General features: G+C 49.9%; 1 protein-coding gene and 1 long non-coding RNA gene across 2 annotated transcripts; one reads left to right on the forward strand and one right to left on the reverse strand.

The window, feature by feature from the left end:
* Window positions 1-1,006: 1,006 nt before the first annotated feature.
* Window positions 1,007-57,334, reverse strand: CASTOR2 (cytosolic arginine sensor for mTORC1 subunit 2). The gene is made up of 9 exons (XM_057748723.1): window positions 57,095-57,334; window positions 24,527-24,597; window positions 14,437-14,630; window positions 13,633-13,765; window positions 12,989-13,112; window positions 12,043-12,153; window positions 11,504-11,586; window positions 6,865-6,959; window positions 1,007-6,784 (listed from the first exon to the last, which is right to left on the reverse strand). Exons 1-9 carry the CDS (start codon window positions 57,205-57,207, stop codon window positions 6,719-6,721), a joined length of 990 nt encoding a protein of 329 aa, XP_057604706.1. The 5' UTR covers window positions 57,208-57,334; the 3' UTR covers window positions 1,007-6,718.
* Window positions 57,335-57,649: 315 nt separating this feature from the next.
* Window positions 57,650-66,961, forward strand: LOC130860464 (uncharacterized). Its single transcript, XR_009055444.1, has 3 exons — window positions 57,650-57,840; window positions 58,646-58,720; window positions 66,686-66,961. It is a non-coding gene; the product is annotated as an uncharacterized LOC130860464 (long non-coding RNA).
* Window positions 66,962-143,428: the final 76,467 nt, after the last annotated feature.

Here is a 143,428-nt window from a genome sequence, read left to right on the forward strand (position 1 = left end):
GCAGGGTGAAGGTTATCCAAGGTCCAGGAGTGCTGGTCTCAGGCCTCCTTCTTGCCTGGGCAGCCCCGGCAATCCACCTGCCAAGGGGGCAGAAGCCTAACCCCAGAGTGCTTGTGGGAGGGACGCTGGGCACGGTGCCCTCCCTCCTGCCCCCAGGATGTCTTATCTAGAAGCATCAGCTTCTGGGCTTCCAGCACCAAGAAACCTTTCCTGGGGGTGTTACATCCCCAGCAGGGCTCCAGTCCCTGATCCTTCCCCTGCCACCATCAAGGTCCTATCGTGCTCCAGGGGCCCCCAGTCCCCCCAGGCCCACCTCTGCCAGAGATCTGGGGAGGAATGGTGAGTGTAGCAGCCAGTTTCCAAGGCGGCCCCCAAGGTTACCTTGACCTCTTGGTTTTCACACCCTTGTGTGGCCTCCTCCAGGGTCAAGTTAGAGCTGGGCTGCATGACGACAGAATATGATGGAGATGATGGTGCATGCATTCTGAAGCTAGAAGAAAAACATTTTTTTTTAGGTCTTACCTTGGTCCTTGAATCCCTTGTTCTGGGGGAAGCCAGGCACCAGACTGTGAGGACACTCAAGCAGTGGAGACCCACGTGGAGAGGAACAGGCTTCCTGCCGAAAGCTAGGCCCACCTTGCCAGCCATGTGGATTAAGCACCTTGGAAACAGACCCTCCAGCCCCAGCTGAGCTTCAGATGTCTGCAGCCTTGTGAGAGACTCTGAGCTGAAGCTGCTTAACCTGCTCCCGAATTCCTATCCCATTGAAACCAGGACACACAATCATTTTAAGCCTTACATTTTGGGGGCAACTTGTTACGCAGCATCGAGGAACTAATACAGCCCCTCTTGCTCTCAGGGCTATTTCCTCTCTCAGATTCTTACTCTGCCTCCTCCCAGCTCCTGGCCTGTGCTCCCCCAACCATGGTACGGAGAATGGAGAGAGATGAGACGTAGCCCTGGATCAGCACAAAAATCAAACAGCCGCCAGCCAACATCATTTTTTTCTTCCATTTTAATGAACACTTTACAAAGTACAAAATATACTGTCTTTTTTTGGGGAACATTAGGTACTTTTTTTCTCTCTGTCATACAGTACATGAATCTCGAAGGTTTTGTGTTTCTTCAAGAAAGAAAGAAAGCATGAGGGCCCCGGGGTGCAGGGCTGCCCAGTTCTCCCCTCGCCCAGACCCTGGGACAGATTAAGTGCCGCTGCTACTGCTGGTGACCCGGGGCACGCCAGGGGAGGGCCAGACCCCCACGGCGAGGCCCTGGGCAGGGCAGAGGCCCCTCTGAGCCCCGCTGTGCAGCCAACATCCACTCACTCCCAGTTCAGGGTAACGGAAATGATTTTGGCGACGAGCAAGAGGAGGGCTTGGGGTCTTGTTTGCTGTTAGCCACCCCTCTGCAACCACACCCCCAGTTTTGGAGCCAACCGTGCCCCGCCCTTCCTGGACTCCTTTCTGAACAGATACACTGCAGCCGTGGACAGGAAAGTGTGCTGGGCTTGGCCTCTGCCTTGGGACCTGAATTTGGCCTGTTTCTCACCCACCCCTGCCCCCCTTCAGCTTTGTTGGATGCTCTTCGCGGATGAGCCACAGTAGGCGAGGGGGCACCGGCCCCAGAACCTCGCCCTGTAAATACTGTCTTTGGGGCAGGCTGCTTCTGAGACGTCTTCCCGCAGGTCGAGCCCTTGGGGCCGGCTGCAAGGACCGTGGGGCCTCTGCAGGGCAGAGCAGAGCCCCTGTGGGGACACCGCTGTCCCCTCTCCAAAGCCGTTTTAACAAAGTCAAGGGGAGCGGGGCAGCCCCGTGTTCGAGGCCTGACACTCCCCACCCCTTCAACTCTCCACGTGGCCCTCAGGGAAGAACGTACCCAGGCCCTGACATACGGAACGAGCCAGTCCTGTCACTTGGGTTTGGGCTCTGCACGTGTGGGCTCACATACACACTAGTGTGTGTGACACAACACACGCTCACACTTATGTGTGCGTATACACAAACGTGTGGCCATGCCCAGAACACTGCTCTGACTCCCAGCACTTCCTGCCTCGTACCTGCCCCCCCCACCCCCGCCCCGAGAACCAAGAGCCACGAGCTCCCTCACCACCAGGCTGCCCACAGAAGCCACGGTCCAGGCCACAGGCTTCCACGGCTCCTTTAAGCCACTCCTGGTGCCCTCAGCCCCAGAGGTAGCAGGCTGTCTCCGCCAACAGCTCCCGTCCTTCCCTCCCAAGAAAGCAGGCTGCCCAGGAGGGTGTGGGTTTCAAAGTTGAAGGCCGTAGTTTCCGCCCCCACCCCACCCCACCCCCCAAAGCTTTCTCCCTTAGTCTACGGAAAAGGGTCCTTTCGCTGCCTCTAATTTGAAAATGAAAGAAAGGAAAAGAGCTGGGATATAGGAAAAAGTATCCAGCTAAACGAGGGCTCAACTCCCCTTCAAGTCCCATCCACTCTTCCCAAACCTGCCCTCTGCTGGGCTGACCACCGCCTGCCATCTTCGTTGACCCACACGCGCTCCCTTGGTCGCTCCCGTCCCAGGCGGCCTCTTTGAACAGAGGGCTTCTGCCCCCTCCAGGCCTAGCTCCTGCCTCAGCACAATATCCAGGAAATCTGGAAAGCCAAAGCCCCTGTCTTCCCACCACGGGGAGACCCCATCGTCCTGCCCCAAGCTCCGCTCGGCGGCCGGGACAGCAGTGACCGGCTGGCTGCCCCCCAGCCCTGGCTTACCGTGGGCACAGATACACTGGGGGTGCCTCCCTCCTACCCCACCCCCATCCACTTTCACTCAGGAAGTGGCATCAAAAACTCCTCCGTCACAGGGCTGGAGCACTACCACCTGGGAGGTCCCAAGCTCCCCTCTCGCCGCTGGGCTGGGAAGGGCCCTGCTTGTGCATACAGCCAGATCCAGAGGCTCAGAAAGGTGGCCCAGGCTGGCTGGAACTGTGGCCAGGAGGGGCTGGTGGTGGGTGAGCACGTTCGTCTTTGATTATCAGGCAAATGGTGCCCTTGGCTTGGGGTAGGGGCCTAGCCCTTCCCATCTCCCCAGAGCCTCCCCTCCTGAGCTCACTGGCATCCTCTGTCACCTCAGACGGGCCAAGCCCCAACGGACCATACATCTCTGGACACCACGCTGGTCACCGAGGCCATGCCGCCCGAACAGGGAGGCCACAGCGGTCAGCTCTAGCTCATCTGGTCCCTCCCTTCCCACCAGGGGCCTGTGGCCTGGAGTTGATGGGAGGGGGAGAATGCTGGTGCTTGGGGGGTCCGGGACCCTCTGAATCCTGGGGAAGGGAGGTCTGCGTGCCTCTCCTGCGTGGATGGGTGCCCTGGGCTGAGGGCAGTGGTGTGGGCACCACCTCCTGGGGGGCTTCGGAACCCCCCGTGGAGAAAAGAGGTGCAGAGCGGGCACTGCCCAACTCTTTGCTGCGTCAGGCTGAGGGAGAAGGGGGTTTCTTAGGAACCAGGGGAGCCCACGTTAAGGGTTGAACCAAAGCAAAGAGGCAGATTTTTATTACCGGGGGTGGAGGCAAAGTGGGCGGTCACGGGTCCGGGTCTCCCTCGCTCGCCCTACCTTAGCCTGTCACCACTCTGCAGTGTACAGGGATGGGGCAGGTGATGAGCGAGGGCGGCACGTAGACGGCTTGAGCTTTTCTTACCAGGGAACAGCACAGACTCAAAAGACACACCCGGGTCCCCGGGGGCAGCTCCAGGGCCACCCGCTCAACCCCGAGCCAGAGCCAAGAGCACCTCAGCCCAACAGGGCGCCTTCCTCAGGGAGCCTCTCTGTGGGTCCGGAGATCCCCACATCCAGCAAAGCTAGAGACGGCTGGGGAAGAGCCCTGGGGAAACCGCTCACTCTCCCCCCAGGTTGCTGGAGACCAAACCACTGACTCACGGGCACACACACACACTGAGGATGTACCAGCCTCTGCACATGGTGCGAGGACTGGGGGGCGGGTGGGAAACAGAGGGAGTGGGTTTCCAGGGTGTCGGCTCCCACCCCGTCAGCCGGATACGCAGCTGGGTAGCCCGGAGAGCCGAGTCCTTGCACCAACCCCTCCCAGAAAGTCAAGGGCATCCGTCCCTTTCTCGGGCAGATGGGGCCCGTCCCCAGGAGACCTGGGGAAAGACCCTGCGGCGTCTAGCCTTGCAGGTGAAAGAAATCAGGTGACGGGGCTGTGGGGAGCAGACCTGGACGGAAAGCCGCCGGGCGCCCACCCACATGGTCCAGGTCTTCGGGCTGAGAGCACCGGCAAGGGCGCTGCTCTGTTCCCACTGCTCCTCCCTCTGTACCACCGTCCCCCCTCCCCCCACATAAAACAAGGGTGTCCAGGGGCCTTGGCCGTGGAAACGGGATGACAGGGAGGGGCCAAATCCAGCTTTCAAGGGAGACTCGGGGAGGAGGGAGTAGGAACCCTCAACACCTGCCCTGGGGCTCAGTTCCTGGGCTGCTGGTTTAGTTTTTCTCTCAAGTCAGGGCCAAGGCAGCCAGCCAGCTTCTCTAATAATCGTATTGCCTATATACTTGAATTAAAAATATATGGTGGCTCAAAACGTGCCTGTGTGCACGGCAGACACCGCAGGGCAGACGCCCTCACGCCCACACACACACGCACACACGCGTGTGCACGCTCACACAGTATATATTAACATATATATTGCTCAAGTATATATGCTATTTACAGTATATATCTATATCAACATAAAACACAGATATTTATATGTGTGTACAATACACGTCCTAGGGGGTCTGGGGAACACACGTTTGTGGGGGTCACAGGGCCGACACACTTGCTCGGCGGGAAGGAGAGGCGGGGGAGCGACACGGGGAGGGGGAAACACAGGAAAGGGTCTGGAGGGCGTGCCACGCAAAAATCAAGGCCTTCCAAGGACACAAAGGGGACTTGGGGTGTGGAGTGCTGCCCTGTCCACGCGGACACCCCCGTTTTTGGAACCAGCAAACAACTGACATGTTTTGGAGTTTTGTGCAGAATGAATTAGCTTAAAAAGAACAAAAAAACCAAAAAAGCCATGGGTTCCGAATCAGTGCTGGGGTCCTGAACACCTGCAAGGATCCAGGTGCACGGCTCCCCCACCTGGTGGGCTTTCAGGGCTCAGAGGGTCCCACGCGGCTCAGAGAAGGGGGGCAGGTGGGCTTCAGCAGCCCCAGAGAATGCCCCTTCTCCTCTGAGCTTCTCAGGGACAGCATGTGTCAGCTGCTGCCCAGGCACCGAGGTGGGCCCTGCAGGTCCTGCTTGCTCGGGAAACACCCCCAGCTAGAGAGGAGGCACGGGGCGGGGGTGGGGGTGGGCGGTGTCACCTCATTTCCCACGAGGCTGGCCTGCCAGCTGGCTGTCCACCTCCCCACGGCCCTTGGGTCCCCTCTGATCTCAGAACCACTCTGCCTTGGCAGCCCCGTGGCGGGTGCCCCGGGGACCCCTGTATCGTAACAGAACTCTGCTCCCAGCTTCCTGCTCTGAAGGGAGGGCCGAGACCCCTGGGAGCAGCTCCCGATTCTCATGCTTGTCCCTGGAGCCACAGGACGCCAAGCAATGTCTCGCGCTGGGCCCTGACAGACCCAGCAGGCCCCGTCCCCTGAAACTACCGCCAACTGCAGCCTGGGTGCAAATACATTAAATAAGAAATTACAACAAGGTACGGTTTTCTCTATTAAGGCTCAGTTAAGCTGCCTCCCAGGTCAAGTACTCATGAACGCCACGGTCCCTGGGCCAGGGGTGGGCGGGCAGGTGAGCTGGGGACAGAGGCCTTCCATGTTGCCCCAAAAGCAGGGCTGCGGGGGTGCAGGACGATGGGGAAGCCCTGTGCTGGTCTAGTCCACTGCTGGGGAGGCAGGGGTGACCTAAGAAACCTCAGGCCCAGAACGTTGGGGATGCCCCTGTTTGGGGGAAATGGAGGCTCTGCCAGCCCCAGGAGGGTCCAGGGAAAGCAGAGGGGACAGGAGCTTGTGCGCCAGGCTGGTAGGTCTCCTGGGGATCCCCCTCCCCCCAGGACAGAGCGCTTGTGGTGGGGAGGGTCTGGACACGGCCCCCTTGGCAGTCTTGCTGGGAGTCGGGGCGCAGGCCCTGTGGTTGGCAGGCAAGGTTCTGGATAGCTGGGGTCAACCTCCCGGCTCAGGGTCCCGCCGGCGCTCCTCCGGAGCCTCATCAGCACGTGACCAGAGGGCCACCCGCTGGCCTCCACTCTGCAGGAACCAGCCCAGAGCTGATGGAACCAGAGACCGGCGACCACAGGATCCAGAATCTCTGCCCTCAGGAGGGCCTTCCCGGGCCCGTGAACTCAGCCCCGCTCGGCCCGCCCCCCAAGACGACCCGAGCATCGGTACCCCAGAGCCCTGCAGGAGGTGCCCGCTTCCTTCGGCGTCTGCCCCTGGACGTGGGTGAGGCCGCCGACGGGAAGGTGGGCCAGCTGAGAAGCTCCCTGGGCCTCAGACATCATTTTCCGGGGTGGGGGTGGGGGGAGGAAGAGAGCGGTTCTCCGGAGGGTCCGCGGGCTCCAGGAAGGCAGGAGGGCACGGGGAGGCCTTGGCTCGGGCCCCAGGCCTGGTGGGGTCAGCCACAGGGCACGTGTCCTAGACACCCCTTCTTTGGGGGCCCCGGGGCCGGTCTTCCAGTCTGCTGAGAAATACTGCAAGAAGAGTCTTCAGGGTGGGGCCGGGCCCAGGTCTGGGGGGCAGACAGGAAGGAGCGGAAGAGGTCCTTCTAATGCTTCTCTGCTTGGCTGACTTTCAGGGCGCTGATGACGCCGTGGATGTTTTCTTCCGGTACCTGCCAGAGGCGGGGAGCAGACACCCGTGAGCCCCTGGAGCTGGGCCCGCCCTGCCCGGGGGCCTGTGCCGGACACTCACCAGGGCATGGTCGAACTTGAAGGTACTGATGTAGTAGGCGGGGATGTCTGCAGCAGCCAAGGGCTCGGAGATCTGGGCCACGATGCCGCACTCATCTGGGCACAGAGGCGGGGACCACGCTCAGCCTCCTCCCCACCTCGTCACCCAGCCCAGCCCCGGCCTCTCCCCTCCCTCTGCTGGCAGCGCCTGCCCTGCCCCCGCAAGCTGCCCAGAGAGCCCGCAGCCCTCCACCCAGCAGGCTTCTCTGATCTCCTCGGCCAGCAGTGAGCTCTGCGCCCGCAGGGCTCCACAGAAGCCGGTTCTAACCGTGACCCCCTCTGCCTGTTTCCTGTGCCTTGTAGTTTGGACTCATCTTCCCGACCATCTTGCGAATTCTCTAAACAGAGCCGGGGGCAGTGTGGGCGGTAAGAGGACATGGGTTCAGCCCCTGTTTTCTGTCTCCCTGTCTCTTTTCCAGCCAGATGCCCTCTCTCTGAGCCTCAGTTTCCTCATCAGGGTCCCCGCTGGGTAAAGGGGGGTAAAGGCAGAGTAAAGTCCCTACCTGTCCTAAAGGCAGTAACAGGCATCTGACCAGGAGGAATGTCATTTCCTTCTCCTTCTAGATCTCCAAAGCAGGGGCTCCTTCTGGCCTGCTCCAAACCTCAGCCAATAAGGTGGCCTTGGGGTTGCCTGAGGATGGTTCTCCCCTCCCCAGTCTGAAGACACCATGCAAAGCTTCCTCCTCCAGGAAAACCTCCAGGATGTGAGGACCACTTTTCTCCACCAGCACCACCCTTCAAAGCTATTGTTCTGATTCTAGCAATGATATATTTCCCCGACACTGTCCCAACTGGGTGGGAGAGTCCAGATCTGGCCACCAGCTTGCCATGGGATTCTGAGGCCAGAGCCTGGGCATCAACCTGGTCTCTACCCTTCCCCCGCTCCCAGCCTCCCCTGTGCCCCTTCACTTGTGGCCATGGACCTGCTTATTGGCTCACTGGGACCTAGACGTGACCCTGCAGGTCTCTCAAGCTCCTGCTTTCTGCTTGGTCTCCCAGGCTCCTGGCTGGACTCAAAGGCCCCTTTGGTGGCTGTACAGGCCTCGTGCCTGTACTTCTGGTGACTGTACTGCTACACGGTGGAGACTGGTTGTATCCTAAGATTCTTTAGCTACAGACACATTCATTTTCATTTCTATAAAAGGGGGGAGTGTAGGAGATGAGGGTCTAGAATGGTGCCTTTCAAATAGTGGGTGGCAACCCATTTGGGACATCAATTTAGAAGGTTGGTAACCAGCGTTTTATAAAATGACAACAGAGGGGACTTCCCTGGTGGCCCAGTGGTTGAGAATCTGCCTTCCAATGCAGGGGACGAGGATTCGATCCCACATGCCGAGGGGCCACTAAGCCCATGTGCTGCATCTACTGAGCACACGAGCCACAGCTCCAGAGCCCATGTGCTCTGGAGCCCACGTGCCACAACTAGAGAGAAACCTGCCCACCACAACTAGAGAAGCCCGCGTGCTGCAATGAAGATCCCACGTGCCACAATTAAGACCCCACGCAGCCAAAAAAAAAAAATATATATATATAAATAAATTAAAAAAAAAATAAAATGACAACGAAGAGGAAAAGGCAAACAGCTTAGATAGCACCAGAAGGAGTGCAGTTCTGTGAAACCGTAGAGTTGTTTGTGTATGCATGTGCTGGGCTATGATGGAAAACATATTTCCTGCAAACCGTGGTCAAAAACATATGGAATTTGCCAGTGTAGAATCTTTCAGATTCTCAATACGTTATTCTTCTTGCAGGGCTATTTATAGCTATTAGCCTGGCACTAAAACCCTCCACATCCCGGGAAGGCAGGTCCCGCTGCTGCCTACTAGGTTCACAGTGGTGCTTCTCACATGCTGCGTCCCCTGTCGCCCGTGCGTGAGGCCACTCAAAACAGCCCACGGCAACTGCAGACGGTAAGACGATTCAAGTTTCATCTACTACCCCACCTTGATACTCCCTGCATCCTGACTTTCTTTTTTCTGTAATATTATTATACTGAGTGTATTTTGGTAAACTTTGAACCAAAGCTGGGGAGAAAAAGATAAGCTGATATGCATCACAAATTATTAGAGAAATAGAAATAAAACTACAATGAGGTACCACCACACACCGGTCAGAATGGCCATCATTAAAAAAAATCTACAAATAACAAATGCTGGAGGGGATGTGGAGAAAGGGAATCCTTCCACACTGTTGGTGCAGCCACTATGTAATGTAATTGGTGTGGCCACTATGAAAAACAGTATGGAGGTTCCTCAAAAAACTAAAAATAGAGTTGCCACATGATCCAGCAATCCCACTCCTGGGCATATACCCAGACAAAACTAGTGTTCGAAAAGATACACGCACCCTATGCTCATAGCAGCACTGTTCACATAGGCAAGACACAGAAACAACCTAAATGTCCACTGACAGATGAATGGATAAAGAAGATGTGGTACATATACACAACGGAATACTACTCAGCCATAAAAAAGAATGAAATCATGCCATTTGCAGCAACATGGACGGACCCAGAGATTATCATATTAAGCAAAGTAAGTCAGAAAGAGGAAGACAAATACCGTATCACTTATGAGGAATCGAAAATGACACAAATCAATCTATCTACCAAACAGAAACAGACACAGAGAGCAGACTTGTGGTTGCCAAGGGGGAGGGGGCTGGAGGAGGGAAGGGTTAGGAGTTTGGGATTAGCAGATGTAAACTTCTACATACAGAATGGATAAACAACAAGGTCCTACTGGATAGCACAGGAAACTATATTCAATATCCTGTGACAAACCATAATGGAAAAGAATCTGGAAAAGAATATAAATATGCATGTATAACTGAATCACTGTGCTGTACAGCAGAAATTAAAACAACACTGTAAATCAATTGTACTTCAATTAAAAAAAAAGATAAGCTGATTCACACAACTTCCTGCTTCTTATCTGAGTCTCCAGTGATGCCTGGCTGACCCCCTGGCTCTGCTGGTCCCCTCTGCCTTCAGGAAGAAATGGTGACGGACCCCTTCCAGCATCAGGACCCTGCCCCTTTGCCTGTGATGACGTGGTGAGGCTCCTTCCCACTGTTTCTACCGTGGAGAGGCACCGCTGTGTCACACCCCCTTCTGCTGGTACTGCCCTCTCCTTCCCGTCAGCTGGGTGAGTATCCACCTGTCACCTCCGGAGCCACTTCCTCTGGGAAGCCTTCCTTTCCTCAACCTTCACCAAGCCTTACACATTCTTACATGTGACAGTGACAGCAACTGCTGCTTGCCTGATGTAACTGACACATCATGGAGGACTCAGAACGACCCTGAAGCAGCATCTACCATCATTCTTGTTTTACAGACTAGGAAACTGACGCTCAGAGGTTAAGCAACCTGCCCGAGGTCACCCTGGTTTCTTTCAGCCTCCTTTACTGGTGAACGTGCCTCTAGGCTCCTGCGTCTCCACATCCCCATGGCCCCACACTGGGCAGCAAATGTGGGAGGGAGAAATGCTAGGGTCTGTGGAGAAGGGGTCCCGAGGGACAGGATGGAGCCCAGGGCTGGACCAGCAGCCTTCAGCATACATTTCCTAGCACTGCAGAGAGCAGCCCACTGTCCTGCCCCCAGGATGACTCTGGCTTTGCCCTTGACGCGAGCAGAGTTAGGGGGCGCTGTCCAGTCCTGCTAGATAATGTCCATCTGCGACCTCGTCCAAAGAAAGGCACAGGCAAGTGGCAGAACCTGCCTCCTACACTGACCCGCCGCCCCCAGGAGCAGAGCTGCCTGGGCGGACCCCATGGCCCCTGGGGCAGTCTGAGCTTCATCTGGAACATTCTGTGCTCTATGGGAAATCAGGGTTTACCAATCCCACAGGGGCTGGCTGATAGAGGCGCTCCCTGGAAACAACCATCCCGGGATTTACCAAGAGTCCCTTCTGGGTTCAAGCTCTTGGGTCTGACAACTGTAGCCTGAAGAAATCACGTCTCTTCATGACAAAGCTCGCTGCGCTCACCCCGACGGGGCCAGCAGCCTACACCCAGCCCCGGGAGAACCGGCACCGCGTGGCCCTTCTCCACTGAGGGTCTGAGACCCATGGGCTCCTGGGAAGTGCTGACGGCAAAAACTATCTACGGAAGACACGGTTTGGACAATTGTGGAAACGGACGCTAAACTGAGTCTCGGGGGGATTCCTGTGAATTTCCTCCTGTGGGATTAGGTCACTGCGGTTATGCAGGGGAAAGGGTGAGGGGCTCGGATGTCTGAGTTTTACTGTGAGCTGTTCGGCTATTATGTTAAAGAAACTCATTAAAAATGATAGCAGTCATTACCTGCCAACAGAGGGACTAAGGAGCAATTTTTAATCCTCTTCCACTTTTATCACGTTCCCAATATTCTAATAATAAGCAGGTTTTAATTTTTGCGTGGGGTGTTTGGCGGGGGTGGGGAGGGTGCTTTGGTTGAAGCTGCTCCTCTAGCCTCTGGAGGCCAGTGCCTCCTGTCCCTCACTGGTCAAGGGACCGCACGGGCTGTGGGGACCTCGGTCTGCCCATCTACACCAGGGGTACACACGCACGGCACCTGGCAATGCTGGCCTCGCCCCTCCAGTGCTGAACCCCCTGGGGCTCACCAAATCCTAGGGGCTGTCCTCCAATCCGCACCATCTTCCAGAGCTCTCCAGACGCGCTCGTGAACAACAAATTACTAGGAAACCTTAAAGGAGAGATGTTAACCCCCAGATGTCAACTGTGCTCCCTCCGCCAGCCCTCCCTGGAACGTTCCCTGCCCTTGGGGCACTGATGTAGCGCCAGAGCAAGGGGGTGTCTGGCCCGAGCTCAGGGGCCCCAAGGACCCTCCCCCCAAGCCCTCCGCCCACTCACTCTGCACCTTCCCTGGGGGCGGCTGGGGGTGGGGCAGGAAGGCAAGGCTGGGACTGGGCTTTGGCACACCTGCCCCCTTCGCTCAGGCTGGTCAGCGGACCCCTCCCCAGCGCCAGGGGTGGGGTGGGGGACAAACAGCGCTGGACAGCGCTGGATGACCCGGGGCCTTTGTGGCCTGTCATCTGTAAGACGGGGCTGCTCACCTGCAATGAAGGGCTGGGGTAGGGACTTATTAGGACGCCGTGGGTGACATGCCCATCCCAAGCCTCCACCCCGGGGCCCGGCTCACCTCTGCTGGGTCTGCACGTCCATCACCAGGGAGATGTAGCCCTCGATGAGGGAGAAGGAGAAGAAGCGGATGTGGCCGCAGTCATCGCCGGCCGCCGTGGGGTCCTTCACTCTGGGGGCCGGGGGAGCTGGTGACGGGTGGCGTGGGGCCCCTGCTGCACCCCGACCCCAGCCCCGACCCAGCCCACCTGCCCTGCCCATCAGCCTGCGGTGCTGGGAAGAGCACGGGCCAAGTTCTGGCTCTGATCCCGCCTTGCGGGGGGACCCTGAGCCACTGCCCGCGTCGGTCTCCGCATCTGTGAGGTGCGGACGACTCCACGGCATTTGCGGAGGTGAGCACCGCACTTCACAGTGCTGGAGACCCAGCCCGCCCTCGGCGCAGGCTGCACGTGCCCCTTTCTGCGCGAGGTTTCTCTGTGTCTGGGATGACCCACATCTCAGGGCGCAGTCTATGGTTACTGCCAGCTCCCTGGCCCCACCCCGCGTGGTGCTGGCCTAAACGTAAAATCTGCCCTGAGGAAAAATGCAAAGCTGTGGTCCACCAAATGAAAAAACCCGAGTTCCCAGATCTTTGAATGACTGGGCCCCAGGAGCTCAGGAGACAGTGGGGTGTTTATTACATCCACACGTGGGTCTGGGGCTTCACCAACTTTTGGGGTTCCCAAGGAAGGATGTCTCCCCTCTTAGAAAGGGGCTTTTGGGTGGAATCATGTCTTTCCTCCTCAGACTAGCTCCCAGGGCAGGTCTGTGCCTCCCCCCTCAGACTAGCTCCCAGGGCAGGTCTGTGCCTCCCCCATCAGACTAGCTCCCAGGGCAGGTCTGTGCCTCCCCCCTCAGACTAGCTCCCAGGGCAGGTCTGTGCCTCCCCCCTCAGACTGGGGCTCCTAGGCAGAGTCATGTCTCCCCTCAGCCCATCTTGCAGCCCCGCACGCCCGAGGGGGCCCTACCCGTTGGAGTAGAACATGACGTCCATGAGGAGTGTGGCGACAGCGGGCAGCGTGTCAGGGTCCAGGCTGGTGACGCAGAACCTGTTGCTCGGACTGGACAGCGGGTGGATGACGGGCCTCTGGACTGTGAGGACACAAAGACAAGGGGCACTGAGGCCGGGAGGAGAGGATCATCGCGGGACAGGAGAGGGCCCGGGAAGAGGGGAGGCCCAGCGGCAGGCCCTGCGAGATCTGGGCCCTGTTGCTTCTCCTGCCTCCAGCACCCTCTATAGCTCTCCTGATCCTCCAGGCTCACCCCCAGGTCCACGGGCCTTTGCACATGCTATGGCGTCTGCCCGGAACGCCTTTCCCGACCTTCACCACCTGGCTTAGCTCCTACGTGTGCTCCGAACGTCAGCTTGAGAGTCACTGCCCCTGGGAGGCCTGCCCTGATACCCAGGGTCAGGGCAGGAGTGGCCTCTGGCCAGGGCAGGCTGCATCCACATCCACTGCCCTGGCTTGACCTCGGGAGCAGGATCTGATCAGGACTGTTGTACCGTGTTATGCCTGGCCCTTAACTGATGCTCTGAGAATGGGGCTGCCCTGGGGCAGGGCCTGGTCATTGGTTGAGGTCTCTCTGCACAACCCCCCCCCCCCCCACTCACCCATCTTGGGCTTCACGAAGCCGTTGGTGATGCCGAGGTTCTCGGCTGCCACTGTCTCGCCATTGACGACCCGCAGGATGGTGAACTCTGATGACAAGGTGTGGGTGACAAAGGGCAGGTCCCGCTCACGCACCTGTGGATGGGGAGTCAAAGAGTGAGTGTACCATGGTCCCTTGATGGAGTGACCCTGGGGGGCACTGGCCTCTTCACTCCGAGATTCTGTCCCCAGAACCAGCTTCCCCTGTCCTTGCCTCCTGTCGTCCTGGTCGGGGACAGGAGCCTGGGACCAGGGGCATGTACCTCCCCAGGGGCAGCAGGGAGGATGCAGAGGGGAGAAGACACCATGCCGAGGGCTAGGAGGTGCAGGTCCACGCCCCATTCCCTCTTGAGCACGGTGCCCACATCTGTCCCTGTCCCTCCCAGGCCCCTGCTCTCCAGGGTGGCCACGGCCCACGGGAGAAAAGCATGAATGACACGGTGGCCAGGAATTGGCCAGACACGCTTGCCACCCCGGGGGAGGGGTATGCGATGGGGGAGACAGACGTCCAGCTAGGAGGGCACCCCACCCACATACATCCCCAGCCCTCACTTCCTGGCCTTCGGCTCAAACCCAGCATGGTCCCCACAAAGGGCAGGCAGGGGGGGCTGGAGCCCAGCCTGGGCCACGACGACGGGGGACTGATGACCCCAAGGTACCCCTGACCTCTCTCGAGCTGATCATGAAATGGGGGGTGGGCACAGACTTTGCAGACCACGTCTGAGGGTGTGCCCACGTCACCTGGGCGTGGGCCGCGGCTTGCTCACCAGGATGAAGTCCGTCTGGTAGGTGGACAGCATGAACACAGAGATGTTCTGATCGGCCAGTGGGGCAATGACCGACTTGGCGATCTTGGTCACCCCGATGGGCTGGGAGCTGGAGAAGCTGCCGCCGCCCGACACCACGTTGAGGGCCAGCCAGGTGGCGTCGGCCACGCTCAGGTGTTCCGAGGAGGGCAGCTCTGGAGGGGGACACAAGAAGGCCAGCTTGTGGCTGATGGGCTCCGGCTGTGAAAGCTCGGGCAGACCGCCCTCTGGGCCTCAGGGCCCTCACGCATCAGAGGAGGACGGGATTGTCCTCAAAGGTCCCATCCTGGGAGGACGGAGCAGGGAAGGCCCTTAGAGGACTCTGGACGTTCCGGGCAGCTCAGCAGGGCAGGTACCATGGGGAGCAGGGGTTTATCTGTGCTGGGCCTCAGTTTCCCCAGCTGTGAAGTGATGAGTACTCAGCAGTAACACTACCCTTCTGGGTGCCAGGTGCTGCCATCACCACCTCATATCAGTGGAACAGGTCCCATGGTTTTCAAACTGGGTTCCCAGGAACCTCTCGGAGGGGCTTGGGGTGGGGTGGGGAGGCCGGGAGAAGACAGGGTAGGGGTCCTGAGATTTCTCTCCCTGCTTCAATCAGACCTGCACTTTGGGCTGCTTTGGAAGCACACTCAGCTCCAGGGGGGCTCCTGAGCTTGCCACCTCCCAGTAAGTGGCGACTGTCACCCAAGTCCTTCCTGAGAGCCCGGGGATCCTGGGCACGGGCACCGGCAGGGGCAGGGTGGGGGAGCTTCAGAGGGGCAGCGATCAACGACCACCATCCCCTTCACCCCATCCTGCAGAGAGAGCACCCAGGGAGGCTGTGCACAGGACACGGTACACACGTGTGCACGGCTGCATGAACAGGCAGCTACGGAACGGAGCACAGGCTGCACACGGAGCCTTCCAGGCATCACAGTTGCCTGCTCAAACCCACCCCGTACCAGGACTGCTATTTCACCCCAAACATGTAACAAACCACAGCTCTGAGGGGCTGGTGACTTACCCAAGATCACTTAGGGAATAACAGAGCCAGGACCCAAACCCAGGTCTGACGTATACACAGACCCTCATGCTCTATGCTGGGCGCCACACGGGAAGAAGGGCCAGTCCCCAACAGGGGCGGGGGCTAAGAAGACGGGCCGGACACTGGCAAGCGAAGGGGGCTGTGATGATCCTGATGATGCCCGAGGGAGGGTGGGCTGGGCTGTGCTGGCCTCAGGCAAGATGGCTCCGGAGGCCTTACCCAGGCTCCTACCTGCCCAGCTCTGGTTGTCATGGCGACCACAGCCTACGTAGCCTATTGGCCCTGCTGGCTGAAAAGGGCCAGTCCTTGGGCAGGCTGGCTGGAGAGGCAGGCTAATTCCCAGAGAAGGGAAGGGGTTTGCGGGCGGAGCAGGAAGAGAGGCTTTAAAAGACCCTGATCTCAGGCTTCCACATCTGATCTCTCCACCTGTCGTCCGGGGTGTCGGAAGAGAGACTTCTCAGCCCCAGGACCAACAGAGCAAACACGCTCCCCAGACCTGAGAGTCCCAGTTCAATTCTGAAATTCTAAGGGGCCTGAACTGGCCATGGAGGGGACTTCCTGGGGGCAGTGCTGTGAGCCCCCAACCCTGCCATCTCAAGCAAAGACAGTCCCAGGAGCCACCGAGGGCCGGGCTGCCCTGATGGTCCCATCATCTAAAGCACCATTCTAATCTATTCATACATGTATTAATAAATAAAATATTAATAAATATATTTAATAGTAAGAAATTTTAAATATCCCTTTTCATTAGGGCAGAACCCCAAAAGCCTTCTTGCGAAAATTCTGGAGGGTCCTTTCCATCACCACATGCTAACACATCAGGACCATGTCAGCTTTTGTGAACCTGCCTCTGCCTGCCTATTCCAAACTCCTCGCAACTCAAACCACCCAGCGGCTTCCCACGTCCTCTGGAGTAAAAGCCAAAGTCCTCGTGACGCTGGGAACCAGCGCTGTCCCAGAGGGCTTTCTGGGATAACAGAGATGGTCTACACCTACGCTGTCCAAAGCCACTCACCCCATGTGGCTACGGAGCACTTGAGATGTGGTCAGTGCTACAGAAGAAATACAACTTTATGTCGTATTTAATTTTGGTTCATTTCAATCCCCAGAGCCACGTGGGAGGAGCGGCTAGTTCAGGTCTACGGTTGGCCGGCCCCACGAGCCCATCAGCTCCCCAGGGCAGTGGCCTCCGTCGGCTTTGTTTTCTGCTATTCTCAGCGCCTGGCACGCCAAGGCTCCAAATGAACAGATGAGGAGGGACAGGACGGCTGTCCCTGACTCTCTGCTCTGCCCAGGCCCCTGTGCGCACCCATCTACCTTCTCTGCTTCCCCTGTCCACCCCCCCCCCCCAGCTCAGTCTCTGCGGTCAGGGCTCGGTCACACAGCCAGACCCCGGGTGGAGGGTAGCCTTCGACATCATCCCAGGATCCTACACCCGACTCCCCAGGATCAGACAAAGGGCCCCAGGGGAGCCAGTGCCATCCCCAGACACGGCCAACTTCTCTCAACTCTCAGTGTGTCCGTGGGGACTGGGCAGAACGCTGTCCATTTGCTTACAGACCTGGCTCAGAAGTCAGCCCCCCCACCCCCCATTTCACAGAATAGGAAACGGAGGCCCAGAGAGGGAAGCTGACTGGCCCAGAGTCACGGTGCAGTGAATGGCGGGGGAGGGGGCATCACTCTGGCACCACGGCACGCCTTCCAGACCCGCCTTGCCACCAGCCCGCGGTGCGGTGTCGAGAAAACCCCCTCACAGGGCTTCGCTTCAGGGCTGTAAAGTGGGGGTGTCTGGGCAGCTGGGGTTCCAACGCCCCAATTCTGACGCCGTGGTTCCACTGGCCTTGTAAGGCCTTCACGTGGCAGGTGGACCCACCACGACCCCAGCCTCAGGCCTGCCCTCTGTCCCCCGCCCAAGTTCCACCATCTGATCTTTAGCGGTGGGGTCCTCAGCGAGCATGTGGGGGTGGTGGCAAAGAACACAGGCTTCGGGGAGTTCCCTGGCGGTCCAGAGGTTAGGACTCGGCGCTTTCACTGCAGTGGCCTGGGTTCAGTCTCTGGCTGGGGAACTAAGATCCTGCAAGCTGAGATACGTGGGGAAGGCCGTTCCCTCCAAGTCTGTGGAGTGCTGGGGTGTGTACATGTTTAGGGGGTGCTGGAGTAACCAAGGCTCTGCCCTGAGGAGTCTCTTGGTGGGTCTGAACAGGTCCCGGGGAGAAGCCCAGGCCCGAGGCCAACTGGAAATGGGGGCAGAAGTGGGCAGGTTGGGGAGAGAGAGCAGCCTGCAGGCTGCCACTGCCCAGAGGATCTCAGTTCAGTCCAAATGCTGGCCAGAGTCTGGGCGGCTGGTGAGCGGAGATGGGATGGGTCTGCCTGCTGCGCCCGGCTCTCAGCCCTGGGTGGAACCCCTGAGGTGCTTTAAGCAGCAGGCCTGGACGGAGAGGGTGGTCAGCGCTGGGTCAGGGGTCACCTCTCTGAAGCTTCCAGAAGGGTGAGCTTTGTCAGAGTAGCAAAGTAGCTGGAGACCACAGCGCTCGCTGCTTCTGGCCCCAGGGACCCCAAACGCTGCCCTTGCACTCTGGGCGTGGGGAGGGAAGGCCTGCCTGGTCCCATCCTCACCTGGGCCAAGCCTCAGGGTGCCCGAGGTGCCACTTTGGGGCTGGGGGCTGGGCTGCTGGAGCTGGCCAGGAGGGAGCCAGCTTGCCCTCCCCTAGAGGAAAGGTAGACCCACCCCAAGACAGAAAGGGACTATTATTTCTGTCACTGCCCATCACCCAAGACCTTAAAAAGAGCCACGCAGAGCTGAGGACGCTCCCTGGTGGATCCCTAAGGATGCTTGCCACCTCCCAGACACCAAGTTGGCAGCTCTCTCGCTGGGAGCCCCCACCCCTCATTGCCCCAGGAGTCCCCCGTTTCCGGCTGCAGGACCTGCGGTTCCCTGTGCTAAGTGGGTCCGTCCTCTGCCACAGAGTTTGTCAGGCTTCTCCCGCCCCGTCTGCAGCCAGGTTGAGAGTCCTGGGGTCAGGTGGGCGGGTTTCGTCCTGGCTGTATGACTCTGGGCAAAATCACTGCCTCTCGGTTTCTTGGTTTTCCAGTGTGGGCTGCTGAAAGCAGGACGGGCTCCAGAAGACGCTTGGAGGATTAAATGAGATAATCCCCGTCAAGCGCTTAGCTAAGTGCCTGGCGTCCCTGGGCTTGCCAAGTGCCAGAGCCTCTGTTATAAGGCTGCTGGTGGTCGTTTTGCTCATTTCTGGATAGAAGTTGGGGAAAACATATCAAGGGTTTAAAAATGCACAATTTCACTGTAAAGGAGTAGTTACTGGTGGGACAAAGTCAGGGCTATGAATGTTCAACTCAAAAGGATTTAAGAGAAAGACCTGGGAGCTACCTAAAAGTCAATTGCCAGGGCTGGGTAGACGAACCACAGTTCATCTGTGACAGAACACATCTGCGACAGGTTTCCCAGCTATGAAACACATTTTCCAGTCATTAAGGAAATCAGAATATAAAATTTATGGTAGGTATTAATTATGGAATTAATGCCTCATTCCGTAGGTGTGATAAGCAGGAGAGGGCTTTCCCTCTCAGCTGATACACGCTCAGGTAGTCAGGGGTGAGCCGTTCTGAGGTCTTAGTTTCAAGTGGTCCATTAAATAATAAATGTATGCGCGTGCTGTTTACGGACAGGAAGTGAAAACAGTCGTCCTCAATGGTGACCAGCCGGCAAGTCTAGTTTCAGGTGGAGGGAAGGGGTGTTAATTGTAGGCTCTCAACAGTTGCTCAGGTTTGAAAACTGTCAACATATAAAGAGTATCGGGAAAGCATGCTTTTGAAGGCTACCTGATATGGGGAAATTATGCTGACTGGAATGAAAAGATATGACGCATATACGCGGCAGGCCAACACTGCAAAATATCCACACCCGGGGGTACAGAATGTGGCGATCTCGCGGGAGGAACGTTGCCACGAGGCAGCCCTGGAGAGGCTGAGGGTGGGGGGTGGGCAGGCGGGAGCTGGGGTGTCAGGAGAATGACGGGGACTCTCCAGGGGGCAGCCCTCTGCAAGCACTCCATCGTCAACCCCCCCCACCCCACCCCCCCGGCCCACCCTCCTGCCTCTTCCCATCCTGGGAGACGCAATCTGCAATCTCAGCCCCAGGCTGAGCTGCCCGGCTGCTGTTCCACACAATGGGGGAGAAGCTCCAAAGGCAGCTGTGCAGCGTCCCCCATCAGTGTCCACTGGGAGGGAGGGCTGCCTTCAGGGGACAGTAAGAACCGGCCCCGACCGGGATCCGAGCTCCTTCACTGACCTAAATCTCGTGCAGAGGGGACCCCCAGTGGGGGTATTACCGAAATGGTAAATTATGAGCTCAGAGCCAGGAGGGAGATGCCAGGAGCCCTCGTGGGCAGTGCACTGTTTGCCCTGGTAGACACGCAAAGTAGATGTGGCGTGTGACTCCCTGATGCATGTCATGTGGCCACAGGCACAGCTTACAGAACTGGGAGGGAGGGAAGGAGGTGATTCTGTGTCAGGCATGAGGCCACAGAGGCCCCAGGTCACTGAGCAACTTGCCCAGAAGGTAACAGAGGCTGGATTGAACCTGGGTCTTCCTCCTCAGCCCTGGGTGAGGCCAGGAGTTACTTCCCAGCATCTTCCTCCCTCCACCTTTCAACCACTGAGCCCCAAGTGTGCGACAGATCACACTGACATGCATAAGGGGACTGTGATGGGTGGGGGCCCCCTAAGTGCACTGGGCCCCTCTAACTGTGAACTTGGGATTTTGCCTGCAACCCAGAGGTCAGGGCAGGCGCTGCTGCTCCTATTATTTTGGGTCCCTGATAACATGGAGCATTACACATAGTAAGTGCTCATTAAATATGTAAAAGCTCAAAAGACACATGCACATCCCATCTGTTTGCCACACAGACGCACAGCATCCATTTGAGCCAAGAACCTCTAAAATTCCACAACTAGCAAGGAGCTGTCTGCTTAATGTCACTGACAACCGCCCCTCCCTCCCAGGAAAGGTCCAGCATCTTACGGACACGTGAACTGCGGACAGCTGCTGGTTTCTAACCATAAAAGCTTCACACTGCAGATATTGCTGGTGAACACGAACCAACGCACCCTGGCTGATGTTAACAGTGGCCAAGGGAGGCCCCTGGGCGAGAAGCAACATTTGCAGAGCTGGGAGACGGGGCCCCATCCTTCATACAGCGTGCCACAGCCCAGCACCCCACCCTGGTCCCACCGGGGCAGCCACGAGACCAGACTCCCTTTCTGAAGAGGAGTCTCCTGAGAGAAACCCCCCCAGAGCCAAGGCGAGAGGATGGAACTCAGCATCACGGCCTCTCACTGCAGGCACATCCCACCCCAAATCCTGCCCTCTGAGAGCAGACTGCCCCGGGCCTGCCCCCCTTTTCTCAGTTGCTCCTGACCTTGGTCTGTTGGGAACCACCACGTCTCAGCAGCACTTTCTCCTTATGTTGGCTGCAGCCACCCTGAAGGCATTTCCTGCTTCGAACCCACCTCTGTCACTCACAGTGACTCTAGGCACATAAATGTCAGTTTCCTCACTTGTAAAATGGGTCTCCACGCTTAACCCCTCAGGCCACTGGAATGACCGCAGGGGGGGATGCATCTCTGCCAGGCTCCAGTTACCAGGAAGAGCAGCAGGGGGAATGGGCGTCTTATTTTGTATAGCTTCCCCTGTAGCTCCAGAGCATGAGCGTGAGAAACACTTACTACTTAAATAAACGTACACAGTTTTTTCTCTGGCAACAGCAGATATCCAAGCGGCCTGGTATGCTGGCCAGAAGTCGCTGCCTGGGAGCGAGACCCTGATCAGAAGTCACAGAGCGGCTGCGCCCCTCCTGGCCTAATAACTTAAACCTGCTTCCTCATGTCCCACCTTCCCTGCACTGAAGAGTAAGCCGATGACCCCTCTGTCACCAGCTCTGTTCTGGCCACTCGGAAAGGTTCAGGGAGAGGCAGAGCGAGACTCTCTGCCTCCACTGTTCATGGTTCCAGGAAACCTCAGGGTCTGTAAGTCCCTTAGGAGCTGAGGCTGGGTCGCTGCACCTCCTGGTCTGCCCTGCCTCACCCTGCCCGGGGCCCGGCCCATGGAAACATCCATAAATGACACCAGTGGTGAGGCCTCGGGCAGGCTGCACATCACAGGTCTGTGCTTCAGTCTCTAAAGTGAGGATAATAAAAGACATTTCCAGCGTTTAGCACAGTGTCTGTGGACAGAAGCACCGGCCGGCCTGGTAAAATATACTCATCTGCGTTGACGGGTGGAGGGACGGGGGTGGGGGGTCCCAGTCTCAACTCCGGTCTTGCCTCCTATTTCAAGGGCCGCTCCTGTGGGGTCTCCGGCAGGGTGTCCCCTGTGACGCGCTCTCCCAGCATCCACACCCTCCTTGTACAGCACCCACCGCAGCGGCAGCTCGACAATTAACGGTGTAATTAGCAGGCAGGCCCTGAGGCTCATGGGGTGGGAGGTGGTGTCTCTCATTCTGGCTACATCTCCAGGACCCAGGCGGTGCTCAGTAAATACTGCCCCCCGGGGCTGGCTCAGAATAACCCACCACTCAGCTCAGCCGAAGGACAGACGGCTCCCTGGTTATTGACAATTTCTGCAAACACAGCCTTCCAGGACCTGCAGAACCGGCTCCCCAGGTCCCTCAGCCTCCCTCTCTCCCTGCTCAAGGTGTTTTCTTACTTGCTGCCTCCAGAGGTAGAGGTAGTCAGAGGTAGGGTTAGTCTCCTCTGGGCAGGTGGATTAGGTTGAATATCTATTCCCAGAGAACAGACACTGGGGTGTTCCTTCTACATCCGAGGTGCCCCGATTCTCAGCAGTTCTGTGTAAAGGCCCGAGAGTGCATAAGAAAATAAACATGTGTTTGGGTTGCCTGAGCAGATATGCTTCATGTGACTTGCGGTTAAGGCAAAATTCCTGCCTGTGGTTCCTGCACTCAGGAAATATCTGATGAATGAGTGAGGGTGTGAGCAGCAGTTTCTGATGATGGGGCAGGGCCTCCAGTGGGGTCTCCCCATTCCTGCGCGGGCCACACAGCCGCCCCCTTGGAGGTGTTGGGGGGCCTTCGGGATGTAGGGGGCCGAGCCCAGCCCCCCATCCTGACTTGGTGCCCTAGACCACTTGCGTGTAAGAACAGCGGGGCGTAGCTGGGAATTCGCTTCCTGGGGCTTCACTTTCTCGCCCGTGTAACACGCATCAAGAACCACAAAAGAGTCAACTCCTGACCCCACACTGCCATTTCTCAGACCTCATTTTAGGAATCATCCTGCATAAGGATACATGTTACACTTTGACAGTTTATAGATTTCTCATTGGGGGACAATGAAAACAACTTCAATTCCAACCCCAGGGGGCCTGTGCAAGGAAGCAGGGCTGCTGTTGAAAGGCTGTGATGTCAGGAAATTTTAAGTTGTTCAGTGAGAACATTTCTATAAATTAAAGAGATCACTTGAGAAAGGCTGGAAAAGAAAACCACGAAAAAGTGACCAGTAATTGTCTTGGGGGTAGGGTTAGGGTTTTAAAAACTGTTGGGGACTTCCCTGGTGGCCCAGCGGTAAAGAATCTGCCTTTCAACGCAGCGGATGTGGGTTCGATCCCTGGTTAGGGAACTAAGATCCCATATGCATGCGGCAACTAAGCCTGCGTGCCACCACTACTGAGCCCATGCGCCTCAACTAGAGAGGCTGCGTGCTGCAAACTACAGAGCCCACGTGCTCTGGAGCCCACGCACTGCAAGTAGAGAGAAAACCTGCACGCCGCAACTAGAGAGAAGCCCGCATACTGCAACGAAGATCCCGCGTGCTGCAACTAAGACCCGACGCAGCCAACAATAAATGAAAAACAAACAAAAAAACCGGCTGGATTTGTTGCCTTCTCTCCATGTTTGGAAGACTCTAACTTAGCCGTTCTGAGTGACCACCCGCTCTGGGGGGAGGGGGAGGTCCAGCTCCCTTGCTGGTGAGTGTGGACACACGACTGCCCCCCCACTCCCAGCTCCTCACTGATAGTCAGGACAGGCGACAGCACCTTCTCATCAGGTAACATGTATCGGTTAGCACTCGGCAGCAATGAGCGGTCACTGTTACCGGAGAGCAAGACAAATGTAACAAACTTCAGGGATAAAACTAAAAGGATGTGGGGGAGGGGAGGACGGGGTTTCTTTTTGGGGTGAAGGAAACGTTCTGGAATCGGATAGTGGTGATGGCTGCACAACTTTGTGCATAGCAAAGGCCACTGAACTGCTGTACGTTTTAAAATGATGCAGTCTCTGGTACGTGAATTTTATCTTAATTTAAAAGATGGAAGAGGGACTTCCTTGGTGGCTCAGTGGTTAAGACTCTGCGATCCCAATACAAGGGGACCAGGTTTGATCCCTGGTCAGGGAACTGGATCCTGCATGCATGCCACAACTAAGAGTTTGCATGCCACAACTAAGGAGCTAGTGTGCTGCAACTAAGGAGCCTGCGAGCCACAACTAAGGAACTTGCGAGCCACAACTACGGAGCACATATACTGCAACTAAGGAGCCCACCAGCTGCAACTAAGACCTGGAGCAACCAAATAAATATATAAAGTGTAACCAAATAAATAAATTAAAAAAAAAAATACCAAAAACACCTTGACTACCATTAAAAGAAAAGATGGAAGAAAGATAAAGGGAAGTCATAAAAGGATGGTGATTGGGGCTTGTTCCCGTAAGAACAAGGACTGAAGATGTTTTGAAAGTGGCTCCCTCGCGGTACCCTGCCTTCCCGGTTGCTTTAGCTCCCGGCTGGATAAGCACGGCCGCCTTTCAGCTCTGCGGCCTTTCCTGGGGAAAAGTCTTGCGAGCAGAAAGGGAGGGGATCAGCTAGAACACGGGGAGAGAAGGAAGCTCTGCCGACTTTGGAACCCACCAGCAGGTGGGGGCAGAAATAAGGGGTGAGGGCAGCCAGCACTGACAGCAGGCCCAGTCCAGCCAAGCGCCCGTGGAGAGAAGTACTTACCCAGGAAGCCCTCCTCATCAACGATGATGGTATAATCCTCTGGCGTCTCGGTCAAACTGAAGAACTTGCACCTGGGTGGACAGACAGACAGACACAGGATATTGTAAGTCCCAGCAGACCCCTGTGGAAGCCGCCACCCCCATGACTTGGTTTACCCAGAGCTCTGTCCCAGGCTGCTGGGGGGCTACTTATCTCTCCCTCCACTCAGGAGGGCTCAGAGAGGCCTAGACACGCTGATCGTTTCCTCTGCACCCCCCAATCTTTGGGGGCCCCTGAGCGGGCCAGCCTCCAGGGTCCCCGACAGACCCAAGGGCAGCTGTGACCGGGGCCATGTGGATGAATTGTGTTTTCCGGGGGCCCCCACATTCTGACCTCTAGGCCTCTGTTGCTGTGTTGTATCCCCTGCCCGTGGACCTGGCCCCTCTCCTCACCAACTCGAGAGCTCCCACTGCCAACTGCGGCCTAATTCACATCATCCAACCAACAGCCTGGCCTCTAGGGTACTTTTCTTCCTTGCATGAGAGGGGGTGTGGCCGTCTGTGCCACTCTGGGGCACGGATCCTTGCGCTGCCACGTGCTGCCTTGGGTAATACTGCTTAGCCTGGGGTGTAAGGTGCGCATCCTCCCCCCAACAAACGGGACCCTCAACTTCCCAAGGTCAGGGAGGGTCTGGCAATCACTCTGTCCGCCTGTATCTCATCCCTGCTGGTCTCAGCCCCGAGCACCCTCTTGGCACCTGGCAGACAGGCTGGGCTCCGTGTCCAGACAGCCCTTGGGCTGGGCTTTGAGGCCGTCTCCAGGTGAAGGGAGCTACTGCCCCTCAATGCCTGTCTCCCTGTCCCCCATCTAGCTAGACTGGCCCTTAGAATCCCCCAGGCGCAGCTGCAGGGAGAGACGGCACAAGCAGGCAGCGGCCTGCAGGAAACTGCCTCTGGTCATTTATTTATCTGGTGTCACTGATCTCAAGTACGAGGCTCAGCTCAGGCTCTATGCCCAACGTGGGAACGTGTAAAACCCATCCATCACAGGAAGCCGTGACAGAAAGAGGCCCCACGAGGAACCCTGGCCAAGGCCCGAACAGCACTTCTACGAAGATTAAAATGGGAAAGGAATCCTGAAGTGGACACAGCGTCGCAGGGGGCGGGGGAGGCCGGAATGTCCGTGGATCTCTCTCCTCCTGGTCCCCCTCTCCTGGCAGCCATCCTGCAATACTGAAGCCTTATCGACAGGAACCCTGTAGCACCCTTTTCACTTTATTCTTTAAATTTTTCACAAGGAATGAGATCAACCGGAACTGGTAGGAATGCAAAATGGTACAGCCAGTTTGGCAAATGAAAACGATTTGTCAGTTTCTTGCAGAGTGAAACATATATGACCACTGGCACTCCTACTCCTGGGTATTTACTTGAGAGACCCATATGCAATGTTTATAACCTTTATCTGTCACCACCCTGAACTGGAAACAACCCAAACGTCCTCCCTTCGGCTGGAGAACTGCGCAAACTGAGGCACGTCCACACCAGGGAATACCAGTCGGCAATGAAAAGGGCTGAATTACTGATTCCGGCAATAATGTGGACGAATCTCAAGAGCATTTGGCTAAGTTAGAGCCAGACTCCACAGGTGATGTACTCTATGATTCCATTTATGTGATATTCTGGAAGAGGCAACACTGTAAGGATGGAGAACAGATTCCTGGTTGCCAGCGGTTGGGTTGGGGTTGATGTTTGAGGGCCACTGGGGATCTTTCTGGGGTGAAGGAAGGTGTTTGGTACCTTGACTGTGGTGGTGGGGACAAGATGATACATGTTTGTCAAAACCCAAAGAACTGTACCCTAAAAAGGGTGACTCCTACTGTATATGTGAACCCGACTTCAAGGAAAATGCTTGTGCCAGAGTTGTAACTGAGGTGGCATCCCCCACTCCCCAACATTCGGCTCAATCAGCAGCACACACTCTTCAATTTCCCTCCAGCTCTTTGGTTTCCAAATTACATCTCTGTCCCTGCCCGTCCCACATCCAATTTGCAACTATCGCCTGGACGAATGAAATCTACCATTGCTGGGGGGCAACGGCAAATGATCACCTTAGTGAGTGGCAATCACTAGTCTGGCCTCGCTCCTTCGTGGGGACCCCCTGTGTGCTCAGAGAGAGCCTCAGAAGCCCCCCTAATCACCAGCTGACCACAAGCAAGTACTCCCTGGGTGGGGGAGTGGCCACCCAGTCATCTGAGAGCCCTGAGAAGGCAAACAGATGTGGCACTTGCTCCATGTGCCCTCTTGGTGGTGAGGGATGCTCCAGAAATAGACCATATAAATGACCCCGGAGGCATAAACACCGGCACAAGACAACATCAGCCTCTGTATAAATGGGGTATGACTATGTTGTTGATATGACCTTGTCTCCAGGGGCCGAGGGCCAGCTGTTGGACATCTATCTCGGAATGTGCACCTTGGCGTGGGCAGGCCTCCAGGAGGGCGAGTCAGCCCAAGGGACCTACTGCTCTGGTCATCAAACTCGGGAGCAGGCCTCTTGCTCTCCTAATATTACCCCCTCACGTCCTACACGTCTCTCAGCTCACCCCATCTTACCTCCCGAGTTGCTCTGAGATCTGTTTTCCCTTCTTTCCACCGCTCCCCTCCGCATGAATGCTTGCCTAGAAGCCTCCCCTGTCTCACTCCCCCACTCTTGCCTGCCTCCTTGTCTCATGCCCCAAAGGTTGACAAATGTTCTTTCCACTGCCCAGCACCCTCTTCCCTCTTCTTTGGCTGGAGATGTGCCACTTATCCTTCAAGACCCAGTTTAAGCATCTTCTTTGGGGTGAAACCTTTTTTTGATTGGCACCAACCTCCTCTTCTCCCTCATTTCCCACCATAAGGGTGGTCCTCTCTGGATGTTAAAGCCACTGTGGACAGCTGGGCTTGGTGGTACATCACACCTCTAGGGGACAGTTCATTCATTTCACAGTGGATGTGAAAGATGCCCTTAGAGGTGGGCAGTGCACAACCTGTACAACTGCACATGATGGTCCTGAGTACTTCCCACAATCTATTACAAGTAATACTTGTTCCCCCCAGGAGACCATAAGCTCTCACAGGCAAGGACGGTGGGTTCTCTGTACATACACCTTTTACCTGACAATGGCTGGACAGAGAATCAACACTCAATGTCTAATAAGCAGAATAGTGAACTATGGCCACATACCTACCCCCAAAGCCAGAGAGGCCCCGATCAGAGCAAACCCTGCTTGCCCTTGTGTGGCACTGCCTTGATTTACCCTACCTTTGGGAGACATTCAAGTCTCCTGTCCCAACTCCACACTCTCTAATGAGCCGTACCTAGATCCACACCTCCAATGCCAGGCCCTGGTGTTTGTGGCCTCTCTGTACTTTGGCTACAAGGAGCTGCAGAAAGGACCAAAACCCAGCAATCGTCCAGCCTGCTGCTGAGTGCTGGCAGGAAACCCGAGGAAGAGAAGTGTTTGCCCTCTAGACGCCCTCATGGTGCTTAGGAACAGCATGAAACAACAAGGATAGAGAAAGCAGCCTGGGAGAGCCAGAAGAGGACCAAGGTCCTGGGGTCAAGAGACCTGGGTTCCAGTCCCAATCTGGCACCTGGGGGTGGTGAACCCTGGGCTGCTTCATTCCTCTGTACAATGAGGGACAGGTTCAAGGCAGACTAGTTTCCATGCAGCTCCAGCTTGGGCAGGGAGGGCACAGGCCACGTGGAACCCTAACAGCCCCATAGCGAGGTGGACCTCAAGGGGCCTGGCTAACAAGTCTGTTTGGAAAACGCTTTTCAAGGGCAGGCAAAAATCCCAAGCAGCTCAAATCAGAACCCAAGACAGATCTGCTACCCTGGCAGCTGGGCAGTCACAACTCTGGGGGGAGCCAAGGGACCATCCAGATCGGGGGAGCCAGGGAGGTGGCCTGACCCGCCGCATCGGGTGGGAGTTCCTATCAGCATCCATCTCACTTTCTCCACTCACCCACCGGCTGGGTGATGGTCCTGCAGGGCTGTCCTGAGCTCCCTTCCTTGCTTCCCAGACACCACAAAGATCCCCTTTACATAGTCAGGGCTCAGCAGAAGCTGCCTTTTGGTGCAATCTCGTGCAGAAGACTGAGGTCTCTGGGAGGTGCGAGCTAGCTTTGTGGGCCAGACCCCACCTGGGACTGGGGCCTGTTTTCTGTGGGGTCACAACGTGCCCCGTGCCAGCCAGACCCTGCTGAGGTGCCCTGCTGCCTGGCCACAGAACAAGTCCAGCCCTTTGCAATTAGAGCCTGGTCAGCCGGGCTATGAAATGAATGCAGAGCCTTCACACATACCCGATGGGCCCTGCAAACAGGACTGAGTGAGACCAGGCTTCCAGCACATTCCAGGTACCTATGTGCAAGCCATTATTCCTTTGTTCTAGCAGGGCCTCTGAATGCACATGTGCAATCTCAGCACCTAGAAAGCCGCGGGTGTCTCTCATTGAGTGCAGCCTGTTTAGTCTGGAATGAGGGAGGTTTACCCACATCTTCCTCTGCGGCACATCATGGCGAGGAGAGGGAGGGGCCGGGATCTGACCACTTTTGGGGACTACCCGACCCTGCCTCTGCCAGTCCCGCTGATGCGTTCCTGCAGTGAAGCACAGGAGCCTTGAACAGTACACAGCGAGTGACAGATGTGCTTTGGGGTGCACCCGGTGCCGGCCTCCCACCTTCCCGGGCTCTTCTTCCCCAAGGACAACCAGGTGGAGGGTGCGTGCTAGGCTCTCTTCTCTTAACCAGCTGTGGCTTTTTCATCTGTTTCTCCTGGGTCTTCAATAGGTCTCTTGTGTTACTTACATTTCATTTCTGTCTTTAACAAATAGAAGCTGCTGTTTCAAGTTCTAGTTAGAAAAAAAGCCCTGTGTCACGTTCTGTGATTTGAAGGGCAACCCTGAAGAATGTCTTTTTCTGTTCAGATGGAAAAAAATGTGCTTATGTCTTGGGTGGCCAGGAGAATCAGACAGCGTGGGTAAAAGTGTTCGCAAATTCTAGGGTGACACGCGTAGACAGGACTGCGAAAAGGGGCTGGGCAGGGCAGAAGGAGTCAGTAAGGTCTGGATAAAGCCCCTGAGACCCAGGCAACAGGGGCGAGATCACTCAGTCATTTAACAAACAAATTAAGTCCTTTAATGTATTAAAGCACTGCTTCAGGTGCTGGAGACACACCTTAAATAATTAGACAATTAGAATTTCCATGGGGAGCTGGATAAATAAAATAGTCAGATGGTGGTGCGTGCTGCAGAGCCAATAAGAAAAGCAGAGTCGCAATTTAAAGCAGAGCAGGGAGTGGTTGCCAGGGGCTGGGGGGTATGGGAAGCAATTGTTAAATGGCTGCACAATATCAGTGGGAGAAGTGAAAAGTTCTGCAGGTGGACCGTGCTGAAGGTTGCAGAACAAAGTGAATGTATTTAATGCCACTGAGATATACACAAAACTGGTTAAGACAGTATATTTTGTGTCATGTACATTTGACCACAATTCAAAAAAAAAAAAAAAAAGGCAGGGAAGGTCCCTATGAGACTCTAGAAGCTGGAAGAGCAGGCATGTTGCTGTCCCAAAGCTCTGAGGTGAGTGACAGAGGCCAGAGAGGCCACGTGGTGGGGGAGGGGGAACGACAGGTGATGACGTCAGAGGTGATGGGGGAGGGATGATGCCTGTGGCCACTGTAAGGACCGGGTGGGGCTGAGAGACCAGTGAGGAGGCTGTTTGTTGTCTTCAAGGAGGTTGGTGAGAGCCGGTGGCTGGGATGGGTCTGATGGTGGTGGGCGTGGCTCTGTTTACGGTCAGGAAATATATTCAACAATTTGGGGCTGGTGAGATTGGTGAGAAACAGGAGGCCAAGGCAGGGAACCATCGTCTTCCGTGGCACATTCTCGTCAGAGGCACCAGGAGGGAGGTTAGCAGGCAGACGGGGGCCCTGAACTGGCAGGATTTACTCGCCTCTGAACCTGGCCCCGACCCACTGCTTTGGTCTTTTTCTCCACGGAGACCTGGGTTGGTGAGGGACTGTGGCGCTCCCTAGTCCTGCCCCGAGGGCCCAACCACAAGCCACAGAGAGCTGCAGGATGGCTCTTCCTTATGGCCGTCCCAGTGGCCTGGGGCAGCTGGGCGGGTTCAGAAGGGTCACTCCAGGGTAGGAACAGTGTCTGTGGAAGGCCAGCCTCTTGCTGTATGAACACATTCCCAAGTGCAGGGCACACATGAGGTGCTGGCTGGTGGTTCCCTTTCTTCCTTGGGAGGGACTGAGATGGAAAAAGGCCCAAGTGGGCATCCAGGCTTTTCCCACCCATCCAAGATGAGGCTGGAACAACTTACTGATCCTCAAATCGCCCCAGGTTCCTTATCTGTGAAAGAGGTTTGAAGATACCTCTCCTGCAGGGTCGTTTAGGATTTAAGGAGGTGTGGAACACACGTGGAAGTGCTCAAGACCCTGTCTAAGCACGTGTGGCCACTTAATGCAGTGAGCTGGCCTGGGGACCACGCGGACGTCCGAGGCAGCATTCCTGTCCGGGCAGTGCTTGGTCTCGCAGTGGGCTCTGGGTCTCTGCCTGACTTCGGATCTCCTTATTCCTTGTGGCCTCCACCCCAACCCCTACCAGCGGGAACAGTCTGGTCTCACTCAGCGGCCAACGAGCCCAGCCCAGGTCCCCCAGGCAGGCCAAACCCCCCTGTCCCAGTGCCCTCTGACCCCTACCTGTCCATCACCTCCCCAGCGATGATCGTGCCCACTGCAGTGCTGAGATGATTCCCTTCCTGGTCTCTCTCTGCTGGTGAGACACCTGCTCCTGGGAGACAGCCGAGTCTACCTCAGCCAGGTCCCCCACACCTCGCACAGGACTCCACACAGGGTCTGTGCATCATCCGTGCTAACTGAATGAACGCATGTCATTAATGCTTCCCATTTCACAGACAGGAAAACTGATGCTCGCTTAGGTTAAGGTAGTTATGACCTTGGGACCTTCGTGCTGTTTGCTCTCTAAGGTGGTGGGCAGCCCGGGGGCAAGCGTGGCCTGTGGCACGTTCCCTATGGCTCAGCTCTGCCCCTGGGAGCTACCAACCATCTTAAACGTGGGTAACCGGAGACACGGACGAGAGAATTGATAACAGCCCGTCGTTGGTAACAAACACCTGGCTGCAACCCACATTCCCAACACCACGTGAGGAGGAAAATGATGACAGAAGAATATTACTCAGCCGTCAAAGTGAACACTCTAGAGGAACTTGCAAAACTCCGAACAAGTCTCAGCAATGTAACAGTAGATGGAAAAATAAGTCTCCAGCTGTTACGTACAGTATGGTATTCTTTTTAGAGTTAAAAGCAGCTACCATGAAAAAACAGCAACACTCAACACCTTTAAGACTCTACGGAGCTGTGATATAACTACATATAAAGGAACCCAAGGAATAAAGAACACGTTACCTGGGGTTGGGGGCTGGGGGGGCGAGACTTCTGGTTCCACGGAGGGTATTGTCTCCATCCTACTTTTGCTCTGGCTTTGCACGTGCTGATTACACTATTAACATTAACTAATTAGTGAAATGAACACAGGTGGGCTGTGCAAGGACACATGATGGGTGAGCGTTATGAAACTGAGCTGAGGTCACTGGGACAAGGATGAGGGGCTGCAGGCGATCGGGACTGGGATCTGGCAGAACAGAAGCCAGGGTAGGCTGCTGGTCTGCAAAAAGGTGCAGGAAATGCAGCTGAAGAGCCACCCAGAGGAGGTGGCCTGAGAAGGGTCCAGGAGCCAGAATCAGGCAAGAGTCCGAGGATGAGTGGGGCAGGACTGGTCCCAGGGCTACAACCTGGGTCACTCAGTTGGGCCTTGGCTGCTCAGTGATTTGGGGGCTCACTTTGGCTCAAGAGATGTATATCTGATCCCCAACTTGGTCCCCACAATCCAGCCTCAATTTAATAGCCTGATGGTGCTGTGTATAAAGGCCTAACACTCTGGGTCTCAGTTACAGCACCAGCCCTGATGGCCTTATTTTTTACGTTTTTCATTTAAAAACTTAAAATTTTTTTTAAATTTTATATTGGAGCATAGTTGATTTACAATGTTGTGTTAGTTTCAGGTGTACAACGAAGTGATTCAATTATACATCTATATGTGTATATTCTTTTCTCACATTCTCTTCCATCATAGGTTATTACAAGATATTGAGCAGAGTTCCTTGTGCTATGCGGTAGGTCCTTGTTGATTATTTTATATATAGTAGTGTGTATATATAAACTCCTAATTTATCCCTCCCCCTCACCTTTCCCCTTTGGTAAGCCCTGGTGGCCTTGGACATTTATGCAGCCCCTAAGCCCGTGTCCTCTCCCATAAAGAGGGGAATAACCCCACCGATCGCAGGGCCAGGGTGCGAGGTCAGCATCCCTTTGTAAATAAAAGCACCAGGCCCCAACAGTTGCTCCAACAGCCCTAGTTTTTTCTTTCTTTTCAGTTTGGATAACGCGCCTGATGTTCCCCTGGTTTTCTCCTAACATAAGCAGAGGCTTATTCAGCCTCCCCTGTTCCCCATACTGCAGCGGAGGACATACACAGACACACACCCTCCAAGGATGCAAACAGCTTTTGGTAAGCAGGCTGAAAACAATAATCAAAAGACTCGACCCTAAAGGAATCCGTGGTCCTTCTCCCCCAGCCCCGCCCCACCAAATCCCTGACACTATTAATTGGGAACCAACAGTCTCTAGAGGGTTCGCCATTCTAAGACTTTGGAACCATGCTGAGGTACTGCCTGGATGGAGCTGCCATCCTGTTGCCTGGCAACTCCGAGATGCCTCTGCTCCCGGGTCACTCTGCGCCTCTCTCATCCCTTGCGGCCACTCCAATTCTGTACCGTCTGCTGCTGGCTTGGGGGCAGGGTGTCCCAGGTGGTCCCCTTGGCCGACCCCATCCTTAGACGGCCCCTGTCTGGCACCGTCCTCCTCAGCAGCGACTGCCAGCTCGGAAATCCCCCAGGACCTGGCTCTTGCCCCTCCACACCTCGCAGGACCAGCTCGACTCTCCCTCTCCTGAGTGTCCCTGTGCCCAATCTCTGCACCCCAACCTCCACCTCCACGTTCCTAAGATTTAGGCTGACTGGTGAGGGCCCCCTCTCAGGACATCTCTGCCTTTCCATCCATCTCAACCCCTCACTCTGGCCTCAGAAAAACGATACTGCAGGGGCAACCTATCTTTAAGCCTCTGTTCCCACAAGCACCTCTCGCTCAGGAATCTCATACTTGGCTTCCTTGTCCTGGTGACAAACAGGCTCAAGTTTCCTCCATCCTAAAAAAGACTCCCTCGTGCCCATCCCCTTCTTCCCTCCACCATCACCAGCCCTCCAGCCACTGCCCCGCCTCAACCCTCCAACAGATCCTGCTCAGCTCACCAGTGACGTCTGCCAGCCAAAGCTGACGCCTCTTCCCTCATGCCCTCCTGTCCTTGGACCTTTTGGCTGGACCCTACGTGATGGGCCAAGGCTTCAGCCTGGACAATGGCATCGACCATAGGGTCTTCTGACATCGACACTCCTCTTTTGCTTCCTGCAGGTCTTCTCTTTCAAGGCTTGCCAATGCTCTCCTCACATCACACCCTCCCCCGAATTCTCTCCCTACCAGGGTTCCAGCTACTGCCTCCCAGGCTTTCTCCCCAAGCCTGAGACTTGCATTTCTCCATGTATGCCAGCTGGACTGCTCTCAGACTCATTTCTCACATCCACCTGCTAGGAGAGGAAGTGCTGGTGCCCATTTCATAGATGAGGAAACTGAGGACAGGGACCCAGCAGACAACCGAGGCCGCCACGTGTGCCCCCATCCTGATGGGATGAAATGGAATCACACACCAGTCACTGGACTCTAAAAACCCATGGCTGTCCCCCTTGGGCGTGGCCAACAGCCGACCACCAGGGCAGAGCCAAGGCCTGGGGCTGCCTCAACCCTGGGGCCGAAGGCTGAGTCATCTCAGAGAACAGTCTCCTTTTCAATGGCTGTGGCCGCCTGTTATGGGCAGCCCGGCTGACACTCGATCTGTTTACTCTCGGATTCCTAACCCAGCAGAGCGAGGCCCTCCCAGGGGCCTCTCCTGGGCATCCTGGGCAACAAGCCCCAGCTGGTCAGAGCCCTGCGGACCTCAAACCGGGAGAGGGGAGGGGAGGGGAGGGAAAAGGGCCATTTCCAGGGAAATTCGTCCAGCAGACCCACACTGAGATTTCAGATTTACGAACCAGATAAATTAGCAGAGGGAAGAGATTTGTAAGGGTTGGTTTAATTGGTGGAATCATTTACCACAGGTTCCCCATTAAAATCACAACGGGGGGGGATCTTCTTGGAATCGCCCAGACAGGAAGGTGGAGCACAGGGAGGCCTAGAATCAGGCCAGGAAGGCCACCGTGTGCTGCCTCTTTTGGTAATGGAATCCCTGCAACCCGGCCTCTATTTGCATGCCCCTGGGGAGGGGGAGCTCACTCCTTTGCGAGGCAATTCACTCCATCCTGGGGTAACTTATTTCTAGAAAGCTCTATCAATTGCGGCCTCCTTAATAACTGACACCCAGCTAGTCTTAACTTTGCCCCTCAGGGACCCGGGGGTATTTGCTCCAGCTGGGAAAATGGCAGGAAAGGAGCCCAGTAGGACTATCACTTCTTCCCACAGTGGGAACAGGGCTTACGGGCAGAAACAATGCATAAACCTCAGCTGTTTGCTTAAAGCACTGGTTCTCAACCGTGGCTCACATCACCCAGTGAGCCCTAAAAAGTACCCAGGGGGCCTGCTAAGGGTATACAGCTGAAGTCAGAAAACCAGAGAGGCAGGGGGCCAGCCTCCCTCGCCGGATGCCTAGGCCTTCCTGGCTGGGAGAGGCCACCGGCAAGCTGCCTAACCAGAAGCCTGAGCGTGGAACATCTGCCACCACGTTCTGCGGGGACCACCCTGGGTGGGTGCCTACCTGCAGGGCAGCATCCATTTAAGGAGCTTCTGCTTGCTGCTCTTGGGGCCGCCTCACTCCTGGCTCTGCTGTCTTTATGTCTGCAGACCCCTGGGCAGCTGTGGGGATGGCACTTCTGGGCCCTCCCAGATAAGACTGAGGACACCTGTTAGACCCTGTGGAGTACGCTGCTTCCTAAATCAGAGGCACCACTGCTCCTTAGAATGTTGGCACCTGGGGCTGCGGGTTTAAAATGGTTCCAACAATACCTGTTCACCGCAATGCCAGCAAGGAGGTGATGGACAGGAACTACTTCTTGGTTTGCCTGGGACTGTCCCAGTTTGGGTACCAACAATGCTTCAAAAATGGGCAGAATTGGGGACTTCCCTGGTGCTGCAGTGGATAAGACTCTGCACTCCCAATGCAGGGGGCCTGGGTTCGATCCCTGGTCAGGGAACTAGATACCACATACATGCCGCAACTAAGATCTTGCATGCCATAACTAAGGAGCCAGTGTGCTGCAACTAAGGAGCCCAACTGCCACAACTAAGACCCAGAGAAACCAAATAAATATTTTTTAAAAATGGGCAGAATCACACAGAGGCGACAGAGCCGCGGGAGCAGGAAGGAGAGAGGAGTGGTGACTGGAAGGGGCTAGTGGAGAGACTTCTGGGATCCTGGGAACATTCTCTATGGGTTTTTCCTGGGAGCTGGCTCCCCAGGTGTGCTCAGTCTGTGGGAATTCACTGAGCCGCATGCATAAGATCTGTGCACGCCCCATGCGGCTGCTACTTCACTACCAGAGAAGAAAAATCTCAGGGGGCAGGCTGGGTGGAGGCTGAAGGTTCAAGTTCTTGCCTTGCTTCCTCTCTAACCTGTGTCTTCTCTGCATCATAATTGAGCAGATGTGCTGAGCGGTTTGCCTGGAGGTGGCCACGTGGCTCACACGCCAGGGTGGACCTCAAGGGTCCTCAGAACAAAGGTTTCAGGGGGGAGAGGCGGTGAGGAGGTGACCTGAAGATGGATGAGGAGAAAGGATTCTAAAACCTCCCCTTGGTGACACCTCTCTCACTGGGCCAGGGCTGAGCAGCAGCTCATAAATGACCGTCATGGCTTTAGGCGAGAAATGCTTTTAATGAGATCAACCTGGGCTTGGATCATAATGTCTTACAGGTGACTTTTTTTTTTTTTAACCCAAAGCCTTTTTCTGAACTATGGCATAATTTACCATAAGGAAATGTGCAGATTTTAGGTGTACAGCGAGGTGAGTTTTGACAAATGTATACTGCCATTTAACTACTACCCCAATGAAGATACTGAACATTCCGGGAGGGAAAAATTGGGAGGCTGGGACTGACACATGCGCATTACTATACATAAAATAGCTAACCAATAGGAACCTGCTGTATAGCACAGGGAACTCTACTCAAGATGCTGTAATGGCCTATATGGGAAATGAATCTAAAAAAAAAAAAAGCAGGTATATGTATAACTGATTTACTTTGCCGTACACCTGAAACTAACACAACATTGTAAGTCAACTCTACTCCAATTAAAAAAAAAAGATACTGAACACTTCCATCACTGCAGAAAGCCTTCCGCCCTTTGCCTGTAGGTCCCTACGACCACTCAGAGGCAACCCCGCTCCAGTCTCTATCATCATAGATTATTAGCGGGTTTGTGTGCTTCACAGCCATGAAATCATATGGTGTGCACTACTTTCTGTCTGGCTTCTTTTGTTCAATGCATTGTTTTTGAGATTCATCTGTTTTACTTTATATCGTTTGCAGCTGCTTTTAATGCTAAATATATATGTATGTTTATATATATTTATAATGTATTATAATATATTTTAATTTATCCCTTCTCTTGTTGATGACATTTGGTTGTTTCCAGGTTTTGGCTATTATGAATAAAGCTGCTATAAACATCCTTATTAAAAAAAGATTTCCTGGCTGGCTTCCTCTGCCCCGAATTCCCGTAATTCCACAAAAGCAGCCCAAGTTTGCCCCCAAGAACTCCTCTGCACACCCCAGCCCGCCCAAGCGCACCTGAGCCCTGCCCTCTCCACGGGGTGGGTCCTGCGGCAGGGCGATCCAGCACCTGCTGAGATGGGGGAGGACCCTGCTGATGTGGGGCCAGGCAAAAACAAGCACACGAAGCATTATTGTAGTTTGATTGCAGGAAGGGCTGTGAAACAAGAAAGGGTTTTATTTATTTAAAAAATTTTTTTGGTTTACTTTTTGGCTGCACCCTGAGGCATGCAGGATCTTAGCTCCCCAACCAGGGATCGAACCCGCACCTCCTGCACTGGAAGCACAGTCTTAACCACTGGACCGCTAGGGAAGTCCCTAAGGAAGGGTTTTAAAAGAGAGCAGCTGTGTGGGCTTCCTTTGGATGGGGTGCCTGGGAAGGGCTTGCAAAGGAAGAGATCCAGGCATGACAAGCAGCAGAGGACCCCGGAAGGAAAGACCCCTAACTCGTGGAAGAGAAATATTCTACAGCGCTGTGGTCCAACCGTGTAAAGCCACGGAAACGTCGAACATCATCTACACTTTGTAATACATCACTGAGTGGGGAAAAAGGCAAGCCCCAGAAGATAACACAGCCAGATACCCTTGTCAGGTGTATACGCAGGACAAATCTGTTTGTCAAAGTCAAGGGAAAGCTAAGCGTGGTGGACAGCAGTTATGGTCAATGTCATGGTCGCAGTGGGGGGCATTCTTACCCAAACAATAAACAAACGTAACGCGAGAGCTAGGATTGATAAGTATGTCACGGAACAAGGATGATGAGAATCGCACTCTGCACCCGAGCGCCATTTAAAAAAATAAAAAATAGAGGCAGCTTTGAAATGTTTGAGGGTCTACATCTTAAGCCGCTCACTTTGGTTGCCTGGAGAGTGGTTCCCGCATCTCGCTGGCAATCCTGCTGGCCCATCCCTGCACCTGCCTCTCTGTACCTGCTCGAGTCCCATCTTCTCTTCGGGGGGGGGGGGGGGGGGGAAGCTGGGTTCATGCTCCATTCGCTGTGGGCCATCGGGTGGGGGGGGGGAGGGCAGGGATGCGGGACCCAGAAACCAAAGCCCGTGGGCCTGGCCATGTCAGAGCCCAGCCCCTGTGTCCCTCCAGCTGGGAGCCTGGGAGGACAGTCAGGAGCCCCAGGAGGAGGCCTGCTCAGCTGCTACCGTCTTTACCAAGTCAGCAGTATCAGCTGAGACCCGCCAAGATAGGGAGTCGGACACAGACACGCTTGTGTTTCTGTAGGGGTCTCAGGAACAAGAAACCAAAGGAGGTGGAGGCAGGATGGGAGGAGGACCTCAGACAAGGAAAAGCTTAGAAATATCTTGAACAGGGGGTTACAGCTTAAAGGCCTGCAAGATACTGGGGTGAAGAGAACCAGGGGTCAGACATGCTTTGTGTCACTTAAACCAAGTAGCACGTGGCCCTCTCAGCCTTTCTCTTCCTAGCACTTTTGGGGAAGAATAGTAGAGACATTTTTCTGTGCCCAAGAAACAGGCCAGTAACAGCACAATGACAAATGGGCCTGGTACCTGGTCTCAGTGGAGGTTGGGGGGAGAGGGTGGGAGACACCAGGGTATGGAAGGGACTGAAGCTGCCTGGGTGGCGGTTCCCTTCCTACCAAAAGAGGGGCAGCTGCCACTCAGCTCCGATAAACTGTAACACGTGGGCCCTGGGTTGCACAATCTTCCAATTTTTTCCAGAAAAGCTGGAAACCCAGAGTTTTGCAATCTCTCTCAATATTTAACTGTTCATATAATTTTTAAAAAAACACACCAGGTGGGCCAAAAAAAAAAAACCCCACATCTGGCCTACAGATACACTGTTTTCCCTTCCCAGACCTCCTAAAGTTCTCAAATGTCTTGGGACTTAGGGACAGTCGATTTCCTGGATGAAGGGGTGTCTGTGTGATCACTTGTGGGATCAGTGCCTGGAGTGCTGAGGCAGGGGTCCTGAGCTAAGGGCCCTTGGGACCCCTTAGAGCTCCCTGGGCTGCCTCTGGGTGGAGGAGTCAGGAGTGAGTTAAGCAAAATGTAAACCAGGTGAAGCAGAAGTGGCCTGTGACCATCTGCCAGCTCTGGACACTGACCTGGGCGTCTCAGCAGCTCCCTGCGCCAACTGGGCTTCCGCCCCTCCGGCTTGGCCTGTTCAGCCTCGACTCCCAGCAAGCGGGGTAACCCTGGGCATGTCCACCTCGGTTCCATGGGCCCAGTGCTGTGCTGGCTGGGATGCAGGCGTGATGATGTGTTTACATAAGGGGGGGTGAGGCAGGGAACAAGCAGAGAAGGACAAGTGGGGGGTGTTGGGGGTCTGGGGCTCAGGGAGGGGAACCCTGGAGGTGGTGGTGCCGGAGCAGAAAGCTGAAGCAGAGCTAAGTGTGGAGGCAACAGGCATGTCAGAAAGGAGCCCTGAAACCCCCGGATGGAGCCAATTCCTGCTGGCCTGGCCAGCCCAGGCCCAACCACATCAGCACACCCAACTGCTTTACCTAGGAGCCCACAGGGTGCACCCCCAGCATCTGCCTTTACAGGGTGGCACATACAGCCAGGTACGACCCCACTCCACCCAACCCTGAGTCAGGACAGCCACTGCCAAAATGAACCTGGCATTCTCTCTACTGAGTCCAAACCTCCTAGAACAGTGCTGTCTAGAAGAGCTTCCTGGAGTGGTGGAAATGGCCAACACCCATGTTGCCCAGCTGGGAAGCCACCAGCCATGCATGGCTACTGAGCACTTTGAAATGAGGCTAGTATGGCTGAAGAATTGATTTTAATCTTACTTGATTTTAATTAATACGCACTTAGCCACATGTGGCTGAAGGCTACAGATTTGGACAGCGCAGTTCTAGAACTTTTCTAACCCATCACTCACTCAAATGCAAGCAGCCTCCACCTGAAACATAGCCCATATCTCCTCACTGGCCTGCAGCTTCAGGTCATTTGGCTGCATTTAACCCCCCGAGCCACTGGTACTGGGACCATTCCAGGCCTGGATTCCATCTCTTGCTCCATGATGTCAGGAACATCACTGAGGTCTTCAAGAATGAAGGACTAGCTGCTGACATGAGGTGGGGTTTTGAGTTTACCACTACTTTTTCCCCAGGAAAAGCCCCTTTGTTGTTCACTTAGCTCGGGGTGGGGGGGGGGGGTGGGAATATTTAGCACTGACCCTTAGCTCTTTTAATGGGCTCAGGCTTGAGCTAGGATGAAAGGGCAGGAAAACTGCTATTGTGCCCACAAGTACCTGACCTATTTGCCTCTCTCTTCACCCTCCCATTACCAAGATGGGCACATTGAGGCTCAGGACAGTCTCATCAGGGCTCTTTCTACTCCTCCTCAATCTCAGGGGTCTGGGAGGGCTGGGGTGGCATTGGGGACACAGAAGGCAACAACAGCCAGGGCTGCTGGAACAAAGCACCAGGCACTGGAGGCCTTAAACAAGAGAGATTTATTTTCTCACAGTTCTGGAGGACAGAAGTAGAACAGAGTGCTGGCAGGGTTTCTGGAGAGGGCTCCCTTCCTGGCTTGATGAAGGCTGCGTCCTTGCATGGCCTTCCTCTGTGCATGTGTGGAGAGAAAGTAAGTGAGCTCTCTGGTGCCTCCTCACCTAAGGACACTAATCTTATTGGATCGGGGCCCCACCGTTATGACCTCATTTAACCTTAATTACCTCCTAAAGGTCCATCTCCAAATACAGTCCCACTGGGGGTTAGGGCTTCAGCATAGGAGTTTTGAGGGGACAGAAACATTGTTCACAACATCCTCCAGAGCTCTCTGAGGGCAGCAGAGGCCAGAAGCTGCCTACCCACTGCCCTGGGGTGGGAAGGTGTCTTTATGGGGTGTGACACAGTTTACCTCTGGGACAGCCGTGAAGCTGGGAAGGGCACTGCTTAGGCCCAGCTGCTCCCAGAATCTGGAGCCTCCCCATCAGCTAAACCTGGCAGGAAGGTGGAAAGGCCTGGGGTGCTGGAACCTGGGGCAATTTCCAATATTCGTGGTGAAGAGAGAGCTCTGGACCTGGGAGCGGGCAGCCTCTGCATGTGGGGACACTCAGGATGGCTGAGTGGGGGTGTGGCTACCTGGGCACCAGGGCCTGGCACACAGGTGCCTTTATGTGGTGAGGGGCAGCAGGGGAGCCGGCCACACAGATGGGCAAATACCCCGATACGAGAGCACATAAAATCAGGGCTTTAACTATGGTGGGCTGACTACAGGCTGGGTGCCCTGGAGGTGAAACGCTTAGGACCTGCCCCAGCCCACTGGGGGCCTGTGAGCTGCCTGGGGGAATAAGACGAATGGTGACAAAGGGCCCCAAACAAGAAGACAAGCGAACACCTCAGGGACCACACATACGTGCGTACACACACACTCCCAGAATGGAAGGTGACGTAAAAGGGTCCTTCACCTACCAGGCTGTCTGATGACACACTGGGTGGTGAGGTGGTGGGAAGCAGGCCCGGGACACCCAGACAGGGATGTCAACCAGAACCCCTGTCTTCAGGCACCACATGAGGACTCTTCCCACACACGCGCTCTGACCCCGCTATCTTCCGGGGGTGGGGGTGGCGGGGTGGGGTGATGCTGACCCACCTAAGAGGCCAGGTAACAGACATGTCATCTTAAAGCAGACCCTGGTGCTCTGCCTTCTCTCCATGCAGAGCTCCCTGTAGAAGCTGCTGGGTCACCCCCCAATAGTAAGCCTGAGCCCCTCAGGGGTGGGTAAACAAAGGATGGGGGAAGTAGCCCAAGATCTCCAGCCTCAACATGAAGACAAACAGCCCACCCCAGCCTTCCTGAGACCTGGTCTCTGCTCAGCACCACCCCCCCGCCCCCCCACAAGAGATCAGAGCACCAAACCCAGTCAGAGAGGCCCAAACCACAGCCTGCAAGGGAAGAAATAAGCATCTCCCAGAGCTCCAGACCATCTGGGGACACCTAGGGGTTATGGAGAATGACGGATGCTCAGGGAAGCCTCACCAGGGACAGCTGATGTCTGCTGAGCAACTCCTAGAGGCCAGGCATTGGACACACAAGAGCACACGAGGCTCCCACAGGACCCCAGGGGCTCCGCAGCACTTTCCAGATATGAAAACGGAGACTTTTTGAAGTGAAATGACTCTAAATGTGGTGTATGGCCTGAATGTCTGTGTCCTACACAAACTGATATGTTGAAGCCCTAACCCCCAATGGGATGGTATTTGGAGGTGGGGTCTCTGGGAGGTGATTAGGTTTGGATGAAGTCATGAGGATGGGACCCCATGATGGGGTTAGTGCCCTAAGAGAGGAAGAGAGATTTCGCTTGCTTTCTCTGTCTGTGTGCACACACTGAGGAAAGACCACGTGAGGGCGCAGGGAAAAGGCTGCCGTCTGCAAGCCAGCAAGAGAGGAAGTGAATCAGTCGGCACCTTGATCTTGTATTCTCAAATTCCAAAACTGAGAAATAAATTTCTTTTTGTTTAAGCCACCCAGGCTATGGTATTTTGTTACTGCAGCCCAAGCTGACTAATACAGGTGGCACAGTGAGGGTTCACACTTAGACGTGTCGAGACTCTAGGATATATGCTTTCTCACCGGTAATCCTCTCTACACCCCCACACCCCGCAACACCCTCACCTCTCAACTTTCTGCTCATTTGCACTAGCCTGGATTTGTTGTCTGTTGTTCAGTATGCATTTTGTTGTATTAAAATATACATAAAATTTACCATCTTAACCATTTTAAAGTATACACCTCCGTGGTATTGAATACACTCATGTTGTTGTGCAACCATCACCACCATCCATCCCCAGCACTCTTTCCATCTTGTAAAACTGAAACTCTGTCCCCACTAAATGATAACTCCCCGTTCTCCCCATCAGCAGCCCCTGTGGATCACCACTCTACTTTCTGTCTCTATGAATCTGACTACTCTACGTACCTCCTACAAGTGGAATCATACAGTACTTATCCTTTGTGACTGGCTTGTACCACTCAGTTCCCAAGGTTCATCCATGCTGTAGCAGGTGTCAGAATTTCCTTCCTTTTTAAGGCTGAATAATATTCCACTGCATGCGTACACCACGTTTTGCTTATCCATTCATCAGTCAGTGGGTATCTGGGCTCCTTCCATGTTTTTGCTGCTGTGAATAATGCTGCTATGAACACGGGCGTACAAATATTTGAGACCCTGCTTCCAGTCCTTTTGGGTATACCCCCAGAAGCGGCATTTCGCTAGCCCAGATTTCCCACACCACATTCTCTCTCATTCCCTTTTCCACTGGGCCACTTCTCTGGGCCCTTCCCCCAGCTGTGCCCTTCCTTACCTGCCCTGCCCTCCCCCATGAGCCTTTTTTGGTCCTGGCATTACACCAGCGACCAGATCCTGACCAAGGAGGCTGGACATAGCCCACCTTCCCCACGTAACAGGGCCATGCTCTCCAAGGCCCCACACTGCTCCAGCTCACCACGGGCCACACCGGCCAGGCCTCTGTGCTTTTGCACACGCTGTTCCTCCTTCTTGGAAGCCCCTTCCCTACCTTAATGCTGCAAGCCTGGCTCAATGCCACCTCCCCTGGAAGCCCTCCCCAACCCACATGGACTCAACTGTACTTCCTCCCCAGTACCTCCAGCTCCCCCAAGCCTTGAGGACTGTCCTCTCACCAGACTAGTGTAATCAAGAGCTTGGAGAGCTGCCTCCCCCACCATGCTGTCCACGACGAGTCCAGGGTCAGGGTCCAAGACCTCAGAGGGCCAGCACGTGGCACAGAACGGGTATCAAGACACACTTGGGAGCTAGTGGAGATGAAGGAAGCCTCAAGGGCCAGAATCCACACCAAGTGAAAGGAAACTCCAGAGAGCAAGAACGAGCCATCTCCACTGTGCGGTCTCTGCCTTCCCAGCCGCTGTCCCACAGGCCTGACTCCCCCTGGGGTAACAGATAAGCCCTCGGAGGCTGGAGGCGCAGGCTTCCTGGACCTCACACTCACCTAACTGCTCCCTTGGGGGCCCCTCCTTGGCCTGACCCTGCCCTTGGCGACAGAAGGGACAAGGCTGCGGAGGACACCGGCCCTCACAGGACAAAGGCGTGTGTGCAGGGTAGGGGTGGGGGTGATGCAAGAACCTTCATTCTGCGGGTGGACCCAGGGGTCCTGGCTTTTGAGAACAACTGCTCCTTGGGGCTTTTAACCCAGGGCAACCTTCCAATGGCTTGATTTTTCACGGGGCATTTTAGTAGCACAGCTGGTGTCCAAGCGAGGCTGGCCATACAGGTGGGCACTGAGGGGTCTCGTGATCACCACCGCCTGCAGCCCCGCAAACCCTCCCTGCTCTCAGACTCTGGACCAGGCACCGACCTAAGTGCTTGATCTGTGGGATCTCATTTAATCCCTGGAGCAGCCCTCGGATGGGGTGCGATTGCCTGGTGGTGGTGTTTTGTTTTTTTTTTTTAGTGGAAACTGACAACTAGAGGTGGTTGAAATTAGGCCAATTTGGACTGAAAAGCTGGGGGAGGAAAAGGGCTGGAGGGAAGCTGAGGGGGGAATCACTCTGAATAGAACTACTCTGAAGAGTATTTAGAATAGAGCAGATAAAAAAAGAAATGTGGTTTCATTGCCTCCAAGTGCGGTACTCTGTACACCTGGGCTACCTCCAGGGCCCTCCGAGATCTGGCTCCAGGAGATGGATGATGTGGACCAGCTTGGTGCAAATGAGCTCTGCCACGTGGTTCACTGTGGGGTCCCCAGGCCAACGCTGCACCTGCCTGCAGCCGAGCCGAGACAGGTCCCAGCTCCTGCCCTGAGAGCCCCGCCCGTCTCACCCCTAAGGCAGTTAAATGGGGTGGAGTCCAAGGACCCTTCTGAAGCCTCCTGCCCCCATGTTAGTGTTCCAGATCCCACCGCAGGCTCCCAATTCTAACCCCTGTAGAAGCACAGGGACAGGGCGGGGTATCGTCCTACTTCTATGGCTCATTCTGCAAAGCTGGGGTGACATCTCTGTCCCCTTGTTCTGAGGTTTCACGTAAACTCTCCCACAGAAAGCATGGTGTGGGCAAAGTAGAGGTTGTCCTGGGTAGAGAACAGGGTACGGGGTATTGCAGTGGAGGGGGGCAAGAGTGAAGTAGGAAAGAAGAGAAGGTGGGTAGGGGCTTGGGGAGTCCAGAGGGCAGGGCCTTGGGCGCTCTGCTCAGGGGCTGGCCTTCATCCCAGAGCAGTTCACACATGTGCAGGATGGGATTAGATTTCTGTGCAAATCAAAGCTGTCCTCCTGCCGAGAAAGAGGGCCTAGAGGGGATGAAGAGGGTGGCAGGGTCAGGTGAGGGGGACTGAATGGAGGGGGCCAGGGAAGGCAGTAAGGCGGCAGAGGAGGGGGGGTTAGAGAAAGGGCCTGGAGATGGGCTGGATGTGGGGAGATGGATGGCTGTGGGGGTGCAGAGGAGGGCAGGAGCAGGTCCAGATGGGAGAGGACGAGGACTATTGGGACACACTAAGTCTGGGGAGCCCAAGCAGCAGCCAGGCAGAGCTGATGGGCGCAGGGCGCAGAGCGTGGCTCCCGGGACCTTGCTGGGGGCGGAGAGCTCACGCCTTTAGAAGGACAGCCGTGCTCCTGGTTCTGACAAGCTGCTCTCACAGCGAGCCGCCGGCCTAACCCCAAAGGTTCCCGGGTCCGTGTGCCTGCAGAGCCCTCCTCTGCTGCTAGCCTTCCTCTTCCTGGACCCTTGGGCCCGTCTGTCAGTCCCCACAGCTCAATCTAAAAACAAAAAAACCGGCCCCTCATCAAATAAAAATCAGATGTAGTCATTCCATCCTGCAACCACCAGTTCAGCCCTTCCAATGATTCCAAAGCAGAACAGACCATCCGAGCCGTGGGGACAGGGGCCATTGCTACCCCTTTGCCAAGGCATGCAGTCCAGCTCGGGGCACTTCAGTCCTCAAAAAATATCTGTTAAATTCATGTGAATAACCAGCTCACTGTGGGCTGCATGCCTAAGCCCTTGATGTAAAATTTCCCACTTAATCCTCAGCGGAACCTGAAGAGCTGGATATCATGGTGCCCCTTTTAAAGATGTGGAAACTAAGCCTCCTTTGAGGCTCTCAACAATTTGCCCAAGGTCACAGAGCTGGTAAGTGGTGGACTTTGGATTAAAAACATGTTTTCTTAACTCTTACAAGTGTGCACATCCCCTGAGAAAGGGGCCTTAGCGCAGGCCTGAACACCAATCTGCTAGGTGTCTGTCGTGTGACGTGGGGCGAGTTACAAGCTGCTGTCTCCCCTGTTGGCTGGGGCAGGCAAGCCCTTCTTCCTACAGAGCCTGGTGAGGGAAAAGGATGGAAAACCTCAGCGCAGCCTGGCACATAGCAGGCTCTCAAGAAAGATCTCTGGGGCTAAGCTTTGTTTGTTCTAAATCCATCCTATCAGTCACTGCCTCAGGGACTTTTGAACTCTGAAGGAAAAAGGCTGAACTTTGAGAACAAATTTCTACCCACTGTCTTTCCTGCTCAAGAAAGGGAATAATTTGTGGGGCAGGGAGGGGCTCAAAAGGAAGGCAGGTCCAGTGCAGAGGCCCTGAGGGTGGAGAGGAAAGTCCAGGGGAGTGTCCAGGAGGCCCATCTGGGAGAGCAAACTAACTCTACCTTGAAAATACACACCTTGCTACTGTCCAGGGTCTGGGGCCTATGCAGGAGGAGGGAGGCCAGCCCTGATCCCCAACACCCACCCTGCCTTCCCTGCCAGGAATGTTCACCTCCCAGCAGCCTCAGCTCAGATCAAGTGGCCACCACCTACGATGGGTCGGCTGGGGAGCCCGCCCTCTCTCGACACCTCCTCAGCGCCCCCATACCCTCTCGGGAGCCCATCACTCCAGCAACCACCCATTCTGGACAGATGAGAGACAGGATGTACACCTGGGAGTGGTCTCTGAGGACCCTAAGAGCCACGAGAACCTACACGTGACACTTCCTTGCCTCCACTCACTGACACGCCCACTTAGGTGACACCAAGTCCCAGTGAGTGCTGTACCAGGAAGACTATGGGCGAAGCCTGCTGTGGCCAGATGCTTTACCCGGGCTATTCCTTCCCCATAATCCTGTTTGCCCACAAAGAAACTGAATCTCTCAGAGGTTTAGTAGCCCAGACTGTGGTCACCCAACTAGTAAGAGACTCCAGGCTCCTACCCACACTAAGCTAGTGTGATGGTTTACGAACATGGATACTGCAGCCAGAGGCCCTGGGTTCAAATCCCCACTCCTCAGGTATGTTAAAGGGTGCAGCCGCTGTGGAAAACAGCCAGGCAGGTCCTCAGAACGTTAAACTCATTGTTCCCACGTGACCCAGCATTTCCACCCCTAGGGATCTACCCAAGAGAGATGAAAACATACATTCACACCAACACTTGCACACAGATGTTCACAGCAGTCATCTTCATAATAACAAAAACATGGCAACAATCCAAATACACATCAATGGATGAATAAACGAAATGTGGTCTATCCATACAATGGAATATTATTCTATCATAAAAAGGAATGACATATTGACACACAGGCTACAGCACAGATGAACCTTGAAAATGTGATGCTCAGTGAAAGAAGCCAGTCACAAAGAACCACATGTTGTATGATTCCATTGATAGGAAATGTCCAGAATAGGCGAATCCCTAGAGACAGAAAGTAGATTAGTGCTGCCAGGGGCTAGGGAATGTCTGCTTAATGGGTACGGTTTCTTTCGGGGTGATGATGTGGAATTAGACAGTGGTGATGGTTGTACAACTCTGAATGTACAAGAAGCTATTGAGTTGTAAACCTGAAGAGGGTGAATTGTATGGTATGTGAATTATACCTCAATAAAGCTGCTATTTAAAAAAAAAACCCTACTCTTCACTTGTTGGTTTTGTGATCTTGGGCGAGGTACGGACCCATCAGTGCCTCAGTTTCCCAATCTGTAAAATGGGGCCAGTAATTGTACCTACATGCTAAGGGTTATTGTGAGGATTAAGTGAGTTAATGCATGATGTGCTCTAAGCAGTTATCTCCCTGGGTGCCAGCTCTTCCCCTCGGTCTGATTCTGCTGCCCACGCTGCCCTAGCTTGCTGCCATCCACTCACACCACACTGCCCTTTGGTTCTGCACACTTGCCAGGCTCCTACCTTTTTTTGGCCCACAAGTTTTTGGAAAACATACATCCTGTCAAATTTATTATGTTGATCATTTTAAAGTTTACTGTTCAGTAATAAGTGCATTCGTATTGTTGTGTAACCGATCTCCAGAACTCTTCATCTTGCAAAACTGAAACTCTATACCCTCTGAATAACAACTCCCCACTCACCCCCCCACCAGCCCCTGGCAACCACCGCTCGACTTTCTGTCTCTATGAATTTGACTTCTCTAGGCGCCTTGTGCAAGTAGAATCACACAGTATTTGTCTTTCTGTGTCTGGCTTATTTCACTCGGCATAATGTCCTCAAGGCCCATCCCTGTTGTAGCCTGTGTCACAATTTCCTTCCTTTTTAAGCCTGGATGATACTTCATTATATGTACAGACTACATTTTGCTTATCTGTGCACCTGTTGTTGGGTACTTGGGCTGGTCCACCTTTTGGCTATTGTGAATGATGATGCCATGAACATGGGTGGGCAGATAAGACCCCCTAAGCTTGTAAGCCTAGATCTCAGAGGTCGGAGTGCGTCCAATACGTTATAATTAAGGCAAGGAAGAGTGTAAGGCATCCAGAGATGAGCTTCCCCTGAGAAGGTGTAATTTAACACCCTCCCAACAAACTGAGTTGGCTAAAGGTTTGGGGGAACTGGCAGCTGAGGGAGATGTTGGTGGGCCTGTCTGCTCGTGCCAAGGTGCAGCACAGGGTCTTGGACAACCAGAATCTGACTGCTCCAGCACCGGCAGGACTAGGCTGGTTTATTCAGGGCTGGTTCCTCGGACCAGAGGTCTGTTACAGGAAAATAATTTACCAGCATGTGCAAGCTCAGTCCTTTGCAACAGAAGATGAGTCAGTGTGGCGGAGCCCTGGACGTGCACCTCGGATGAGGGCAGAGGGGAACAAGCTCTCCCATCCTACACCCTGAGGCACAGGTGATCCCAGAAAGCCACTCACCCAGCCCCCAGATGGCTTCGAGAGCTGTGTGGCTGGATGAAAGCGGGCTAGAGTGATCACACATTCTGGTTTGCCCCGTTGTCCGGGGTAATTATTTTTAGTGCTCCCTGTTATTCTCAGAAGTGTCCCCATTTGGATGATAAATCACATAGTCACTGTATCAGTTATCCATTGCATAACAAATTACCTGAAAACCTAGTCACTTGAAACAACACACTTATGTATCTCTCACAGTTCCTCTGGGCTAGGAATGTGAGTTGGGCTCAACTGGGCACCTCTGGCCAAGGGTCTCTTCTGAGGTGGCAGCCCAGGTGCTGCTGGGGCTGTGGTCATTGGAAGGCTTGCCTGGGGTGGAAGGATCTGTGGTCAAGGGGACTCACTCCCAGGCTGGCTGTTGGCGGGAGGCCTCAGTTCTACTCCACGGTGGGCCTCTCCACAGGGATGCTTGAGTGTCCTTACAACATGGCAGCTGGCTTCCCACAGAGCAAGAGAGAGACGGAGAGACAGAGCAAGACAGTGCCAGGCAGAAGCTATCTTTTTAGGCCCTAGCCTCAGAAGCCTTGCAGTACTGCTTCTGTCCCCTTCTGCGCGTTAGGAGAGAGTCACTAACCCAGACCCTACACTTAAAGGCAAGGGAGCTCTAGCTTTTGAAGGGAACAGTGTCAAAGAATCTGAGATATTTAAAAACTACCACAGTTACTCTAAAACTAGGGCATGTGTGGTGGAGAGATGGGGCAAAGCGGGAGAGGACAGAAGTCAGACCAAAGAATATTCACAGCGCCAGATAAAGAGAGCGAACCAGGATTGGGGGCAGTCTGAGAAGGCTCTTGAGAAAGGCAAAGACACAGTCAGGGATTCAGAGTGAACCCCCAACCTCTGGTGGGGTCACAGGGCCTCCACTCAGCCCCCGCAGTACCAGCTGACCCTTCCTTCTAGGTCTTTGGGCCTCTCACCCTCTCTACCTTTAGCAGGGAACACACCTTTTCCTCCCACTGGCCTGAAGCTCCTTTTGTGTCTCCCACTGGGCCCTGCACATAGCAGGTGCACACTGCAGGGTTTCCGCACAAACAAAACATACCAATTTGCACCAACCCCAAGCTGTGGTCACACGGACCACAAGTCCCAGCCTGCGCTCTGCAAACACCTTTCTCTTTCCAGCCTCCAGGCTTTTGCTCCTGCAGTTCCTTCTGCCCAGAGGGCTCTGGGTGTACTAACCATTTGCATTTCCCCTGGAGGCAGACGGCGCTGGTGGGAAAGCTGTTCGGATAATTCAGCGGGGAGATGAGGAGGACTGGCCCCTGCAGAGGCAGGGGGCTCGGGAAGGGAGGGTGGACCTCGCTGAGCCGTTGGATGTGGGGCAGGCCAAGGACAACTCTGTGCTTTCCATACCTGGTGCTTGGGAGCTGGGGATCAGCCAGCCCCTCTCTCTGGGGCAGCAACACGCCATGGATACCCAAGGCGGGTGTGGGAATTGGCTCTGGGGCTCACGCTGTGCTCTCCTCACCTGTCCCATCCCGATCGATCTGCACCCACCCACTCCTGCTCTCTGCCTGGCCTGTCCTTCATCCCCAGCACCTCGACCTGCTGACATCTCCCCATGCCACCCAGACTCAGCTCACAGTGCCACCTCTTCCAGGAAGCCTTAGTTGCTTGCAGCTCTGGGATGCTACAGCATTCTGGCTATGGCTCTCAGACGCCCTAAATGCCTGGTGTCCTCAGTGAGGTCCCTGGAGGGCAGTGACAGAATCTCCACTTCCTAAATCGGAGTGTGATTCTGTGTGTGTAAGAAGCCTTAAAAAGTCTCCTAACCCTGGGCTTTTCAAACTCTGCCTCCACAGACTGTCACTGACCAACTTAAAGGGCATTTTCTCTCTCAGCTAATACTTACTGGAGTTTACAGTGGACCAGGCTCTATCTGAAGTGCTTGTTACGGTTTGTCTAAGTCCTCACAACTTAGGCAGTGGGCATGATCACTATCCCTGTTATAGAAACTGATAGGTCAAGCATCTTGCCCAAGCTCACACTGCCAGGATGTAGGGGTGCTGGGATTCCACCCTGGACGCAGGGTCCCAGGCCCTAACTCCCCTGCCAGCCTGTCTTTCCCTAACGCAATCAGACAGTCGCTTCAGCCCAATGCAGTCAGGAAAACAGTGGACTCTGGATGGACTTTTTGCAATTTTGAGCTTTTCTCCTGTAAATGCCTCTTAAGCCTTCAGTGCTCACAACGGCTTGTTCGCAAGATTTCCCAGAGGCAGCACCATGGATGAATGATTACGGGCCAAACCATACCTGAGACTTGCAGACAGTGGATCTGGCCCAGGTGGGCAGTGTTGGTTTCTGTGAGCATATGCTTACTGCATATCACTTGGGTGCGTTCTCTTGCCAATTAAATGAGATGGACTATCTAGATACAAGCATTGCACAGGCGAAAAAAGAGGGTGCTGCAGCTTCCTGACACCTGAACTTGCATTTCAGGATAATGATCTTGTCCTCGCCCTGCTTCATTGCCACCGCCTCTCAGTGACACCCCTGCTTATTGGTCCTTGGGGAGGTGGTGTCCAAACTGGTGAGATTTTAGATCTGGCTGAGTGGTCTCAGGACAGGTCCTACGACCACAGTTCCTGGGTTCAAACCCCAACTCTGCCACTTCTGTGTGTCCTTGGGCACTCAAGGTCCTCAGTTTCCTCATCTGAAAAATGGGGACAATGCAGTTCCAGCTTTAGAGGGCTGTTGTGAGGGTTAAGCGAACAGATGTACGATGCCTGTAAACGCTTTGTGTCAGCTGTTATTGTTGGCATTGTTGTTTTTACCATACACTTATTAGCTATTCCCAGTCTTGCCTTCCAGGGTTGCAGAGAGCAAAAGGGGGTCCCCGAAAAGCCCCACCTCCCAGTGGCCACAGCCTCCAGGCAGCCACCTCCAGCTGCAGGGCTGGATCCTGATTGGTTCGTGATGGTCTCATTTCCTGTGCCTGTGATTGGTGGAGGCATGCTCACGTACCTAGTTCTGACCAGCGAGATGAGAAAGTCTGTGTATGGGGGGGGGGGTGTGTGTGTGTGTTCCCAGAAAGGTTTTCTCATAGACCCCCTGGAGGCAACAGCCCTTTCTTTCCCCTGGGTCCTCTCCACCCCTTCCTGTGACTGCCCATAATGCCCGGAGCTGCCCCAGCCATTCCACACAGCCAAAGAGAAAGAACAGGCCCTTGATGACATCATCAAGCCTTTAAGTTACAAACCCTGAAAGAGCCTGATTCATGACCTCATCGCACGAAGTTCACACTTGTTGTTTGGGCCAGCTTATTTGCAGCCCAAAGGAGTCTGCGGATAGTCCATGGCTGGTCACATTACATCCCCTTGAGATTAAGCCCATTATACCAGAGGAAGGATCTGAGCTCTGCTGTGCACTCAGGGAAGACTTCCTGGAGGAGGTGAGGCTAAAATGGAATCTAAAGGAAGGAGCAGGTGGACAAAGTGGGTAGGGCGAAGAGCAACATTCCAGGCAGACAGATAAAGGCCTGAGGCTGGAGTCACTGTAGGGTGTGTGTATGCACCCAAATAATCTGTGTGGCTGGGCACCATGTGAGATGAGATTGGAAAGGCGTGGTGGGCTGTGGCTATCAAACCTCAGGCTATCACAGGGCTGAAGGGAAGCGCTGTGGTCAGCCTTGATTTTGCTCACCAGGGTGTCCCCCTCCAGCTTCGTGCCTAGATTAAGTGTACTCAGCCTGCCTTCTGCCTTGTATTCCAGCCACACTCAGATGCTGCCCCAAGAGTTGGGGCAGGGGCACTGGGCCTTGTTTCTCCAGGTGTGATTCAGCCTGCCGAGCCTCTTCCAGCCCCCAAGGCACTCAGAAAAGACTCTGGCTGGAATCTGGGTCACTCTGCACAAGTCAGACATCCATCAAATAGGCAGTTACTAAGTGCCTACAAAGCAGTGTGCTAAGCACAGCAGGGAAAGGACCTGGTTCAAATCCCAATCCTGTTTCTTCCCAGCTGTGTGACCTTGAGCAGGCCACTTTACTTCTCCAAACCTGGTGTCTTCACCCCTTTGGAACAGATGGCAAAAATCAACGGGAGCTCTATTATCTCTGGTACTGGAAGGGGGGTGGGGGAGAAGGAAGAGATAAAACGATGCACAAACAACTTCCCGAAAGTAAGGTTTATAATCTAGGTGGTGGGAGAACAAGACAAGCAAATGATATGCTGTTAGGGACAAAAGTTGAGAAGTGATGAAAGGTTAAGGGGAGGAAATAGAAAGTCTAGATGGGAGGTGATGACGGACAAGCATTCCTGGCAGAAGATAAGGCCCACAGAGGCAGGGCAGAAGGGATGCAGAAAGCCTACAGGTTTCATCCCAAGCTCCTAAAGCTTTAGAAACAGTACACTGCAAATACAAAGGCTGGACATAACTATTGAATATGGGTATTGTTGAATCTGTAATTGCAAATCTCTGAGCTTGAGCCAGAAAGATGCTGGTTCAAATCCAAGCTCTACCACTTACAGCGTGACCTCGAATGAGTCACTTAACATCTGGGCCTCAGATTCCTTCATTGCAAAGCAGGTGTAAAACCTAATTCACAGAGTTGTACCGTGGCATATGCAGGATCCTGAACCAGGATCTGGCTAATTCCTATTTTAAAGCCCTAAGATGCAGTGCCACCTCCTGCAGGCAGTCCCCCAGATGCTTCTGCTAGCTCCTAGATACTCCCTTCCCTGCTGTATTGTGATGGCCTCTTTTTTCTTTCCCACCAGGCTCTGGGCTTCGAAGAGGAAGAGGTAGGGTATCTCAGCATCTTTTGAACCCAGCTGCACCCCCACACCAAGTGGGCATCTACTGATGCCACATCTCTCCCTAAGCCTCCACCCAGGTAGACATGAGAGGGAGGAAGTAAGTCTGTTGGGGGTGGAGAGAAGGGGGTTCAGGAAAGTTTTGGGTGATAGCACTAGATCTTGAGGGTTGAATAGGAATTTACTGATGGGGGGTGGGAGGAGGAGGTTCCAGGCAGAGAGAGAGAGAGAGAGAGAGAGAACTAAAGCAAGAAGGTGTGAAGCAAAGTAAATTGTGGGTCACACAGTGTTTGCCAGAGAGTGACTAAAGATGAGAATTCTGGGTTCAGATCCCAAAGGGTCTCAAATGCCATGCCAAGGACTCATCCCTACAGGGAGTGATCGAAAACTTATAAACAGGCAGCACAGTGACAGAAATGACAGGGCTATCGGCCACCACTTGGGGGCAGGGACTGATGGAAGAATCAAAAAAGGACCAAAAGTTCTACCTGGATGACTGATCATTGAAAATTGCTTAAATAATATATCCACACCCCGCTACCCCTTATACTTGCAGAAAAGCCAGTTTCCACAATCATTCCATGCTACACACACACAACAGCTCTGTGAAACCTAGGGGGCCAAGTAGTGCTGTCTTCATAACAGAGGGACAAAGTGAGAGCCAGAGAAGGAAAGGGACCTTGCCACGGTCACACAGGCAATGAGGGGGCTAGTCACAACCTGAAGCTGGTGTCCTGGCCCAGAGCACAGGGGAGGCAGGCCTTTAGCCATTTGACAAATGTGCTCAGCACCTCCTAGAGCCAGACCCTGGAGACATGGAGCTGCCCTTTGACCTCTGAGTCATCTTGAGACTGGACTGGTCACCTGGGCCTCAGACCAGCTGCCTCTTGCAGGAGAGGAAGAAGCGGGACCCACTGAGGGGTGGGGTTTCTGTGGTCAGACAGGTCAGCAGGGGCTCACCCCCAGGATGGGCCTATCTATGAGTGCTCCAAACTGGACCCTGGGGTGGGGGCTGGAAGAGGGCCAATTCCTCCACAAAGGGAAAGGGGCAGAGGGAGTGGCCCTCTGCTGCCTTTCTACGAAGCCCCCAATGCCCCCTCCTCCCAGCACCCAGGCCCCGCACAGCGGCAGCCTGAGTCATCATCCCGGTGGTTTGAATGGTAGCCGAGAAATCAGCCAGGGGGGCTGCCTGGGGCTGACGGCCAAGGGTTGGAAAAACAAGGCCGTTTTCTCTTACCTCCAGCCTTGGAATCTCAAGACAGGCTACGGGGTGGGGAGCAGAGGGCAGGTAGATGCAGACTGGGCGGGTGTCAAGAGCCAGAGAGGGCTGAGGTGGGGGGCAAGGAGGAGGGGGAGGTTCAGAATTTGAACTGTTATCTTTTGTTTTCAAATGACCTGTTTAATAATTACCTTTGCAATCAAAGGAGCCAGGGCTCAGAGAAGGTGAGGATTTCAGCCCTCCATACCCCACTGAGCAGCCGGAGAAGAAAGTAAACAAGATGCCACTGGCTCTCGCTCCATCTCGCAAACAATGGCGGGACTGAGCTGCCGGCTCAGACACACACATCAAAGTGAGATTTCCAGGCAAGAACTTTAACAGGCAGATAAGAGGCTCGGACTGAATTATTTCCCCACATCCTGGGAGCTCCCCTGAGCTCAGCGACCAAGGGGGTAGCCTAGGGGCCCGGCATTTTAACGTTAACCTTGACCTGTAATTTATTCATTCATTTTGCAGAGAAGGAGAACTACCTCGGCCTCAACCCCCGAAAAACCCAGCCAGCAACAACTTCATCCCTTTCAACAGTCACAATGGTGGACAAACAAGGGATTTAAGTTACAGCGGCTAGCTTGCACTCACACTCCACCGGGCTAGGGCGCCTTAAAAAAACACCACCCTAATCCAAGCACCCACCGGGGCTCACAAAGTCAGACCCTGACTGGCAGTGGGAAAAATCCAACTTGGTTTTTCTTTTCTTTCTTTTTTTTTTTAACCTCTCAAGGCCTTCAACTATTTTTCCCCCTGCAGCATCCAAGCCCAGCCTCAAGGCAGAGCCATAAACACGCCTGCTCCTCCCCCTTCCACGGTTCGGCAAAACACCCCCCCCCACCCCACCTTCCCGGACCCCGAGGAGAAAGAACCACAGCGACCCTCACCCGCAGCCCCATCCTCTGCCCTCCCCCAGCCTCCCGCGCCGTCCGCAATCCTCGCAGGCACCTTGAGATAAACACCCACTAATGATTTTATGCTTTTCTGCTCTGGGTAGCCGCGCTCAGCACAATCCCTTCCCCCGCCCCGGCGACGGGGGCCGGCCCAACGGAGGGCTTGGGGGATGGCGGGGGCGTTAGTTTGTTTTCTACACTGCCGCGTCTCCACACCTGTTTTTCATTCATTCATTCGTTCGTTCATTCATTCATTCATTCACGGATTCGTCACAGCCGCCTCCCCGGCCCTCCGGCTCTGGAGGAGAGGATGGGAGGGGGTGAGGCGGGGGACACAGCGGCAGGGGTGCATCTTGGTGGCGAGGGGTGTGGGGGTCGGGGTGGAAGGACCCCGTCGGAGGGCAGACTGGGTGGCTTTGTCAAACACGAGCCGAGCGATGCGGCGGGGGCGGGGCGGGGCGGGGGCGCTCCCCCGGGGCTCGAAGTTGTTTTCCGAGCCGCGGCGGCGAGGACAGCCGCCCCGGGTGCGCCTCTTTGTCTCTCCCCGGCCGGCGCCGCGTCCCCCGCGCGCTCACCTGGTCTTGGAGGACAGGAAGGCAAGTTTGATCAGGCCGTAGGTGAAGAGCGGGATACTCTCCTTGGCGACGCTGGCAACTTGCAGCCGGTGCTCCAGGATGTGGAGTTCCATCGTCCGCCCGCGCTCCGCGGCGGCTCATCCGCGGGGGGCGAGCCGCGGCCCCCGCCCCCTGCGCGCCCAGCCGGCACCGAGCGCCGCGGGCAGCCGGCCCGGGGACCGGGAGCTCGGCGCTGGGCGGGCCGGGGCGGACAAAGGGGAGGCCCGCCAAGCCGCGAGGGGCCGCGGGCGAGCGGGCGGGCGGGCGGGCGGCGGGCGAGGGCGGCAGCGCTGGCGGAGCAGCGGCGCTGGGCGCCCGGCGCGGAGAGCAGCTGGTGTTCGCTGTAACAAACAACTTGCCACTCAAACGCCGGCCCGCTGGGCATGCGCGGCCGCCGCGGGGCGTGCCGGGACTTGTAGTCGCGCGGCCTCGGGCGCCGGCGGCTGCTGATGTCAGGGGCTGGGCGGCCGCGCGAGGGGCCGGCCCGCTGAGGGGCGGGGTGGGGGTGGGGGAAGATTCTCGAGCGCGGGGCCCCGCAGGGCCACGGGGAGGCGGAGGACAGAAACGGGGAGCCTTTCGAGCCAGCCTGAGCCTGAGTGCGAGCTCTGTCCCTCAGAGCTCGGGACTAGGCGCAAAGCGAGTGGCCCACCAGAACTCCCGCTCTGGAGGAGGCCCGAGTCTGGGAGGGGAGAGAGGTGGAGAAACCGGTAATTACAGCGCAGAGGAGCAAACCAGAGAGGGGTGCCGGGAACACACGTGGGGCCTCTGGGGGTCTCCTGGAGGAGGGCACGTCCAGGCTGGGTTCTGAAGGATGAACGGGAGCTCGCTGAGGAGGGGGAGGGGCGCGCGGGGATGGAGGCCGGCGGCCTTCCAGGCAAAAGGAACAGCGTGTCCAAAGGCACAGAAGCGTGAAAGCCCCCACGGTGCTGTGTTTGGCTTTGCTGGAGCGGAAAATGTGAGGAAGGAGAGGCAAGAGATAAGGCAGGCGCAGTCACCGGGAGTCCGGTCGAGAGGCTCATGTGTGCGGAGCTAATGAGGTGGCCGTTTATCCGGGTGGGAGAGAGGGTGACGGGGGCTGCGAATTAGGGAAGAGTCTGAAATACATCCCAAGGGCTTCCCACCCCAGGGCCGGTGTGCCCGTGACCCCGTCTTGCGACGGCTCCCCTCTTCGTGGCTGAACTGGAATTTTGAAATGTTCTGGGTTAAAGTTACTGGTGCTTTGCTCTTTGGCAGAGTAATTTGGGGACGTGATGGGTCAGGTTTAGCTGCTGGGGCTGTCTGGGAAGTGTCTTTGAGGAGGATTCTGGTCATGCCCTCTCACATTCCTCTCTCAGCCCACCTCTGTGAGGTAGGGACCCATCAGACTACCTCATTGCCACAAAGGGGCTTGAATCCTGCAGTCTGGTGGCTCTTGAAGTGTGTTGACTCCCTTCCTGCTTTACTTTCACGAAAGAATTTATCACCATCTGATAAAGAATATTCTTTTTTGTTTCGTCTGTCTCCCTTTTCTAGAATCTCATCTCCGTGAAGGCAGTGGTTTTTGTCTGTTGTCTGCTGTATTCCCTGTGCCTGAGATGTGACTGGCAGGTGAGAGACGTGCATTCAATATTCGTGGAATGCATAAGTGCATACCTCTATTCCTTTAGCATCTAGAGGCCTAGAAGGCCCAAACAGAAATGCATTCAGGGGCCAGGCAAGTGTGAAGATGTGTGAAGCAGTTGGGTATCAGACAGTTGGAAATGGTACAGGAGAAGGAAGGCCAGCCTGAAGGCATAAAATTCACTAAACAAACAAACAAACAAAAAACCCCCAAAACCACCACGTGAAACCAAACAAGCCAGGCTAAAGGCAGGATTTGGTCAGTTTTCTGACTTTTGCTGTGGATGGCCTAAGTCAGTATTTTTCAATCTGCAAGCCATGACCCGTGAATGGGTGGTGAAATGAATTTAGCAGGGCATGGCTAGCATTAAAAAAATAAAATAATATTGAATAGAAAATGACACAGAGCTTTGCACATAGTATGGGTAGGTTACTATGATCTTTTCTATGTTCCAGGAAACTTTCATTTTGGCTCCACGTGTACGTGTGTGCACGCAGGCACGTGTGTGCGTCTCTGTGCATGCACGCACTGAATCTTGATACAAAGGTATTTCTTTCTGTGAGTCTTGGTTAAAAATATTTGAAAACACTGGGCTTTCTAGTTAATCAAGCCAGACTATTGTAAAGTTTGCAAATTTAAATCACGTTGTTTGGATTTATAGAATTGCTTTCACAGAGTTGTATTTGGTGCTTAAGAGTTTTGTGACACTGACACCTGAAATGAATGTTGGGCTGTTGAGGAAACTAACCTCTAGGTTGCCAAATCCGGAGGATGGTTTCAGGCTGGGGCTAGGGTGAGACATTCACTCTCAAGGTCACACAAGTCCTGGCGGGCACGTTCTCGTGGAATTCACTCCTCTCCTGATTCCTTAGCATTACACTCTTCTGATCCTTTCCTGGTTCATTTGGTTTTCCTTCTTTGGTTTCTTCTCCGCCCAACCCTAAAATAAGTGGAGGCCCACCTGGTATTCCATCCTGTAGTGTATTTTTACAGCAGTGGCTGCCAGTGAATCATGCCTCCTGGTAAGGCACCCCACACTGACTTTGGGTTTGGCCATGTGACTTTCTTTGGCCAGTGAGGTCTTAGCTTGGTAGCACATGTACCTGGTAAGGCCTGGGCATTGAGACTTACCCACTTGGATGCTCCCCTGAGGCCACTACGCTGTAAAGAAGCCCAAGTGAAAGTCCACATGGAAAGAGCCCCAAGTGTTCCAGCTGTTCCAGCTGAGCCCTGTCCCAGCTGAGCCCTGTCCCCTGCCAACAGCTGGCATCAGCGAGACACGTGAGCCGATCTTGGACCTTCTAGCTCACTGTCCAGGTGAATTCAGCCACATGAATGAGCCAGGTGAAACCAGAAGAGGAGCTACCCAACCAACCTGTAGAAGAATAATAAGTAAAGCCGACCCTTGAACAACATGGGTTTAAACTCCTCGGGGCCACTTATACACCGTTTTTGTCGACAGTGAATCATGCAGTGGCTGCAAGATCCATGATTGGTTGCATTTGTGGATGTGGAGCTGTGGATGTGGAGGCGCCACATGTACAGAGGGCCATCTATAAATTATAAGCAGATTTTCGACTGCACGGAGAGTCAGCATTCCTAATCCCCGCCTTGTTCAAGGGTCAACTATAGTTGTTTTTAGCCACTAAGATTTGGAATGGTTTTTATTTTGCAGAAATAGATAGCTGATACATTCCCTCCATCCTCATCTTCTCTCACTCTGTGGGTGGACTCAGTCTCTGGTTTCTAATATGTTGAGGGCCCCCAAATTGACAGTTCTAGCTCAGAACGTCTTCCCAAGGCCCCGATTCACATTTCTAACTTCCTAGTGCTTGGCTACATCCACCTAAATGTTCCCAGGCTTGACCAACCCAATCTGTTCACACCTTGCCTCATCACCTAACCCACCCCAGACTGTCTCCTCTTCCTCCTGTAATCTCTGTCTGGGTTGAGGACATCATCGCCAGTCCCTAAGGTTGCCCGCCTGATGTGGCTCGTGTTTTCCAAGATGATCACAGCAAGATGTTTTATTCTGCATGTTCTCCTGGCAACATGACGTTGATCATCACCCCATGAAGAGGTGGGTCAGTGTTCCCACTGACTTGAATCTGAGCAGGCCTGTGATCACAGAGGAAACGACACCTGTGACTTCTGAAATGCGGTCATAACTGGTGATCCTGTTTTCCCCTGCTCCTCTTGGGACGCTCATTCTCTGAACCCGTCTGCCATGCTGTGAGGAAGCACAGGCCACGTGGATAGATCACAAGTGGAAATTTGTGTTGGTTTGTGAGGGCTGCGTGATGACGTAACAAGCTAGGGGGCTTAAACAACAGAAACGTATTGTCTCTCAACTCTGGGGGCTAGAAGTTCAAGATCCAGGTGTCGGCAGGGTTGGTTCCTTTTGAAACCTCTCTCCTTGGCTTGTAGATGGCCACCTTCTCCCTGCTTCCTCACGTGGTTCTCCCTCTGTGTATCTGTGTCCTAATCTCTTCCTCTTACAAGGACACCAGGAATAAGGATTAGAGCCCACCCTGATGACCTCGTTTTAATTTAATTACCTCTTTAAAGACGCTATCTCCAAACACAATCATATTCTGAGGTAGTGGGGGTTAGGACGTCAGCACCTGAATTTTGAGGAGTGGTGGACACAGTGTGGCCCATAGCAGAATTTCAGCCAGCAGCCCCAGCTGAGGTTTCAGCCGACAGCCAGCGTCATCACCAGCCCTGGGGAGGAAGCCTTCACCTGACACACATGAGAGACCCTGAGCAGGAACCACTCAGCTGAGCCCAATCAGCCTCTCAAACCATGAGAGATAATGATAAAATAATTATTGTTGTTCTAAAACACTACATTTAAATAGCAATAGATTATTGGAATATTCTAGAATCAACTGGTGGTGGTCATGGGGAGTGGGGGACAGGGGAGAGCTGACCAGGGAATTATCCTGGGTTGATATCTCTTGCTTCCCTGCCCCCATCTAATCAGTCACCAGTTAGTCTTAATGATTTTATTTACTGCACACCTCTGTAATCCAGCCTGTCTCTTCACCTTGACCATCATGTTCCCATGTCCTAGATTGTTACAGTGGCCTCCTAATGTCCATTCCATCCTCCTCGTGTTGCCAAGGTAGCTGTTCTATGCTGTGGTCCTACCGCCTGTAACTCATTAGGGGCCATGGCTCTCTTAAGAAAACCAAGCTCAGATCCTCCATAGTTGGTCTTATGTGAAAGGAAAGAGGCTTTTTGGCTCCTAGACTCACTCTGTCCAATATGGTAGCCATTGGCCAAACATGGCATTGAGCACTCGAAACAGAGCTAGTACCATGAGAAACAGAAACTTTAATTTTACTTCATTTTAATTAATTTAAAATTAAAAACTGAGACTCAATTCAGTTATTGGAAAACATTCAGGTATGTTTGGAAGGAGCTGCCCAACTGTCCTGGTTTTCCTGGGACTGAGCTTTCAGAATGTGGAACTGTGAGTTTTAAAACCAGGACTTGGGCAAACGAGGATGAGTTGGTAACACTGCTTTGCAGCAGCTTGGAAAATCTGTGAAATCCAAATACAGATCAAGTATTGTGGCTGAGAATTAAGCATCTGAATGGAGATGTGGCGTAAATGTCAAAGACTTGGTATGGAAAAAAAAGTGTAAAATAGCTCATTAATAATTTCATATATTGATTACATGTTGAAATGATAATATTTTGGATATTGGGTTAAATAGAATATATTATAAAAATTAATTCCATCTATTTCTTCTTTCCTTTTTAAAATTTAAAGTCACATATGGCTTGCATTATATTTTTATTGGGCAGCCCTGCCTTAGAGCAGTGGTTCTCAAACTGTGGTTGGTGTCAGAATCATGGGGGCATTTGGTAAAGACACCCAGGCCCAGGCCCTGTCCTGCTTTGAGAAGCCTGGGCCTCTGTCCTTTATCAGCTCTCTAGGCCTCAGTCGTCCTGCTGTGGTGGAGTGGGGTGTGGGAATGTAGATGCCAGCAACCCCTTTCTTCTTAAGTCAGGGGTCTCTGGACCCAAGAAAACAATGCCCAGGGACAGTCAGAACTTCTTGCTCTGCCTGGCTAAGGCCTAGCGTCGGCTTTACCAGCATGGGCGGCTCAGATGGGGTAGGATCAGAAAAAAGAAGAGGGGGAGGAGAGAGTCAGGGGCATCTTTTTCTGGGGCTCTGTTTCTTTCTGGATCCTTCCCTAGTCCCTAGGTGAGCTAACCTGAAATCTCCTTCCTTGGGTTTGACAAACAACATTCAGGGCCATGGGCAGTCATTGAAGGTTCTTGAGCAGGGGAGGAGCCCGATGAAATGGATGCCCCATTGGCCTATTCTGAGGGAGCGCAGGCCTCAACCACCTCCCTTTCCCACACTTTCCCACAGAGCTTCAGGAAGAAGAGATTTCTCTGATTCTTTGCTAGGAATGCCCCTCCCACATGCTTGCCTACACCCCCACAGGAAAGGATTACTGGTCCCCAAAGTGCACTGGACTGAATTAATGTAGACCGTCACAGCTTAATCCCCATCAGCCATGATCCTGATCTCGTGCACAGGCTCTTCCTTCTTTGGTGCTCCCAGGCCTGCTGAGATTTGCCAGGAGCCCCCAATGACCAGGTGCTGGCCTCTCTGCCACAAATCCACACTTAGACACCAGGCATTGCTTGGCCCCACTAAGGGAGAGAGAGTGGGGTATGGGAAACCAACCAGCCAACCAATGTTGCATCCTGCAGAATCAGGCCAAGTCTGAATTTGGCCTCTATCCCATTCTGTGCTGTGCAAATTATATCTTTCTCTGCTGCATTTTCCTCATCTGTAAAATGGGCATAATGGTGCCTCTCTCATAGGGCAGGCATGTGTGGGGATTAAATGAAAGAATGCATTTGGGAAAGCATCCAGCACTATTCCTGGCACTCAGTAGCACTCAGTAGATGCTCAGTAAATATTTGTTGAGTGAATGAATGAATGAATGAGTGGATGCGCAGCTCTTTGGCAGTCTGGCCTTGAGGGCAGACCCCCTCTGTGGTTTCTATTCTATTCCTTCCTGGCTTGTGGCTCCCCTCAGTGAAGGAGGAAAGGAAGGAAGTGGGTGTGTGTAGGGCTTCTCCTTGGTGCCTGCGTGTGTATCATTGCATCTGATTCCCCGGAGAGGTAGGGATTCATGTGTTCATTTTACAGATGGGTAGACTGAGGCTAGAGGAAAGTCAGGAGGAGAGGAGCCTGGGGACGTAGCTTTTCTCGGGTCTCCCAAGGGCCTGCACCAGGACTGAGCACGCAGTGCCACTTAAGGAAGACCTATTGTTTGAATCAATGAGTGAACGTCAGGCACCGTGATGACAGTGGGAGCCCCATCCCCTTTTTTGTGACATCCTTGGGCAGGGCTAGGGCAAGACAAGTACCAGAGTCTTCTCTCTCTCTCTCTCTGTTTCTGTCTCGGATTATTTCCTTTCATGCCCTCTTCCCGCCTCCTCTCTTCTACTTCTCAGCCTGTGCCCTTTCAGCAATTTTTCCTTCTTTCTTCTTTCTTCCTTTTTCTCTCCCTCCCTTCCTTCCTGTCTCTTTCTTTTTTCTTTTCCTTCCTTCCCTTCCATTTCCTCTTTCCTTCTTTCTTTTCCTTCTTCCTTCCTCCCTCTCTCCCTCCTTCCCTTTCTTCCTCCCTCCCTCTTTCCCTTCTCTCTCTCTCTCTCTCTCTCTCGTTATAATTTGTGACTGAAGACAAGACTCCATATCCTCTAAGAACCAAAAGGTTGAGGGGCCTCCAACACCTCTTCCATTTACACCCTGGTACCTCAGTTTCCTCATCTGTAAATTGGGTTGTTTTAAGGACTTGGGGTGGTATGTGTAGGTACTGAGTACAGGCCTGATGGGTGTGAAGTATTGCTGATGTCATTGCATCTGTGCCTAAGGCTGGCCTTACTGCAGCTCTTTAATATCCTGGGAACTGATTCTGGAGAGCATTAGGGCCTGAGATTCTGAAGGTATGATTTGGGGTAAATTGTGCATCAATTTCGTGATCACTAAAATGCAAGTGTCTGGATGGCTGCTTCCCAGGAAGGTGGTGAGCTGTTTTTCATTAAGTTGTTGGGATGGGAAAACAATAGCTGAATCCTGTGGAACTAACACACAGCCTAGTTTGGATCATAAGTTCAGGGAGGGCAGGGCTGGGACGGTGTGTGGCCTTTCCCGGCGTGGTGTTCATTCAAGGCTTGGGGAGTGACTCAGGATGCACGTGTGGTGACTGGCAAGTGGGGGTGGCCCAGGGGTCCCGAGTGACCCCAGAGTCAAAGCAGCCCCAGAGTTCCTTCTCAGTGGATCACAGGAGAGGGAGCTGTACCTGGGACATCCTTTTTGCACGTTGCAAAGGTGATTTGCTCTCTTGGGAGGGAATCTGGTCTCTTTAAAATCCTTGGTGAAGATGCAGAAACATCTGCAGTAGACACTGCTGGGATTACTCATGAGATATTAGCCACATCTCGGTGAAAAGAGCAATTTATCAGAGGATATTCCTTCCAGCGACGGAGAACCTTTCAGAACTTGATTGCACTTAATGCACCAGCCTTTCCAAAGTGTTTTATTCCACCTTCAAATGAGATAATGAAGCCCTTTAATTTACTGTTCAACTCCCAGACAGAGTGAGCAGGTCAGGCCCGAGGAGACAGAAGGCTGGACCCAGGCTCAGGAGGCTGAGTGCTCCCAGTGTGTCGTCATGGCCTTCTCAGCCTGGAGCTGCCCATCTCCTGTTGGGAGGTGGCATGGACTCCCAGGCAGCCCAGGGTAAATCCCAACCTTGCAGCTTCCTTCCTGTTTATCCCCATGCAAATCACTTAGTCTCTTGACGCCTCAGTTTTGTCATCTGTAGAATGGGGATGGGTGACAATGCCAGAGTGGCGGGTTGTGATAAGGATTGAGGATGATATGGCTAAGAGGGCAGTGTCTGGCACGGGGTGGATGCTCAATAAATGGCAATTGTCACTGGGTAGTGAAATCAAGCCCGGAGACCTCAGAGGAAGTTGTTCTTCCTGCTGGTCCTGGGGAACGTTCACATCCTGGCTCTGCCCTGGAATCACACCATGAGCACCAAATAAAACAGCCTCAAGGCCTTCACCACCTGCTCATCTTGCCCATCCGTCCTGACCATTTCAACGGAGCTCGCTCACTCAGACAAATAGATGATGGCTGGCTGGCTGGCTGTAAAACTCAGCCATGGGCAGCATCAAGCCCATGCTGGACCTTGCCCAAGCCTCCTCCAGCCTCTCATTTGGACCCGGGAGCTCCTTGACCTCACCTGCCCTGGTTCTCAACCCCTATTGGACATGCGTATTCCAACATACATGATACATCTAAGGGGCCACATTAAATTTGTCTTAATTATAATACTCTCCCCCCAAAGTATAAAGTTGCTTGCTCTTACAATATCAGTATATTACGATACTTTTCCAAGGATGCAAGTAAAGCATCCTGAGAAAGGGATGTTTTCTAATTTGCACAGAGATCATTATAGATAAATGGCTTACCCTTCCTTCCCCCACTGCCCCAGTGGCCTTCCCCTCTCAACCTCACACTCCCCTTACAGTAGGATTCTGGCATTTGTCCCCTGTTTCTTGCTCTGGCCTGGGCGGTCCAGCCAGAACTTGCACTGTTGGCCCCATCTCAGGCTGGCTTCCTGACCTGCTCGTCTCCTCGCATCCTGACCCCAGATTGACTCCTGTTGACATCCCCTCACTCTATACACATAGCTCTCCACCCTGCTCCTCCTGCTCTGACCTTAGCCTCCCTCCTGATCATCATCCAAACTCACCCGTGTCTGTACTTGTGGCTGATAATGGCCCTTAAAGATATCCTAGCGCTAATCCCTGGAACCTGTAAATGGTACCTTATATGGGAAAGGGGTCTTTGCAGATGTGATTAAGTTAAGGCTTTTGAGATGAGTTTACCCTGGATTATCCAGGTGGGTCCAGTGTAACTACACCATCTTTACAAGAGAGAGACAGAAGGATATTCGACACAGACAGAAGAGGAGAAGGTGACGTGACCACAGAGGCAGAGATCAGAATGATGTGGCCACAAGCCAAGGAGTGTCAGCCACCATCAGAATTCAGCCACCAGGATTCTCCCCTGGAGCTTCTGGAGGGGGCACAGCCTTGATGACATCTGATTTCTCCCCAGTAATATAGATTTTGAATTTTTGCCTTCCAGACCTGTGTGAGAATAAATTTCTGTTGTTTTAAGCCACCAAATTTGTGGTCATTTGTTACAGCAGCCATGGGAAACTATATCAGTGTTCTTTCATCCTCTCTGGTGAAATCCTTTGCCTGGTCCATCTTAGTTCCTGGCCCTGACTCTGCTTCAGTCCTCCCCGTGGTCCTGGCCCTGAAGGGAGCTCCCGAGCCCTTCAGATGGGCCTGGCCACTTGATGCCACAGTGCCAGATCCCACTCCTGACAGGGGGTTTGGGGACATTTGTGTCAGCTGCATAGGCGTTATCTGCTGGCGATCAGCCACAGGACCCTCTGGGTGGTAGGCCCCCCCAAGAGAACCTTAAGCTTAATCCTCCTTCCCTATAGAATAATCAGGGCTCGTTATGGATGGGGAACAGATGAGACAGTTCAGAAGAGCATTTGCTGAGGTCCTACCATGTGCTAAGCTATGTGATGGGCGCTTGATACACATTATCTCTTCTAAGTTACCTTTCTCCAGTCTGGGGATAAAAATGGGGTTACATCAATGGTAATAAAAATTATTCCTCTGGCTTATTTCCTTCCTGCTCTAATGGGACCTCTTTGCCTTTCAAATTTTCTGCTGTTTATTTCCAGGAGACCCAGGGGGTGTCTCACTAGTGCTCGTGAACATTCTTCTGCCACAACTTCTCGCCGTTTTCCTCTTCCTGTGATTGACTTTCAAGCTGGGATGGCTGCTTTCAAGCTCTCTGCTGTCTCCTTCCCCCACTGCTGTGGCCCCGACTCCTCAGAAGGCTGAGAACCTCTTCAGGATTAAAGCTGCCTTGGCCACAGCCCAGGCCTCTGAGCCGCCCCCATCACCCTAAAAGGGAGATTCCTCTCCCTCCAGGCTCACTCTCCATGGTCACACAGCTGCAAAATATGCCACGTCAGCTCTCAGTATCGTGCAGACATCTTAGGGAAAGGGCTTGCTGCAGATTGTATTCTCCCAAAAAATGGTAGCAAGAGTGTCTCCCATCCCACGTGGCCTTCATACAGTGTGACTCTGACACTCCCTCTCCTTGGATTTGGAGGGATTTGTGACAATGGCAGAAGTGACACAGTGAGTGATAAAGAGTGATGTAGCTTCCACTGCTTTGCTGGGAATGCTTGCTCAGGGGACTCAGCCCCTATGCTCTGATGAAGCCCGCAGCACTCGGAGGGGCCCACGCAGAGAGGAGCTGCCTGTGGCTTGTGCCCACCCTCCAGCCATGTGAGTGCACCATCCTGAAAAGTGGATGGTCCAGCCCCAGTCAGCCACCCTAGCTGATGCTGCCTGGAGCAGAGATGAGCTGTCCCCGCTGAGCCTTGCCCAAACTATGGATTTATGAGCAGAATAAATGTTTGTTGTTGTTCGAAGCCACCAAGTTTGGCATGATTTGTTTCACTGCAATGGACAATGGATACAGAGTTCCTCCAGTTTTCTTTTGTATTCTCCTTCCCTGGGACTCAGACCTGGAGCCATGGGGCTGAGCCCAGGGCCAACCTAAAGGACTGATCTGGCTCCTTCCACTTGGGAATTACATTTCCCTCCCCTCAGGTTGAGCCTCTTCCTGGGAAGCTCTTAGGTCCCTCTCACAAACTGACCCATGGGGGCAACTTCACTGGTCCTCTGGAATTGACTGGACATCCTTAAATCCCAGAGGACCAGAGTTTAGATTAAAGCCAGGACATCTCCTTCACTTCCTTCTTATCCTCCACCCCAGTCACAATGTCAGTAATTTTATGAGGAGGAAACTGAGGCTCAGAGAAGTTGAATCACTCTCCCAGAGAATACAGCTAGGAAGTGGAAGACTGAGATTTGGACCCTCATCTGTCTGCCTTTCCACTATCCTGGGGGCTCCTTCTCTGTATTCTGTGCAGAGGCTGATACTCCAGAGGCATCCCCTTGTGTCTCACTAAGGCCCTAAGCCACTTCATCATCCTCTCACAGACTTCCCTCAAAAAAGATATACATTCAGATGGCTAATAAGCATATGAAAAGGCACTCAACCTCATTAGTAGCTGGGAGATGCAAATTAAAACCCCAAGTGGGAATTCCCTGGTGGTCCAGTGGTTAGGACTCTGCCCTCTCACTGCCAAGGGCCTGCGTTTGATTCCTGGTCAGGGAACTAAGATCCCACAAGCCGTGCAGCATGGCCAAACAAACAAAACAAAAAGACAAAAAACAAACCCCAAGTGTACTGCTACTGTGATTGAATGCAAAAGTGTCTCTCAGACCACCTTTCGTGGATTTGTGGCCCCACTATATGTGGCCCCACCAGCCATTTTGGCCAACTCGGGCCATTCCTGCTTTAGCACTCCTTCTGGGGTCAGTGGAGGCTCCCTTTCTCCCTCTGCTTGCACCTGCTTCCTTCCTGACCACAGGTGTCGATCTCAAGAGCACTTCTTAATAAACATGCTGCATGCTAAACTCCATCTCTGTTTCCAGGGGAACCTCACCAGTGACAAGTACACATCCACTAGAATGGCTGAAATATTTTGAAAAAAATTTATCCTGTTTTTCACATTTTGAAACATTGTAAACTGGAAACAGACCCACACATACATGGCCAGTTGATTTCTAACAAAAGTGCAAAGGCAATTCAATGGAGAAAGGGTAATCATTTCAACAAATGGTGCTGAAACAACTGGACAGCCATATTAAAAAAAAAAAGCAAGCAAGGAAGGAAAAAAAAAGAATCTTGATTACCTATACCTCACAACTTTTACAAAAATTAACTCAAAATGGATCATAGACCTAAAAGAAAACCTAAAATTAAAATACCCTCTAGAAGGAAACAGGGGAAAATCTTTGTGACTTCAGGTTAGACAAAACTTTCTTAGTTATAGCTCTATATCCATGAGCTGTAAAAGAAAAATATGCTGTTATTTTCATCAAAATTAAAAACATCTGATTTTCATAAGACATTTTTATGAAAATGAAAGGACAAAGCTACAGACTGAGAGAAAATATTTACAAAACACATGTGATAAAGAACTTGTATCCAGAATATAAAGAATCCTGAAAACTCAATAATAAGAAAAACAAATAACGCAATTAAAAATGGTCCAGGGACTTCCCTGGTGGCGCAGTGGTTGAGACTCTGTGCTCCCAATGCAGGGGGCCCAGGTTCGATCCCTGGTCAGGGAACTAGATCCCACATACGTGCCGAACTAAGGAGCCAGCCTGACGCAACTGAGACCCAGTGCAACCAAATAGATTAATTAAAAAAGAAGTCCAAAAAATTGAATAAACCCTACAGACAAGAATATATGTGAATGGCAGATGAGCACATGAAAGGATGTTGTGCATCATTAGCTATTAGAAAAATGCAAATTAAAACCAAAATGAGATACTAGTAGGCACCTCTTGCAATGATTTAACAAACAAACAAACAGATAAACTTGACAATACCAAATGCTGGTAAAGATGCAGAGCAGCTAGAACTCATACAAAATTGTACAGAAAACTTAGAAAATGGTTTGGCAGTTTCTTATAAAGGTGAACGTACACTTACTATATGACCCAGCAATCCCACTCCTAGTTGTTTACCCAGCAGAAATAAAAACTTGTATTCCCACTGGGACTTTCCTGGTGGCACAGTGGTTAAGAATCCACCTGCCAATGTGGGGGACACAGGTTCGATCCCTGCTCCAGGAAGATCCCACATGCTGTGGAGAAGCTGAGCCCGTGCGCCACAACTACTGAGCCCATTCGCCTAGAGCCCGTGCTCCACAACAATGGAAGCCACCTCGGTGAGAAGCCAGTGCACTGCAACGAAGAGTAGTTCCCACTCGCCACAACTAGAGAAAGCCCATGCACAGCAACAAAGACCCAACGCAGCCAAAAATAGAATAAATAAATAATAAAATAAATCTTAAAAACAAACAAAAAACCAAAAAAAACTTGTGTTCCCACAAAACCCAGCAGATTTATTCATAATTTTGCTTACTGGAAGCAACCCAAACACACAGAAATTAGGGCAATGGATGAATAAATTGGTACATCTATACAATGGAATATGATTCAGCAGTAAAATACTGTTGAAGCACTCAGTAACATGGATGAAGCTCATACATGTTATGCCAAATGGATGAAACCAAACTCAAAAAACTATATACTGTATGATTACAAGGGTTGGGAGTAGGGTAAGGGGTTTGGTGCCTACCAAGGGGCACCACGGAATTTTGGGAGGTGATAGAGCTGTTCTATATTTTGATTGTGATAGTGACCTGTATGCATTTACCACAACTCACAGAACTGTACACTAAGAAGAATAGAATTTACTGTATGCAAATAAACTAGACTAAAAGTATTGAACCAAATAGCATTTTATATAAGTAGCATCATACTGCATGTATCCTTCTGCAGCTTGCTTTTAATTTCATTCCTCTACATCTCTACCAAAAATTGTAATGAGACTATAACTTCTGCTTAGCTGATGAATGTAAAATGGTATCTTATTTTTGTTTTATTTTGCAATTTCCCTGATTACTAGTGAGGTTGATTTATATGTTTGTTGATCATTTGGATTTTTTCTTCTGTGAATTGTCTTTTTATAGTTTGTCTTTTTTTTTTTTTTTTGTCCTACTGTGTCATATGTCTTTTTCTTCTTGATTTGTATGTTTTGGTTTTTTTTTCCCCAGCCTCTTCCTGATTGTAATGGCTTGTTGGGTAGCAATATCTTCTCAGTCTGCAGATTGTCTTTTAATAATTTTAATAGCATCTTTTGTTGGTAGAAAATTGCAATTTATTGGTTTTTTTTTTTTGGTTCATGTTTTTTATGTCCTTTTTAAGAAATTCTTCTTGACCTTAAGGTCATAAAAGGTATTTTCCTATAAACTTTAAAAAGTTTTGCTTTTCACATGTATGTATTTAGTTCACTTGGAATTGATCTTTTTGTATGATGTAGAGACCTAATTTTATTTTTTATGCATAACCCTACACCATTTATTGAAGAGTCCACCTTTCCCCACTGATTTTTATAGGCTTTTGGGCTCTCTATTTTATTGGTATAGTTGTCTATCCCTACCACACCATTTTAATTACGTAATAAATCTTTATATCTAATAAATCTGTCTGGGGTTACTCTTGGCTCCTTTCTCCTCTCTATAAATTTTAGAAGCATCTTGTCAAGTTCCCAAAGAGAGTTTTGGATGTTTTTGAAATTATATAATATTTGATACATAATTTAGGTAGAATTGGCACCTTTATGGTATTGAATCTTTCTGTCCATCCTGTGATATGTATTTCTTTATATACTAGATATTCTTTTGAGTGTTTCAATAATGTTTTATAATTTAGACCATTAGGTTCTTTCACAACTTTCTGCTGCATTTATTTTAGGTACTTTATAGTTTTAATTTTTTAATTTTTTGTTATGGTAAACAGACTTAAAAATAATATATTCTAATTATTAGTGGTATATAGGAATGCTATTGATTTTTATGTCAATCTCATGTATAGCAATCTTGCCGATTACAAGTTTGTGTATAGATTTTTTTGGATTTACTATGTAGACAGTTATACTCTCTCTAGATATACTTTTCCTTTTCACTTAATGCCTTTTTATTTTTTTACTTGCCTTATTTCACTGGCTGGGTACTTTAGTGTAATGCTCAAAGGAAGCAATGACAGAGGATATCCTTTATTGCTCTGAGTCTAATCGAATTACCTCTAAAATGTTGCCCTTAAATATAATATATGCAGTGAGTTTTGAACAATTACTCTTTATCACATCAGTGACATTATATTCTATTTATAGATTGCTTTTTAAAAATCTTTTTAATAGTATGAATTAGTACAGAATTTTATCAAATGCTTTCCCTGCAGGTACTGAGATGATCATATGCTCTTTTTTTTTTCTTTTAATTCTATAGTGTGGCATATTACATTAATAGATTTACTTATTATTCATGAGATAAATCCCACCTGGCCAGCAACTATTTTATATATATATTTCACTGAAATTAAATTAAATTAGTGCTAAATTTAATTTGATGATATTTTATTTAAGATTTTAAAATACATGTTCATAAGTGTATAATGGATCTATAATTGCCTTTTAAAAAATTATCCTTGTCTGGTTTTGCCATCAAGGTTATACTGGCTTCATAAAACGAAACAGGTAGCTTTCATTCTTTTTCTGTCCTTTGAAATGTTTTTGTAAAAAGTATGTATTTTCTGGTCCTCAGAATTTTCAGAAAATTTGCCTCAACTTATTCGAGCTTGGGATGGTGGAGGTCAACTTCTGGATGGATTAAACGTTTTTACTAGTGTAGTTACTGTTTGAATGGATATCTTCCTTTTCATTACTTATTTTGCTTATTTGTACCCTCTTCCTCCTCCTCCTGCTCCTTCCTTCCCCAAACCCCCTCCTTCTTCTTGCATAAGTTAGCTAGTAGTGTCTTTATTTGATCACTTCCCCCCGCAAAGAACCAGCTTTTGGTTTTATATTTGGGTAGGATGTACTCTTGACTGCTACAACAGAAACCGAAAATGATTAATGACTTAAACAAGTCATACATTATTACTTGTTATGTGCTGAATTGTGTACCCTCCCCCTCTTGCTCCCTGCAAATTCACACATTGAAGCCGTTTGAATGTGACTTTATTTGGAGATAGCACATTTAAAGAGGTAATTAAGTTAAAATGAGGCACCATTCTGACAGATGTGCCCTAATTCAATCTGACTGGTGTTCTTATAAGAAGAGGAAATCTGTACACCTAGAGAGACACCAGATAGAAGTGTACCCAGAGAAAAGACCGTGTGAAAATATAGAGAAAAGGAGGCCATCTATAAGCCAAGGAGAGAAGCCTCAGAAGAAACCAACCCTGCCAACACCTTGGTCTTGGACTTCTAGCCTCAAGAACTGTGGAACAATACATTTCTGTTGTCAAGCCACCCAGACTGTGATATTTTAGTATGGCAGCCCGAGCAAGCTAACACATTATCTCCAAGTCCCAACTTTTATGGAGTTCATTGAGGGCCCAGGCTCTTCCTGTCTTGTTCCTCTTCCCTCTTCAACATGACCTGCCTTCATGCTTGCATCCCAGCCAGCTGGAAAAGAAAAAGGGGAAGGGAGAGCATACTACTTCGTTTTACAGATATGACCCAGTACTTGTGCCCACTTCCATGTTTTCTGTCTGGCTGCAAATGTTGCTGGGTGGGCATGCACTCCTAAAGATTCTGTGACTCCGTAGGAAAACAAGAATGAAAAGTGAGGAGTGAGGGCAATTTCTCCTATAAGTTTTTTCAAAAATGCCTTCCTATTTCTTCTTTGTTTTCTAGCTCATTGTGTCTGACTTATTTTTGTTATTTCCATCTTTGGACTTTCTTTATGTTTGCTCTGGTGCCCTTCTTCTAGCTCCTTTATTTGATCACATAACTCATTTATTTTAATCTTTCTTCATTTTTAAATTCATGAATATAAGACTACATATTTACCTCTAAAAACTATTTAAGTTGCATTATACAAGTACTATGCTAATTGTCACTTAGTTACAAAACATTTGTAATTTTAAGGACAATTTCCTCTTTTAGCCAGGAGGTATTTAGGATGAAGTTTTAGATTTCCAAAGTTTTTTAAAAAAAACTCTTTATTCTTGAGTCCCATTTAAATTAAATTATGGTCAGAGAGTGTGGTCTGGATGATAAACATCTTTTTAAAAGATTTGTCAAAGCTCTCTTTATGACAATAAATGATTACTCTTTATAAATTTTAATGTACTTGAAAATTATGAGTATTCTCAATTTATTGGGTTCTCAGTTTGTTGGGTGGTATAATTATCTATCTACCTACCTACCTACCCACCCATCATCTCTCACATATATTATTAAACTTCTTATTTGTGTTGTCCAAATGACATACATTGTGTTAATAATATATTTGGATTTATTATACCAGTAATTGTATATTTTTTACTTTATCTTTTCCTTTTTGTCTTCTGTGGGCTATATGTGTGTACATAATACATATATACACACATATTTTGAAGTTTTTTTTGCTGGTTTGGAAAGTTGAGATTACATTTCTTTTTTCATGGTTGTGTTTAACTTTCAATAATTTAAAAGATTTCCTTTTTATCCATTTTAAGTGGATAGAGCCATATTTGGACTTAATTTATGCTATCTATTCTTGGGGAATATTTTTGATTTGAGGCACCATGTTGTTCTTTAGCTCTTGAAAGTTCTCATTGGTTATCCCATTATGTATTGCTTCTCCATCATTTCCTCTTTTCTCTTTTCCTAGAACTTCCATTAGACGTATTTTGAAGTCCCTGCATCTCTCCTCCAGTTCCCTTAACTGCTCCTTTGTATATTTTATTCCTTTGACTCTTGGTGCTCTCACAGTGGTCAGGACACCTCTGGTAACAGAACCGTCATCTGGATGGGGGTCCATGGAAGGTAGTGCTCAGAAAGTGGTGTTTGAATTGAGATTCAGAGAGGGTGGAAGAATGTCATGTAGGAACAGAGAAAAATGAGGTAGGGGAGATTCCTCCAAGTAGAGGGAGCAGGATTTGTAAAGGTCCCAAGATGAGAAGGTGCATGACACGAAGAGCAAGAGAGGGTTAGAAGCTGGAAGCCACCAAAAGCCTTTAAGCCAAGAAAAGACTTGATCCACTGGCAGATCTTTCTGGCTGTCTTATGGAGCAGAGGACAGATGAAGGGCAAGGGCAGGAGTGGGGAGACTAGCCTGGAGGCTACTGCAGCCTAGGTGAGAGACGGGTGGTAGTTGGGACCAGCAGATGGCAGTGGGGATGGAGAGAGAGGATGAATGATGAGATATTTAGGACACAAGCTGAATGTGATGGACTGAATGAGAATAGGCTGATGGTGGTGAGGGGAGTCCAGGGCCCAGCTGCCACGAGGAGGACATGGATGTTTGGGTGCAAATCCTTGCCTTGCTCATCCTTGTCTAGGTGAGCCCTCCTGCACAGAATTCATCTGCTCTTTGCCTGAGCCATTTTAGACTGGCTCCTGGGAATGGGGTCTTGAGTGGGTCAGATGCCCTATGGGCCCCAGGAATCCTGTTTCCACTCAGCACTAGCCTTTCCTCTGACCCTGGGTGTGTTGAATGATCATTCTGGGCATCTGCCTCAGCTGGGATGGACACTGTGGTTATACCTCGAGCCCTGGTCCAGCTCCTGGCCAGACCCCTTTCCCAGGGCTGAACCCTGTTCACGTGTCTTCAGGTCCTGCTCTAATCTAGACAGGCTACTCAGAATAGAATCCTGTGCCAGCATCAATTTGAGCAGCTTTTCTCCCTGGAGACTCTGCTCCTGGGCCACACATCCTGACGGCCAGCCTGGGCATCACTTCCAACCTGGCTCCCCCACCCCGGACCACCTCCACCCACGCTTTACAATGAGGTGGCCACAAGTGGCCCCACTGGTTCTCAGCTTCTCCTCCTTATCTGCTTAGTTTGAGTTCCCTCAGAAGCAGGCCCTGAGACAAAGATTCATGTGCAAGTTATCCCAGAACCCAGGTAAGGTAGTGTCGAGATAGGGAAAGGAGTGCAGGCAGCCCAGGACACTATCAAGAAAGTCGCCACAGTGGCAGCTGAGCTGAATCCGGTGGGGACTTCTGAGAGACAGTGTAGATGCAGGGGCTTGGCGCTTCTCAGCTGTGGGGTGAAGTTGTCCAGGTGTATGTGCACCTACTCCCATCGGTCACTGGTGAAAGGCAGCCCTGGGGGCATTTCATTCCCCATCGCTTGCCCCAGTCCTGCGTGGGCAGAGCAGACTCAGAAGGTGGAGAAAGCCTTAGCAAAGAGTTGTAGATGCTGGATCCTGGCCCTGGAATGGGAAGCCTGGGGCACCCTCTCCGTCTAACCCAGAAGCTGGAGCTCCTGTTCTACCATCTGCAAAGCAGGGACAATGCTACTTGCCTGTCGCCTTGCTGTGAACACACTGTGACTTAACACATGGAAAGGGCCTGACACTGCTGAGCATAGAGCAGCCTGATAAGGCTGAGGAGGGCAAGTAGCTCTCTGTGCTGTGCAAATGTGCCCTAGATACGTGGGCAGCAGACCCAAAGCTCTGAGACAGACGGTAATCTCTTTTGCTTCGCTGAGCCACCGCCCCCCCGCCCCCCCCCCCATCTCTGGTCACTGGTTCCTGCTGATGTGACATTCTTGTTCTAAAAACAGACATGTAACACCTCAAGCAGATTTGCAGCCCCTTGACAGCGGTCTTGTCTGGCACATAAAGGGCCTCTGCCTTTCTGCCTGGCTTCCCAGAGCCCGGGAGAAGAGGTGAGGACCAGTCCAATGGGGCTGCTCAGAGAGCAGCGTGGCGCCCGACCCCACCACCCACCTCTCTGGAAAGGGGAGGTGCCCTACAGGAGTCAGAGCTCTGCCTGTCTTGGAGCCCCTGCAATGGATTGTGGATACCGCAGAAGGCTGATGATGTGTCCTCGGGTGGTTGTTTCATTCTTTGCCCCTCCAGCCCCTTGACTACTTTGAGTGACAACCCAGAGCATACCCTCGAGGTCAGGCACTTCCTGTCCAGAGCAGGGTGACTCTACCCTTGGATGGAGGCCCTCCGCTGCAGAGACATGGAGGCCCGTGGAATCTGGAATCCAGGCACCCTCCCTGCTCTGCTTTCAGGAGGCTGCCTGCCCCGGGCACTTTACAAACCAACTGTGAAGCATGGCAGCAGGCCAGAAATGGCCTGGGCATTGCTGACCCTGGGTCTCAAGGGTGCTCTATCACTCTGGCCATTCTGTTATCTTTATCCAGGGTCACTGAGGCCTCCCCACTGAGGGTGGGGGGGTTGGGCCCTGTCCTGGCCAGGGCAGAGCATGGGTAGCAGCCTCAGCTCCTCTAGCAGCTGGGGCTGGCATTGGTCTCATGGCCTCAAGCCTGGTACCCAGTGGGTGGGTGAGCCCTGGGCACCTGTGGGCCCCCTATGTGAGGCCCCCTTCCCTTGTCAAATCCCACCCCGTGACTGGTGCAGCTCCTGCCTAGTTTCCCATCTTACGCTGTAGAGCCCCACTGGGGCTCCCAGTGTCCCGTTGTTCCTCCCTGAAGTCTGCCCACGTTGGCTGGTGCCCCTCTTCAGCTCCCGCAAGCCCCTGAGTCGGGGACTATCCCCTTCCCTAGGTCACTTACTAGGAGAGTCACTTTCCTTATCATGAATAGGGGTGATGTCAGAAAAGGACAGTGAAAATGTTTCTAATGCACCTAACAAAGTCCCTGGCCTAGAGCAAGTGCTCCGTGAAAGGTGACCAAGATTGTTCCTGGTGTTGACAACAGCCTGCTCCATCTCTCTGGCTCCCGCCTGACTCTGAGAGATGCTGTTGCTGTGAGCCCCACATTTGGACCCCCAAGAGCTGTGCTGCCCGGTAACTTTCTGCAGTTGTGGAAATATTTTGTGTCTAAGCTGCCCAATATGCTGGCAGGCCCTCTTGAAATGTGGCCAGTTAAAGCACATTTTTAAAAAATTAAATTTAAATGAATTTAAATGTAAATAGCTGCATGTGACCAGGGGCTACTGAATGGCACAGTACAGCCTTCAAAAGGAACACTGGCCTTGTTCATTCATCAGACAAATATTTATTGAGAGCCAACTCGCTACACATTGAGGTGCGGGGATTTCAATAGTGGACCAGACAGGCAAGGGCCTTGCTGTCATGGCGACAGGAAAAGTTAAATAAATAAGGCAATTTGACAGTGACAAGGGAGGTAGACAACCCCAGAGCGCCCTCAAGCGCTAACGCAAGAGTGTCCTTGCTGTCTTTTTTTTTTTTTTTTAATCTTTATTTTCTTTATTGGATGAAATGATTCCTGTTCTTTAATTTTTTTTATTTTTAAAGATTTTTTTGATGTGGCCATTTTTAAAAAAGTCTTTATTGAATTTGTTACAATATTGCTTCCCTTTTATGTTTTTGGGTTTTTGGCCCCGAGGCATGTGGGATCTTAGCTCCCCCACCAGGAATTGAACCCACGCCCCCTGCTTGGAAGGCGAAGTCTTAACCACTGGACTGCCAGGGAGGTCCCTGGTTCTTTTATTTTTTAAAATGTGCAATATTTCAGAAATTCCTGATCCATGTAGAGAAATTCCATTCTATCATTTAAGTAGGTTTTGTTATATTGTTTTGTCTCTTGATAGACTAGTGCTATTTATTATTATTATTATTGGCTTCATGAGTAAGCGTTATTTAAGCTTTAAATAACACATAATTTCAGTTACTTAAGTTATTCCAAGGCAAAGAAAATGATGAATAGCTCCTTGATTTATTATGTGAAGTCATAGTGACTTAAATAGCAAAACTTGATATTATCAAAAAAGAAAAATATATACCAATTCCACATATACATAGAGATGCAAAATTTCTAAACAGTAACAAATAGAATTTATCAATATATCAAAAATAATTCACTATTAGCAAGTAGAGTTTATTACAGGAATGCAAATGTGGTTCAAGAAGTTAATCAACATAATTTATCACATCAACAGATTACTAGAGAAAATATTTTCGGACATGTAAAAACATTTGATATAATCCATGTTTACTATATTTTATACATCAAAAGGCTTTGCCTTTGTGTTAGTCTGTTTGTGCTGCCACAACAAAGCCACAGACTGGGGAACTTAACAACAAAAATGCATTTTCTCATAGTTCTGGAGGCTGGAAGTCCAAGATCAAAGTGTGGGCAGGGCTGGTTTCTCCGGAGGCCTCTTTCTTTGGCTTGTAGTTGGCTATCTTCTCCTTGGGTCCTCATGTGGTCTCTTCTCCATGTGTATCTGTGCTTTAATCTCTTCTTCTTATAAGGACATCAATCATATTGGGCTGGGGCTCACCCTAAGGGCTCATTTTACCTTAATCATCCTTTAAAGATCCTGTCTCCAGACACAATCACATTCTGGGATACTGGGGGTTAGGACTTCAACATACGAATTTTGGGGCAATACGATTAAGCTCATAAGAGTCTTCAACCAACTGGTATTAAAGCACATCTCTAAAAACATTGTGGTATTGAACTTCAGCTACTTAACTGTATAGCTTGCAAAGCTTATGCCCTTGGTAGCATCTTCCTTAAAATGTTTCATGCATGTACAATGGCATTTAGCAGACCATGCAGGGCCATCACCTCAACCAGGTCACAGAGGTGACTTCCATTTGGCTTTGCTTTGCACTTGATAGCTGGCATTTAAGGAAAGGAAAAAAAGTAATTTCTACCCAAATTCTTTCCACCAACACTGACTCCTTGCTCTTGAGAGCCTCTTTATCTCCACAGACGCGGTTTATAGAGGAAGACCTGCCAAAAAAACACCCCATATATCCCTGGGCATTAGAGCACCTAAGATCCATCTAGTGGCTACAGATCTTAGGATCTCAGTGAATATAATGGCCCCTTTTGAAAAACAACCAATTTGAGATAAAAATTAAACATAAAAATCAAGGAGTAGGACTTCCCTGGTGGCGCAGTGGTTGGGGGTCTGCCTGCCGGTGTAGGGAACACCGTTTCGAGCCCTGGTCGGGAGGATCCCACATGCTGTGGAGCAACTGGGCCCGTGATCCACAGCTGCTGAGCTTGCTCTCTGGAGCCCGAGAGCCACAACTACTGAGCCCGTGTGCTGCAACTACTGAAGCCTGAGTGCCTGGAGACAGTGCTCTGCAGCAAGAGAGGCTGCTGCATTGGGGGGCCCGCGTGCTGCAGCGAGGAGCAGCCCCTGCTTGCTGCAACTAGAGAAAGCCAGTGTGCAGCAACAAAGACCCAATGCAGCCAATAAAATAAATAAATAAATTTATTAAAAAAAAATCAAGGACTAAATGTTGAGCAATGTGGTGCCCCGGGGTTGTCTTGATGACATAATTGCTGGTGAATTACACCCACTGAGAGGTTGAATTGGATCAATCCATATGGCCCTGCAATGTGCACAGGGCAAAACTGTGCTAGATTTAGAGACACTAAGTTTGACAATATATTTATTAAGTGTATCAAAGAGGGAAGTTTGAAGTATAATATGTTCTGAGAGAGAGGCATGGAAATCTTTTGTACACATTGGTTTTATTGTAATAAGGCAATGTGCACATTTTAACATTTAAAATTGAACGTCTTTTTTCCTTTCCAGTGAAACAAAAACAACAAACTTTTTATAACGGAAAAATGTTAAGTATTTGCAAAAGTAGAGCAAATAGTGCAATGAACCCCATAGACCCATTGCCCGGCTTAAGTAACGATCATATTGCCAACCCTGCTTCATCCCTTCTCCCCATCCCCTCTTTTTCTTGGTTGGAATATTTTAAAGCACACCGTAGACATGTCATAAAGAGAAAATTTAAAAATAAAACAGAACAAAAATTACAATACAGAATGTTATTTCCAAATAAGATCCTTTACGTTCAGCTGATTCTCTGTCAAGTGGCAGGGCTCCAGTCATCATTAGGAGAGGATTTTATTTTTAAAGCGACAGTTTCAATGGCAAGAACATCCGTTAAGCATCATCCAAGAAGAAGCTATATTGTCAACATGCCCACTTAACCCTCCCAAACATCTCAAGCCACCTTTTGCTGATTTTCTTTATCCTGCTTTTCTGGTTTTACACAGAGAGAGTAGAGAGCTAAGTGCTGGTATTTGTTTGATGTCCATATTCACATGCATACAGTTGCAGGGCAAGAAAGAAGAACACTGGGGCTCTGCCTGCCTCCCCACAGGTGCCTGGCAGCTTCCAGGGCCACAGGAGTGCGTGTTGTCTTTTTTTCTCATCGAGCACAGTGGTGTATGCATTCTGTAAGGGTTTTGTTGAGAAAGGAAGGGATAAAAAGGGAGTTGGAACAGAAAACAACTCCTTTCCTCCCTGCCCCAAATAAACTGTGTATCAAGGTGTAAAGAGGTCAAGAGAGACTTCAGGAGCGCCAGGGGATGAAACGTAAGAGGAAAGAGCATTCCCTTGCTGCCAGGGTCCTGAGGACACTAGAAAGGCTAGTTGGAAAAGGAAGGTTGGACTCCATCAGTGTTTTATTTATCTTCCTCTCTCTCTTCCTGCTCCCATCACCTTTGTCCTCTTTTACCTTTATCTTCATCTCCTCCTTTTTCAGTGTCCTTCAAGCTGCCATGGCCAACACTCCCTCCCTTTCCATGCCTCCCTCTCCACTGTACCTTCCCCTTCTCTCCTGGTTCTGGTTATTAGTGCTGCATAACAAATTACCCCTAAATGGAGCAGCTTAAAATAACTATTTTATTTTGCTCTCTATTTGGTAGGTCAGGAATTGTGAAAGGGCTTGGCTGGGCAGCTCTTGATTGGGGTTTCCCACTTGGTTAAGATCATTGCCGGCCGGGAACACAGTCATTCAAAAACATGACTGGGCTGACCATCCAAGATGGCGCACTCATCTGGCTGCCAGTTGATGCTCACTGGCTGTTTCTGCTCCAAGTGGCCTCTCCAGTGGGGCAGCTTCTGGGTGGTTGATTTCTTACCTAAGAGCCAGCTTCCTCCAGGGAGAGCATCCCAAGAAAGCCAGGTGGAGGCTGCATGGCTCTTTCTGACTAAACCTTGGTGGGTCACAGTCACTTCTGCCATACTCTATTGGTAGAAGCAGTCACAAACCCTCCAAGATTCAAGGGGAGGGGACCTGGATCCCAGCTCTTGATCTTTCCACATTGAGGAAGGGGATGTGATAGGGGAGAGATTGCTGTGGCCGTCTTTGGAAAATGCAGTCTGCCACGTCTTTTATATCAGTTCTGCAGGGGGTTTGGCCAGATACCATCTTTGATGGCTTGTCCTAGCTCACCTGCACCTGCTTCAGCAGGCAAAGCAAGATGCTTCTGCTTCCTGCTGTCCCTTCCCCCTGGCTCTGTCAGCCCCTGCTTAGATGCTTGTCCAAGTTCCTCCTCGATTTCCATGGATGTCAGTTGACTTTGATGATAGCTCACCATTCTTAGATGAAACTCTGTGGAGAGCACTCTATTTTCGAGAGAATTCTCATCAAGATAAAACTTTATTGAGTAACCTAATTTAAAATTTGTCACTTCAACTCTGGTCAAAAATTACAGAGCTCTTCATCTTCCTCTCCAGGCAATGCAGACCTCACCAAGGGTGGACAAATGTTGTTTCCCAGACATCTGGGCTTAATTTGTTCTTCTTTTTCTAGTTTCCTCAGGTGGACGCTTAGGTTATTGATTTTAGATCTTTTTAAATGCTGCATTCCACAAATTTTGGTAGTTGTGTTTTCATTTTCATTTGGCTCAAAATATTTTAAAATTTCTTTTGAGACTTCTTTTTTGACCCGTGTGTTATTTAAAAATGCCTTGTTTAATCCCCAAGTGTTTTTTTAAAAAGAACTTCTGTTGAGATATGACATACAATAAACTGCATATATTTAAGGTTTACAATTTGATATTTTTTTTCTTATTAGTAATGTATATATGGCAATCCCAGTCTCCCAAATCTCCACGTGTTAAACACACAACTTGGAAGTTTCTAGCTATTTTTCAATTACTGATTTTTAGTTTAATTCCATTGTAGTCTCACAGCATAATTTGTATGATTTCTATTCTTTTAAATTTGTTAAAGTGTGTCTTATGGCTCAGAATATGGTCTGTTTTGGTGAACGTTTCATATGAGTTCAAGACGAATGTATATTTTCCTTTTGTTGGATTAAATATTCTATAGATGTCAATTAGATCTAGTTGATAGATGGTGCTCTTCAGCACAACTGTGTCTTCTGATCTTCTCCTTGCTAGATCTGTCAATTACTGACAGATGGGTTTTGAAGTCTCCGACTATAATAGTGTATTCATTTATTTTTCCTTGAAGTTCTATCAGTTTTTGCCTCATGTGCTTCGATGCTCTGTTGTTAGGTGCAAACACCTTAAGGATTGTTATGTTTTCTTGGAGAATTTTATCATTATGTAATTCTCTTTATCCTTGATAATTTTCCTTGCTCTGAAGTCTGTTTGCTCTGAAATTAATAGAGGCACTCCAGCTTTCTTTTGATTAGTGTTGGCGTGCTATAGCTTTCTCCATCCCTTTACTTTTAAAAACTTGGTAAAATACACATAGCATTAAATTTACCATCTTAATCAATTTTATGTGTACCATTCACTAATGTTATGTATGTTCACATTGTTGTGTAATGTCTCCAGAACTCTTTTCATCTTTTTTTTAAAGAGAACACCTTTTTTTCTTTTAAAGTTTATTTATTTATTTGGCTGTACCGTGTCTTAACTGGGGCACGCAGGATCTTCACTGCAGCATGCTGGGTCTTCGTTGCAGCATGCAGGATCTTTAGTTGCAGCATGTGGGATCTAGTTCCCTGATTGAACCCAGGCCCCCTGTATTGGGAGTGTAGAGTCTTAGCCACTGGATCACCAGGGAAGTCCCCAGAACTCTTTTCATCTTGCAAAACAGAAACTCTATATCCATTAAGCAACAACTTCCCTGCTTACCATCCCTGGCAGCCACCACTGACTTTCTGTCTCTGTAAATTTGACTTCTCTAGGTACCTCATGTAAGTGGAATCATACAATATTTGTCCTTTTGTGACTGGCTTATTTCACTTGGCATAATCTCCTCAAAGCTCATCCATGGTGTAGCATGTGTCACAATTTCCTTCCTTTTTAAGGCTGAATGATATTTCATTGTATGTATATACTGCATTTGTTGATCCATCATCTGTCAGTGGAAAGTTGCATTGTCTCCACTTCTTGGCTGTTATGAATTGCTGCTATGAACATGCTTGTGGAAATAGCTAAGACTCTGCTTTCAACTGTTTTGAGTATATACCCAGAGGTAGAATTGCTGGACCATATGATAAATTCTGCTTTTAATTTTTTGAGGAATTGCCGTACTATTTTCCATAGTGGCTGCACCATTTTGCATTCCTCACAAAAAAGCACAGGGTTCCGATTTCTTACATCCTTGTCAACACTAGTTATTTTCTGGTTTTGTTTTGACAGTAATCATCCTAAGGGTATGAGGTGGTATCTCATTGTAGTTTTGAGTTACATTTGCTTAATGATTAGTGATGTTGAGCATCTTTTCATGTATTTGTTGGCCATTTGTATATCTTCTTTGGAGAAATGTCTATTCGAGTCCTTTGCCCCTTTTAAATCAGGCTTTGTTGTTGTTGTTGTGTTGTAGGAATTATTAATGTATTCTGAGTATCAGTCCCTTATCAGATATATGATTTGCAAATACTTTCTCCCATTCCATCAGTTGCCTTTTTAGTCTGTTAATCATGTCCTTTGATGCACAGAAGTTTTTAATTTTGATGTAGTGTAACATGTCTATTTTTGCTTTTGGTGTCATATCGAAGAAATCATTGCCAAATCCAGTCTTATGAAGCTTTCCTTGTTTGTTTTCTTCTAAGAAGTTTATAGTTTTTGGTCTTACATTTAGGTCTCTGATCTGTTTTGAGTTAATGTTTATATATGTTGTGAGGTACGGGTCCAACTTCATTCTTTTGCAAGTGAATATCCAGATTCCTAGAACCATTTGTTGAAAAGACTGTTCTTTCCCCGTTGAATGGTCTTGGCACCTTGTCAAAACCATTTGACCACATATCTGAGGGTTTATTTCTGGGCCCTCTATTCTATTCCATTTGTTTATATGTCTGTCTTTATGCCAGTAGCACACTGTTTTTGTTACTGTAGATTTATAGTAAGTTTGAAATCAGGAAGTATGAGACCTCCAACTTTGTTCTCTTTTTCAAGATCATTTTGTCTATTTGGAGTCCCTGGAGATTCCATATGAATTTTAGGATAGAATATCCTATTTCTGTAAAAAATTTGGGATTTTGATAGAGATTGCATTGAATATGTAAATTACCTTGGGTAGTCTTCCCTTTATTTTTAACCTGTCTGTGTCTTTAAAATGGATTTCTTATAGACATATAGTTGGGTTTTTAAAAAAAAATCCACTCTGACAATCTGTGTTTTTAGTTGATGTATTAGACCACTGATGTTTAAAGTGATGTCTAAAATGATCTACCATATTTGTTGTTGTTTTCTATGCATTGCCCTTATTCATTTTTTGTTTTGTTTTATTGATATTTTGTTTTCCACTCTTTTTCCTGACTTCTCTGTTTTTAATTGAGCATTTTATGTAATTTCATTTTTTCTCTTCTCTTTGCATATTAATTATACTTTTTTTAAAGAACTTATTGAGATACAGTTAACATACAATAAACTGCACATATTTAGAGTGTACAATTTGGTATTTTTTTTCTTATTAGTAATGTATATATGGCAATCCCAATCTCCCAATTCATTCACACCCCCAACCTTCCCTGCTTTCCCCACTTGGTGTCCTTATGTTTGTTCTCTACTTCTGTGTCTCTATTTCTGCCTTGCAAACTGGTTGATTTGTACCATTTTTCTATATTCTGCATATGTGTTAATATACAATATTTGTTTTTCTCTTTCTGACTCACTTCACTCTGTATGACAGTCTCTAGGTCCATCCATGTCTCTACAAATGTCCCAGTTTCATTGCTTTTTACAGCTGAGTAATATTCCATTGTATATATGTAATGCATCTTTTTTATCCATTCATCTGTTGATGGACATTTAGGTTGCTTCCATGTCCTGGCTATTGTAAATAGTGCTGCAATGAACATTGGAGTGCATGTGTCTTTTTGAATTATGGTGTTCCCTGGGTATATGCCCAGCAGTGGGATTGCTGGGTCATATGGTAGTTCTATTTTTAGTTTTGCAAGGAACCTCCATACTGTTCTCTGTAGTGGCTGTATCAATTTACATTCCCACCAACGGTGCAAGAGCGTTCCCTTTTCTCCACACCCTCTCCAGCATTTACTCTTTGTAGATTTTCTGATGATGCCCATTCTAACCAGTGTGAGGTGGTACCTCATTGTTGTTTTGATTTGCATTTCTCTAATAATTAGTGATGTTGAGCAGCTTTTCATGTGCCTGTTGGCCATCTGTATGTCTTCTTTGGAGAAATGCCTGTTTAGGTCTTCTGCCCATTTTTTGATTGGGTTGCTTGTTTTTTTATATTGAGCTAGATGAACTGTTTATATATTTTGGAGATTAATCCTTCGTCTGTTGATTCATTTGCAAATATTTTCTCCCATTGTGAGGGCTGTCTTTTCATCTTGCTTACAGTTTCCTTTGCTGTGCATAAGCTTTTAAGTTTCATTAGGTCCCACTTATTTATTTTTGTTTTTATTTCCATTACTCTAGGGGGTGGATCAAAAAAGATCTTGCTGTTATTTATGTCGAAGAGTGTTCTTGCTATGTTTTCCTCTAGGAGTTTTATAGTGTCTGGCCTTACATTTAGGTCTTTAATCCATTTTGAATTTATTTTTGTGTATGGTGTTAGGAAGTGTTCTAATTTCATTCTTTTACATGTAGCTGTCCAGTTTTCCCAGCACCACTTATTGAAGAGGCTGCCTTTTCTCTATTGTATATCCTTGCCTCCTTTGTCATAGATTAGTTGACCGTAGTTTTTCTCTGGGCTTTCTATCCTGTTCCATTGATCTACCTTTCTGTTTTTGTGCCAGTACCATACTGTCTTGATCACTATAGCCTTGTAGTGTAGTTTGAAGTCAGGAAGCCTGATTCTACCAACTCCATCTTTTCATCTCAAGATTGCTTTGGCTATTCGGGGTCTTTTGTGATTCCATACAAATTGTAAAATTTCTTGTTCTAGTTCTGTGAAAAATGCCATTGGTAATTTGATAGGGATTGCATTGCATCTGTAAATTGCTAATTATACTTCTTTTTATAAATGATTGTCTTTGAGTTTAAATCCCAACATCTCTGCCATATCTGAATCAGGTTCTGACACGCTCTGTATATTCAAACCAAGTGTTTTGGTTTTTAGTATACCTTATAATTTAGAGGTACTGGGTAAAGTAGCTGGGGTAAATAGGCCTTTAGTGTGAGCTTTTATGCTTATCTGGCTAGAAGTTAGACCCTGTTTACTTTTTGCTGTAATTGTAGGTGTCAGAGGCTAAAATTTCCTCTGATGTCCTTATTTGTTTTTTTTTTTTTGAAAAACTTTTGATTTTATATTAGAGTATAGGTGATTAATAATGTGGTGTTAGTTTTAGCTGTACAGCAAAGTGATTCAGTTATACATATACATGTATCCATTCTTTTTCAAATTCTTTTCCCATTTAGGTTGTTACATAAACCTAACTTGTAGGTTGTACATGCCAATCCCAAACTCCCTAACTGTCCCTTCCCCACCTTTCCCCCCCAACCGTCAATTCCTTCTCTAAGTCTGTGTGTCTGTTTCTGTTTTGTAAATGAATTCATTTGTATCATTTTTTTTAGATTCTGCATATAAGCGATACAATATTTGACTTTCTCTGTCTGACTTAACTTCACTCAGTATGACAATCTCTATGTCTGTCCATGTTGCTGCAAATGGCATTATTTCATTCTTTTTAATGGCTGAGTAATATTCCATTGTGTGTATGTACCACATCTTCTTTATCCATTCCTCTGTCAGTGGACGTTTAGATTGCTTCTGTGTCTTGGCTATTGTAAACAGTGCTGCAGTGAACACTGGGGTGCATGTATCCTTTTGGACTATGTTTTTCTCCAGATATGTGCCCAGGAGTGGAACTGCAGAATCATATGGTTGATTCCCTATTCTTTTATCTCCCATTGTCTCTGAGATTCCCTAGAGATAGATTCTTAAACAAGGTCTGAGATGTGAGTTGTATTCCTCTGTTATTATGCAGAAGTCCCATTGATGTGATGGTGTGATGTGGGGGGAGAGGAAGCATTCGATAGTCTATGATGAAGGGGGGAAAGCGGGGGTGGGGGAGTCGTTGGAGTGGGATGAATTGGGAGATTGGGATTGCCATATATACATTACTAATAAGAAATAAAATATCAAATTGTACACTTTAAATATATACAGTTTATTGTATATCAATTATATCTAAATAAAAGTTCTTAAAAAATAGTCTATGATGAGGTCTCAGTTTTAATGAGCCTGTGCCCCTAGGCCCTGACCTTCACACATGCTTCTCAGTTTCACCCCTCCCAGACTTAGGTGAGACAGGAAGGCTGGAGGAGGCCTGGATTAAGGTATTTCTTCCCCCAGTGGAAGGCCAGAGGGGGCTGGGTTGGGTATTTCTTTCCCCCAGGCCATTTAAACTCTGGCAAAACCCAAGCCAGTTAGGCTCTGATAAAATAGGTCTCTTGATTGCCGTCCTTGTTAAGAAGAACAGAATGCTCGGGGTATATCAGAAGGCCCGCACTCTCCCTCCCAGTGCTGAAAGCATGAAGCCCGTGCTCTTCTACAGGCTCTTGGGGATAAAACTTGCAAAAGTGTGGGGGCTCTCCTTATGATTGGGACCCCTCAGAGTTTTTAGCTCTCAGATTTACCCATGCTGAGTCTCCAGCAACCCGTCAACTGCTGTTTAGGTTTTTCTGCCACTGGTTCACGTGCAGGTCTCTGTCCCTGGGCTTCTGTTCTGGTAAGTGGTGACTCTCTGCCTGTCTCTCCAACTGTGGGGACAGCGGTTTGCCCTGTGACCTCAGTACTCTAATGGATCAAGAAGAGTTGTCAATTTTCAGTTTGTTCAGCACTTTTCTCATAAGGATGGGAGTGAGGACTTCCAGGCTCCTTAAATGCTGGACAGCAGACTGGACGTCTTCACATCCTTGTGTTGTCTCCCTGACATGGACTCATGGCTGGCCTGGGTGACCAATAGAATATTGTGAAAGTGACTGTCGTGTAATTTCTGAGTCTAGGTCATTGAAAAAACTTGCCATTTTCATGTTGACCTCTCTTGGATACTTGCTCTGGGTGAAGCCAGTTCCTGTGTCATGAAGACACTTAAACTGTCCTGTAGACAGGTCCATGGGGAGGGGTTCCAAGGCCTTTTGCCAATACCCAGCACCGACTTGCCAGATGGGTCCTTCGGACCTAGTCAAACTTTTGGATGACGAGAGGTCCAACTGACAACTAGATTGCACCTTCATACCAGGAACTCCCACCCATACCATTTTCAAATTCTTTTTTGTTTTTAATTAAAAATTTTTTATACAATTTTTAAAGGTTACATTCCATTTATAGTTATTACAAAATATTGGCTATGTTTGCTATGTTGTACAATACATCCTTGAGCCTATCTTACATCCAATAGTTTGTACCCATTGTCCTTCCCCTCTCCCCACTGGTAACCACTAGTTTGTTCTCTGTATCTGTGAGTCTGCTTCTTTTTTGTTATATTCACTAGTTGGCTGTATTTTTAAGATTCCACATATAAGTGCATTTTCAAATTCTTGTCCTACAGGAACTGTGAGAGAGAATCGATGTTGTTTGTTGGTTAAGCCACTAAGTTTGGGGGGTACTTTGTTATGCAGTAGTGGGCAAATAATACAGACTGATACAAACTTATCACTCAGGATAGGTGTGCAGTGCATCCCACCCCTAACAGATGTTTCTTCTGCCTCTGCTTGAATGCTTCTGGGAACACTAAGATATTGCTTTATTGAGCAACCCATGCAATTTTTGGACAGGAATTTAGAAATGTTCATCATTGCTTGCCTTTATGGAACCAGAATGTCTTAGTATCTGCTTTTGTCATCCATGTGACTTTAACTGATGTTGGTAGAGCCATGGTGAGGACATGAAATGGTTAATCAACAGCTAGCCACCAAAGGTCAGTTCAAGCCAGGTAGCCAGGTATGCTTGATGCTCTTGAGATGTTTCTAACAGAGGGAGAAATAACCTTGTGGGTAATGGGAGAAGGTCTTTCAGGCCTTGAAGATACTGCTGTATCATGCCAAAAATCACGGGCAATGGAGCATTAAACCAGCGTCACTCTGTAAGAGATGCAGGGAGATGGTTCAGTGAAAGGGAGAACTTTGCCAGTGTGAAACACCCAACTGCAAGGAGAGAAGTTTTCTGTCGCTAAATTTTCAAGCACAGGCAGACCGATCACTTAGAGCAGCGGTCTCCAACCTTTTTGGCACCAGGGACCAGTTTGGTGGAAGACAGTTTTTCCACAAACAGGGGTGGGGGCATGCTTCAGGCAGTAATGTGAGCGATAGGGAGTGGCAGGCAAAGCTTTGCTTACTCGCCCCCTGACTTAGAGCAGTTGGATAGGAGGAATTCAAACATTGATTGATTTTGAAGGTGGTTGGAAATTCAGTTCTGTGGTGGCTCTTAACAAAGTCAGCTCTCAAATAAGTTTCTGTAAATTGAATCGTATCTTCCTATTACATGCTAATGTCATTATAAAATAAGATTTAGGTTACTGTGAAAGAAATCATCCAGTGGACCAAGTGGAGATGCTTGTGAGTGGACCTGAAGCACAGGCCTGGATGTGTATTTAAAGCACATTTAGATCTTTGTAGCACTTTTCTTACTCCCTCTATCCCTTCTCCTCGTCTCTCTCTTTTTCCATTGTTTCTCCACATGCCTGGATCTTGGGAATCCTGTACTTGGGGACGATCTAATTCCTCAACTAGATTCCTAGATCAGGATTGGCAATCAGTGGCCCGTGGGCCAAGCCCAGCCACTGTCTGTTTTTTTTTTTTTTTAAATGAGATCAGTTTATGGATTATAGTATGGGACAGACTGGGAAGGTGCCAGAGCCTATAGCGATGAGCTTCCCAGGAATAGACAGACAGACAGACAGACAGACAGATGGATAGGGAAACAAAGCCAAATGGGTAAGAGGCCTAGGCCCAGCCTCAGCAGCTGTGTCTGGCCTCCAGATCCAGCTCTACCTGGGGGAACTGGGGGACGAGCATGGCTGGCAGGGCTCTCAGTTCTTGTAGGGCCCCACTGTCTGTTTTTGAAAATCAAATATTATTGGGACACAGCCATGCTCGTTTGCTTATGTGTTGCCTGTGGCTGCCTTTGTACTTTAGTAGCAGAGGTGAGTAGTTGTGACAGAGACCACATGGCCATAACGCCCCAAATATTAATCTGCCTTTGGCAGGAAAAGTTGCCAACCCCTTGTGTGTATTCCAGCCCCCCTCACTCCCACCTTTGGCCTTGGCTCTGATGAAATCTGTATGAAGTTGTGCACAGAAATCCTACCTGGTTAATTGCATGGGGCGTCATCTTGAGGCTAGATCAGGCTCATGAATCATAGCCAGGGAGTGACTGTGGTGGGGGCTCATTGAGGTGGGGTCAGGGAAGGCTTTGCTGATGGGAGAAAGTGAGAGCAGAGATCTGGATGATATGCAGAAGCCATGAAGAGGCTGTCTAAATGCTTTGAAGCAGGAAAGAGCTTAGTGATTTTCAGAGCCTCAAAAGGAGGCTGGTGAGCCTGGAACAAAGAGAGGTAGGAGGGACTGGGTGGGGCAGGGTGGCAGGAAGGTGCCGCAGCCCAGGCCACATGGGGCCTTGGGAACCGTGTCATGGCCCTGCTTGGGAGTTAACTGTTGCATAGTGGGGTGGTGCCCAGTGTGTCCGTCATACTCGATGTTTCATTTAATCCTTGCACGTGTCAGGGGAGCGGGGGAGCGTCGCTGCCCTCACTTTAGAGGTGAGCAAACAGAGGCAAGAGAAGCAAGAGGACTTGCCCAAGACCATACAACTTTTTTGTGTCTAAATCAGACTCTAAACAGAAACCCCCAAATTCCCAGCCTCTCTGACTTTTAATAAAGTCCAGTGAATTATCCATCGTTGACTTCTTTTATTTTTAAAGGCAAAATATCACACAGCCTGGATATCATGGTGTTTGCTGATTCTTCCTGACGTCCTTGTGCTAGAATCCAGTCGGCATTGTCCCCAGCCTGTCCCCAAGTTGGTTTGGGAGGTGAGGGGTGGGGCGCAGCGGATTCTGCCTGGCCTGTCCGGCCTTTGGGCTCAGGTCTGATTGTGTCGCAGTGTTTGACTCAGGTTCACTGGGGCTCCCTCGGGCTCAGGCGGATCCTCAGAGCCCAGGTCTATGTCCAGTTGCTGACCAGATGGTTGAGAGGTGGCAGAGAGGGGCTCAGTGACTCAGATGGGGAAAGAAAGGGTATGGGAGATGGAGTCAGAGGAGGTGACTTTCTGGCTTATGTGGCCAGGGGCCAGCTCACAGGAGGGCAGTGGCCTTGGTGAGTAGGGCTCTCTGACCCCACACTGATGACCAGGCCTCCTGAGACTGCAGCCTCCACGGCCAGTGCCAGGTAGGTCCTGGGGCGACTCCTAGGGATGGGTTGGGAAACTAGGAGGCAGAGGATGGTCCCCAGAGCCCACCTGTGAGCTAGAAGGGGATGGAAGCAACAGGGAGGCTTCCCCCCAGCTTTATTAAGGTACAATTGGCAAATAAAACTTAAAGATATTTAAAATATACTTCATGGTGATTTGATACACATACATATTGTGAAAGGATTCCCACCATCCAGTTAATTAACATGCCCATCCCCTCATATTTATCTTTTTTTTTTTAATGAGGACATTTAAGTTCTATTTTCTTAGCAAATTTTAATTATACAATACAGTATTATCAACTATAAGCACCAGGTCCCCTGCATTGGTGTCCAGTAATGGAGGAAATGGCAAAACCAAAGGCAATGGCTTCCTGCTGTCGCTTGCCACTCACACGCTGATCACGTCTGCAAATTCTCACCATGGTCCCCCCACCCTGGCCCCACCCATGGACAGACTTCTTTGTTGTGGTCTGTCGACTCTGACCATATCCCAAACTTGAACAAGCTTCTGGTTCTAATCTAGCTTCGGAGCCACACACCAGACTCAGTTACACCAGATATGGGCCCCTCCTAGGGCCACCCTTTGTTTTGATTCTCAGAGGGGAGAAGGGAAGGGGGTGAAGCCCAATTAACAAGAGCTGCAGAAAGAACAAGGATGTGGGAAGGAGGGGCTGGTGGGGCAGCCTCAGATTGACTTGTGTGTAGTCACAGCATCAAGCCCATTGTAAGCATCTGTTATGGTCCTCCCAAAATTCACATGTTGAAGTCCTAACCCCCAGTACCTTAGTTTGTGATTGAACTTGGAGAGAGGGCCTTTAAAGAGGTGAATAAGTTAAAATGAAGTTGTTAGGGTGAACCCGAATGCGATTTGACTGCTCTTCCTATAAGAAGAGGAGATCAGGACCCGGACACGTGTGCACACACTTGAAGGACCATGTGAGCACACAGCAAGGAGGTGGCCGTCTGCAAGCCAAGAAGAGAGGCCTCAAGAGAAACCAACCCTGACCACACCTTGATCTTGGACTTCCAGCCTCCAGAACTGTGAGACAATGAATTTTGGTTGTTTAAGCCACCCAGTCCATGGTCCTTTGTTATGGCAGCCCAAGCAAACTAACATAGCATCTCAAAGATGCCCCTAATTCTACTCCATTCCCACCCTCGGAAAGGAGCTATAGAGAACCTACAAGTTTAGGGGAGTAGTTTTGGGGTCTAAACAATAGTCAGCACAGTAAGTCTGCCCTTTTTATTTTATTTTAAAGTTTATTTATTTATTCATTTATTTATTTAGGGCTGTGTTGGGTCTTTGTTGCTGCACACAGGCTTTCTCTAGTTGCAGTGAGTGGGGGTTACTCTTTGTTGCGACGTGTGGGTTTCTTATTGGGGTGGCTTCTCTTGCAGAGCACGGGCTCTAGGCACGCGGGCTTCAGCAGTTGCGGCGCGTGGGCTTCGTTACTCCCTGGCATGTGGGATCTTCCTGGACCAGGGCTCGAACCCATGTCCCCTGAATTGGCAGGTGGATTCTTAACCACTGCACCACCAAGGAAGTCCCAAGTCTTCCTTGACCTTTTAAATAGGTCAGACCCATGGGTGTAAATGCTCATCAGCCTCCTTGGATGAGACATTCCCTGGGCATGGCTTGCTCTGTTCTCTGAAGCTGTCTGGCTTTGTGTCCAAACACCCATCACTCACTTTGGGGTCCTTGGCTTTGATGACACATTTTAGTTGTATCTCTTGAGCTGGACCTTGGACAGGTTGATGTCCCTGTGGGCAGTGGTGGGCAGCAGCCACTTCAACAGCTCATGATGACGCCTGTCTCGTCCCAAAGCCACCTGCAGTCATGTTGCACTAGTAGCATGACATTGGCCATGGTGGGGGTATTTACACCTAGGCACACAGTACACATCAGAGCTTTTCCACCTGAAAGTTGGCCTATCAGCACACTCCTGCCAGCAGCTGATGCCCACTGCCAGCCTTCCACACACCCAGTCCAGGGTCTGAAGTCTCTGTGCTGGTCACTGAGCTAACCCCCAGGAGGGGAGACCAAGCAGTTCCCAAGTAGCCCTGCAGGCTTCTCCTTATGTGCCTTGGGAGGAGGGTGCAGGCTGCTGGCTGGGACAAAACTGGCACAGGCTGATGCCCAAGAGGCAGGATCCCTGTTCCTAGGGGAATCTAAGAGGCAAGGAAACCAGACTCTTATACCACGGTTGGAAGAATAGTACCCCCCTAAAAATGATTGCTTCCTAATCCCTGGGGTTTGTGAATGTCACCTTACATGGCAGAAGGGATTTGCAGATGTGATTAAGTTAAGGACCTAGTGATGGAGGGATTACCTGAGATTATCCAAGTGGGCCCGATGTAATCACGAGGACCCTCATAAGAGGCAGGTAAGAGAGTCAAAGTCAAGAGAAGGTGATGTGAAGTGGAGAGAGAGGGAGATTGCCAGACTGCAGGATGTGAAGCTGCAGGAGGGGCTGCCAACCAAGGAATGCGGGTGGCATCTAGAAGCTGAGAGAGAAAAAGAAACAGATGCCCCACCCTCTCCACCTAGAGCCTCCAGAAGGAATCAGCCCTAACACCTTGACTTTGGCCCAATGAGACTGCTTTTGGACTTCTGGCCTCCAGAACTCTGAGATTAAAAAAAATAATATGTATTTATTTATATACTTTTATTGAGGCACAATTCATGGAACATAAATTTAGCCATGTTAAAGCAAACAATTCAGGGACATTTAGTACATTCACGATGTTGTTCAACCACCATCTCTGTCTGGTTCTAAAATACTTTCATCATCTCCAAACTAAACCCTCGTTCCCCTTTTTCCACTAGCCCCGGGCAACCAGTAATCTGCTTTGTGCCTCTGTGGATTTACCTATTCAGGACACTTCATATAAAAGGAATCATACAGTCTGTGACCTTTTATGTCTAGCTTCTTTCACTTAGCATAATGCTTTGAGGTTCATCCATGTTGTATCGCAACTTCATTCCTTTTTAGGGCTGAATAGTATTTCATTGTATGGATAGACTGCATTTTGTCAATCCATTCACTGGTGACGGCCATCGGGGTGGTCTCTGCTTTTTAGCTGTTGTGAATAGTGCTGCTGTGACATTTGGGTACAAGCACTTGTTTATCTGTTTTCAGTTCTAATGTGTGTTGTATTAAGTCACAAAGTTTGTGGTCATTTGTTACAGCAGCCATGGGAAACTGATACAGTCAACCAACCAGAAAGAGCTCCCCCAGCTCCCCACCCCATACTGAGTCCAAGGCTTGAGTGTCGGCTGAATTCCATGGTCACTCGCTTGGTCAGCGTTGACCAAGCCTGCTGGGGCTTGCAGAGAACATTATTCCAGCTGGCCATCCCCCGGCCCCTACCAGAAAGGCTGAGTCTGAGACCCAAAGTGAAAAGGAGAAAGTCGAGGCCAGGTGTGAACTGAGGGGCGGCTTCGGCCTGCTGGGGGACCCCGGCCTCCCTCATCCCTCCTTCGCCCTCCATGGGGCTGGCTTCATGGGGAGCTCAGGAGCTCCTCAGCCCTCAGCAGGTTTTGACCCTATGAGACTCCCCTTTGTCATCGGAGAGTGATCAATGTGCCTCCTGTCACGGCACAGCCTGCGAGCCTGGCCCTGTCCCCCTCCTCCCGATGAGGCCTGCCATCCCCCCAACCCCCACTGACCTGGCAGCATGTGGTGCTTTCCCAACAGAAGGCACGGCTTATTAACACACGGGTCAAAGGCCTTGACCCTGCCATGGTTTCCTCCAAAGGCGACGGCAGCGTGGAGCCGGACCCAGAGCTTGGGGCCAGACAACGGGATTTCTCCCTGCCTCTCTCCTCATGAAAGCAGCCATCCTTCCCGGGTAATGCATCCAGACCTGCCTCGTGTTTCTCAGCTTTATTAACCTACTTTTTATTCCAAAGCCACACGGCCCTTCCCAGCGTTTCGTCCCGAGTAACCCGTCCTCCATGATGCACTGCACATTCTGTGTCCACCCTCCTTTGTCTTCCTGCTGACTTTTTTTTTTTTCTCCTCTCTTTCCCTAACAGGGCTTTTTTTTTCTTTTTTTTTTTTTATGTCTCTCTGAGGCACATGACCCCACAATCCGTGATGACTTAAAAATCCTTTCTAGCATTTCAAAGAGAGATTTCTCCTCTCCCGCTTGCGCATCTGAGAGGCAGTGTAAGGTCAGGTTCAGATCATGGCTTGGCCATTGTATGATTTTGAGAAGTGTTCCGTATGCTATTGCTGGTTGAAAAAACCACCCCAAAACGGAGTGGAAAAGATGGATCACCCCAAACCTCGTGCCTGTCATGACTTGTATGGGTCGGGAACTCTGGAAGTGCTTGGCTGGGCTGTTCCCGGCAGGACATGTCTCTCATGCTGTTTCAGGCAGGTGGGGGGCAGGAGGGGGTAAGGGGCGGGAGGGGCAGGAAGGAAGGGGGTGGGGGTAGCTGGGGGCTGTCTGGGGATGCCTCTTCATGTAGGCGCATTGCAGGGTTAGTCTGCTCTTCCTCGAAGCATGGTGGTCTCAGGGCAGTCAGAATGTTTACATGGCAGCCCTGGGCTGCAGCTCAAACATTCATCACTTCTGCCTTGCTCAACTGACCGTCCTGTTACTAAGGTTATCCCAGAATTAAGGGAACTTGGGAGCCTCCTCCAGGCCCAAGCGATGATTTGTAATTGATCTGAATCAGCCATGGCAATCTCATTTTTCTTTGCCAGTGATTGGTCTAAGGTTGGAATTTTAATAAAATGATGGCCAATGTCAGAGAAAGTTGGCTGGGGCTTTTGGAAAAGGATTTTCTTTTCTAATAAAAGGAGAAATTCATGTGAAGAGATCTCTGTTAGGCTCTGGCTGCCTCCTGCTTTGTATTTCTAACACAGTTGTGTGAGGACATGATATTTGGAGCTGTGGCAGCCATCTTGGAACCATGAGATCAAGAGTTGAAAGACAAAAGGTCCCCAGCTGAGAGGGCAGACAGAAAGATCCTGGGGCATTGATGACATCACCCATTGCCTCCTCCTAGGCTGAAATCACTTACCTCTGGACTTCTTAAATTATTTCCCTGTTACTTTAGCTTAAGGGATTCCTGTACCTCACCGCCAACTCTTTCTCATGGATTCCACATCTCTGAACCTTTGCATATGGGAGTCACTTGGCTTAGAATGTTTTCTCACCTTGTCTGATCAAAAAACACTGACTAATCCTTCAAGACCCAGCTAAAATGTCACTAATTCCCTTCTCCAAAGCCTTTATTTTTTAAGATTTTTAAATTTTTTAAAGTGTCTATTTATTTATTTATTTTGGCTCCACTGGGTCTTACTTGCAGCATTCGGGATCTTCCTTGTGGCATGTGGGATCTTTAGTTGCGTCATGCATGTGGGATCTAGTTCCCTGACCAGGGATCAACCCCCGGTCCCCTGTGTTGGGAGCATGAAGTCTTACCCACTGCACCACCAGGGAAGTCCCCCCAAACCCTTTATTTTTTTATTTTTTATTATTTTTAAAAATCTATTTTTATTTATTGGCTGTGTTGGGTCTTTGTTACTATGTGCAGGCTTTCAGTAGTTGCAGTGAGTGGGGACCACTCTTCCTTGTGGTGCCGAGGCTTCTCATTGTGGTGGCTTCTCTGTTGTGGAACAAAGTCTCTAGGGACATGGGCTTCAGTAGTTGTGGCACGTGGGCTCATTAGTTGTGGTTCACGGGCTCTAGGGCGCAGGCTCAGTAGTTGTGGTGCATGGGCTTAGTTGCTCCGTGGCATGTGGGATCTTCCTGGAGCAGGGATCGAACCCATATCCCCTGCATTGGCAGGCAGATTCTTAACCACTGTGCCACCAGGGAAGTCCCTCCCTCCAAAGCCCTTAAAGTGGGTGGTTTCTGAGGTACTCCAATGCTTGGTGAACTTATGAGTTGTGTCAGTCTCGGGGATCATGGCACTTGGAGGAGAGGTATCAGCCTTCTGCATGTGTGGTGTGGTACCAGCTCAGGGGCCTCTCATCTTGACTGGTGCTTGGTGACAGGTGGAATGATGAAGGGGTTAGCAGTGTAGTCTGAAGTCAGGTTACCTGGTTGAGACCCTGCACCTCTATCTGCTAGCTGTGTGACTTTGGGCAAAGCACTTAACTTCTCTGTGCCTCAATTTCCTCTCTGTGAAATGGGGATAATAATGGTGATCCTCTCATGTGGTTGTATGAAGATTAAATCAAGTGAAACATGTAGATGTCAGCAAAGTCTCTGCCTTAGTAATGACTCACTTTCACTGAGCTCTTGCTACTATGTAACTGGCATTGTTATTAAAATATATATCATTTAATTAAATTTAATCTTACTTAATTGAAGTAAAATATATTATAGATGTGTCATTTGATCATTGAGGCAAGTTTGGGAGGTAAGTTTTATTATTATCCCCTTTTTACAGATAAGAAAACGAAGACACATAGAGGTTAGGGAGCTTCAGTAATTGCTAAGTAGGGAAGTCTGGATTTGAACCCAGCCTGCGGGTCCCGGAGGACCCCTGCTGCACTTGACCACATCTCCATGCTATTGGGGAGACTGAGCAAATCTGTTGCTACCTCCCTGGTGGGCATGTGCTTCCTGAATCATTTCATTATTCAAGAGGAAATGGATTTGCTCTGCCTGAAAGGAGCTTTTTCTGGGCCCTCCTCAGAGCTGGGTGGAGGTGGGCTTCTTTTACCCCCCTTTGCTTTTCTCTGTCTCTTTCTTCCAGGCAAATCAAGGGGCATAGGGCAGGCAGCGCTGGACCTGCTGGCACTGGCCAGTTACCAGTGTCCACTTGGGGTGCTGAAAGGCTGAGGTAGAGCTGATCCTCTTGTGTTGGCACAGGTCAGCGAGGACCCCAGTGAGAACACAATCAGAGGGGCAGAGGAGGGGACACGGGGGCGGGTGGGAGCCTGCAGAGGTCAAGTCCAAAGGGTCCAAGGCAGGAGAACATCAGGGTTGTGGACGAAGCTTCAAAGCTGGGAGGACATGGGCTGAACTAGAGCAGGAAAGGAGTGATTGGGGAGGGTCTTGGCTGAACTGTCATATATCTGAGGTTCAGCTGTGCTTGATTGTGTGTGCGTGATATGAGGGGTGGGTTGTGCTGGTTTAAAAAGCTTGTGACATAGGCACCCCTATCCCCATCCTCCAAATTCTAAACACCTTTCCACAATGTTTCAACCCTGGGGCTTCACCCTCAGCGCCCCTGAAAAAACTGCTAACGTATTTGTAGATTTCTCTTGGAGACAGACAAACATTTCACTGCCCAGTGGTTAAGAGCTAACAGATAAAATACATGTTGTGAAGATATGGAGAAACCGGAACTGCAGGTGGAAATGTGAACTGTGGCAATCAGGTTAGCAGTGTCCTAAAATATAAACACACCCCTACCACTGAAGCCAGCCATCTCACTCCTAGGCATTTACCCAAGAGAAAGAGGAATGTGCGTCCATATGAAGATCTGTATGCAGATGTCTACAGCAGCTTTATTTGTAGTAACCTACAACTAGAAAAAACCCAAATGTTCAGCAGCTGCTGAATTGATAAACACATCATAATATAATCATACAAAGGAATACTATGGAGCAGTAAAAAGGAAGGAACTAGTGATACAGGCAGCAACATGGATAAATCTTAAAATGATGATGCTGAGTGAAAGAAGCCACATGAAGGAGAGTAATGCGGTCAAGGTCCTTTTCTATAAAACTCTAGAAATTGCAAACTGATCTACAGTATCAGAAAACAGAGCAGTGGTTGTCAGGGAATAGGGATGGAGGGCAGGGAAGGACAGGAGGGAAGGATTGCCAAAGACTTGAGGAAGCCTTTGGGGATGGTGGGTAAATGCATGATCTTGATTATGATGATGCTTTCACAGGTGCCTTATGTGAGTTAAAACGAGTCAAATAATATACCTTAAATATATATATGCAGTTTATGGTATGTCCATTATACCTCAATGAAGCTGTTTAAACATAACAATAACAAAAGAACTGAGACTGGGGCTCCACGTGCCCCGAGAGTTTTCTGGCTGGAGGAGAGTGGAAAGCAGTTTCTCTCCTCTCTCACACTGCATTCCCAGCAGCTGTTTACTCAGCCTCCTGATAGAATACACCCTCTGTGCGGATACCACCTGAGTATTCGTACATCCCTCTAGAATCTCAGAGTGGAACGGCTTGCTCTGTGAGAAGCCAGAAAGCCCTTACAAGGCACACAAACAGTATTTCATGTCCCTCAGGAGCTGCTCTATGCCTTGGCAAAGGCAGCATTTATGAAAAGTAAATGTCTGATAGATAATCAAGTGGATTCCTGAATATTTCAAGGTTTTCCTGGAATGGGTTTTAGAAATATATGTGGTTTCCCTCCTGTTTTGTCAACTTCTCATACTCTAGTCACCCTTCCTCTCATTGTTTAAAGTCTCAAATGCTTCCCATATGAAAGAATAAAATCTCCCCTACTCCGAGGTCTCCCTCGAGCTATTCTTGGGCTATTGCCTCTTTCTCGTTCCTCCCTAACCATGGACTTGGGAGAGGTGTCTCTGTGTGAGCCCCCCGCCCCTTGCCCCTGTGACATGCCTCCCAACCACTCCTCAGCTCACTACCCACTGGTATTTGCTCCCTCCCTCCTCTGAGAGCATCCCTATGGAGGTCATGAAAGGCCTCCTTCCTTCTGAACTTCCTGAGGCTTTCCAGTCTAAGACCTCTCAGCAGCATTTGGTCCTGAGGGCCATTCTGTCCTTCTCTAAATTCCCCTCTCTCTTGGCATATGCTCACCACTCACTAATAACTTCCTCCTATTTCTCTGATGGTTCTTTTCATCTCTGGTGCAGTGACTCCTTTTCTGTTGATTCTCACACATTTGTTGTTAAGTCTTAATCCTCAGCTCTTTCCTTTTCCTGCTGCATACCGTCTCCCTTGGTGACGTCCACCTTCCCCTGGCTACAAGCGGTACCAAACACTAGTGACTCCTAATGTCAGATGCTGTTGGTTGCTTACCAACATCCGTCACCTTCCCTCTTCTTTCCTCCTTGCCTCTCTTCTATAAGAGAAGGTGAAAATTTCAGACATTTGCTTCTCCAGCCTCCTGTGCAGCTCGGGGTGCCGTGTGATCCCGTTCAGTGTAGTGATAAGTAAGGGGAGATCTACTGGGACTTCGTGGAGAGATTTTTCTCCCTGGTAAAAGAGAGAGGTTTGTGAGACCTTCTTTTCCTGCCCCACCCCTCTGATCTGGTTGTGTAAGGATGTGATGTCACTGCAGCAGCAGCCATCTTGTGACCATGAGGTAACTAGCCTGGGATTAAAAGCCAACGTAATGAGAATGGTGAATGTGAAAGTCTGGCCAACTGTAAAGTTAGAGGGAAGAGTCCCTCTAACACAAGCACCCTCACTTTTGACACTAATTGCACATTTGAGGGGGGTCCCCCAAATTACTCTCAGCTTTGATAATTCAGCAGAACTCATTGAAAGCTGTGTACTCACAGTTATGGTTTATTACAGTGAAAAGATACAGATTAACATGAGCCAAAGAAAGAGATGAATGGGGCAGAGTCCGGAAGGGTTTCACATGTGGAGCATCCAATATACGTGGAGTATTGCCAGCATGGAAGCTCACCCAAGTCTTGGTGTCCGAGAGTTTTTATCGAGGTTCCGTCACGTAGGCATAATTGATTACTCATGACTGCAGTCTCCAGTCTGCAGTCCCTCTGGAGGTCAGCCAGTATCCTGTGACCCAAAGTCCCCACCCTAAATCCCTCTGACTGTCTGGATGGCCTGAGGTTCCCAGGTAAATGAAGAGTCTCTTGTTAGACAAGACATTCTAAGAGTTTAGAGATTACATTCCAGAAACTGAGGACAATGTCAAGACCTCTTTTTGGACAAGGTTAGATTCTTTACTATGTAGTGGAGTGATTCATCTAAACCACGAGGCTGACCATGTCACTTCTTAAAACCTTCCATGGCTCCCCACTGTCCCCAGGATGCAGTCCAAACTCTGTCTCATGATGTGAAAGTCTATCATGACCGGGCTCTGGATCCCTTCTCCTGACTTGGCTCCATCTTTCTCCAGCTCCTCCCCAAGCCATAGTCTACTGAGTGATTGCTGGCTTTGTAGAGTGTCAGCCTCTTAAACCCCTCTTTCTTGCCACATGTCTCTTCTTCCTGCTGCTCTTCTCTCCTCTTCAAGGGGCTGCAGAGCTCTCCTTAGTTCTGTAGCATTTACTCTTGGTGCTACATCCTCAGGATGGGATGCCCTCCTGGGGTAGATGCTCTTGTTCCAGGACCCTGTGGTTTTCTCTATCAAGTATATCCTTGCCCAAAGACCCCCCTGAGGTCTCTGATTCATCCCTATATGCCCAGTACATTCTAGGTGCATTCTCCTTGAAGGGTTTTAAAGAACGGATATTTGGTCCTTTCCTGGGGCCACCAAAAGTGCTCCACATTTGTCTAGCCCTGCTCTGCTGGTGGCCACTTCAGGACTCCAGGCCATCCAAGGCCAATGGTGGGATTAGAGGGAAAGGCTCCCATGACTTGGATTCCTCTTTTTTAGAGGGTCCCACTGCAGTATGACCTGGGCCCTTATGTGATGCTGAATTCTTTGAAAGAACTAGTTTACTTTTAAGCCATTCCTCTCCCTTGGACACTGGTATGAGTCTGGGGGCTGGTGAAGACAGAATTAACCAGCAGATACTACAGTGTCCTTGGGATCCACACACTCTGTCATTTAAGGCGTTGCTGCTGGGACAAACAGGCACACAGGCTTCTTTCCTCTTAGGATGAGTTGTCCCCTGGGAGGGCTCTTTTGGTCCATCCTTTTAGTCTACCCATGGGAGTTTGTAGGGCACTATGGCTTCAGACAAGGCTCATTAGATTTTTCCCCCAAAGCAGACCTTAGGGCAGAGAATTTGTGTCCTGAGAGAACTGGGGGTGATGGTGATGGTATAATCTGAAATGGGCTATCACAGTGATTTTACTGGGTGTTTGGTGTTTTATACTGTTAAAAATAAGACAACAGGCCCCAAATGGAATCACTTATGCTGAGCCCCATATTGCCAAACCAAGACTTAATACAGTGTCAGCTCACCTGGAAATGGAATCTTACACTAGCCCACCAGGAATCTCCTGATCAGCATTAGTTAGGTCATCTGCCTCAATGCCGCACTCTGGCTGTGATCTCCAAGGATAGTTCCATGGTTTTTTTCTCAAGTGTGGATTTGGATGGAAACCTGGGACGCACGCAAGGCTTTCGCTGCTCTGGCCCTTTCAGCAGCTGTATTTTCAGAGCACCCAAGAGGCTCTGAGGTCTTTGGAAATACGTCCGTCTCTTGCTGCAGACCTCTGTCTCGGGGTGGGTTGGTCACTACCGCCACTTTGCCAATGGGGAAAATGATTATCAATGTGAGCTATTTGCTCCCGGGCACACAGTGAAAAGAGGATCCTGTTTTGCTGGAACTTAGAGTTTTTCAAACTAGAGATGGTGGTCCAGTTGCCCACCCCACCTCAGAGCACAGCCCAGGACAGGGGTCTTCGGCTTGACTCCCAGCATTCCTTCCAAGATGCTCCTTGGCCTGACCTGGGAAGAGCCTGTAGGGTCTTTATCCTGAACTTTCCTGCTTCCTTGCATCTTCATTGCCTGCTCACTCTGACCCCTGATATGTTACTCCCTGGAGGAAGCATGACAATGGAAGGAGCACCTTCAGAATGAGGTGGACTAGGTTGGAATCTGGCTCCCCTACTTACTAGCTGTGTGACTCCTGGGAAATCACTTAACCTCTCTGAGCTTCAAGTCCTCATCTGTAAAACGGGACAAGAGTACATAGGAATTGTGTGGATTAAAAGAACAATGTATGCAAACCACCAGGCACATAGTAGGAGCTCGTTATGGTGATGAGGGGGGTGAAGTAACGGTGGTGATGGCTCTGGGCCCTTAGTCTCAGCCTGCCCATCTGGTGGGGCCTGTTGGGGGTAGGCAGGCATCCAGGAAAGTGCCATCACTTGAGAGACCTCAGGATCTCCTTCCTCATGTCCAACTCCTGTGAGCATCCTGCCTCCATGCCCCACCCCTCCACTCTCTCTCTCTGTATGCTCCTGCCCTGCAGATTTTCCTGGCCCTCTGACCACATCCACAAACCAAATGGCTTTACCTGGCTCCCCTGGGGAGGCAGAGCCTGTCTGGGGCCCTTTGCAGAGGGAGGCACTTTAAAAAAAAAAAAATTTATTTGACTGCACTGGGTCTTAGTTGCAGCATGTGGGATCTTCGTTGTGCCGTGCGGGATCTAGTTCCATGACAAGGGATCAAACCTGGGCCCCCTGCTTTGGGAGCATGGAGTTTTAACCACTGGATCACCAGGGAAGTCCCAGAGGGAGACACTTTGATGGAGAGGAAGCCTGCAGGAGGGGTGAGGGAACAGATTTAGGGGCCCAGCGAAGCAGAAGCACACACTCATACTCACACACACACACGTATACATTTGCTCACACTCACACCCGGACGCACACTCACCCACTCACACAAAAGCACACACATGAAGAAGCAGAGAAGAACTCACTTTTGACAAGCTTATCCAGAATTTTTCAATCAGAAAATCAAGAAAAAAGCTATTTTAATTCTAGTGTTAATGTAAGTTTGTGTCATTCCGAAAAGTACCATATTGGCCTGAATTGTGGAGTGGAGAGGGCATCACCTTCTTCAGTGTTTAGAGCCTCTCGAGATCTAATCTGGTCCTGGGGACTCAAGGGGCCAGAGAGAGCCTGAACTGGATCTCCCATCCTCTTCTGCAACTTTCTGCCCAGCAAGGGGACTGAGAAGAGACTGGTCAGGACCCAAATCAGCTGGTGGACAGATGGGGACCAATCAGAGACTGTTGCTAGGGAAACACTGCTCTATGCAAATTCCTCTGGACTGGGGAGGGGGTCAGTCAGCCAGCCCTCTTCTTACCCCTCTTTTCAGCCTCTCAGTGGCACAGGTCCTGTTTCTCTCCCCCTCTCTCTCTCTGCCATTCTTTAATACATATTACTCCACAGATGTCTGGTGTGACATTGCATCAGCAGTCATAGGAAGTGAGTCTGTAGTAGGCACAGGAATAGGCCAGCAAGACTGACATACCAGATTTTTATGACCCACATAGACGTCTGGGGTGAATTCAACATCGCCCCATACTATGTGGGGAGCTGGTTCGGTCCAGCATTTTCCAGGAGTTTTGCTGGGAGAATGAAGCCTCAGACTCAGTGCCAGCCAACTGTGGGCCAGATCGGGGGTGGCCCATTAGCCATGAGCAGCCCATCTGAGCTCTGCACCTGCTCCGACGATGGACACCACTGGGCTTTGGCAGCCGTGTTTCCTGAACTGACGCATGGCTCCATTTTCGTGGCCCAAGCTTGCAACATCTTTTCACAATAAAACCATGATGGAAGTTAATTGCCTGAATCACTCTGCAATTGAACAGGTCCATAAAATGTTTATTAGGTGTAATCGCCGGGACTGAATGGGCAGCCAGTCCCTCGGTTTGGGGCTGCAGTTCACATCTGGGGGTATCCTAGGCAGGGAGGTGTCTTAAAAATTGCTGATGTTGAGCATTCAGATGGCCTTTTTTTTAGGAACTGTTCCAAAGCTTTTAGGAGATAGGCTTGGTTATTTACTAGGGAATTCTTGTTGGTGGTTATTCAGGCTGCTAAACGTCCTCAGTTTCTTCTGCTAACATTCAGAGCATTTCACTTCCTTCCTTCCTTCCTTCCTTCCTTCCTTCCTTCCTTCCTTCCTTCCTTCCTTCCTACCTTCCTTTCCTATCTTTCTTTCTTTCTTTCTTTTTGGCTGTATTTTAAAAATTAAAGTGTAGTTGACTTAAAATATCATATTAATTTCAGGTGTACAACATAGGAATTCAACATTTTTATAGATTATACTCCATTTAAAGTTATTATGAAATATTGGCTATATTCCTTGTGCTGTATAATATATCCTTGTAGCTTATTTATTTTATACATAGTAGTTTGTATCACTTAATGCCTTACCCCTATCTTGCTCCTCCCCTCTTCTCTCTCCCCGCTGGTAACCACTAGCTTGTTCTCTGTATCTATGAGTTTCTCTATTGTTATATACGGTAGTTTGTTTCATTTTTAGATTCCACACATGAGTGATAATATACCGTATTTGTCTTTCTCTGTCTGACTTATTTCACTAAGCATAATACCATCTAGGTCCATCCATGTTGTTGCAAGTGGCAGAATTTTATTCTTTTTTAAGGCTGAGTAGTATTCCATTGTATATATGTACCACATCTGTATGCATTCATTTGTTGATGGACACTTAGGTTGCTCCGTATCTTGGCTACAGTAACAGTGGGCATGTATCTTTTTGAATTAGTGTTTTCATTTTCTTCAGATACATACCCAGGAGTGGAACTGCTGGATTGTATGGTAGTTTTATTTTTGAAGGCAGAGCATTTCAGTTTCTAAGAGATATTCGGAAGTGCAGTCTTTCCCTCCTTGTCCGTGGTTTCGTCGTCCGTGGTTTCATTGTCTGCGGCTTCAGTTACTGACAGTCAACTGCAGCATGAAAATATTAAATGGAAAATTCCAGAAATAAACAATTCATAAGTTTTTAATTGCATACCATTCTGAGTAGCGTGATGAAATCTCATGCCATCTGCTCTGCCCCGCCTGGGACGTGAATCATCCCTTTGTCCAGCGTATCCTGTCCGTTAGTCACTTAGTAGCCATCCGGGTTATTGGATCGACTGTTGCAGTATCACAGTGCTTGCATTCAAGTGACCCTTATTTTGCTTAATGATGGTCCCAAAGAGCAAGAGTAGGGATGCTGGCAGTTTGGATATTCTCTCACTGTGCCTGATTTATAAATTAAACTTTATCATACGTATGTGCGTGTAGGAAAAACATATTATATGCAGGGTTTGGTATTATCTGCAGTTTCAGGGTCCACTGGGGGTCTTGGAGTGTTTCCTCATGGATAAGGGCAGGGAGAGGCTTGCCAGCTGAGATGTCGCTGCATTGGCCAGGATAATTATTGCTAACTGTTGCCACAAGAGAAACTTGAATCAGTGACTTGGACAACGAAGGTTTATTCCTCACGCCTGTTACATCTTTAGTGAGAGCCGACAGGAGCCTGTGCTTTATACACGCACTCAGGGACCCAGGCTGAAAAGAGATGCCTTTGAGGTCATGTCATCCCTGAGGTTTCTGTGGAAGGAGAAGGGAGGGGTGGGTGAGGCACACTGGCTTTAGCTGCCTTGATTTGGAAGTAACACATGTCATTTTTACCCACAGCCTATTGGTCAAAGTCACTTACATGCTTCCAACCTATTTGGAAGTGAGGCTGGGAAACACAGGGGCGCACGTAGCATACTTGGAGAGCACTGATGTCTCTGTCACAGCAGTTCTCATTGACAATGGTGGGACCCTCTCTATCAGCATCTAACTGTGGGGTGGTGTCCACCACCTGGCCCCCAGGAGTCAGCCCACCTGTGGAAGGTAATGAGAAGCACTAATCAATGACAGACCCAGGGACATCTGTCTCCTACTGATTACATAAAATCCATCCTCTCCAAAGGAACAGTGGCTCCACGATGCTGTCCCAAGATGGAACACCAGAATCATTTGAGAAACTTAAAAACAGGTGGGTGTGGGGCCCAGATCTGAAGATTCTAGTGGGCGGGTCTGCAGTGGGGCTGGGTTTGGGAAATACTCTTGGGCTGACAATGCAGACAAGGGAAGATTGGCGGGTGAATCGTTCTGTGGCGCCAACTTGCAGGATTCCTGAGAGGTGACAGTGCAACCCGTCCAAGGCCCTGCAGACGATGGGCAGAGGCTTCAACAAGCACTTTACAGAGTACGACGCACTTGTGATTACATTCATTTAACTTTTACCAGGTACATACAGTTTTCCAGAGTCTCATTTGCTCTCTGTGGCAGTAGCCAAACACCACTTATTATTATTATGGCAAGTGTGTTCTCCACATTTTATGAATGAGGTGAGGTTAAGTGATTAGCCTGAAATTGTGAAGCCAAGTAACCAAGCTGGGTTTAAATCTTGTTTTCCCGGCTTCATACTGGCTAATGTCTCCACCATGCCCAAGCCACCTCTGATCAGGTTCTCTGCTTCCAGAAAGATACTGTACCCCATCCTTCCTTCAGAAGAGCTTTCCCCCAACACTTCCCTGTCACATCCTATACCGATTTCTCTTGGTGTAAATTGGACAGGCTGATGCAGAAGGAGCTGACATCTGGTCTCTTCTCACAAACCATGGTTGGAATAAATGATGAGTCCCCCTTGTATTCAATCAAAGTAAATTTAAGGGCAGATACCATCTAAGACTTTAGATTGTTCAGCAGAGCACTTTGCCTGAGGACTGAGGTCAGAGTGCACACCGTAGGCAGGCTAGATCTGTACATTTACTGTGACAAGCCTTAGCCAGATAGTGATAAAGTGCTTCATGCTAAAAAAAATCAGAATGTAAGTCTTGTACTAAAGAAATCAGTATAACACAACAACATGAGTAAATCTGAAAAACAGTTGCTGTTTGAAAGAAGCTTTACACTGAAGAGTATACAATGTATAATTTCATTTATATGAAGCCCTAGAACAGGTGAAACCAGCAGATAGTTATGGGAATCAGAAGAATGGTTTCTTCTGGGGTACATGATACAGACCACTTTATAGGGTGATGGAATGTTCTGGGTTTTGATCAAGATGCAGGTTACCTGGGAATGTGCATTTGTTGAAGATGATTAGATTGTAACTTTAAGATCTGTGTATTTAGCTGTAAATAAATAATTTCTAAGGAGAAATGTCAGTATACTAAGATACTTTTCCGGAAGATGGAAGGAAGTGAAGTAACTTGAATGATAACCACTATTTCTAATTTGTGCAAAGGCATGATACAGGATAGAGGCCTTTAAAAAAGCCACCAGGGTGGATGGAAGCTCCAGGAACACCAGTGTTTAAAGACTGGGAAGAAGAAGAGACAGGCAAAGGAGACTGGGAAAGTAGTAAGATAGGTAGACGTAAAGGCACGGTCACAGAGCCTGAGTGTAACCCTGAGATTAAACCTATACATAACCCTAACTTAGCACTAGACCCGCCCTAACCCTAACCCAAATCCTAAGACTAACCCTAATCGTAACCCTAACCCTAGCCCGCGTCCTGGCCTTAGCTCTAACCTACTGCTAGCCTACTCCTAGCCCAGGCCTATCCTTAACCCTAAGCTTAACCCTAACCTCAATTCTAGAAGTAACCTTAACTCTAACCCTGACCCTAACCCTAAGGCTAACTCTAAGTGGAGATTGAAAACTGAGCCTGGGGAGACTGATATTAAATGTCCCTGTTCCATTCTGTTGCTCTCGGGCCAGATGAGCCCAGAGGGGTTAGAAAAAATGGGGCAGAGGGGAACCTCTGCATCCTGCCGCGGAGGCGACGTTCAGCACACGTTGTCCACAAAGTTTCCTAACAGGGAATCTGATGGAATCTTTCCTGAGATAAGGGCACGTGGTGGTGTTACCAGGACACACTCTCAAAATGGGCAGCAGCATCATGAGCGTCAGGGCAGGAAGGGACCGCCGGGCCATCCCTTGCGGCTCCTCTTTTGCAGATGGAGACTGAGTTCCAGAGAGGGGATCTCAGTGATGCCTGAGGTCACTGGGGGGACTGGAGTCCCAGTCTCTGTTTCCCAGACAAAGCCAGCTTCCACTATTTATCTAGAGGGGAGATCAGGCCAAATGTTAGGTCCAGTCATTTCTAGGGTCTCTTATGAACATCTCCATTGTACAACTCCAGGGGGCGATATTCACTTTGTGCTATACGTGAACAACATTTACATTGAAACACTATGGGAGGGGTCTCTGCTGGAGCTGGGCAATGCATAGCCCTTCTTGTACCAGAAAACTGGAATTTAACCTAAAATTATGGGAGTTTCTCCCAGAACCCAGGAAGGCCAGAAAAGTGACTGACTGGGCATCAGGAAGAGTCTGGAACCCAGGACCTGGGCAGTACTGGTCTCAGCCCTTTCTCTACACCACGTGAAGCAGAGATGAGGTACCCTGGCCAAGCCCTGACCAAACTTTCATTAGGAAAAAGAAATTGTTTTAAGCCACTAAATTTGGCGTGTTTTTTTATGCAGCAGTAACCAGCTGGAACCTGCCCTGAGGAGCTAGCTTCTCTTTGATCCCCTTTCCTGGGTCTCTCTCTGACCCTCAGCTTTGTTTTTGTTGTTTTGTTGTTGTTTTGTGTTTTTTTGTTGTTTGGGGTTTTTTTTTTTTTTTGGTTTTGTTGTTTTTAATATCGATTTGTTTATTTGGCTGAGCTGGGTCTTAGTTGTGGCATGCGGGATCTAGTTCCCTGACCAGGGATCGAACCTAGACTCCCTGCATTGCGAGTGTGGAGTCTTAACCACTGGACCACCAGGGAAGTCCCCCCAGCTTTGTTCTTATTAGGAAAAGTCCAGTTGTAAGGAATCTTATTTTACTCTTCCAACCAGTGCCTCTCCCCTAATGTAGAAATGGGTGGGTAGACTTCAGTTCTAGGTGCCATTTGGTCCCCAGGTGTCCCTCATGCCCAAGATGGGAGCAAGGAGGGAGTGTTTACAACTCTCTATACACTGAGTCTTCTGAACAGTCTTCCTGATTTCGCATGTTCTCTCTCGGCTCTGCAACACCATCAACATGCCCCAGAAGTTCTAATGCTTTGAAAAATGCAAAGCTGAATGAATAAAGTGTTGTAATTAAAATGTAGACTCACACATCAATGACTCCCAGAGGCCCGCCCCTGGATGTAAGCACACGGGGTGCATTTTTGAGGAGGAACGTCAGGAACTCGGCTCTGGTGTAAAAGCACTGGCCATGGAGGAATAGGCTCATGGCCACCAGGTTTGACAGGGACCCCGATGGTCCATCTTCCCAGTGGGCTGCTCCCTGACTTTGCCTGGTGACATGACACGGTTGAAGTGTGTTTGAAATTGGTATCAAATTTTATTTCAGCATAAAAGTGAATAACAAAGTCAGGGAGAAGAAACTTATTGCCAGTCTTGCTGTGCAAGAGGAATTTTGTTTTTTAAAGAAAGGTGACCACCCCCAGGCAAACGTTTCCATACAGTGTGATAGTGGGATAGAGCTGCTCCCCAGAGCAGGCTGTAAAAATGTCCACTGCTTGGCCAAATGAATTGTCAGGTGGCTTCTCAAGAGGTACTACTTGAAAACAGTAAGAATAGTAAGTGATTATTGATCACAATGGGCCCTTCACACAAACAGGTGGGGGATGATGCATCTTCAGCGTCCGCGGAGGACAGGTGATAAAGGAGACCAGGCAGACACCATTGCTGTTTATTCCCTGGAATTTGAGAGTCTTCCCATGTGGAGTTTTTTTTCGTTCTTTTCAGTAAAAGTGGTTCATTAAATTTAAGCCCAAATGTGATCATTTCTTGTTTCTTTGCAGGAGTTTTCCCCTTTCTTTTTTTCAACAAATGACTCCAAATCAGCGAGTTTTCTTTGTCAGTATTCCCCAGGTCTAGAATTTTCATCTATTGAATATCAAAGACTTGGAGGTCTTTAGGGGACTCGTAGGGCCCTTTTCTAGCACACTTTTCCCAGGAGCAGAGGAGCGGGGACCAGAGGCCTGGTTTGGGCTTAGGTCGTGGTGAAGGGGGCCATTGGAAGAGGTGTGAAGTGCTCTCCAGGAGAACTGCGACTTATCCTTGACCTTGGGATGGAGTAGGAGAGTGTGGAGGTGGGGAATGAGGCTCCCCCATTCCATTATAGTTCAGTTCAATTCAACAAATACTTATTGAGCGCCCACCCATGCTGGGCTCTGACACCCACAGCAAAGTGTTCACCCCCATAACCCCACACTGGCCATCTGCTTGCCTTCTCTGAAGGCTCTGCTCCCCTGCTTTACCCTACAGGCCCTTCTCTGCTCCTGGGCGGCCTAGATTTGACCCCTGCCAATGTACATGCCCCATTAGCCTCTTTCTTACTTGCAGAACTTGGTATAAAGTAGTTGCTCAGGAAAAGTTTTCCAATTTGATGAAATGGAATATGCTATGGTCTAGCAGATATTCACCCAGGGGAGGAAAGCTATTCCCACAATCCATCGCATCCACAGGAAAGGTAATAAAGTTATCTCAGAAGAAGGGAGGAGGCATGGGATATAATTCAATGGCAATTCTCCCCATGCCTGGCTTGTATTCATTGCACAAACAAATCACGGCAATAATAAGAGAAATAGAAAAAGACTGCCTGTAATCTACCACTCTAATTCGGAAGCTGTCCTCACCATCCCCTCTGCCCACCACCCATCTTTCTTTCCTGTCCTCGTTCATGTGCACAGTTTTTACATTGTTGTAACATCATTTTGTTTTCTGCTTGAAAAAATCAGGCGTGTTTTTCCAGTTTGCTCCATTATCTTCATAATTACAGTGCCTAACGGCTGCACCATTCTCCATGGGGTGGATATATCCTAATTTACTTAACATTTTCCCTATGGTTGCCAGTGTGGGCTGTTTCCAAGTCTTCATTTTGATGACAAAAATAATAAAACTGTCTTTTATATTCAGTTACAAAACAGTTAAGCACATACATTTCATTCAACCCTTCCAACAGCTTAAGAGACCATAGGTGACAAAGGAAGGAAGGAGGCCGAACAGAATCTGAGTCATTTTTTTGGAAACCAAAGCCATTACTTTGTCCACAATACTATATTGCCGTTACAGATTTTACAAATAAAACTGCAGTGAATAATTTAAAGTAGCCTTTTCTCTTCTTTTGAATGATTTCCTGAGGTCAGGTTCCTAGATGTGGGATCGTTGGGTCAAAGGGTGTGAGTGTTTTTGAGGTTCACCATGTGCGTCGTCAAAATGTTTTGCAAAAAAAAAAAATGTTTTGCAGATGGGTTTCAAGCAGGTCTCCTGTACATTGTTCCAGCAACGTATGTGAGATTTTTTTTTTTTTACCTGCATCCTCACTAACACTGGACATTATAATGGATGGAAAGGGTTCTGAGCTCATTTGCAATGTATATGTGATTTTTTTAGGGTAGTTTAATTTGCATTTCTTTGATTGCCCTGAGATTGAACCATTTGAAAAAGGCATTCCGTTTTCTGCAAATTGTTTCCTCTATTGAGGAACATTCCTCTCCCCAGTGCACTGCCCACCAACAGACACCCCAGACTTGGAAATTAACACTTCGTTGGTCTTATTTCAAGCAATTATGTACTCCAGTAGTTCCCTTTTAATTTTAATTGTACTACTTTCAGGCCTTTTATGTGTTTTAAACTGATGTTCTTTTCATCTGTGATGAAAAGCTTGGAAAGTAATAATGCCATCAAAGAAGTGATAATTAGTCAGTTTTATTTTTTTAAGTTCTGTTATATGATATTTTAATATTTAGCTCTTTAATCTATATGGGCAAATGATAGTATTTATGGTAGTCACACACACACACACACACACACACACACACACACACGGAATGTGAGAGAGGCAGGATATTTATGAAAAGACCACGGGTCTTGAATGAATGGGGGAAATGCCATGTTTCTGGTTGGGAAATTAAAGGCTGTAAGGAGTATATTATTTCCAAGTTAGTGTAAATATTTAATATCATGTAAGTTAAAAAAAACTAAATGCATTTTAAAAAATAGAGATATAATTGACATGCATTATATTAGTTTCAGGTATACAACATAATGGTTTGATATTTACATATATTGCAAAATAATCACCACTATGAGTCTAGTTAACATCCATCAAAACACATAGTTAAATTTTTTTCTTGTGATGAGAATTTTGAGATCTACTCTCAGCAACTTTCAAGTATACAATACGGCATTATTATCTAGAATCACCAAGCTGTCCATTACATCCCTGATATTGTGTAAATTAAAAGTCCCAAAGGCATTTTTAGTGGATTTTTGTCAAAAGGATATTACAATTCACCCAGAGGAACATGGTAGGTTCCCAGAAAAGCATTCTCTCTTTCTGTAAGAGAACCATACATCCTGTTCATTGCCATGGGGCTTGCCTACCTTCCAGTGGGAGGAATATACATCCCATATCAGTTAGCATTGGACCTGGTCAGGTGACTTGTTTCAGCCAATGGCGTGTTAGCAGAAGCTTTGTGAGCCCCTAGTACCCTCTTGTTCCTTTCCTTCTGCTGTGTGCCTAGCATGTCCCCAATGGGGGCTGCTTCTTCAGTCTGGACTGAGAAGATTCATGGAGCAACACCACAAGAACCATCACAGCTGACCTTTGCAATTGTAAGCCACTGAGATGTGGTGCCTGTTTGTTATTGCAGCACCATCTAGCAAAAGCTAACTAATACAATGAACAAAAAGGCTAGAATATAAAATAATATTTTGTGTAGAACAATAAGCAATCTCAAGGCTGCAAAGAACAAAGAGCTTTATTTGGGGTCTTAAGAATTGCAATTCAAGAGACCCAGATTCAGGTAAATCACAGTGTTCCGGAGAAGAGAAAGAATCCAGGGCTTATAGAGACAAAAAGCCACCAGATTGTTAAAATTGCCCAGTGAGAACTGTGATAGACTCTGATACAAATCAGGAAATATTTGTCTTTAAGGAATCGAGGGTTATTTTAGGGCAGGTGTCTGATAAGTAGATAGACTATCAAGAGTAATTTTAGGATAAGGAACTGATAAGTATCTTGAGTTTCTGGCAGACCTTCTGGATGCCCTCTTAGGACAATAAGTGGTCAGAAGGTCAGAATCCATAGGCTGAGACGTGCATACGTCACACTTCTTCGGTGGCCTCCTGGCTTCGTTTTGGAGAGCTCTCTTAGCAGTACTGACTTCATTTTTATTTTCCTTCCGCATAAGAAAAGAAGCGCAGTGAAAGCTGTTGAACATATTAGACCCAACAGTTAAACTCAAATTAGAGCCAATTACTTAGTAGAATACACTATATGCGAAAGCAGACATCGCAAATAATGAGAAAAGAACTATGTAATTTATAGTATTGAAGAGCTAATTACCGCTTTGGAAAAATATTAGGTACATATTTATGCCCTATAACAAAAAATAGCTGATGGAAAAACTCTAAAATGAGTATTAGAGTGTTTTTATCACTAACATATTTTTTTGTAAATTTCCAAGTAAAACATTTAGCACATAGTAGATACTCAGTAAATATTTATAGCATGACCAGTGAGCACTCAATAAATGTGTTTTGGACAAGAATTACAGTTTTTTCTCCTTTCATCTTTAAGAAAAGTCTTAACATTTTGAAGCATTTTATGTCCCTCCAGAAAAGACAATTAAAAATTTTTTTCTCTGCATCTTCTTTCCTCCCCTGGTATTTTCCAAGGAGCTCTGGAGGATTCTATTTGTTCAGAAAATGGCATCAAATCCAAAGTCAAATTTAGTTTTGGTCTGAACATCATCCCAAGTATTTCATTCAGGCTGAGGGGCCTCACAGCCGTCTTTCTCACTATGGTTGACTGGTATCTCCATCCTCTTGGTATTGCAAGTAGAAGGGCATTTAACATAGTTATTAAGTGCTTACAAAATTATTGGAATTGCTGGAGGAGTGAGATTGAGGGGCTGCCACTGCAGCTGTGTTCTCTCAAAGCTCAGGCAGCTGCTGCCTCCAGGGTGAGGAAGCTGGGGAAGACAGTGATGTTTGGAGTCCAGACATGAAACAAACCCCTTTCTGTTGAGCCTGTGTGTCAGGTTGTTGAATCTTCCTCTTGCCTCCCTCTGACTTCCAAATTTTGTGCATTTGTGTCTCATTAACTGAATGTCAATTTCATCCAGAACCTTTGCAGCCAGGGAGTCTTGAAAATGTAAATTTTAGCTTTCTCTTTGTGTTGGGGGATGTAGAAATATAAAGGGTATTGCAAGTGGATGCTGAGTGCAAATTAAACTATATCAAGCACACACACCCCAAATCCCAGTTTTCTTGTTTCTCCATCACTCTTGGCCCGGTGACAGTCCTGACATGTGAGAGGCATATTTGTTTAGGGACATGGTTATTCTAGATAAGCCTCTTAAAATACGTGCCTTGTTCCTCAGGCAATACCGGCTACACCCTCTGTGGATGTGGGCAGCAAAATCAGTGACCTTTGACCCTAGGCCATCCTCACTGCATTGCCTTTACAAAGTACCATAGACTGGGGGACTTAAACCACAAGGTTTTGTTTTCTCATAGTTCTGGAAGCTAGAAATCTGAGATTACGTGTGGGCAGGATTGGTTTCTTTTGTGGCCTCTCTTTGGCTTGCAGACGGCCGCCTCCTCTCTGTGGCTTCACAAGTTCATCGCTCTGTGTGTATCTATGTCCAAACTTCCTTTCCTTATAAGGGCACCAGTCATAATTGGATTAGGCGCACATTGACAACTTCATTTTATTTCTTTAAAGAACTTGTCTCCAATGCTCCAACAGTCACATTCTGAGGTACTGGGGTTTAGGACTTCAACACATGAGTTCTTTGGGGGACACAGTTCAGCCCATAATGCTTATCCTGTGATGCTGTCCAGCCTCCAGCCCATGTGTCCTCCAGCCCAGGGCACCCACAGCTTTTCTATCCCTGGTGTTTCTGTCCCACCACCTGGGCTCCAGGCAGCAGTTCTGCTGCTTCCACTGCTTCTGTCAGTGCAGGCAGTAGCACTGTCCTTTGTAGTTCCCCAGTCCCTGACACAGGGACCTGTTTCCTTAGGCCATGGAGAGTCCCAGTGGACCCAGGACTCAAGCCCTGCTCTGTAAACTGGGGCAAGTGACTTTATCTTTCTTCATTTATAAAATGTATATAAGAATGCCTATCCCATTGGGCTCCTGTATATAAAATGAGAAAACATGGATAAAGAACCCAGCACAGTGCCTGGTGCATAATTGGCACCTACCAAATATGATTTATCTTTCTATTCTTTCCCTGGTGGGGACTTCTGAGGTTGTGGGAGTTATCTTTTCTCCTAGTTAGCACATTTCTTGTTCTGGCCTTTTTGTGACCATAGCTTTCAAGGAAGTTTGAGCAAGTCCCCAGGAACCAGGTCCTAGGACATTTGAAGGATAAATCTCCGGGTGTGTGCATATCTCTAACATTTCTAGCCTCCATCTCTACTGCCTGTCTCTGCCACCTCCACCGCATCATCTCTGTCTCCATCACCTCTACTGTATTAGATCTCTATCGCTATAGTAGATCACCCCAAATTTAGTGGCTTAAACAACACAAATTTGTTATCTTACAGTTATTTGGGTCAAGAGTTTTGAATGGGTCTCATCAGACTAAAACCAAGGTGTTTTACCTCAGAGGGACCTGGGTTCTTCCTTGGTGAATCCTCTTTATATAGTCAGTACCTGCCTCTCTGCCCCTCCCCCACAGCATCTCCCACCTTACAGTGAGGGAAAAATCCCCTCTTTCCCAGCACCCAGTCTTAGCTCAAGTCTGATGTTCCACAGTCAACATGAAGTTGGGTAGTTTTGTGTTCAAATTGTGACTTCATTTCTTCCTGGAGTCTTTATCCACTCTGAGCCTTGATTTTGCTCAACTGTAAACTCAAGCTAATAATACTTCCTTAAGCATTAGAGACAACACCTAATTTTGGATTAGAGATAAATTTGGTAAACTCCTTGGTATATAGCAGTCATAGCTGACCAGGCCTCTGTATGATATAGCTCCATTCACATTGGGGTCATGTGGCCCCAGCCAATCTGGCCACTGGGCTTTCCCATAGTCCACCAGCAGAATGGTCACCTCCTGGCCCAGCAGAGCCCTTCTGGGGATCCTGCCCCAGCGCAAGTTTGTCCTTCATGGTTGGTGGCTGGACAACACTGGTGGTTAAATACCTTGAATTGCTCCCTTGGAGAGAAACTATTTTTTCCCACCTTACAGAGGAGAGAAGTGAGGCCACAGAGAGGTTGGGACACTGGTCCAGGGTCGCACAGGTAGAGGTAGAAGGGCCAGGATTCAAATTCAGGTAACCTGGCTCCAGAGGCAGTCCTGTTAACTCTCCACTCCCTAGACTCAGGAGGAGGAACTCAACAGCGTGGTCACTGGTGGTATTTCTTGAAACCACTTGGTTGGCTTTCAACTCCCTCGGGTTGTTCTGGGCTTTGGGGTCTCATAGCTTTAGTTAGAGCAGGGATGAACCAAGGGTCGCTGAGGCAGGATCTTGCCATATTTCTGAGATGCAGGACCACCCCCCGCCCCGCCCTGCCTGCCAAGCTCAGCTGTTCCCCACTCAGAGAAGCCATAGGACACCCAGTCCTTACTCAGAAAACCTTGATGTCCAGAGTCAAAGATTTGGCCTTCTTGGATATTTCTGACATTTTTAGCTCCTTCTTGGGAACCTGCACAGACTTGGGGAGGAAGGAGGGACACCCTCTCTGCTTTGATGGGAGTGTGGAGCCAACATGGCACAGCCTGCTGGGGTCTCAGTGGAAGCCTGGAGGGAGCTTGCTCAGCTGGCTCTTCCTCCAGGGCTCAAGCCTCCTGCTTGTCTCCCGAGGAAGGTCCCTGTGCTATGTTGGCCAGGCTGGCTGACAGAGGGGAGCTGCGTGCTGCTGGGGTATTTTTTTAGGTTGTGCAGATGGGAGCCTCTGGGCTGAGCTGCACAGCGAGGGGCCTTGGTGAGGCTTTGAGCTGCTCAGGGTCCTGGGAAGAGGTGGTGGCCCCAGGCTGGGGTGAATATGCTGTCTGCTGGGCAGAGGCTAAGATCAAGTGCTGAGCTCAGGTTTTATGGCTGGTGGCCTGGTTGTGGCTCTGACTTTTGGCTGACCCCTTTTGTGGGCTGTTCTAAGCATAGGGCTGGGCTCTGGAAGCATCCATACCAAACTTCTTTAGCTGTTGGGATGGGCTGGTTGATGAGCTGGGCTGAGATCTTGGCTTTGTGTAGGCTACCCTGGATGGCTCTGGTCTGGCAGGACCGGATAGACTGGTCCTGCATGTCTGTGGATGAGCTGGCCTCCTGATCTGTCTCAGGCTTGGTTGGGCAGGGATGGGGCTTGGCTAGTGCTGGCTGCACTGTTGTGATCTTTCTCCTGAGCAGAGATGAATTCTGAGCTCAGATTGATTTCTGGGCTGAAGATATTTTCCACAGCGCCCCAGAAATCAAGGGCTTAGGTTTCAGGTGTAAATGCTGTGTCCCAGGTAAGGTGGGAACAGTCTCATCTGGCCATAAAATACCTTGTGAGGTCTTTGGGGACCATCTCATGCTGTTGCCTTCTCCTGGGAAAGAATAGGGCTGCCCAGATCCTTGACCAAGTGAGGAAGGAGGCGGCAGGTGTCAATGGCATCCTGCCTGCCGAAGGAAGGGGGGTAGGTTGGGAGTTGATAAACAGGTTTGTTGAGCTGGTCCTTCTACTTCTACCTGTGTGACCTTGGGCCAGTTATTCAAGCCCTCTGTGCCCCCACTTTCCTCATCTGTAAGATGGGAATAAATAGAGCCTCCCTCCCAGGACGGACATTTGCTGGGTAGGAGTCATGTGTGCGTGCATATATCTGTCTATCTGTTTCTGGAGTCTCTGAGCCCTGGGATACAGGTCTGTGGGGACAAAGGGACACATCTTACTCAAACAGTTCTTCCCAGGTTGGCCACGGAGCTGATGTGATGCGAGAAGGCAGAGCCTTCTCTGTCCTGAGAGGCTCACCCAGAGTCACTGGTGTCCTTCCTGCCCAAGTCCCAATGCCTGTGCAGAGCTCTAACCATCAAAGACTGCACAGATTCAGGGTGTAATGGCCACAAACAATATATGCTGCAGAAAAAGGAAAATTGGCACAGGCTTTTATGCTGCTCCAGGCCTCTGGCCTCCATCTGGGCAGCAAGCACCCCTACCTGTCAGAACGGCATGGAAGCCCCCAAGGCCGGAGTTCTGAACTAAGGAATCCCAGCTAGGTGTGGGCAAGAGCCAGACATGAGAGCCCCACTGGAACGGCCCCCACTCCCCAGCCCACCCTGTTGCCCTCAGGCAGCACCAGGGGTGGCCCTGTGCTGGGTTTTTGTTTATTTATTTATTATTTTTATTTTTGGCTGCATTGGGTCTTTGTTGCAGTGCGTGGGCTTCTCATTGTGGTGGCTTCTCTTGTAGGGGAGCACAGGCATTAGGTGCTCAGGCTTCAGTAGTTGTGGCATGAGGGCTTCAGTGGTTGTGGCTCGCGGGCTCTAGAGTGCAGGCTCCGTAGTTGTGGCACACGGCCTTAGTTGCTCTGCGGCATGTGGGATCTTCCCGGAGCAGGGCTCGGACCCATGTCCCTTGAATTTGCAGGTGGATTCTTAACAATTGCGCCACCAGGGAAGTTCCTGTGCTTGGTTTTTTGAATCAAACTATATTTCTGTGTTGTCTCTGGGAAAGAAAAATTAATAAATCATTTTAAATTAAATTTTAAAATTATTATTATTTTTGGTTTGTCTTCCACATGGCCCATGAGTTAAGGTACAAAATAGGAGCCAAGCAGAAATGATGTGCACACTCATTTGCATGCAAATGTCAGTGTGTGCAAACAGACAGCGGTGATGACAGTCTATGTAAGAAACTACTTTCCACGGTGGATTGAAACCACTTTAAAAAGTACTTCCAAGGCATTCACAACTGTGCCTACCCAGAGCCCTCTCAGGTTTTTTTTTTTTTTTTTTAATATATTTATCTTTTATTGAAGTATAGTTGCTTTACAATGTTGTGTCAATCTCTGCTGTACAGCAAAGTGACTCAGTTATACACATATATACATTCTTTTTTTAAAAAATTTATTATTTATTTATTTGTTTATTTTTGGCTGCATCAGGTCTTCGTTGCTACATGCTGGCTTTCTCTAGTTGCGGAGAGCGGGGGCTACTCTTCATTGTGGTGCGTGGGCTTCTCATTGTGGTGACCTCTCTTTGCGGAGCACAGGCTCTAGGCGTGCAGGCTTCAATAGTTGTAGCACACTGGCTTCAGTAGTTGTGGCTCGCGGGCTCTAGAGCACAGGCTCAGTAGTTGTGGCACACGGGCTTAGTTGCTCTGCGGCATGTGGGATCTTCCCGGACCAGGGATTGAACCCATGTTCCCTGCATTGGCAGGCGGATTCTTAACCACTGCGCCACTAGGGAAGTCCCTACTTTCTTTTTTTAAAAAAATTCTTGGTTTTAATTTCTGATGGTTTTTTGGGGGTAAATGGAGCTGAGGGGTCCACGGGACTTGTGCTTGTTTAAGGGCTGAAGCTGGTGGGCAGACCTAGGAGTTTCTAGCAGGGCCAAAATTTAGATAACTTTATTCTTTCAGCAAAGAATAGTAGATGGTAATATGCAGCTTCATGGACTATATTATTACTTTCCCCTCTAGAAATAAATGCAGGCATTTGAAAATAAAGTGGTCTTGATTTTAGAGATAGTCGCTGCTATATGGAAGATGAGGTGACATGGGTGAAGGGTCAGGTCACATATTTTTGCTGTCTCGCTGGGAGGTGAATCAGGGCAGGTCAGGAGGGATGAGGCTGATACACCCACCAGGGAGAGTTAGCATTCTTTTTTAAGAACTATTATTGAGATATAATTGGCATACAATAAACTGCGAGAGTTAGCATTTGAGAGCTGGAAAGGGACACAGCACCTCCTGCCCAATTTCCTCTCATGTCGAAGGGAAAAGGGAGGCCCAGGATCACAAAGAAAATTGGTGACTGTGTTTGGATTCAAACCCAGCTTTCCTTTCTGGCCTCGTTTTCTCTCCTTCCTCTTCCCTGTGGCCCCGGGGGAACAGCACTAATGGGCTGTGGGCTGTGGGCTGTGGGCAGTGGTTGGCCGTGGGTGCACCTAGGTGGTGTGGACTCTAGCCACAGCGAGGTCAGAGGCCTGAGTTACCCCCGTCCTTGGTGGAGGCAGGCTGGTGATGAGACCCCCTCCTCTGGACTGGAGTGCCTCCCTTCACAATGGGCGTTATCTGAATCCGTAAAGCATTCATGTTGTTCCTGAATCAGCTGCTGATGTTGGAGTCAGACAGTCCTGAGTTTGACAACTGGCTCCATCACTGGATGACTTTGGGTAAATCAGTGTCTGGGTGTTTCTATCTCTAAGGAGAGAATGATCACACTTCCGTGTGCTGTGTTGGGATTTCTAAGAGGCAGACACTGAGATGGAGTGAGACATGCAAGAGGTTCACAGGGAGAGGATTCCTGTGACAGACAGAGGGGTAAAGAGAGTAGCATTGGGTGAGGAACGTCTTCTGGCCAAATGCGGGTCTGACACCTGTAAAAGGAAGATGAAAGGAAGCAGGAGGGGGCAGGGAGAGCCTCTGGCCTAGACACAGATAAAGTCTTGGCCAACCAGATGGGACACCCTGGAGTAAAGATTCCCCGTAGAGGAGCCCCATGTAGGCAGAAATGGCTGGGCACGTGATGGGTGCTGCCAGGCAGAGGGTGGCCTTGACTTGAATGCCATACATAGCAGATCCCAAGGGTGTTGCAACTGGAGGCTGTCAGCTGCCTGCTCTCCTTGGGCAGCGAGCAAGTCCTCCTACACAGGAAGGTCTGCGCAGCCCACCTCCACGCTGCATCACTCTCTCACCCAGCGCTTGGCCGGGTCTGGAGACACTGCTCAGGCATGATCCCTCTTTCCCTGCTTGCCTCCAGGGGCAGTGCCCACCTGCAGGGTGCCACGGGGGGCTCTCAGTGGCAAGAAAGGAAAAGGACTTTGAAGGTGAAGCCAGCCCTCCTCCCCGAAGTTCACCATCATGCTAGACATACCCACTCTTCTCTCTTTGGAGACCTTCCAGAGGGTCCTTAGGAGATATCACAGTTCATGGGAAAAGCTGGGGTTACCTCTCAGGAGATGAAGAGTTCTCATCCTGACTCTATTGTCACTGTGGGTGTGATCTTGGACACTATCTTATGCTCTTTGGGTTTTTTTTTTTTTAAGGTTTCACATATAAGTGAGATCATACAGTATTTGTCTTTCTCTGACTTATTTCACTTAGAATAGTGCATTCAAGGTCCATCCATATTATTGCAGATAGCAAGATTTCCTCCTTTTCTTATGGCTGAAAAATATTCTGTTGTGTATTTATGCCACAGTTTCTTTATCTTTTCATCCATTGTTGGACACTTAGGTTGTTTCCACGTCTTGGCTATTGTAAATAATGCAGCAATGAATACGGGGGTGCAGATATCTTTTCAATTTAGTGTTTTTGTTTCCTTTGGATAAATTCTTAGAAGTGGAACTGCTGGGTCATATGATATTCCTATTTTTAGTTTTTAAGGAACCTCCATACTGTTTTCCATAGCGGCTGCACCAATTTACATTCCCACCAACAGTGCACAAGGGTTCCCTTTTCTCTGCATCCTCCCCAACGCTTGTTATCTCCCATCTTTTTGACAACAGCCATTCTAAAAGGTGTGAGGTGATATCTCATTGTGGTTTTGATTTGCATTTGCCTGTTGATTAGTGATGCTGAGCACCTTTCCATGTGCCCGTTGGCCGTCTGTATGTCTTCTTTGGAAAGATGTCTATTCAGATCCTGTGCCCATTTTTCAATCGAATTGTTTGTTTTTTTGCTACTAAGTTGTATGGGTTCTTTATATATTTTTGATATGAACCGCTTATCGGATGTATGATTAGTAAATATTTTCTCCCATTCTGTAGGTTGCCTTTTTGTTTTGTTGATGGTTTCATTTGCTTTTTAGTTTGATGTAGTCGCACTTGTTTATTTTTGTTGTTGTTGTTGTTGCCTTTGGTTTTGGCATCAAATCCAAAAAATCATTGCCAAGACTGTTGTCAAGGGGCTTGCCATCTGTTTTCTTCTCCTCTGAGTTTCTTCCTCCGGAGAATGGAGACACAAAGTCCTGAGTGGTCCAGCTGTGGGCCTGTGAGAGTAAACAAGTTAATGAGTGTGAGGATGCTTTACCAATGGGTGGAGGAGCCACAGCTCTGTGAGCTGCTGAGATGCTAAGTTTTGCAGAATCAGCAAAAGTTCAGGCAGAATCAGCACTCTTTGGGAAGGAGGGAGCATCAGAGTAAAGATGGGGGTGGGGTAGAGAAATGAGGCAAAAACGCTGAAGAGTGGGCTTGGGTCTGGCAGGGGGCACCCTTCCTGCTGGCCGAGGACCCTCGCCTTCATCCCGTGGCTGTGATCAATTAATTTTTCTGATGGTGCATCCTGATGGGTAAAAAAACTTTGAGCAAGCTTCCCCCAAATATGTATATTGGTGATTTGTAAGTGATACATGTATCCCTCAACTAAAATACCCCCAAAAGCAATTAATAGGGAGTGAGACATAAACTAAACATAGAATTTGTAGTCTTTTCTTCCCTCATATGAGGAGGTCATCTGGAGCACTCGGGGTGGGGTGGGAGAGGCCAGTGCTGGGAGCAGTGTTGAACGTTTCTAAGGACAAGAATGACAGGGTCAGACACGTGCTTTTAGATGGGTCATGATGCATTGTGGAAGGCAGCTCAGTGGCAGGAGGCCAGTGATGCTGAAATGGCCTTGAAAGATTTGCACAAGAACAGGAGATACAGAAGAGAGCGGGACTGCAGGAGAGTCGGAGAGACTGATGGGGTGTGGGGTGGCACAAGGGAGAGGTTCATGGGCTGACCTGGCTTCTAGCCAGGGGCACTGAAAACTGAAGTGCAAGGATTTAGAGCTGGGACTCCCAACTCCGGTGGCCTCAGCACCAGCAGGAAGTGTGAAAAAGTGCCTGGTACAGGACATGAGGGAGGGGTGGGCCTGTGAGGAACTAGTCACCTTCAAATGCTTTTGAAACTCAGTGCAGCCAAAGATTGAGTTGAGCCTGCAGATTTTTGGGTCTTGGAAGCAGAGGAGATTTGGGGTGACTACAGCGTGGCAGGCAGTGAGGAGATGGCCTGGGGAGGGAGTAAGGTGGGTGCTTAATCAACATTATCTTCTGAGCCAGCACACCCTGCCCAGGTGACCAAGGCGCCCCTCTCCAGTTACCCCGCCCCCCCTTCACATTGGCTCCTGGGCCACCGGCTCCTCCAAGGTCCTGCCTGCCCAGGCCCTGCCCCTGCCCCCCGCCCTTCATCCCGGGACAGCATCTTATCACTAAACAAACCAGAGCTCAGGGAGGCTGAGCCACTTACCCAAGGTCACCTGGGGACTTGGAGGCACTGCTGGGACTGGGATGAAACCAGAACCACAACCCGATCGTAGTCTGGGACTGTCCCTGACACCACTCTTGGCTGCCACACAGGACGTGCCAGTGAGTTGGGGAAGGACAGGAGGAGGCCACCCTCCTCCTGAGAGAGGGGAAGGGACAGCAATGAGCAGAGAGAAGGGTGAGCTGAGCTGGGGGCCAGGGCTTTCCCTGCACCCTGGTGCCTTCCACACCGGGTCAGACCTGCAAGTCCCTGGGAGGCGCCAAACCCTGAGGGTGGAAACCGGTGGTCCTAGGCTAGCTCTTGCTGTCTTTAAAAAAAATGGAAATAATTTCAAACTTATTGTTTATACAGTAGTATAAACAATGGTATAGCAACAGTAGTACAAAGTATACAGTTGTACAAAGACCAAGAGTTGCGACAATCGTATAAAGACTAGCTATCAACATTTTGCCACATTTTGCTTTCAATATGTACATCTTTTTTCCTTAACCAAGTGAGAGTTAGTTGTAGACATACCCTTCACCCCTAAATATTTCAGACATCCATCCGCTAGCAAAGTACCCTTATTTGAGTCAATTCTGATACGATCCTATTATCTAATATACAGACATTTAAATTTTGCCAGTTGTCCCAAATATTGTCCTTTCTGGCAGTCTTTTTTCTTCCACTAGAGCTAGTATTTAATCCAAGATGATGCACTGCGTTGAGTTGTCCTGTCTCTACTTTTCTTTCATCTGGAACACAGTCTGTCTTTCTTCATCTTGATATTTTTGAGAAGCACAAGCCAGTTGTTTTGTAGGATATCCCTTAATTTGGGTTGTCTGATGTTTTCCAAATAGGTTATTGCATTTCTGGCAGGAGTAATTCAAAAGTGATATGTCTTCTTCTCACAGTCTTTGAAAAAAATGGAACCAGTTGCAAATAAAAACCTGAGAGATTTTAGACATATTGTCTCCACTTCTGGATCCTCTCATGACAAATAGCTATGTTCTGGGCCCCTGGGCCTGGGAACCTGCTAGAGCTGGTTTGGTGGGTGCCCTAGATGGGGCAGGAGCACTAGGGTGTCAGCCCCTCACCTGACTTGTCCCCCTCATCTGGGTGAGCCCACCTGGCCAGGTAGGCACTGTGTGTAACTCCTGATGGGACAACTGTAGAGGCCTGTAGAGGGCCAGTGAGTGACCCATGGTCTCACTGCTGGTCCAGGGGTCCTTTAGTGGCCCCCATTTTATTCGAGTAATAACAAGGGGGTGGGTTGAGATTTTACTTATCCAAATTTTATTAATGCAGGAATGGGACCCTGGCTCTTTTTGAACAACTGCATCCTGCTGTTGTGTAATTCTGGGAAGGGGGAAGGTGCACATGTCCCTGGGTAGGATGGGGTGTCTTGGCCCCTGTCCAACCCGCCTCTCTCCCAGTGTGGCTTCTCCTCCACCGGCCTTTTTGTTTTCGTGCTGTTTATCCTGGGTGAACACTAGGTGGCAGTGGCCCCTCATGAATAACCCAGAGAACGCCAGTGACTCAGGACGCTGACCACCCATCCCCGAGCACAGGCTGCCCAGGCGGCAAAGGCCTGGACCTCAGACAGTCCAGTGGTTTTATGCTCTTTTCAGCCTTGGAATCCTTCTGCACTGCCCCGCCACCCCCCTTAAAAAATTGGGTTAGAATTCACCCACCATAACATTCATCTCTTCAAAGTGTACAACCCAGTGGTTTTTAGTATATTCATAAAGTTGCAGAACCATCACCATTATTGAATTCCAGACATTTTCATTCTGATGAGCTCTGATATGGAAGGCTTTGATTGGGGCAAAAAGCTATTGTGTAGCCTACCTGGCACAGAGAGCTGTAAATTCTGGGGCCACCCTGCCCCTTGGAGCCAAACAGTATTTGCTCTCCATCCCTCCCTGGGTCTCTGGCATCTGATGTGGAGGGAAGGAGAACTTGAGGTAAAGGGCTTTTTCCAGCATCCCCCTGTGATATTTCCTCTCTCTTCTCCCAAAGCAAGAGAGAGAGCGAGAAAGAATCTCTGGAGGAGGTTGGGAAGGTTTTCTGGTCTACACCCTGCCCACGCCCTTGCTAGGCTATTAAGTCAGCACTTGTGCTCTGGCCTTGCCATCAGACTGGTGTGCAATGGGCTGGTGGGCTCATTGGAAGAGCTTGGCGTGACTGTGGTCTGTTTGTGGTCTGGAGAATTCTGTGGGTGCCAGCCTGGCTTGAGACAGCCCCCCTCCTCTCCACTCTAGCCCAACCCCCACCCCCAACTCTCTGCAGCTCTGGGAGAAGACCTCAGGGTTTCTGTAGCTCCATGGCAGAGGGATGCTGAGGGCAGAGGAGAAGTTGGAGCAAGCACGCCAGAGCAAGAACGCCAAAGGCCGTCAGACCCAGAAAGGGGCTGGAAGCATAGGCCACTGGCTGCTTCTCTCTAAGTGGGGCTGGTGGGGGGAGGGGGTCTCCAAGGATGGAGGAGGCTGTGTGAAGATTTACACCAACCCAAGCAAACCACGCACATAGGGCAAATGTAGTGTTCACTCAGCAGTCCATGAGCTGGTTCCAAGTTCCCTGCAAGATCCGTTGGGGCATTGACTAGTTCTGGCCAAGTGATGGCCACTTCTGGGCCAACACAGTGAAGATTGGGGTGCCTGCTCTGTCCGTCTTTTCGCTGCTGGAGCAACATCCAGACAGGGCAGCTCCCCATCAGAGGGGGATGGTCGCAGCCCTTCGGCCTGTGATGTGAGAGGTGCTGCTTGCTGGGTGCCGTCTCTGATAGTGGGGCTGGCCTCCTGCAGCTGTGGTCACTCCTCATCCTGACCAGTATCCCTGGCATGTGTGCAGGCCCCACGCCCCCCACAGTGGACCCAAGCCCAGCTCAGAGCAGGACCCACCAACTGGGACAGCCCATTGTCGAGACAACAGCCCCCTTCTTCCTCTCATGGTGTCTCCATCACCGCCCCCCCAACCCCAACATGGCAGAGGGGCAGAGCCCCAGGGCCTGGAAAACCACCGTCTCTCCCCACTTCAAAACCTTGGGAGGAAGCCTGTTCTGCACCTGGGGAAGCAGAAAAGACAGATGTTAACTGCGATATGTGATTGAAATTTGGACTGAACTGGGCTTCTAGTAACCAGAAGTGCCTGGAACACTCTGGGATCCTGAAGGGCAGGAAAGGGAGATGAGTCCATGGAGCATGGCCAGGGTGGCAACTGGAGACAGATGAAGCTGTTCCACGTTGTTGCCCTCCTCGATGGGGCACTCCTTGTGTTTCTTAGACAGGCTCCCAGGACACACGGAGATGCCCTGGAGGAAGCAAGGCCAGGGCGGGGTGGGGGCATGGAGCCCCCCTGCCTGTGGTCCCCTCCTTGCCCCGCACACTGTGGCCCGAGGCTCCTCTGAGGGTGTTCTCAGACTGCGTGGAGCATGGTTTGAAAACCACTGAAGAAACCCAACTCGCTCACAGTCTGGGAAGCTCACACCAGGGCAGCCTCATGGCTTCTGTGTCAGATGGTGCCCAAGGCCTCAGAGATCCAAGCACTGAAGACAGATGAAGCCAGCCTCTCTCTCCATCCATCAGCTGTGCTGTGTCCTCCAAAGGAGGACTTTTATTTTATAGAGGAAGGTGTCAGGGTTGCTGTGACTGAGGTCAATGCCCCCCTCCATCCCTAGAGCTGATGCTGGAATCCCACCATTAGTGAATCAGTGACATGCAAGTCACACAGGTCGAGTCACCTGCACTTAACATCTGGGTGATTGATATCCAATTTCTGTCTGTTTCTTGGGTCTGCTGCTAAGACTCAGTCCCGGCCCCAGAGGAATTTAGAGTTTGGGATGGGGAGGATACAGAAACATGTACACACATGCACACGCACACAAAGGAACACACACAGAGCAGTGAGGAAAGTGCTAGGCTGGGGTCTAGGTCCTGCTTCTGGGCCAGAAAGGCCCTGGGGAGACACAATCCGCCCGGTATGAGACCTGCACCAAGTCCCTGTAGGGTGGGGTGGTGGGGGGTCCTGGAGGCTGGATAGAGGGAGAATCCTTTTTTTTTAAAACACATATCTAAATCTTTAATTAATTTATTTATTTTAACGCTGCGTTGGGTCTTTGTTGCTGCCTGAGGGCTTTCTTTAGATGCAGAGAGCGGGGGCTACTCTTCATTGCGGTGCGAAGGCGTCTCATTGCGCTGGCTTCTCTTGCTGTGGAGCACAGACTCTAGGCACGTGGGCTTCAGTAGTTGTGGTGCACGGGTTTAGTTGCTCCGCAGCATGTGGGGTCTTCCCAGCCCAGGGCTCAAACCCAAGTTCCCTGCATTGGCAGGTGGATTCTTAATCACTGTGCCACCGGGGAAGTCCCGAGGGAGACTCCTGACTATGGTCAAGGATAGAAACACTAGGTGGGCCCTGGAGGAGCCTCGCTGAGCTCCGGGTTGGGAGGGTGAGAAGAGGGCCCGAAGAGGAAGCGGCCTACCATCTGAGCCCCATCAGAATCACCTGGAGAGCTTGTTAAAACCGGGAATGCTGGTCCCACCTGCGTTTCTGATTGCGGGTCTTGGGTGGGGTGCCAGGAATTCATTACTTTTCCAGTATGTTTCCAGCTGGGGCTAGTGCTGCTGTGCCGAGGAGCACATTTGAGAACCTCTGGCTTGGGAGATCCAGAGGCTAGAGGCTCAGAAGTGGGCTGGGCTGGGGTGGGGGCAGTGAGGGAAGGGTGAGTGGTCAGGCAGGTGGACAACACGGTCACATCTCACTGCTGTCTGTAAGGGCCAATGTATGGAAGGGGCGGTGCACCTACAACAGGTGACCACAGTGGCTGCCAGCATTGCCATCACCACTGCCATCTGCTGTGGTTTTGCCATCGGACAGGCACCTTTATGCTAAGTGCACCCTTAATGTGACATGTGGGGCTCCTGTGCACCCACCCGAAAACTGGGGCTGTGGTCATTGCACGGCTTACCTCCCAGGGTCCCCTGGAGGATTAAATGGGACTCTGCAGCTAGGAGAATATACTTAATAAATGGCAGAATGAACAACAAAGAGAGGCCCCCACCATGGCATCACAGAGGCACCGGCCGTTCCTGAGAGTTTCCTTCCCCCCGAAAGAGGAGGTGTCTAACTCTGCTCCACTGCCTCCTGCAGAAGGCAGAATGATGGCCCCAGAGATGGCCTCATGCTAATCCCCAGAACCTGTGGATATGGTAGCTTGTGTGGCAGAAGGGACTTTGCAGATGTGATTATAGAGGACCTTGAGATGGAGAGATTGTCTTGGGGTATTCATGGGGACTCAATGCAGTCATAAAGGTCCTTGTAAAGGAAAGAAGGAGGCAGAAGAATCAGAGACAAAGAAATGTGTTGATGGAGAGAGAGAGAGAGAAGATTTGAAGATGCTACGCTGGTGGCTTTGAAGATGGAGGAGGGGGCCATGAGCCCAGGAAGGCAGGTGGCTTCTAGAAGCTGCAAAACCAAGGAGACACGTTCTCGTCTAGAGCCCCAAGAAGCAGCCAACTCGGCTGACATCTTGGTTTTTGGACTTCTGGCCTCCAGAACTGTCAGAGAAAAGCTTTGTGTTTGTTTAAGCCACTCCATCGGTAGTTATTTGTTACAGCAACAACAGGAAGCAGAAACCTCTCATTCCCTCTGTTCTCCCACCTTCATCCAACGCTCTTTCTCTTTCTGGAAGTCTCCATTGAAATGTCACTTTGTCAGGGAAGCTGATCTCCCTGACTAGATACCTCCTTGGAGCTCCCTGGGTGATTTCAAAGAACAATGTCACGATTGTAAAATTACGTAAACCTTTGCATCAAGACTGGTTAATATTTTCTCGCTAGTTCCAGTCCCAGTGGAGAGATTGTCTTGACTGTCTTCTCCACAGATGGATCTCCAGCTCTGAACACATCAGCTGGACTCCCCAGTGGCTCAGAGAATGTTTGTGAAATGCAGGAATAAACTAACTTCCGGTGTGTCCACCCTTACTGTGGGCCAGGCGTTGCCAGTGCTGAAAATGAAGGTGTCTGTGAGAGGGGATCACCCAGCCACACCCCCGCTCGTAGTGGAAGGAGGAGAATAATATAAAATACAGAGAGCTGTTAATTGTTTCAATAGTCAAATCCACAGAGATAGAAAATGGAGTGCTGGGCTTTCCTGGTGGCGCAGTGGTTAAGAATCCACCTGCCAATGCAGGGAACACGGGTTTGATCCCTGGTCCGGGAAGATCCCACATGCGGCAGAGCAACTAAGCCCATGTGTCACAACTACTGAGCCTGAGCTCTAGAGCCTGTGAACCACAACTATTGAGGCCACGTGCCGCAACTACTGAAGCCCAAGAACCTAGAGTCCGTGCTCTGCAACAAGAGAAGCCACTGTAATAAGAAGCCTGCACACTGAAATGAAGAGTAGCCCCCGACTCTCGCAACTACAGAAAGTCCGTGTGTAGCAACGAAGACCCAACACAGCCAATAAATACAAATAAATAAATAAATACATTAAAAAAAATGGAGTGCTGGGTGCCAGGGGCTGGGGGAGAGGGATGGGGAGTTAGTGTTTAGTGGGGACAGAGTTTCGGTTTGGAAAAATGAAAAAGTTCTGAAGACAGATGGTGGTGATGGTCACATGACAATGTGACTGTACTTAATGCCACTGAACTGTGCGCTGACAAATGGTTAAGATGATAAATTTTATGTTACGTGTATTTTGCCACAATTAAAAAAAGTCCTCTGTATCTAAATAAAACTGCTTCCACAGAACCCATCATTCTCATCAATATGTTCAAAACCATTCACTGAAAAAAAATTTACAATTTCAAATGATGCTGGGAGAAAATTAAGAAAGTTCAAGTCCAGTCAAAGATGAGGAACGGAGTGCCTTATTGGACCTGGAGTCCCGAGATTTGGTTGGAGGGTGTGATCCCTGCAGGAAGGTGCATTTCTAGGGGGTGGGAAGACCTTGGAAGGCTTCAGGGGAGGTGACCCTCTTGCTGCACCTTGAAGAGGAGGTGGTGGAAGGCTGGACAGAGGGGTGTGCAGGGCCTCCTAGGCCCTGAGCGGGGGTTCTGAGAGGTCGCTGCCTCTACTAATAAGAGGTTTATTTATCTTATTTGACTAGTAAGGGTTCCTCAGTGCCACTGTTTCAGATGGAGGATCCCAGGGCCCCACAGGGGTAGGGATCCAGAGCTGAGATCCCCCTGCGTGGCAGGACCCCTGAAATCCTCTGGGAGGACTGCCGGCCTCAGGGAGGGAACGTTCCACTGGCTGGGGTGGCTGGGCCGGGTGGCGGACCCGGGAGTCCAGGCTGGATGGGCACTGGTGGCCTGAGTGGGAGCGCTCGTGACAGCCACCAGGTGTCTCTCTTGATTCATGGAATCCGTTTGCAGGCTCCCTGTGCTCAGGCCTGTCTGCAGCTGGGGGAGGCTTCAGGAATGCGTGGTCTTTGGTGGCGCCTTGGTGGTGGGGTGGGACTGAGGGCTCGGCTCCCTGTTTAGCTGGGCACCCGTGCCTGGTGATGCTCCTCCCCGCTGCCCCTGGGGACCCTGAGCAGGGAGGCCCCCATCAGTGTCATCGTTTCCCACCTGGCCCGGTTTTGGCTGGTAGTCAGGCTGCTGGCTCTGCGTCCCTTGCTTCAGTGCCTGCAGCATGGGGAGGATGAAAGAGGGTTGCGTGCAGACTGTGGAGCCCGGGTCTGGCACATGTCAAGGCTCAGGTCCTGATCATCAGGGGAACAGTGAGGACGTGGGGTCCTAAAGCAGAGAGAGCCAGAGTGACAGGTCTGGCCTTGGCTGGGAATGTGAGCTTTGGAAGGTGCGGATCATTCTGGTACATCTATGGTTAAAAGAATAAGTGACCAACTCTGTAGGGGCGTTGCGGTGCAGCGGGGCAGAGGGAAGGTCAGCAGTTTTTCGGTCTATATCCTCCTGGATGGGGCTAGGGTGACCCCTCCAGAGCCCTTCTCCCCCTGCCTGCCCTCATCACGAAGGCTTAGCTCCCAGGTCCGGATTCTAGGCCTCAAGGAGCCAGTGGAGAAGATGTTGGAGACCCAGGCCCTTCCCGTTTCCCCTTGTGTCTGCCCCCACAACCCTGGCAGATCCACTTGGAGGGGCAGACAGGGAGGCGATGTCTGTTCCTTTCTGTTCTAGACTCGCTGTTAGTCTGCCCCACTATGCCAGACAGAACAGCCCAGCGGCAGTGTGTCTGTGTATTCAGCCCACGTTCACTGAGGGCCTGCTGTGTGCCAGGCACTATTCTAGGTGTTGGAAACCCAGCAGCAAACCAGACGGACACAGGGTCAGCTCACAAGGAGCTTGTAGCTGAGATTAAACCAGTAGACCAATAAATGGACCAGTGTATTTCAGATGGTGACAGCACGTTCCTTCTCAACTGTTGATGCTGATAAAGGTGGTCATAGGCCTCACACTGTGTGTGAACAGATGTTCCTGGCGGGACCCTGCACGGCCACCATTCTAGCCTGAGCACGCCAGGGCTCCCCGCAGGCAGATTTCTGGGGCTAAGATCCCCGCCTGCAGAGAACCAGGTTGGCTCACACCTGCAGGACTTCTAAGCATCGTTTTGGGGAGACAGCTGGCCTCTGGAAATCCTTTGCCTCCCAGCGGGAGGCATCAATGCTCTGAGATGGTCTCTTTTTTTTCTAGAAAGCAACTCTGTGGGTGAGACCTGTCCCTTCTAAGCTGTGGCATGGAGATGCCGGGAGAAGGGGGCTTGGGCTCTGATCTGTGTCATTTCCACTGAGACAAGGGCCCTGGTGGCCAGGTTAGCTCTGGGTGATCTGCACATGCTCAGTGGGGGCCCTGCCCTCTCAGCTGGTTTTGAGGTAGGATGGCCACAGAGGCAGGTTTGTTCAGGCCAGTCCCTGCGTACAGCTGCTGTCCCTATGGGGTTAATTGTTCATGGTGTCCCCTTCCCTTTCAGCTGTGTCCCTGTTTAGGTGATAACTGCAGTCCCCACCCTCTTCTAGGCAATGTTTGACTTGGATGATGCTTTCTTTCTGAAGTCAGAACCTTCCCTTTATCCCTGGGGGATGGCTGGGAAATGCCTTCCCTTAGCCTCCCTTAGCCTCGAGATGGACAGGACAAAAATGAGCAAAACATGCTGTGCCAGAGGAAGTGCTGAGTTCTTCCTTTTTCCTCAAGATGAGACAATAATAATTCTAATCAAAATAATGGACATGATCTATTGGCAACATGCGGGCAGGCTCTGGGCTGCGCCCTGGGGAGAGGTCCCTGTCCTCGGGGTCTCAGGGTGGAATGGGGGACGCTGAGAAGTAAAGCGATGAAGACAGGGCCAACATGGGGGGCATCCCTGGCTGCTGTGGGGACCGAGGCAGGGGTCCCACTTAGCTCCGAAGAGCGTCTCATGGTCCTGCAGGGACCCAGAGAAGCCAGGGGTTACCAAACAACCTGCTGAGACAGCACATACTGAGTGCTATGGGGGCAGAGTGGGGAGAGCAACCAACTCATACTGGGGGTGAGGAGGGGGTGGTTCTAGAAGCAGGGAGAAGGCTTTCCTGGCAGACGGCACTGCCTGTGCAAAGGCCTGGTGGTGGGAGCAGTGACTCAGGTCAGTGGGGCGTTGATTGCCAGTGGGGACGTGGGGAGATGCTCTTGAGGAGGTGAACAGGGCCCCAGTCGTGAAGGGCTCTGGATGCCGTGTTGGTGATTCTGCCGTTTCCCTGGAAAGCTGTGGGCAAGGGGTGGGCACTCATTACCCCTCCTTCCAGGTGGCACATACCTGGGCCTAGAGAGGGTCTGGTTCTCAAGAATCTTATGCCACAAGGCAAGAGGGCGGCCCCGGTGAGGAGGTGAGAGGAGTGTGGTGCCATGAGCTGAGACACAGTGGATGCGGGGCCCCTTGAAGGTGGTCTCGGTCCCCGTGGGAGGATCATAGCTGGACTAGGAATAGTGTTGCGGGGTGGCTGAGTCTTGGCAAAGATTCTGCACACAACGGGTGTCTCCCACACAAGGCATCTTATCTTCATTTAGTGCACATTCAGGACTGCGTGTGTGTTCCAGAGACACGATCCCAGAACGCTGAGACACGGGCAGGACAAACTGAGTGTGGGGTCATCCCAGTCCTGAAAGGATGCGCCCCAGAGGCAGCCGAGGTGACCCCGGGAGGGTGCTGAGCTGGAGGTCAGATGACCCAGTTTTAGGCTTGGGCTCGGCTTTCCTGCCACTCTGTTGGGTTCGGCACTGCCCTCTTCAGGATCTGTTTTTTATCCTGCATTGTAAATTATTCTTTCTAATGATCTTTTCTCCATGAGCCAACAAACTGGGATAGTACGAGAACCTTGGGCTTTTCTGCTGGGGCAGGAGCAGGAGGGAGAAGCAAGTCCTGGAAAGGGGACACTTAATGGCAAGCAGAAGGCGAAGTTCATGAGCATCCCAGTTTTGCTGGCTCCCTGGAGTGGTATCGGGTCAGGGAGCAGTAGAGCTGGAAGGGAGCTTATCCAATCCTCCCATTTTACGGATGAGAAACTAAGGTCCGGAGGTGGGTGCAAACTGCTCAGGTCAGGACCCTTCTCCCCTGAGTTATGCCTCTTCCCTGCTCCTATGGGGCTGTCAGGCTCTGTGCATGGATATACTGGGAAGAAGGTGAAGGGTAAGGGGGGAACCTAGGGTCCCTCAGACTGAAAGAAGCTCCTGGAAGTCCACAGAGGTGTGGCATTCTGGGTGTGGGGAAGGCTGCAGTCTGGCTGGACTGCAAGGAGACAGCAGCCTGCCAAGCTGGCAGACAGCTGACAGTGCGCCTCCGAGCCTCCGTTTCCTCATCTGTAAAAGAAGCCAGTTGGTCTGGAAGATAGTGGAGGCCCTCTTCCCTCGAGTTCACTCCCTGTGCCTCTCAGATCCAGAATCACAATCCACTCTGGTCTGCTACTCACATCTGCACAGCAGCCGGAAGGGATTTGAGCCTATCTGGAACTATCTCCCACCAGCCCTGTTTCTTTTCTGATCTATTTCCAGCCAAGGATTCCATGTGCCAGTGGGAGTGGTCTCTGGTACTGTGTAGACGTGACTTACGTGTATTTTCCGTGCACATCTTCCAGGGCTCGAACTGATTTCTGTATGGCCTGAGCTCTTCATGTGAACTTGGGGAGACCAATTAGTATCTTGTATTTTCCAGGGTCTTTGTGGACTGATGGTTCCGCTGCTGGTAGGGATGGAAAGGGAAAGTGTGTGTGCATGGTGTGTGTGCGGATGTGTGCGTGGGGGGCGTGGCACGTGTGGGCATGCGTGTGTGTATGCTCTGTGTGTGTGTGCACACATGCACGGGCATACATGTGTGTGAGATGGAGGTGGGGTGGGTGTCCTGGGAGGGCAGGGGGAGAGCACCTGCAAACTCAGTATGTCTCCTTTGACTGTCTCTAGGCAGATTCTGTTGATATTAGTACTTGCAGCCAGTCCTGAGGGGGCTTCATGAGTTTGGATGGAAGGGAAGCTGGCCCTGTGGGAAATATAGACACTTGGGAGGCACTTGACATTTTCTAAGTGGTTCAGGAGCTTTTGTATATCTGGGATGAGTGGCCCATGATCTCCTGGCTCCCAGTTAGGAAGCACAGAGGGCCTGGGTTCCGGCTCTTTCTCGGTAGCCCCCATCCCCATCCAGAGCCTGCTCTGCCGGCTTTGAGGCCCTGGCTGGCACGGTATGTGGGCAGCAGGGGCCTGTAAGTGCAGGGCTTCTGGAGGCAGCTAGCAGCATTCCACATCAGCAAGACTAGAAAAGCTTGGCCTGCCAGAGGCAAGGCCGTAGCGTGCAGCTTGGAGAATGCAAGCATGATGGTGTGGAAAACAGGATACAGCTAAATTAGTTTTCCGCAGACCTGATTTGCAAGATGCCTGTGATAGTAAATGTTAATATGCTCACTCGGGGTGATTAATTTTGCAGCGGCTGACTCTCCCCAATGTAGTCCCATCTATGGCTAATGTGACATTTGCAAGCTGCATACTTTCATTAGTGACCACTTCTCCCAGCTATCTGCTCTGAGAACTTGCGAAATGGTTTCTCAGAAGTCATCTCAATAAACAGTGGCGACAAGAGGCAGGAACTCAGGAGCTGCTGTTATTTCCATGTGTCTGCGGGAGGGTGGAGTTGGTCGTTCCTCCTGGTGGTGCAGAGCCTGACTTGGAGCTGCCTGCCCTGGGGGTAAGCCCAGGGCCTGTCATGCACTGTCTGATCTTGGGTATTTCTGTAGTCTTACTATTCTATGTTTTTTTGATCTATAAAATGGATCTAACCACAATTCTTCTGTTATGTTTGTTGAATGAGCCTTGTGAAGAGTAAATGAGTTAGTGCATGAAAAGAGGGCTTAGTTTAGTGTCGTCTCATGGTGAAGGCTCTGTGAATACTGGCCATTATTAATAGCTCTTACTTTTTTACTGATTTATATATTTCCCATCTCATTCCAAAAATACCTGAGGCAGCCTAGAAACACAAAAACAATACATTAAAATAGAAAATAAAGAGAAGAGTGCATCTGGTAAAAGGGAGAATAAAAGTAGAAGAGAAAGAGAGGCCAGAATGAAAATTGTAATACGTAGGGACACAAGCTATAAAGTCGGATAGTTTTACTAAGGCAGGAGCCAAGGGGAGGGCACTGCTAATTGGCTGTAAGTGTCCTTGCAGTCAAAGCAAGAAAGAAACACCACCAGGTGTGTATGGCTGGTGGTTGAGAGGACTTCAGTGCCTGTGTAAGCACACTTAGCAGAAGTAGGGTGAAAATTTGGCCACTGGACCAGAAGTGGTGGCTGGTAGAGGCCCAGCCCCAGGGGAGAAAGAAGCTGGCTGGGGTGTCCCCACACGGTTCTAGCTTGATGATTTATCACCCTGAGATTTAGCCAAACCCAGTGTGTATTCTCTGCTGGTTCCACCTCTCTGGATTCAATTTGTTCCTGAATGTTGCTTTTAAGTCCTGAACCTGGATACCTTTGGAATGAGTCCTTTGAACCTCAGTTGGGCTAGTTCAAGGAGAGGGATTTAAAGATCTCCTCCTTACCCACCTGCAGGAAAGGCATCATCGTTTGCGGATGCCCCAGATCCTTTAGTTTTCATTGAATTCTGATCACCATTACCACCACCACTGTCGCCACCACCATCACCACCATCGCCATCATCACCACCATCGTCACCACCACCACCCCCATCATCACCACCACCACCACCATCACCACCACCACCATCACCACCATCACCATCATCACCACCATCACCACCACCACCCCCATCATCACCACCACCACCACCATCACCATCACCACCACCATCACCACCACCATCACCATCGCCACCACCATCACCACCATCACCATCGCCACCACCATCGTCACCACCACCACCACCATCACCACCATCACCACCACCACCACCACCATCACCACCACCATCACCATCACCACCACCATCACCACCATCACCATCGCCACCACCATCACCACCAACATCATCACCACCACCATCATCACCACCACCACCATCACCATCATCACCACCACCCCCACCATCACCACCACCCCCATCATCACCACCACCCCCACCATCACCACCACCCCCATCATCACCACCACCACCACCATCACCACCACCATCACCACCATCACCACCACCACCACCACCACCACCACCATCACCACCATCACCATCATCACCACCATCACCATCACCACCACCATCACCACCATCGCCACCATCACCATCACCACGACAACCACCATCATCACCACCACCACCATCACCATCACCACCACCACCATCACCACCACCACCACCATCACCATCATCACCACCATCACCATCACCACCACCACCATCACCACCACCACTATCACCACCACCACCACCATCACCACCACCACCATCACCACCATCACCATCACCACCACCATCACCACCATCACCACCACCATCACCACCACCATCACCACCATCACCACCACCACCACCACCATCACCACCACCACCATCACCACCACCATCACCATCATCACCACCACCATCACCACCACCACCATCACCACCACCACCACCATCACCACCATCACCACCACCACCACCACCACCACCATCACCACCATCACCATCACCACCATCACCATCACCACCACCACCATCATCACCACCACCACCATCACCACCACCATCACCACCACCACCACCACCACCATCACCACCATCACCACCATCACCACCACCACCATCACCACCACCCCCATCATCACCCCCACCCCCACCATCACCCCCACCCCCACCATCACCACCACCATCACCACCACCATCACCATCATCACCACCACCACCACCACCACCACCATCACCACCATCACCACCACCACCATCGCCACCACCCCCATCATCACCCCCACCCCCACCATCACCACCACCATCACCACCACCATCACCACCATCACCACCATCACCATCACCACCACCACCACCACCACCACCACCACCATCACCATCACCATCACCACCACCACCACCATCATCATCATCTCTAATTTTACTAAGCACCTTTTATGGTCAGTTTGCAGATATGATTCAACCATTCTATAGATATTTGTTGGACATCTACTATGGGCCTGGCACTGTTTGAAGTGCTAGGAATATCGCGATGGACCACATGGTCCAAGTACCTGCATTATGGGGATTCCTGTCTAGTAGGGAAACAGACAATAGAAGACTGAACAGAAATGTATAATATATTATCTGGTGAGGATTAATACTGAATTAGGGGCCACCCTAAGAGCCTAATTTTAAATTAATCACTCTTTAAAGACCCTATCTCAAAATAGGGTCACATTCTGAGTTACTGGAGGGCTAGAACTTCAATATGTGAATTTGGTGGGGGACACACAAATGTAACAGTAGGGCTCAATAAATAGTGACTGAATGAATGAGGTGAGTCACAGGCAGATTTCGATATTCATTCTCGTGACCCAAGGGACCAAGTGAAGGGGGTCTGGGCATCTCCGTTGTAAACAGGAGGGAGAGGCCAGGGGGATGGCTCGAGATAATTCTCCAGGTGACACTCATTCCTTGTTGGGGCTCTTCCCTGCCGTCTCCTTCTGTTGTATGTGACATCCCGACTGGGAACACGTGAAACAACAGCTGATGCTGTCAGTGGGACAGCCGCATCTCTGCCACGCTCACGGCGGTACCTGCCAATGCTGATGACATGCCAGCCTTGGTGGTGACATTGATCCTATTCCTGCAAGAGCAGGGAAAGGAGCACGGGAGATGGCTTCCCTTTCATAAGCAATGACAGGGCTGCAGCATTTCATACCAGACTAATTTTAGTTTAATCTTTAAGAGTCAGAAAGGAAAAGCAAAATTCTATAAGAAGCTTTTATGGGGAGCCACAAAGTCATTAACAGGTTGGATGTCAGCAGTTATTTACTTTCTCTATTCCCTTTCTTAAAGGAAATGAGAAAGTGTTTATTTTGCTCCATGAAAATGATGTTTCCACTGAGGTAAGAGATAGAGGAGACTGACCCTGGTGGGGTCAGCCAGAATAGACACTTCATAGTAGTTCAATAACTTCAGCTAAAATGACTGTCCTCTATTTTGGGCTGGGAAGTGGGTCTCAATTTTTGTTGCTCTAAACACTTTATACAACCTATGGAGTAATCTACAAGGCCTAGGGAATGAGGCATTTTCCAATAAACTTGGCTGATGTTGTGGATGGAGGGCCATCCGGAAAGAGGGAAATCACTTCACCCCTTCCCAGATGTTCCCCAAGGAAGAAAAGCTCTGAAGACAAAAAAGGCCTGGATCTGAAAGGAAATGTACTTGAACTTCTGTACATTAGGCTTGGCTGTAAACATATTGGTTGATTCTTTCATGCACTATAAGCTAGGGAAGAAGTTTGGGTGGTGATTATGGTGGTGGTGGAATTAGGGGTGTGGGTTTCCTAGGGGTCTCAGCAATTTAAGCCAATAGATTTAGGAGGAAATGCTGGAAATAGAGTAAGGCCGAGGTGAGACCCAAGAAAGGACAAATAGGAAATTACTTGTTGGGTGGATAGGCCCTGGGGAGGCAAGTCAGACTTTGGAGGTGCTGGTTGGAGGAAGGCAATGGGCAAGCCTGCCAAATATGGTTATGAGGTCTGTGCACTGAACAAAGGCAGCATGCAGAGGGGTGGGTGAATTCTAGTGTGCGTTTTGCTGGCCAAGTCATGCACCATGACATAGGCCTGCTTCGACCCAGAAGAAGGGTAGCTTTTTTGCCTAAAGGTTCCTTCTATAAGCAGGCTATGTGTAGAGAGTGCTCGTTCTACCAAAAGGAGTGTGCTTATCTAATTTGCACAAGGATGTTGTATAGGTTGGTAGGGCCCTGGCATGGGGGACAAAGCACTCAAACACTGGGAGATCAGGGTGAGATGGTCCACACCGCAGGACCCAGAAGATGCACTACTCCCCCGAGACAGCAGTGACATTCCTTTTCTGAGACAGCATCATGACTGTCTTGAATGACCATCAAGCTAGTTTTGGGGTCTCTGGCTTTCTGGTATGTCATGCTGTTCTTCAGGGATGAAATACTGATAATTAAACAATTAAAAAAGTTTAATGGGTCTAAAAACATATAATTTGCCATCTTAATACCATTACCTTATCTTGTGATTGTGCTTTGGCAAAACTTTGACAGCAAGAATAGGTCTTTCTCCATGACAGACTTTTGAAACAAGTGGCCCAGTGGCTCATGCATGGGTTGGAGGGAGCTGTTAGGTATTCTTTGAGGAGTCATAAAAAGGGGGAACAAAACCCAAAACTTAGAAAGTGTAAAAAATTAGTTAACAGAAACCTTAATTAGATAGTCAGGAGACCAGAAGGGAGCTCTCACACCCTGTGACAATAGCAGAGCCCAAGAGGAAGAAGAAAAATTCCCTTTTCCTGCTGGCAAGAGAACAGCCAATGGGAGACAGTCACAACTCAGCCAATGAAAGGCCATGGACTCTTTGCTAACTGAAGGCTTCCCAACTTCCTTTTCTCCCCTCATAAAACAGTTCTCCTCTCCATTTTTGCTGGGAACTTGCACATGACTTGCCATGGTTGCAGACCTTGAATTACAACTCTTTGTTGATCCTAAATAAAGCACCCTTCCCCCCGCCTTTTTCCCCTGGAGAAATAACTGGCAGTCTCCTTGTTTAAGGTCAACCTGTTGGGGGTCCAGACAGGAATCCAGACAAGACCCCTGAGGATTCTGAGGCTGGTGAGCAAGCATGTGCAAAATCCACGTTGAGCCCGCAGTGGCTCATTGTGTTTCTCAACGAGCCTGGAATTTGAGGGTAAGTTTTTCTCTTGGATCCAAGCTTCTGCCTTCCTTGCGTTTTGAAGCTCTCCAGGTTTTATTTGGGATCGATTTTAAGGTGTTTATCCCTCCTGGTTAAGGTCTTAT

The sequence above is a fragment of the Hippopotamus amphibius genome, chromosome 9 (genome assembly GCF_030028045.1).
Source record: "Hippopotamus amphibius kiboko isolate mHipAmp2 chromosome 9, mHipAmp2.hap2, whole genome shotgun sequence".
In the NCBI taxonomy this organism is placed as follows: Eukaryota; Metazoa; Chordata; class Mammalia; order Artiodactyla; family Hippopotamidae; genus Hippopotamus; species Hippopotamus amphibius.

Coding starts and splice junctions, on each gene's coding strand:
- CASTOR2 (XM_057748723.1), bottom strand. CDS start 57,207: ATGGAACTCCACATCCTGGAGCACCGGCTGCAAGTTGCCAGCGTCGCC. Junction 24,598..57,094: donor TTCCTGTCCTCCAAGACCAG/GTGAGCGCGCGG, acceptor CTGTCCACCCAG/GTGCAAGTTCTTCAGTTTGA. Junction 6,960..11,503: donor AGGACAGCCCCTAGGATTTG/GTGAGCCCCAGG, acceptor CTCTGTGCCCAG/ATGAGTGCGGCATCGTGGCC.